General features: G+C 35.2%; 8 protein-coding genes and 1 long non-coding RNA gene across 12 annotated transcripts in view; 3 read left to right on the forward strand and 6 right to left on the reverse strand.

Annotated features, from left to right (window-relative positions):
- Positions 1 to 4,759: 4,759 nt before the first annotated feature.
- LOC128194779 (uncharacterized) lies at positions 4,760 to 8,293 on the reverse strand. The gene is made up of 2 exons (XR_008246144.1): positions 7,927 to 8,293; positions 4,760 to 7,712 (listed from the first exon to the last, which is right to left on the reverse strand). It is a non-coding gene; the product is annotated as an uncharacterized LOC128194779 (long non-coding RNA).
- A 28,979-nt stretch (positions 8,294 to 37,272) lies between these two features.
- On the forward strand, positions 37,273 to 42,746 carry LOC108332513 (phospholipid-transporting ATPase 1). Its single transcript, XM_017567811.2, has 7 exons — positions 37,273 to 39,185; positions 39,306 to 39,612; positions 40,037 to 40,739; positions 40,823 to 40,946; positions 41,078 to 41,297; positions 41,621 to 42,079; positions 42,256 to 42,746. Exons 1-7 carry the CDS (start codon positions 37,577 to 37,579, stop codon positions 42,473 to 42,475), a joined length of 3,642 nt encoding a protein of 1,213 aa, XP_017423300.2. The 5' UTR covers positions 37,273 to 37,576; the 3' UTR covers positions 42,476 to 42,746.
- Positions 42,747 to 63,159: 20,413 nt separating this feature from the next.
- Positions 63,160 to 67,039, forward strand: LOC108332659 (G-type lectin S-receptor-like serine/threonine-protein kinase At4g27290). Its single transcript, XM_052870872.1, has 7 exons — positions 63,160 to 64,477; positions 64,565 to 64,681; positions 65,055 to 65,215; positions 65,294 to 65,504; positions 65,601 to 65,838; positions 66,355 to 66,505; positions 66,582 to 67,039. Exons 1-7 carry the CDS (start codon positions 63,436 to 63,438, stop codon positions 66,888 to 66,890), a joined length of 2,229 nt encoding a protein of 742 aa, XP_052726832.1. The 5' UTR covers positions 63,160 to 63,435; the 3' UTR covers positions 66,891 to 67,039.
- A 1,401-nt stretch (positions 67,040 to 68,440) lies between these two features.
- Positions 68,441 to 71,534, reverse strand: LOC108333553 (inactive protein RESTRICTED TEV MOVEMENT 2). Its single transcript, XM_017569018.2, has 2 exons — positions 71,088 to 71,534; positions 68,441 to 69,603 (listed from the first exon to the last, which is right to left on the reverse strand). Exons 1-2 carry the CDS (start codon positions 71,230 to 71,232, stop codon positions 68,621 to 68,623), a joined length of 1,128 nt encoding a protein of 375 aa, XP_017424507.1. The 5' UTR covers positions 71,233 to 71,534; the 3' UTR covers positions 68,441 to 68,620.
- A 792-nt stretch (positions 71,535 to 72,326) lies between these two features.
- Positions 72,327 to 74,603, reverse strand: LOC108333037 (60S ribosomal protein L11). The gene is made up of 5 exons (XM_017568355.2): positions 74,469 to 74,603; positions 74,274 to 74,381; positions 74,130 to 74,172; positions 73,447 to 73,642; positions 72,327 to 72,656 (listed from the first exon to the last, which is right to left on the reverse strand). Exons 1-5 carry the CDS (start codon positions 74,469 to 74,471, stop codon positions 72,461 to 72,463), a joined length of 546 nt encoding a protein of 181 aa, XP_017423844.1. The 5' UTR covers positions 74,472 to 74,603; the 3' UTR covers positions 72,327 to 72,460.
- Positions 74,604 to 75,932: 1,329 nt separating this feature from the next.
- On the reverse strand, positions 75,933 to 82,303 carry LOC108334339 (histone acetyltransferase of the MYST family 1). Its single transcript, XM_017570123.2, has 9 exons — positions 81,987 to 82,303; positions 80,658 to 80,746; positions 80,173 to 80,235; positions 78,709 to 78,918; positions 78,046 to 78,114; positions 77,383 to 77,544; positions 76,688 to 76,781; positions 76,436 to 76,578; positions 75,933 to 76,359 (listed from the first exon to the last, which is right to left on the reverse strand). The coding sequence occupies exons 1-9, from the start codon at positions 82,222 to 82,224 to the stop codon at positions 76,156 to 76,158; spliced, it is 1,272 nt and encodes a 423-aa protein (XP_017425612.1). The 5' UTR covers positions 82,225 to 82,303; the 3' UTR covers positions 75,933 to 76,155.
- A 5,472-nt stretch (positions 82,304 to 87,775) lies between these two features.
- LOC108332660 (protein GAMETE EXPRESSED 3) lies at positions 87,776 to 95,411 on the reverse strand. Its single transcript, XM_017567976.2, has 9 exons — positions 94,832 to 95,411; positions 93,974 to 94,303; positions 93,051 to 93,297; positions 91,922 to 92,206; positions 91,730 to 91,816; positions 91,332 to 91,367; positions 89,081 to 89,140; positions 88,859 to 89,001; positions 87,776 to 88,289 (listed from the first exon to the last, which is right to left on the reverse strand). Exons 1-9 carry the CDS (start codon positions 95,066 to 95,068, stop codon positions 87,879 to 87,881), a joined length of 1,836 nt encoding a protein of 611 aa, XP_017423465.1. The 5' UTR covers positions 95,069 to 95,411; the 3' UTR covers positions 87,776 to 87,878.
- An 861-nt stretch (positions 95,412 to 96,272) lies between these two features.
- LOC108332475 (8-amino-7-oxononanoate synthase) lies at positions 96,273 to 102,367 on the reverse strand. Of its 2 annotated transcripts, XM_017567756.1 has the most exons (11): positions 101,954 to 102,367; positions 100,996 to 101,138; positions 100,752 to 100,859; positions 100,295 to 100,533; positions 100,157 to 100,198; positions 99,369 to 99,456; positions 98,989 to 99,122; positions 98,783 to 98,871; positions 97,294 to 97,444; positions 96,993 to 97,061; positions 96,273 to 96,702 (listed from the first exon to the last, which is right to left on the reverse strand). In XM_017567756.1, the coding sequence occupies exons 1-11, from the start codon at positions 102,195 to 102,197 to the stop codon at positions 96,576 to 96,578; spliced, it is 1,434 nt and encodes a 477-aa protein (XP_017423245.1). In that variant the 5' UTR covers positions 102,198 to 102,367; the 3' UTR covers positions 96,273 to 96,575. The 2 variants fall into 2 exon arrangements, with proteins under 2 accessions (XP_017423245.1, XP_017423246.1); XM_017567757.2 differs by lacking the exon at positions 101,954 to 102,367 and having other exon boundaries at positions 100,752 to 100,855; positions 100,996 to 101,134.
- Positions 102,368 to 141,191: 38,824 nt separating this feature from the next.
- LOC108332501 (probable cellulose synthase A catalytic subunit 3 [UDP-forming]) overlaps positions 141,192 to 144,179 on the forward strand; it is a 7,774-nt gene continuing 4,786 nt past the window's right edge. The window contains exons 1-6 of one of the 3 annotated variants that reach the window (XM_052871147.1): positions 141,192 to 141,512; positions 141,612 to 141,807; positions 141,912 to 142,027; positions 142,804 to 143,072; positions 143,701 to 143,967; positions 144,126 to 144,179. The exon at positions 144,126 to 144,179 is cut by the window's right edge and continues 292 nt beyond it. In XM_052871147.1, the coding sequence (XP_052727107.1) occupies positions 141,438 to 141,512; positions 141,612 to 141,807; positions 141,912 to 142,027; positions 142,804 to 143,072; positions 143,701 to 143,967; positions 144,126 to 144,179 (977 nt within the window). In that variant the 5' untranslated portion in view covers positions 141,192 to 141,437. The remainder of the gene's footprint in view (positions 141,513 to 141,611; positions 141,808 to 141,911; positions 142,028 to 142,803; positions 143,073 to 143,700; positions 143,968 to 144,125) is intronic. The other 2 variants (XM_017567796.2, XM_017567797.2) reach the window with 2 other exon arrangements.

A 144,179-nucleotide genomic window follows, 5' to 3' on the forward strand; every position in this document is an offset into this window, starting at 1 on the left:
TCAAGGTCTAATCCATTTACCCGCGGTACGATTTTCTGATAACGATCCATGAATGTTTTAAAAGTTTCCTCTTTCCCTTCCTTCAGGTTCACCAACTCGAAGATGGTCAAATCCTGAGTACTATTACTCGCAAACTGATGATTAAACATGCGTTGCAATCCCCCAAAATTCTCAATGGAGTTGGGAGGTAGTGAATTGAACCATTACAGCGCCTCCCCCTCTAGTGAAAGGGAAAACGCTCGGCACCAGATGGCGTCACTACTTGTGCGATACGCCATTGTGTTGGTGAAGGTTTTAATGTGGGCTTCCAATCTATCGTCCCATCGTATATCTTGAACTGGGGGGACGAAATACTCTGATATGTGGACATCCATGATTGCTTGGACAAAGGGCAGTAGGACGGACGAACTCTCGGCCTTCACTACCAGTTGTTTGCTTATAACAACATTCTCAGCATCGACAGATTTGGATTTACTCGCATCGACCCCTGACTTAGTTGGTCTCCATTTCTCGTCCGGCATACTGCTATGTTCGGTTTTATCTTCCAGAGGGGCCTTGCAGCGCTCCTTGGTGCGATCCTCTCCTTCCTTTTCTCCAGTTCCCGCTCCCTTCTCTTAGGCAATCCGAGCCGAGCATTCCGCTCAAACGGCCATCATCTCTGCCTCGTGGCGCTGCTACATCTCCTCCATTTTTTGTTGCAGCATCCTGATCATCTCTACTGGGTCGTCAACGCTCATGTTTCTCATGGTCACCATTAGGTTGAACAAGTAACTCGACCCCACAGTGGACGCCAAAATGTTTCGGTTGCGAGGTCTAGTCACCGAATACCTTCACAATTTGCTTTCTTCCACCGTCCGGTCTCGCTCCTTGGTCTCCTGTCTCGCTCTTCCGTCCGGAGGCGTACCTGTTAAAGGTGCTCTGATTCCAAACTCAGTAATGAACTGTTCGGTAGTCTAGTACAACAATATGACAGTAGTAAATACACAGTAAATGTGATTCTCTACCTCTTACCTTTGACTTATATTTATAGTTTTGGGGTGTGGGCCTATGATTAGCGATATTTTAATCTCGTTCAAATCTCGGTCCAATACCCTTAAACGTGGTTTACCTTAATCATCTTGGGATTAGTCGTTCTCTTTGTGGGGTCGTTCGTCCTCGCCGAACGTCCCCTTGAAGGCTCTTCTGACCGTTCGGTCATACAACATATATATTTTTTAATTTTATTACACAATATTGCATCTTTGATGTTAGATTTCTTTCTATATCCTTGAAAAATAATAATGGAAAAAGTTATGATTTTTGGGTTTAAAATTAGGCTAATATTTTTTCTTCTCTAATTCTTATAAAATTTTTAATTAATTCTTTAAATTTTATTTAGTTCAATTTAATTTTTTAGTTTTAAAAAATGATTTAATCAAGACCTTTTCATTAGATTAATATTAAGTTTTTGTGAAAATTTATACATCAAGTTCTACTTAAAATCTTTAAATATTCAAATTTTTTTTATTTTTTAAATAGAATGATTAGATATATAAATTTTAAGAAAAATTTAAGTCAATATAATAGAAAAAATTGAATTGAATCATTTTTAAAAATTAAAATGCTAAATTGAATTAAATAAAAATTAGAGTTCTATTTAAATTCTTTATATAAAAATAGAAGATCAAAATAGATTTTAACCTTAAAAATGGAAGATTTTAAGCAAGTACTAAATCGGCAAGCCATATTTCCAGTGGTGAGGAATAAAGTAAGAAGATGTGAATAATGATTATTGAAGGATTGACGGAATGAATTAGATCTTAAGATGTTGTTATGTGGTGTTGTAATATAAACTCAGTATTATCTTAAAGGGGAAATGAACAACTACCAATAGGAATGGAATAGAAGATTATAGAAATGAACAACTACAATTATTATCTTTATAGGAATGAACAACTACTACTGTCCCAACTACCCTTTACAGGGCCTGCATTTATGCACAAAGGGCCGGGGACTTTCCTGGGGCCTGCATTTCGGAAATCATCATATTTTAAAATCAGGTTAAGAAAACTCATTAAATTTTGCAATTGAATTTTTAAATTTCGTTAACAAAGTCACCAAATTTTGAAATCAAATTAAGAAATCATCAAATTTTAAAATGGAAAGTTACTAAATTTTGGAATCGGATTAAGAAAGTCACCAAATTTTATAATTGGGTTAAGAAAGTCATTGAATTTCGAAATTGGCTTAAGAAAGTCACCAAATTTCGAAATATTGATGCATAGTGTAAAGTGATTATATATGAGCATTTGTTAACTTCGATGCAAGGTGTGTGTTAATTGTGTAAGGATATTAACTAATATTGATGCAAGACGTATGGTGTTTATATATGGATATTAGTTAGCTTTGATACAAGTGTGTACTGAAAAGAAATTATTGAGATGATTTAATTACAAGTGAGTATACTCGCTATAATAGAGTATGATTACTGGTATAAACAATGAAAATATACTTATTTTAATAAGGGTGGAGATTTTTAGACTAATGAAAAAAATACATCTTGAAAAGTCTTACATTACTTAAGATACACAATGGTGTAAATGTTAGTGACTATATAATGAACTATAAGTTCATAGTTTTAGTTCCCCTGAGTCAAAAGATATTTAAGATTATATTTGACTTTTCTTATACTTTGATTATCATTAGATAATTGTCATTAGATAATTGTAATGATTTTTCTCTAAATTTAGATTTATTTATCATACATAAAAAAATAAATAATGGATACGAAGAACCAAAACAATTATTAAATTCGCAAATGCATGAAGAAATTATGTCCTTTACAAACAATTTCCTCTAAGTCAATTCGCCTAATTAGTTATTCCATATCCATCTCCAAAAATTTCATCCTCGTAATTAAACTCAATAAGTATCAAATTTTTGTTTCATTCCTATTCTTACCGAGTATATACTCATACTTGTATACGTATTTTCTTTCTTACTATTTTAATATCAACTAATTAATTTTTATACAATAATAAAAAATTATGGAAAATGAAATATAATATTATTAAATATTTAATATCAAAATAAAGGTATTTTTGTTTCTTCAATATCAAGAAAACAATTATTTTCAAATTAGAATACCAATCATAAGAACCAAAAAATTTATTAAATTTACAAACGTTAAAGAAACCTAGTTGATAAAATTTAAAACTATTTTTAAAAAAATATAAAATGGGAACAAATATTCAAATTAAAAAAATATTTCAAATTCTTTACTTCAACTTTTTAAATTATTATGAAATCTATTTTTTTCAATACACTAATAAAAATTCTAATTCACCACTTAATCAAAATCAAGAAAAAAAATTAAAGTAAGATTATTTGAAATTTTATATAGATATTTCATCGAACTTCACTGTATGTTGGATAATGATAAAAAAAATTATAACAATTACATTAAATTATTGATAGTAAATAAAATTTATTTATACAATGATAAAATTATACTTATGATAATGAGTTAGAAAATAAAAAATTTTATTCAAAAAATATCAAAACGATATTCTACGTAATAAACAAACAACAAATAAAAATATTAAAAAAATATCAAATGTATTTCTTATAAATAATTTGATAAATTATTTAAAAAATCACAAAGAAAAATAAATAAATAATTAAAAATATAATAAGACAAAAGATATATTAGGGATTTAAGAATTTTGTTTTTTCAAATATCAATATAGTAATTTGAAAGATAAAAGTTGTTTTATCTCTTAGTATAAAAATAAGTCAGTATAATTTCTTTTCCATCAAATTCATAATGACATCATTACTGTAATGCCACATAGCATTTATTGTCCACATCACATTTTACTTTCATCAATAAATGAACTTTCTCCTTATCCAAAAATATTAGTTGTATTGATGTAGAGAGAATTAGTGAAGAAAGGCTGCAGTGTGTTTTAAGTCCTTGAGTGGTTTGAATAGTCACTCACACTATATATGTCAATTCCAGCACCATATGTTCACTCAACTCTGCACAAGATCAAACAAATTGCAGTGATTCATATAATTTCATCAACTTTAACTAATTGCTAGAAGATGAAGCAATTTCTGGAGAAATTTTTCCCAGAAGTATACATGAAGATGAAGCAAGAGACCAAGATTAGCAATTTCATAGCCAGCTCCTAATCAATAGAAAATTGAGGCTCGGTGTGGTCCTAACTAGTAAGTATACAATATGTGGACATTATAAAACAGCTTTAATTTTTAATAGAATTATAGAAAAATTAAATACAGATAGCCTTCTACTGTGCTAAGAGAATAGCAATAATAGTCTTCAGCATAACAAAAACTGTTCTCAATTGAACTATTATGTTCAGCGAAACTAATGCAACTATATGCTTATTAGTGTTTAAAACTTTATGTTCATATAAGAATTCCTGGCAGTTTTATTTTTTAACAGATGAGATATTAACGGTGATGTTTTCAGTCAGATTTCACTCAAGATTATAGAAATTCCGACCATGTGTGTAATGTTCGCAAGCACATGTCAGTATATGTGTCAGCAATAACTTAATTATGTTGGTCCCATGCATTTCTCCTCCACAAACTCAACTTAGCCAAAATTGTACAATTATTATTACATTCATTAATGCTGTTGGTTTTGTCCTTCATCACATCACATATAAAACCTTATGCCATCAGAGAAGAATGCAAATTTGATATTGCTAACTAGATTTGAGATATAAATTACTTAAAGATAAGATCAACATTAGACAATTTTCTTCCTAGAAGACAAAATTTAACTAACCAAAATTCAACAGTGACAGATATCACAGTTATAGTGAAATTCAAACCAATGTTGAGTACACAAATCAAAAAGCACTACTTGATTATAAATTATCATGAACCATATATGAAACCTGAATCAATCTCTCTAAGCTTTTACCTGTGTACTAAAGAAGAGGCTATCAATGGCTGTTGGGTTGGCTATAGCAAGTGAAAATGTCCAAAGCAATGGTAAGATAACCACTTATGTTCTGCTGTCTTGTATGATGGCTGCCATGGGAGGTCTCCTCTTTGGCTATGACATTGGAATAGCTGGTGGGGTGACCGCAATGGATCCATTTCTGAAGAAGTTCTTCCACAAAGTGTACCTTCAGAAAGAAGATGCCAAAGTCAGCAACTACTGTGTATTTGATAGCCAACTATTGACCTCTTTTACATCCTCTCTCTATGTTGCTGGCCTTGTTACCACCTTCTTTGCTTCTTATGTCACCAAAGCCTTTGGCCGCAAACCGTCCATTGTGGTAGGCGGCGCCGCCTTCCTGGCCGGTACAGCTCTGGGAGGTGCAGCTTTTAATGTGTTGATGCTCATATTTGGTAGACTTTTGCTTGGAGTTGGGATTGGTTTTGCAAACCAGGTAGCTATCTTTTCCTTCATTTTTCTACACTATTACAAGCATTTCAAATATTGATTACAACTTAAGATTCAATTGGAAACTAGACCTCTATAGAAGATTAAAGCTGCGTAATTTACTTTCCTGAAATTTGGGATCTAGCTTCTCTTTAGCGAGTTCACTTAGACTGTTGAAGACAAAATGAAAATTGATTATGATTTATGATTTTTTTTGTATCTATCTGTAATTTCTGTAGGCTGTTCCTTTGTATCTATCTGAAATGGCACTACCACGACTAAGAGGAGCGATTAGCAATGGCTTCCAGTTAAGCGTTTGCTTTGGTAGTGTGTTTGCTACCTTAGTCAACTATGGAACAGACAAGATTAAAGGTGGGTGGGGTTGGCGTGTGTCCCTAGCCATGGCAGCAGTGCCAGCCTCAGTCCTAACATTTGGTGCACTTTTCCTCCCTGAAACTCCCAACAGCTTAATCCAACGCGGCCATGACCATCAAAAGGCCAAGTTACTACTTCAGCGAATTCGAGGCACAGATGATGTGCAAGAAGAACTTGATGGTCTTATAAAAGCAAGTTCTTCAAAAACAGACGAGAAGCAATCGCTTAAGATAATTTTGAAACGAAGATACAGGCCTCAGCTTGTGATGGCAATAGCTATGCCATTTTTCCAGCAAATGACAGGGATAAACGTCATTGGTTGCTATGCCCCTTTACTTTATAGGACAATGGGGTTAGGAGAAAGTGCATCGCTGTTTTCAGCTGTGATCACGGGAGTTATAGGTACTGCCTCAACATTCATATCCATGTTCATAGTTGATAGACTAGGACGGAGAGCCTTGTTCATGATTGGGGGCATTCAAATGATTGCATCACAGGTTATAGTTGGTGGTATAATGGCCTTTCATCTGAAAGATCATGGTGGATTAAGCAAAGGGTACGCTTTTGTGGTTTTGATTATGATATGCATATATGTTGTTGGGTTTGGCTTGTCATGGGGGCCATTGGGTTGGTTAGTGCCAAGTGAAATTTTTCCTTTGGAAATTAGATCAGTAGGGCAAAGCATCACAGTGGCAGTGAACCTTATCTTCACTTTCACTGTTTCTCAGACTTTTCTGACCATGCTTTGCCACTTCAGGTATGGGATTTTCTTCTTCTTTGGAGGATGGGTGGTGGTGATGACTATATTTGTGTACTATTTTCTGCCAGAGACCAAAAGCCTGCCAATTGAACAGATGGAGAAAGTGTGGCAAGAACATTGGTTTTGGAAGAGAATAGTGACTGAAATCAGTGATAAAGAGCATAATCGTGAGATATCAATATGATACTTCAAGGAAGTTCTAAATCAAATGTTCTACCGATGTTAGCTTAAACATTTGTCTATGTATCAAATGTACTACAAAGCAATAAAATGGTTTTCAGTTTGGAAAGTTAGATTCTAATTATTAAAACAGTTTTCTCCACTCTTAAACTATACCTCTAACTTGACAGAAGAAGTGTTGGCAAGTGACAAAGATCAAATACAAACCTAAAAGTATCAAGTGTTGATAGAATCAAGGTGCTTTTAAAATTCTTGGTACTTTTCCTTAAGAGTAGTTTATGGTAGAAATGATTATTACTTGATATTGGCTTAAATAAGAGATCTACTCTGCTTGCATTTGCAGAGATCTATATGTCTTAATCGGTATATAAGTTGGAAAGTGTTACTATTGATTGCTTCTTCGAAAGTCTGAGTAAACGTTGTATTTCTCATGACAAATACTCCTAATGTACTTTTCCAATCATCTATATTACCACACTAGTCATTTATCTTAGTACCCAACTAGTCGGTAATTATCCGGCCTAGTATAGTATAGGCTGAGTGACATTATTTCCTAAACATACCTTAATATTCGCCTCAGTGCCTTCCATTATGTGTAGCTCGACTCCTCCAAATACCAACTTACTATCCCAACATTCAATAACTAATTCGGCATTGTACTCGTTAAATAATAAAGACTTCCAACTAGGTTTCGATATTTGCTAGCATTTACTCAGTCTCCTCTATCAAACTTCGAAAGCTTTGTACCTGATTCCATGTGTTGAAACCAGATTATAGTTTCAAGATCTCCTTCCCATACACTTCTTCATAATCAACTCACTCCATTGGTTTGTACCCTTTTGCAACAAAGCTCACCCACCTCACGCCAATAGGTTGAAGTTATTTTGGGAGATCAGACAACTTCCACGTGTTGTTAGGTTCCATTGCACCAATCTTCTCATTCATTGCAAGTCGTCACTTCTCATCTCGCACTGTCTATTCAAAGCTCAAGTTCTAGGAATATATCAAAAGACATACATATGTCATCATATCCAATAAAATCCATTTCAATAGTTTTTAAAAATTTATCTATTTTCAGCTACATCAAATCCGAAAATTTCCTTGGAATTAATCACAGGTAATATTATTTTTTTAAAAAGTAAAATTGAATGACAGAAATTTGAAGCAGTAACTAATATTTTTCGAAAAAATGTGAGTGACAGTGTACCATTGGTTCCCTCTAGAAATTCTCTGGCACTGCTTTGTTTTCACCAGATCCTTTCACTGAATCCGAATGAACATTTTTTCTTTTCTTCTTTTGGTCTGCCAGAAAGTGGAAGTTCCAAATTTTGGCCTCATTTTTTTTTTCCGAGAAAACCCTAACCATCCCAATTGGCTCCTGCACTCCAATGACGCGCCGCTGCAGTCGGATTCCCTGATCTCCTGTTAAGATTCTATCGTTATCAATCCGATTTTGTTGGTAATTTCTCACTCTGATTCATTTTCTGTAACTGTTCAAGTTTTGCAATTTGATTTCTTGAGTTTTACATTCATATTGCTCACTAACTCAATTTACTTCAATGTTTTTATGTAAAAGTCAGTACTAAATTTTCTCTGTAGTTCTACTCTCTTTTTTTCACTAATAAATTCATAAATTTAAGTTAATAAAAAATTCGCTGGTGAAAAGTAAAGGAAATAAAAGTATAAATAAGAATAAATTTATCTTTTAAAATTCCACTCTTAAAAAAAAAAACCCGAGGATGTAATGTTTTTTTTTTCTCGGTTTTGTTGTGGCAGTGAAAAGTGTAATAACCTGAAAATGAATCAGAAAGTTAATAGGATATTAAGTTAATGAAATCAAAAATTGTTTTTTTAAAAGCACATTTGAGACATATTTTAGTTCATTAATCCAATTTCATTCTTTCTCTAGAACTCAGCCTTCTTCTTTTCTCAGCCTTTTCTTTACCAAGTTCATCTTCCTTCTCTCTTCCATTTCTCCTTACTGGCTTAGTGCATGTCTGTTTAGGTGGTGCCCAAGCGTTCACAGCGTAGAAGGCTTTATTTCGAACCGATTACTTTCTTCCTTCTCACTGGTAAGTAGTTCTTCCTTTCTCCTACGTTGTCTTGGAACTTAGGGCATACGAATTTACTGGTTGCATGTAACTAGAAACGTTTTTCTTCAAATCTCTGTCAAATTCTAGCTCTAAGAGCTGTTTCCCATCACCAATGTGGTGTTCTATAGGGTTTGGTTGAATTCTTGCTGTGAAGGAACTGTTGAGGTGTCTGTGTGAGCTGTGCTGTTCAACTCTAAGGTAAGGGGAGCTAGAATACTTCTTTAAGTTGCTTGCATGAGGTGTATGTATACTGAATTCTGAATTGGTGCAATGTTTGGAGATGTATTTTGCGTTTTGAGTATGTTGTATTGTATGTGTTGATATGTGAAATCTATGAACTGTGCTGTGATGTTATGAACTGAGTGGATGAGTTTAATTTACTGTAATTGATCAGGTTGGGAATGATTCGGGGTGTGAAGTTTGTTGCAACATTGTTTAGAAAGAAAGCATAGTGATTTGGTAGTGTTTAAGTTATTTTGGAGGAAGTGGGATAGTGAATTTGAGAGTTAAGGGTCTAGGGCTCTTGTAGTCTATGGGGACAATATAGGGAGGTTATTTGTGACTTGTTAGAGTCATCAAACTGGTCAAAACAGGTGCAAAATGGTTGAATTGAATTTGGGTCTCTAAGTTGGGGAAATTGGTGTTTTAGAGTTGAATTCGAGTTGTAACTACTTTAGAATGGTAGTAGGAAGGTCTTAGATCATCTAGGTCTGTTCAACCGTTCGGCATTTCGTTTCCTCTGGACGTTCGTCATCAACCGTTCGGCCTGACAAGTTTACCGTTCGGTCGTGTTTTGTGTTAGTGAACGTTCGGTCTTGGTTTGTGTTAGTGAACGTTCGATTTTGAAGTTATTTTATTCTCATTTGAGCGTTCGGTCTTGGTGACTGATGATTAGCGTTCGGTTTTGGGCGTTCGTTATTGGTGTATGAGTGGTAATTAGCGTGCGGTTTTGAACGTTTGGTCACTTACGTATTAGTGGCATTCGTTCTTGATTTGGCTTTGTTCTCAGTTTTAGCGAGCGTCCATGGTCACCACTCGGTCTTATATTCGGTTTGAATCTTAAGAGTTCGGTCTCTGGAGTAGTGATTTGTGAGCGTTCGGTTTTCTTTGGTTGACCTTTGTGAACGTTCGTTCTTTTCTACTGTTTGCGTTCGGCTTGTATCGGTTGTTTTACCTTACGAACGTTCGGTATGGGCGTTCGTTCATTTTCGTGAACGGTCGTTTGTTTGCGTTATTGACCGAGCGTCCATAAAGTTGGTGGCTACATTTTAAAATTGGTCTAAGCTTTCGACCAAGGGTTCCCATCTCCAGCATCACCATCCAGCATGCACAGAGGAGGAAGCAACCACACGCACAGGGTGTCCACAGTATGAAGAAGAAGACAAGATTGAGGGGCCCTCACCCTATTTTCTCACGGCCAAAAAACTGTAGCTCAGCATGCAAAGAAAAGAGGATCACGGGAGGAATTCTGAACAGATTGGGAGGCTCACGGGTTCTGAGATTTGGCTATAAAAGAAAACAAGCAGCAGAGGGAAAAAAGGGGGGAAAACATCTTTTTTGGGCTTTTGATCACTCCACAGATTCAGAGAATCCTTCTATTTTCCAGTGCTTCCTTTTCACTCATCAAAATCCAGCTCAAACTTCCAGTTCGACCTCACTCTGTTCCTAAAGGAACCATCCCATAGAACCCCTCACCATCGTCCATAGAACCCCTCACCATCGTCCTTTCCCTCATCATTCCGCAACAACATCTTCATCCCTTCAAAAGGGACCTCACAGCCAACGTCCATCATCTTAACACCTGCGATCACAAAAAGTAAAGGAAAAGGGGAGGTCAATCCAAAAGAGGAGGAGGCACATCACTTGAAGAACTGGGGAAGGAACTCGTTGAAAAAAAAAGAAAGCCAGAGAGAGAGGAGGAGACCATCGGAAAGGAGCTCCGAGAGGTAAGTAATGCCTTCCACTCCATGTTTTTCTGATTTTGTTTAATTGACCTTGAATATGCCTCTGTTACGTTGTCTTTGAATATGTCTCTTTGGTTGCTGAGTTTTGCATGTTGCTGTTAAATAGATGCTTAGTGTTGTGAATATTTGTACATGTCTGTTCTTACTGCACGATCATCTTGACGCCCACGGCTATGAAGGCCAACATCCATCTTCATCGTTGCCATACGGCCAATATCATCATTTCCGTTTCCAATACTACATCATCACTTCCGTTTCCAATACTGTTCCAACACTGAACCTTTAACCCTTATACACAACCAACTTCATCACTCTCACATCTAGCACCTCACGGCCATCACCTTTATCTTCATCCTTCTTCATCTTCATTTTTATCTCTAAACACTTATTCCCACAGCCACCTTACAGATTACCAACTTCATCATCTTCTTTATTATCTCACCCAACATCTATCTCCTCACCCCTACGCCCATTGCTACTAGTAACTGCCCATCCTCCGTATTCACTCACTATCACAGCCACCTAAAAACGGCCAACATCTATCTCTTCCCCACAGCTCACGATCAGATCAATATCCTCATCCTGATACCACCTCCAGGATTCATCTTCAACCTATCCTCACCCTCCAATACCTCACGGCCAACACCCGTAACCTCAACAAACCACTTCCTTTTCGCTCCCAACTCCATTGCCTTCAACCCTTCATCCATTACTTTCAGCTCCATACACCGTCTGCAACACCTATAATCTTCATCCCATCTCTTCCTCATCACTCGTAGCCAACCTCATCACTTTCATCTCCAACATTGCTCCACCATTGGACCTTTAACCATTATACACATCAATATCATTATCTTCATCCTGAGACGAGGATGATCGTTTTTCTTTTGGAACAAGAAAGATCAATCCAAGAAAAGAAGAAGAAGAAGAATTTCGTTTGAAGCTGCAAAGGTAAGTTCCTCTATCTAAGCTCTCGGCCTTGTATGATGAGAACGCATGTTTTTTTGGTTACGTGTTTAGGCATGAATGAATGATATTGTTGGATATGAATGTTTGGTGCTCTCTGAATAGCTATGAAAGATGTATGATCACTACCTAATTGTTTGCCTCATTTGTAACTTCACCTGTTAATCAAAACTGCATAAGGTAACAACAGAATATAGGTGTTTTCCCTCAACAAAAAAATATTTCAGTATCCATGTACCCAGAAAACACACAACCTCCCCTTTATTGAGACTGGTGATCACAGCTTATCATTTTCATTCCTCTGCTTTTCGTCTTCATCTCCAACGCCTTATACCACACAACTTAATCTCAATATTGGGTCCCCTCCCTGAATTACCAACCATATTCATTCCAAAACTTCCTTTTCATACCTAACTTCAACTTCACCTGTCAACTGTCAAAAACCCCCAACCATCAGACTCTCACTAGCAATCACGATTCATCCTTCACTTTTGCCAATAATCATAAAGAAGCCGACAATTCACCGTTTCTGTCGTCGGTGACGCTAGCCGTGGAGCTGTCGTGGATGATGAAGAAGTGAACCCTGGCCGGTGCGGTGGCCGAGCTCGCCTGGGAGGCGATTCACGAAGGAAAGTGTCCCCCTCGCGCGCAAGGAGTAGAGGAAGGAGGAGGCTCGATTACATGGCCGGCGACGAGCTCGACGGAGGGCAACGACCCTAGCTTGGTGGCATCTGTAACTCTCGACGGTGAACGGCCGGTTTTGTTCCAGAATGAGAAGGTTTATCTCGCGGGAAGAGAAAGGAGTGAGGACGGAGGCCAAAACTGCTCCGACGATGAAGGTTCGAGTGGCGGCACTGCAGTCCACGCTTCGCGGTGTCCGAGCTTGCCTCACGAACGCATGAAGGGTGCGGCGGTGCTCCCAGCATGGATGATGACGCCGGCGACTTTCTCGGTCGACCACGGGGATGTGCGGCGGGCTGGTCGAAGATGGTGGTCACAGTGGGTGGTGAAGAAGTAGCTCCCGTTCCCATTTGTTTCATGTTTCTGGATGACAAAGAAGACCTTAGTGGTTTCTAGTGGTTTCTTATTGCAAATAACATAAAATAAAATAAAAAAAGGAAAGAGAAAAAAAGAGGAAGAAGAAGAATTGGACCGAACACACATCTCAGAATACACCTCCAAATTTCATTTCTACACCACTCGGACATATACAAAATTAAAAAAAAAGGACATTGGCCCAAACAAAGGAGCTTAAAATTTTACTCCGCACATCACTCCTGGTTTTATCTTTACATCCCTGATTTGTGTTTCTCTTGTTTTATTGTTAGGCTTTTGTTTCTTTATTATTATTTGTTTGGTTATTTAGTTTTTTACTGATGTGACCCCTTTGTAAGATACCTCCACCCCTTTGTTTTAGTGAATTTGTTCATTTCGTTTTATTTCAAAAAAAAAAAAATAATAAAAAATATACAAAACTTTAAAAAACATTTAATATAATAAATCTCGGTATGAGTACTCGTGCGATCGTACGCATCAGCCTAGTACTTATTGCCCAAATATAAAATAAATAAAAAGCCGTGTGAGTGCTCGTGCGATCGTACGCATCAGCCTAGTACTCATTACGCAAAACAATAAGAGAAAAAAAAGCCGTGTGAGTGCTCGTGCGATCGTACGCATCAGCCTAGTACTCATTACGCAAAAAAATATGTTTCAAAGGTTTAGGCACATGTGTGATCGCACGCATCGTCCTTGTGCTAAAAAACCTTTTCTCTTTTCTAAAATTAAAAATCCAAAAAAATATGTTTTAAAGGTTTAGGCACATGTGTGATCGCACGCATCGTCCTTGTGCTAAAAACATCTTCATTCTCCTAAAAAAAAATATATACCAAAAAAATATAAAATCTTCAAAAACCAAAAACATCAACATTTTCAAACAACAAACAATATCGCCTTGCCTGCAGAACTACGTGATCCTTGATTCTCCATCAAAAGTGGAGATACGTAGGAGCAAGGCCAGTCCTTGTCAGGCTCATTCTCCCAAAAATCCAAATTATCCATAACAAATTTTCAAACAGTTTTCAAACAATTTTTCAAACAATTTTCTCAAGCAGTTTTCAAAAGAACTACGTAACCCTGATTTCTCATTCTGCATGAGAATACGTAGGAGCAAGGTCAATCCTTGTCGGGCCCAAAAAGCTAAAAAATATTGTTTGTTTTCTTTAGCGTTTTATTTTAAGGGGAAGTTAAACACTTTGAAACCACATCCACATTCGCACATTTAGTTAAAGGTACTGCCTTATGGCAGGCGTTGTAGGGTGCTAATACCTTCCCTACACGTAACCGACTCCCGAACCAAGAATCTGGTTCAATTTGACTATGCCTTATCATTTTATGGTTTTTCCGTAGTTTTCCAGAATAAACTATGGTGGCGACTCCAAAATCTCTTTTCAATATCTCTTCTTTTATTGGATCGTCGTCCCGTCGCGATTCCGGTTGCGACAGATGGCGACTCCACTGGGGATTAAGAGAGTCAGGCCATTTAATTAGATGTGCGAATTCAATGTGGTTTTTCTTTGTGTTTTTCTTCCCTTTCTTTTTCTTTATCTTTGTTGGATATTTGTCATTATTGTATATATGTTCTTTTGATTATATTGAACCCTAGGGTAGAAAACATGTTATATCTGCCTGGGAATCTTCTGGTTGTTTTGCAGGTGAGGGTTTGGGGTGTACAATTGCATTCTCCCTTCACAAACACACATCATATGCATATCATGAGTGAGGCCCTATACCCAGGTCTGAGCGCAACTTAGAAATAGAGGGGTTGTGTAGCGGTGTCACTCTGGGATGTACTTCCTGTTTGGCTATCGTGAGAACCCCAGCCAGAGTCTATTCTTTTCATTTGTGTCTCCACATCTAGTTGATTACTCTGACTGTTGTGGAGAAACAGTGAAAAGAGCCATAGCTCTGGTGGCCTGATTTAAGCATTAGGAAGCTATCCTTGTGAGTGCATATATTTGGCCTTAGAACTTTTGTCATTCAACCTTTGATAAGGCACAAAAGGGAGAAATGTGTTTTCCTATAACCCTCATGTTCGCTTAATAAAAATCACGCACCGCGTACATATCATCATATCTCTTTATCTTTTTTTTCTTTCTTTCTTTTGCTTTTTCCTTTTTCTTCGCTTATTGTTTTTCTTCATAGTCTTGTCACATTTTGTGAATTCTAGTCAAAAATTATAAAGTTTTGATTAAGGCCCTTAAGCTAAAGATGGGAATTAACATGGAATTTTGAGTCAAGAGGTATTCGAGTTCATACATTTTGACAAAAAATGCACATCGAGTAAAGGAGGATAATATTGGTGGGGTATAAGAATTTGTTGAGTCTGTTAGAGGTGGAGGTCCAAACATCAGCAATTACTACTCTAGCCCAGTACTATGATCCACCACTAAGGTGCTTCACTTTCCAAGATTTCCAACTAGTTCCACCAGTGGAAGAATTCGAGCAAGTCTTAAATGTGGAAAAAGCTACATACAACTACCTTGAGCAGTATATCCCTATCTTACAGTTAGCAAGGATCAGGAAAGTACACCCAATGAAATTGGAAAGCGAGTTCACAATCAAGGGCAAAGTGAGGGGCCTTCCTCAAAGATACTTATAGGAATACCTACATCATTTGGCTTAAGAGGAAAATTGGGAAATGTTTACGGATGTATTAGCTCTTCTCCTCTATGGTGTCATGCTTTCTCCTAAATGTCAAAAACCTCGTCGATTATGCCGCTATGAATGCATTTGTGGGAGACAAAGAGCGCTGTGAGAATCCAGTCAGTGCCATCCTGGCTGAGTTTGATGGGACCCTTAATCGTTGTTACGAACTTAAGGGGGAAAGATGTTATGTTGTCTACCAGTATTGTATATGTGGTTCATTTCCCGAGACGCCTTAAATTCCCCGTATCCCACAGACGAGCTATTACAGAGTAAACCAAATGAGAAAGGAGCAAATGAATGGGCGCAACTTTGTGCAAGTTTAAACGAAGAACAAGTTAAATGGTGTGTCCCTTGGCAGCGTAGATCGCAGATGATATATCATTGCGGGGGCTAAAAATGAGCTTGGAAGAGTCTCCAATAAATTATAGAGATGAACCAACCACAAGGCACGCAGAAACGCTCGTCACACATGCAGTGCCAAGTGAACGTTCGTCCAGCTCTCTGAAGACGACGCTCGTCCTGGAGCAGAAGAAGACGCTCGTTTTAAAGAGGACGCTCGTCCAGATGACGTGAGAAGAGGACGTTCGTCCATGACGCTGAGGACAATCGTCCAGGCAGAAATGGACGCTCGGCCAGGATAGAAGAGGGCGTTCGTCCAGTGGGATAAGAGGGCGCTCGTCCAAGATTTCGGACGCTCGTCCAGGACGTTTAGAGAGGACGATCTTCCAGGCAGTAGAGAACGCTCGTCCAGAGAGTTAAGAGGACGCTCGTCCAGTGGATAAGAGGGCGCTCGTCCAAGATTTCAGTGGACGCTCGTCCACTTTTGATTTTTCTATGGGCGCTTTAGTCCAGAAATTCGAAGGGTTTACTGTCTTTGGTTCTTTGGAGGTGCATCTCACTTAGAGGAGAGTTTGGAGGGCTGCTAGGGCTCGTGGGAACACTCCCTTCTTCCTATTGGATTCTTCATCTTCTTCCATGGTCATTTTATCTTGTGAGGAATGAACTTTTGGTGAAATGTTTCATCAAGTTAAAGACACTTGGGGGCAATGTTGTTCGCTTCAAGGGAGACCCAAGATTAGGGACTATTAATGGAAGTTTCCCTTAGCCAATGGATCGCAGAAAGGGTTAAGACAATCAAGTTGTAATTCACATTAATTTCCCCTACCTAATTTGTGAGAAGAAATTTCAAAATAAGGAGCAGTGGATAGAAGCAGCAGTGACAAAACTAGAAGGAATGTTGCCATTCAGCTAAAAGGGGACGTAAAGATTGATGAGTCAGATGAAGGAATATGTCGTTGAAGAAGGACAAGTCACTCACAATTAGCTTTCCTCATCAATGAAGTCATTGAAAATGTTCCTAAGCTATTAGCTGATGCTGGGTCTGTAATGTCAATCATCAACCCGCCTAAGGGGATTGAAACATTCCTCAATTGCTGCGAGAAACTGATCAGACAAATGAAGAATGTGATGACTAAAGCTTGCGATGGTTGACCAAGAATTCTTATGTCTAGCATTTTGGGGATTTCAGAATGATGAACCACCTTATTGACTCTGTTTCGTGTTAATTTCCAAAATTATACCGGGGCAAATATTTTCACACCTTTATAGTTTCTGACTAGAGAATTTGAACTATGTTTTCTTTTCTTTTCTTTTCCTTTTTATTTTTATTTTTCTTTTTTCTTAATTTGTTTCACACAAAAAATAATGCAGTTAAACATCTAAGACACCCTAAAGGACACGAACCAGTGGCAAAATCATGGAGAACCAAGTAGAAGTTCAAAAGGGAATGAGAGCCGATATCCGACAGCTGAAGGAACAAATGAGACAGGTCCTAAAGACCCTGGATGCCTTACAAAGTCCTGGATGTTTATGCACACAACGATCACAACAAGGAGTTCCAGAAGCACGAACTTTCCCTTCCTATGGTCTTCCCCCCGAATTATACTCTACCCTCAGGAGTGGACTCGAGACATCTTGACACTCAAAAGGCCGAAGGTAATGCAGTTGAAGTAGGAGACGAGCCTGGGGCATGATGATGAAAAAACAACCTGAGACGAAGTCTCCATCTTGTGTCATTACACCAGTAAATTTTAAGGATGATAAGAGCAGATTAGAAGTCCTTGAGAAGAGGTTGAGAGCCATAGAGGGTGAAGGAAGTTTTGAATTTGGAGACGCTAAAAAACTACGTTTAGTTCCTGATGTGGTGATACCTCCAAAGTTCAGGCTGCCAGAGTTCGAGAAGTATCGGGGAAATACTTGCCCGAGGGGCCCTATAAGCATGTACTGCATGAAAATGGCAGCTTATTCCCGCAATGAAAAAACTTTTGATGCACTTCTTCCAAGAAAGTTTAACTGACGAGGCTCTAACTTGGCACATGCGCTTAGATACTACTCACATCTACTCATGGAAGCGTCTGGTTGAGACATTCCTAAGGCAGTATGGATATGATAAAGATTTGACACCTGACAGAGCACAATTGCAGAACATGGTGAAGAAAGAATCTGAATCATTCAGAGAATATGCCCAAAGGTGGAGAGAGATAGCTGCTCAAGTAGAACCGCGTCTGAACGACAAGGAGATGACTACCACATTTTCGAGTACTCTGCAACCACCATTTTATGAGCACATGTTAAGCATCTCAGTCTCCTCAAGTTTTACTGACATAGTAGTAATTGGAGAGAGGGTTGAGAGTGGCATAAGAAATGGAAAATTTGCACTAGGCCCAGAGCTAGTAGCAAGTTTAAATGAGTATGATCCTAGACGTGAGAAAGGCAAAGAACGAAGAGCTAATTCACATTTTATTGCCTGTCCTCAAATGTCGCATTCCTATGGGTCTAGTCGAGCAACTGAACGAAGAAATTACAATCGTGATGAGAAGGTCGTCAACTTCACTCCTATCCCCATGACCTATACAGAGCTACTACCAGATCTTCTCCGCAGAAACCTCATAAAGATTTGTCCAACTAGGCCTATACGACCTCCGTATCCAAGGAGCTATGACATAAATGCCAGGTGTGATTATCATGGAGGGGCGTGTGGACATTCAACTGAAGCATGCAAGGCTCTAAAACGTAAAGTGCAATCTTTGATTGATTCAGGATGTTTAAAGTTTGAAGAAAGTTAATCCAGCACTGTGGCAAGACGTAAGTTCACCTCTACAAATGCCATGGACGAGTGAAGATGACTCTCGGATTATTTGGGAAAGCATAAGTTATTGTAAAAGTCGGAACTGATGTTGTTTTGCTCGAGCTTTAATGAGGTTTATGCTCATTGATGTCACGCTTTCATCCATGAACTGTTAATGTAAACTTTCATTACTTGGTATCTCCAAGGTTTACTGGAAATCGTATCCTAATAGGGTGTCAAAAAAAAAAATAATTAATAACAAAAAAAAAATTGAAGAAATCCTGAGTCATTTGTCTTCTTGCAGATTGTCAAACTCTTGTTTTTCGAAAATAGAAAAAATAATCAAAGGCAAAGTTATAGTGTCATACTCTTCCAAGGTCAAATGTCTAATAAACAATAACAATTTGATGCTTTCTCTCGAGACGTTTGTGCGCATGGTGCTTGAAAAATATCACCCTTCAAAAATAGAAGATTCCTCCCAACAATATTGCCAATGCCCTAGGTAACAAAGTAAACCTTTACCCCGGGGCAAATTGGTTTGGCCAGAAGTTTCCTCGCTTGCGCTAGTAGGTTGATCCTTAAACCCATTGAAAAAAAGGGGAGAATAGGTCACTTAGATTCAGAAACCCGAAAGGGTGATATAAAAAAAAAAGGGGGGGGGGGGGGGGGGGGGAAGTGAGAGATGAAAATGAATAATGTCTCAGGAAGAGAGGATTTCCTTGCCAACTAGCCTGAAGCATACAAAAATATCGAACCCATTTGGGGCCATCCTTTTAGCTTTCCCTTTTTCATACCCACTACTTCTTCCAAACAGAGCCCCATGCAAAAAAAAAAAAAAAAAAAAAAAAAAAACTGGGGCAGCTTTGCGGATCTTACTTGAGTTTTTGTACAAATTATCGTGGATTCATCATCATATTCATTACACCAAATCGGGGAAACGTTTTAGGTACCTCGTGTTTCGCTTCGGCACTCGTCTACTTTACAGAACGTATGAGGTGACATTAGCGTGACTATCCCGTTTTCTCCCAAACCATTCTAACAACTCCCATTTTTCACTTGCGAGTCTCTTCAAGCATGCGTACGTTGATGTCTCGGGAGAAAAATTCAAAATGTAATCCCAAAGTTAGACCTCGGATATGTGACATTCCTCACTTTTCTAAGCTTTGAAAATAATTACTAATTTGATGACTGCAAGTAAGACAATTAACTCGAAAAAAAAGAGGAAGTCGTTTTTGAAAGCTTTTGCTTGAGTCCGATTTCATTGCACAAAAAAAAATTTTCAAAAAAAAAGGGAGTCATCAAAATTTCAAATTGTTCAAATTGTTTTACGAGTTCATTGTTCCTCTCTTCCCATTTCTGCTTTGTCTCATATGCATAATGATTTCAAAATTTTGTTTTTCATGCTCATGATGTTCGCTTTGGATCTCATTTCATTCGAAGTCTTTTTTCCATATTTTCTTTGTAAATAATTTATTTTCTGTTGAACCCGGTTTTCCATTATTTCGTTTAAATTAGAAATTTTTGTTTAGACTGAAGAAAAAAAAAACCATAAAAATCTAATTTCATTTCATCATCGGAGCAGGAAATTACAGTAAAGGTCGGATATACTCATGCGATCTTGGCATCATGATAAGTAAAATACAAAATGCATAAAAAAGAAAAAAAGCAGATATAACAAAGAAGTGCAAGGTCACAAATTCAAATAAAAAACAAAAAAAGAGCAGAAAATAAACAAAAGCAAATAAACAATGTTCGGGGTTCGATCACTGGTGATCGTTAAGTTACAGGCCTTGAAAATAAAAAATAAAAAAAAGCATTCAGCGAAAAAATTCCCGAGCTGGTTGCGGTGGTCTGAGGGAGAGCTCCGTCGAGGGAGCTCTGGTCCGGAATGTGAGAAGCATGGGTGGAGGGATTTGTCGTTCGTCCCTATCGTCGTCAATGATGATCGGAACGGGGAACAAGTCCAACAGCCTCGGCGCCCTCATGATCACCCAGTCGTATTCTTTCCAAAAAAAAATAAAACAAAAAGAAAATTTGTGTCAATAATAAGATAAGGAGAAATTTTCAAAAAAAAAAAAAAAAAAAAAAGATGGAGGTGATCAGGGTGCTTACCATACATGTATAGCGGCAGTTGTGAAAACTGAGTGCCAGTAGGGTCTATCTCCGCTTGCCAGCGCCTGACCCGATTGCCGTGGTTGTTAAACCAGCAGTGCACATTGTATTCACTGGCTTCTCCGAAAGCCCTTAGTCGAGATGCAATCTCAACGACTTGGGCTCTGCTAGGATGTGTGACCCCGTAATTGTAGATGTGGGTCATCATTTTGACCTGATCGTCAGTAGGTCTCCACCGCTGACCGGTGTATCTCTCCATCTCCATCTCGCTCATCTTTCCTCTCTAAGTTTTCTAAAAAAAAAAATAAATAATAAAAAAAAAGAACAAAAACATAATAGAAGCATAAAACAAAAGTTTTTTTCAGTGTTTTCTTTATGTGTTTTTGTTTCCTTTTAAGTTTATCTTGTCCGGTCGGTCTTTGTTATTTCAGTGTCTGGTCTCGGATCTGTTTCACGGTCCTTGCAAGAGGGTCCTAAACGGATCTATGTCCTTTTGTCCTTGTCCATTTGTCCATGTCCGGTTCATACAATTAAAATTCTCTTTTTAAGTTTTCTGTTTTTATGGGGTACGTGGCGTTGTTCTACCCGATTGTCTCTGCCATACCTTCAATCGAAGGGAGATTAACGTCTGGTTTCCAGCCTATATACCCCTTAAGTTTAAGACAGTTGTGTTTTTAAGTGTTTTAAGTTTTTAAATTTTAAAAAAAAAAGAGGAAGAAAGAAGACTCAGAAAGAAAAGCAAAGAAGAGCAAGACGGAAATAAAAGCAGACAAAGCGGAAAGCAGAAGAAAATAAAGAGCTTGCAGGAAAGGAAAGCAGAAAAGAAAAAACAGAAAAGGGAACAAGAAAGGAAGGCAGATGCAGAAAGCTAGAGAGTAAAAAATAAACCAGAAATCGTAAAGGAAAAGAAAAACGAAAAAGGAAAGATCGAAAAAACAGAAAAGCAGAGAAGGAAGGATGGAAGGAAGAAAAACAAAGACTTAAAGGAAAGAAAGAAGATCAAAGAGCTCAGAAGACTTACCTGGAAGTGGAAGGGCTTACAGAAGCTCGTCGCAGCACTGGGACGCCTCCGAAAGCACACGGGGCCAGAGGCTCCTCGCAGAAATCCAGACGCTCAAGAAAGAGAAGGATAGAGAGAGAGCGAGATCGGGAAAATGCCGCTCAGACGCCGAAGGGGTACCCGTTTTATAGCCGAGCAAATCCACTGTGGCTACAGTTCCGGTCACTGCAACCGTCTGGTGTCGGTCTGATTTCTTTCTGAGTTCAAGAAAATAAAAAATAAAAAAAAATTGAAAATTTGAAAACGGGTAGGGTTTTGTTGGGTCGATCCGGCCCAATACAAGACTTCTTAGATGATCCGATTTCACCAAAAAAATAATAAACCAAAAAAATAAAAAAATGATAAATGGAAATTTTTTCCAAAAAAAATAATAATTGGAGTGTTGTAAAATTTGAAGTGTTCAAAATTGTTCTTCATTTGCTTGATAAAGGACATTTTTCAGGTTCATTGGGCCTCATTACCATGTTAGCCTTCTTTGAACCCAATTCTTTCTGAAATATAAATTTGAGTGAAGAATTATTTTGGCATGTTGGTAATTTCACATCACACCATTTTGTTTGATTTTTATTCCTTCTTCTTCTGCATTTTGAATAAATCTAAAAAAGAAAAAAAAGAAAGGAAAAAAGAAGCGAACAGTGCTCAAGCCCATTAGGCCCAATGGCCTTCGTGGTTTTTTCTCGAGCCTACTTCTTTTGAAAATATGTCAAAAATATTTTGTTTTCACATTTTTGCTGTTGAATGATGTTTTGTACTTTTGTTCAAATTCTCTTGTGTGATTTTCTTTGAATTTGTAACAAAAAATCTCAGAATGAAAGATGAACAGTTTTTGAGCCCATTAGGCCCTTTGTCATATGTGGTTTCTCCTGAACCAATGCATCTGAATTTCTGAAAAAATAAAAATCCTTGTTTATGTAGATTTTGTGTTTTCAATTCATAATTTCCCTTTCCATTTGTGTGAACAAGTATTTGTGCAAAAAATAAAAAAATAATGGAATTCAGACCTTTGTCTGAAGATTTTGTCATGGTTGTAAAAGAGGAATAGTGTTGGGCCCATTGAGTCTAGTGGTGTTGCAAATTTGTCTTTACTCCAATCTTGTGAAATCCTTTCATAACACAAAATTAAAAAGAATGAATTTCTTTTAGCTTGTTCCGTAAACTTTGAAAAAAAAATGTTTTCTTGGTCATCTTCTTGTGTCAAGTTCACACGGCTCAGGTCATCTGATCTATTGGGTCAATGCGCCTGGTAAGTCCAACTTCCTTTTGTTACTTCTCCTCAGGTTTTCAAACGTTTTTTGGCCCAACTCGGCCCATTACATGCATATTTCAAATTAATTTCTATTTCTAAAAGATAAAAAACACAAAAACTTTTTTCTAATATGTTTAATGTTTTTTTACATTATGTAAATGAATAAAACAAAAAAAAAACATTTTTATTTTCCAAACGTTTTTTTTCTCTCTCTAAATCAAATTTTCTCATATCATTTTTGCATTGCTCACCAAGCCCAGTTTTCACACTGGCCCCCAAGCCCAGTTTTCATACTGGCCGCCAGACCTAATTTTCGCTAAAGCAACAAAAAATTTGTTTTTCAACTAGTATCATCATTTTCATTTCATATCACTTTTCTTCATGCATAAAACCAAAAAAAAATACGCAAAAGTTGAGTCAATTATTTTCGATGCAAATCATCCATTTTATGAGATTTAAAAAAAAAATAATAAAATAAGTATAATGGATGTCATAATCTCCTGGAATCAAATGATCAAATCACATATTCTTAAGAGATATTTGTGTGTGCATCGCTTGAAAACATCATCCTTTAGCCCTCACTATACCAAGAGATTGGCCCAATCATGTTCTTGAGCCCAAATAATAAACACCAAGTTTTACTCCGGAGCAGATTTTCCGTTACCTCCACTGCTTTCATTTGGGAGATCCTGGAATCCGTAAAGAAAAAAAAAATGAAAAAAAATGAAAAAGAATGAAAAATGACTCTGTTGAGATCATTTAGTCTTTATCTCTTAATTGATCTTTTGAAAATAAAACAACCAAAATTTGAAATGATGTGTGGCCATTTTTCTCCATCCAAAAAAAAAAAACAAACAAAAATATATCCTTTGATACCAAATTTGAGCCAATAAGAAATTTTCTTTTCAAAATTTTACCCAAACAAGAGTTACCATCACAGTAGAAGTCGACTCAAATTGCAAGAAGAACACACTTAGTGATCAAATGAAGAGAATTCAGCAAAAGCAAAGCAAAAATTAAAAAGAGTCACAAAGTGATGACAAACAAAGAGTGAAGTTTGCAAATTAGCAAGGGAAGTCAAAACAGATTTGACAAATAGTTGATACAAGTGTAGATGATAACTCCTGTTTTTCAAAAATACCCACAAATTTTTGGGCCTTTATATCCTTTCCTTCAATACCCCTTAGCCCAAGCCACATTACAAGCCCAATAAAAGTCCACACAGATTGAATAATGGTTGCTTAAATTTTCATAAAGCTTAATTTTGAGGCAAGACAAAATGACTAACAATGCAATTAAAAAAATGATGAAAAAAAAAGAAAAATGTCCTCGGAAGAAGGGAACTCCCTGTTAATCAAGATTATACAAAGGAAAATCAAGCCAATTGGGGCAATCTTTTCAAGCCAATCCTTTCCATATCCATCACAAATTCATGAACACATTCAAATCCCATTCAAACTCTTCCCCCAATTCCCAAACTAGGGGACAATTTTGGGCAACTTTATTTCATGTGTTTTGGCCCTTCCAAGATATGGTCAACTTTGTTAGTCTCACATTTGTTTCATCTGTATATTCAAAGTTCGTACCAAGACCGAGGCATCCCTTGTTGGGCCTCTCAGATTTGTCTGCACTGAAACTCATGGATCCACCCTCAAAACAGGGGCAGACACTTTAGGGCTTTGTATGATTTTGAGTCCATCTTATCATTCGTAAACCCAGAGTGGGGGGAAACTTCTTTTTGAACCTCGCTTAATTGACTCATACCCAAAACCAAGGCGTGTCTTTCATATGCTTCGGCCCATTCAGAGTATTGAGCAACTTTGTTAAATCTCAAATTTTTTCATCTGAATATTCAAAGCTCATATAAAGACTGGGGCATCCCTTGTTGGGCCTTGCATGATCTTGGTTCGCCCCGAACTTCAAAAGTCTAAAACCACCAAAATTGGGGCAATTTGCAAATCACACATGATATTCTCACTCCCTGATTCCTGACTTATTCCCTCTCATTTCAGATACATGTGTCCATACCAATACTTCTACCATGTTCCAGAGCAGCTTCTGGGTATCTACTACCTCACATTGGCCTTTGTAGCCGTTTTAAGGAGTAAGAGGCTCAAGTAGCCATCCCGGTACTCTCCAAATCCTTCCAATCATCCTCCACATATTTTTCCAACCCCTGATATCAAGCATGTACACACTAGTATCTCGTCAAGAAATGCATAGCACACAAGCTTCATTTTGAACAATTGACTTTAGAATTGGACATCCATTGAAAGGAAATTGGAGATCTAGATCATCATAAATCGGATGATTTCAAAGGAAACAAATTGACTAAAAAAAATGTCATAGTTTCATAATCTACCCATACATCATGTACATATTTTCATCAAACTTTGAATTTGCCTCCATGTATATTCATCAAATTTCCTTCCTTCAAAAAGACAAAATTCAACATGCATCAAAGTTTTCTTCTCCAAATTTCAAAATTTACATCAACCAAGTTTCTCTTGCACATCAAGATTTCAAATCCTTGTACAAAAATGCAACACCTTGTTTCTTAATTTCAAAATTTTCCAAAAAAAAAAAATCAAAATCAAAAAAAATTTCAACATCTCAAAATTTCAACCAATTCCAAATTTCAAATTCAAAACAATCAAACATTTTTCTCTCTGCCATTTTATCTCGGCCATCTGCAAGATAATGGTCGGAACCTTTTGTTCTCCCATTTTATCTCGGCCATCTGCTAGATAATGGTCGAGCGCACTTTTCTTTTGTTTTATCTCGGTCATCTGCTAGATAATGGTCGAAAGCACTTTTCAATTTTGTTTTATCTCGGCCATCTGCTAGATAATGGTCGAGCGCACTTTTCAGTTTTGTTTTACCTCGGCCATCTGCTAGATAATGGTCGATCGCACTTTTTTCAATTCCATTTTATCTCGGCCATCTGCTAGATAATGGTCGAAAGCACCTTTTGTTCTGTTTTTTTATCTCGACCATCTGCAAGATAATGGTCGAAAGCACCTTTTGTTCTGTTTTTTTATCCCGGCCATCTGCTAGATAATGGTCGAAAGCACCTTTTGTTCTGTTTTTTTATCCCGGCCATCTGCAAGATAATGGTCGAAAGCACCTTTTGTTTTGTTTTATCTCGGCCATCTGCAAGATAATGGTCGAAACCACCTTTTTGTTCTGTTTTATCTCGGCCATCTGCTAGGTAATGGTCGAAAGCACTTTTCTCTTGTTTTATCTCGGCCATCTGCTAGATAATGGTCGAAAGCACTTTTGAATTTTGGTGTCTCGGCCCTCTGTAAGACAATGGTCGAGCCCATTTTTTTTAACTTTTTTCAAACGACCCTCTGCATGGCAATGGTCAAATCAAATTTTACTTTTTCAAAACGATCCTCTGCATGGCAATGGTCGAACCCAATCAAAGTCAATTTTCTCATTCACTTAATCTCTTTCAAAAAAACAAAAAAAAAAACAAAAAAAAAAAACAATTTTCAAAAAAATGAAAAAATTCCCTGTTTGTTCCTGATTTTTTTTCATTGAAAATTCTCTGTTTTTCCTTGTGTATTTTGAACTCCGAACGAAATTAGTATTTCTATCTTTACTTATCTTTTACTCTGATAATATGAAAACATTGTTTATCATATGATCTAGTAAAATCTAAGTAAAGAGGGGCAGCTGTCAACACTCAATTTCGTCCGGATTGACTAAATAATTTTGTTTTATTGTATTCTCCTCATAAAAAGAAAAATTGAAAAAAAATGTATATAAAAAAAAAAAAAAAAGATGAAAACGTTCGTCCAAACAGTGACCGTTCGGTTCTCCCCACTGTTGCTGAAATCGTTCGTCCTTCCCCACTGTTACTGTGGCCGCTCGTCCAAACAGTGACCGTTCGTCCTTCCCCATTGTTGCTGAAACCGTTCGTCCTTCCCCACTGTTACTGTGGCCGCTCGTCCAAACAGTGACCGTTCGTCCTTCCCCATTGTTGCTGTGACCGTTCGTCCTCACCCACTGTTTCTGCGACCGTTCGCCCAGAAGCGACTGCTTGAGCGTTCGGTCTTTCACTAGTCGGTCGTTCGGCAATGTGTTAATTTAGCACGTTCGTCCTCTGTTTCGAGCTGCTTGTCCTCGCCTTTACGCGAACGTTCGTCCTCTGTTTCGAACTGCTCGTCCTCGCCTTTGTGCGAACGTTCGTCCTCTGTTTGCAACCGTTCGTCCTATGCCTATTGCGAACGTTCGTCCTCATCTTAAAGCGTTCGTCTAGGTCTGTTCAACCGTTCGGCATTTCGTTTCCTCTGGACGTTCGTCATCAACCGTTCGGCCTGACAAGTTTACCGTTCGGTCGTGTTTTGTGTTAGTGAACGTTCGGTCTTGGTTTGTGTTAGTGAACGTTCGGTTTTGAAGTTATTTTATTCTCATTTGAGCGTTCGGTCTTGGTGACTGATGATTAGCGTTCGGTTTTGGGCGTTCGTTATTGGTGTATGAGTGGTAATTAGCGTGCGGTTTTGAACGTTTGGTCACTTACGTATTAGTGGCATTCGTTCTTGATTTGGCTTTGTTCTCAGTTTTAGCGAGCGTCCATGGTCACCACTCGGTCTTATATTCGGTTTGAATCTTAAGAGTTCGGTCTCTGGAGTAGTGATTTGTGAGCGTTCGGTTTTCTTTGGTTGACCTTTGTGAACGTTCGTTCTTTTCTACTGTTTGCGTTCGGCTTGTATCGGTTGTTTTACCTTACGAACGTTCGGTATGGGCGTTCGTTCATTTTCGTGAACGGTCGTTTGTTTGCGTTATTGACCGAGCGTCCATAAAGTTGGTGGCTACATTTTAATATTGGTCTAAGCTTTCCACCAAGGGTTCCCATCTCCAGCATCACCATCCAGCATGCACAGAGGAGGAAGCAACCATACGCACAAGGTGTCCACAGTATGAAGAAGAAGACAAGATTGAGGGGCCCTCACCCTATTTTCTCACGGCCAAAAAACTGTAGCTCAGCATGCAAAGAAAAGAGGATCACGGGAGGAATTCTGAATAGATTGGGAGGCTCACGGGTTCTGAGATTTGGCTATAAAAGAAAACAAGCAGCAGAGGGAAAAAAGGGGGGAAAACATCTTTTTTGGGCTTTTGATCACTCCACAGATTCAGAGAATCCTTCTATTTTCCAGTGCTTCCTTTTCACTCATCAAAATCCAGCTCAAACTTCCAGTTCGACCTCACTCTGTTCCTAAAGGAACCATCCCATAGAACCCCTCACCATCGTCCTTTCCCTCATCATTCCGCAACAACATCTTCATCCCTTCAAAAGGGACCTCACAGCCAACATCCATCATCTTAACACCTGCGATCACAAAAAGTAAAGGAAAAGGGGAGGTCAATCCAAAAGAGGAGGAGGCACATCACTTGAAGAACTGGGGAAGGAACTCGTTGAAAAAAAAAGAAAGCCAGAGAGAGAGGAGGAGACCATCGGAAAGGAGCTCCGAGAGGTAAGTAATGCCTTCCACTCCATGTTTTTCTGATTTTGTTTAATTGACCTTGAATATGCCTCTGTTACGTTGTCTTTGAATATGTCTCTTTGGTTGCTGAGTTTTGCATGTTGCTGTTAAATAGATGCTTAGTGTTGTGAATATTTGTACATGTCTGTTCTTACTGCACGATCATCTTGACGCCCACGGCTATGAAGGCCAACATCCATCTTCATCGTTGCCATACGGCCAATATCATCATTTCCGTTTCCAATACTACATCATCACTTCCGTTTCCAATACTGTTCCAACACTGAACCTTTAACCCTTATACACAACCAACTTCATCACTCTCACATCTAGCACCTCACGGCCATCACCTTTATCTTCATCCTTCTTCATCTTCATTTTTATCTCTAAACACTTATTCCCACAGCCACCTTACAGATTACCAACTTCATCATCTTCTTTATTATCTCACCCAACATCTATCTCCTCACCCCTACGCCCATTGCTACTAGTAACTGCCCATCCTCCGTATTCACTCACTATCACAGCCACCTAAAAACGGCCAACATCTATCTCTTCCCCACAGCTCACGATCAGATCAATATCCTCATCCTGATACCACCTCCAGGATTCATCTTCAACCTATCCTCACCCTCCAATACCTCACGGCCAACACCCGTAACCTCAACAAACCACTTCCTTTTCGCTCCCAACTCCATTGCCTTCAACCCTTCATCCATTACTTTCAGCTCCATACACCGTCTGCAACACCTATAATCTTCATCCCATCTCTTCCTCATCACTCGTAGCCAACCTCATCACTTTCATCTCCAACATTGCTCCACCATTGGACCTTTAACCATTATACACATCAATATCATTATCTTCATCCTGAGACGAGGATGATCGTTTTTCTTTTGGAACAAGAAAGATCAATCCAAGAAAAGAAGAAGAAGAAGAATTTCGTTTGAAGCTGCAAAGGTAAGTTCCTCTATCTAAGCTCTCGGCCTTGTATGATGAGAACGCATGTTTTTTTGGTTACGTGTTTAGGCATGAATGAATGATATTGTTGGATATGAATGTTTGGTGCTCTCTGAATAGCTATGAAAGATGTATGATCACTACCTAATTGTTTGCCTCATTTGTAACTTCACCTGTTAATCAAAACTGCATAAGGTAACAACAGAATATAGGTGTTTTCCCTCAACAAAAAAATATTTCAGTATCCATGTACCCAGAAAACACACAACCTCCCCTTTATTGAGACTGGTGATCACAGCTTATCATTTTCATTCCTCTGCTTTTCGTCTTCATCTCCAACGCCTTATACCACACAGCTTAATCTCAATATTGGGTCCCCTCCCTGAATTACCAACCATATTCATTCCAAAACTTCCTTTTCATACCTAACTTCAACTTCACCTGTCAACTGTCAAAAACCCCCAACCATCAGACTCTCACTAGCAATCACGATTCATCCTTCACTTTTGCCAATAATCATAAAGAAGCCGACAATTCACCGTTTCTGTCGTCGGTGACGCTAGCCGTGGAGCTGTCGTGGATGATGAAGAAGTGAACCCTGGCCGGTGCGGTGGCCGAGCTCGCCTGGGAGGCGATTCACGAAGGAAAGTGTCCCCCTCGCGCGCAAGGAGTAGAGGAAGGAGGAGGCTCGATTACATGGCCGGCGACGAGCTCGACGGAGGGCAACGACCCTAGCTTGGTGGCATCTGTAACTCTCGACGGTGAACGGCCGGTTTTGTTCCAGAATGAGAAGGTTTATCTCGCGGGAAGAGAAAGGAGTGAGGACGGAGGCCAAAACTGCTCCGACGATGAAGGTTCGAGTGGCGGCACTGCAGTCCACGCTTCGCGGTGTCCGAGCTTGCCTCACGAACGCATGAAGGGTGCGGCGGTGCTCCCAGCATGGATGATGACGCCGGCGACTTTCTCGGTCGGCCACGGGGATGTGCGGCGGGCTGGTCGAAGATGGTGGTCACAGTGGGTGGTGAAGAAGTAGCTCCCGTTCCCATTTGTTTCATGTTTCTGGATGACAAAGAAGACCTTAGTGGTTTCTAGTGGTTTCTTATTGCAAATAACATAAAATAAAATAAAAAAAGGAAAGAGAAAAAAAGAGGAAGAAGAAGAATTGGACCGAACACACATCTCAGAATACACCTCCAAATTTCATTTCTACACCACTCGGACATATACAAAATTAAAAAAAAAGGACATTGGCCCAAACAAAGGAGCTTAAAATTTTACTCCGCACATCACTCCTGGTTTTATCTTTACATCCCTGATTTGTGTTTCTCTTGTTTTATTGTTAGGCTTTTGTTTCTTTATTATTATTTGTTTGGTTATTTAGTTTTTTACTGATGTGACCCCTTTGTAAGATACCTCCACCCCTTTGTTTTAGTGAATTTGTTCATTTCGTTTTATTTCAAAAAAAAAAATAATAAAAAATATACAAAACTTTAAAAAACATTTAATATAATAAATCTCGGTATGAGTACTCGTGCGATCGTACGCATCAGCCTAGTACTTATTGCCCAAATATAAAATAAATAAAAAGCCGTGTGAGTGCTCGTGCGATCGTACGCATCAGCCTAGTACTCATTACGCAAAACAATAAGAGAAAAAAAAGCCGTGTGAGTGCTCGTGCGATCGTACGCATCAGCCTAGTACTCATTACGCAAAAAAATATGTTTCAAAGGTTTAGGCACATGTGTGATCGCACGCATCGTCCTTGTGCTAAAAAACCTTTTCTCTTTTCTAAAATTAAAAATCCAAAAAAATATGTTTTAAAGGTTTAGGCACATGTGTGATCGCACGCATCGTCCTTGTGCTAAAAACATCTTCATTCTCCTAAAAAAAAATATATACCAAAAAAATATAAAATCTTCAAAAACCAAAAACATCAACATTTTCAAACAACAAACAATATCGCCTTGCCTGCAGAACTACGTGATCCTTGATTCTCCATCAAAAGTGGAGATACGTAGGAGCAAGGCCAGTCCTTGTCAGGCTCATTCTCCCAAAAATCCAAATTATCCATAACAAATTTTCAAACAGTTTTCAAACAATTTTTCAAACAATTTTCTCAAGCAGTTTTCAAAAGAACTACGTAACCCTGATTTCTCATTCTGCATGAGAATACGTAGGAGCAAGGTCAATCCTTGTCGGGCCCAAAAAGCTAAAAAATATTGTTTGTTTTCTTTAGCGTTTTATTTTAAGGGGAAGTTAAACACTTTGAAACCACATCCACATTCGCACATTTAGTTAAAGGTACTGCCTTATGGCAGGCGTTGTAGGGTGCTAATACCTTCCCTACACGTAACCGACTCCCGAACCAAGAATCTGGTTCAATTTGACTATGCCTTATCATTTTATGGTTTTTCCGTAGTTTTCCAGAATAAACTATGGTGGCGACTCCAAAATCTCTTTTCAATATCTCTTCTTTTATTGGATCGTCGTCCCGTCGCGATTCCGGTTGCGACAACAGTATTACAAAACGAAGACGCTCATCCTCAACTAGGATTCTTCCCAAATGAAAGAATTCAATTCCAACCAAGTTCACTAGAAAAACCAAACGGTCAATGACCGTTCAGTGACGAACGTACACTTTCATAGGGAAATTTCATACTAGAATTCTTTATAACAATTCATTTCTCAACATCTATTTTCATAAAATCAAACATCCATATCATAGTAAATAATCATACTTCATATAGTCAAAACATATCAACAATCATACTTCATATAGTCAAAACATATCAACAATCATACTTCATATACATTCAGCAACTCAACAAACATGTATTCATTAAAAATGAACGTAGAAACTAACATAAAATCAAATTATATAAGCTTCCCTTACCTCGACACGTAGACGAACGCTCAAACGAAGCAGAATAAAACTTCCCTCTACCACAGAACTAACGTTCGACGATCACGTTATTAGGGATACTGAACTACAGAGAAAAACCAGAAACACTCAGACTATTACAACCCACTCAGACGACCAGAACCAAAGAGTTGCATGTAAGACGTAACCGAACATACTAGAGAAAAAGAGACTCACCAGCTCAGAATCATAAACCAATCGGTTTACACGGAAGCTCTTGACGTCGGGAGTGCTTCAGCGGTGCCTAAGTGGTGATCGGAGAAGAGAAAGGGTGAGATTTTGTAGAGAGAAGGAAGAGCTTTTAGAGAGAAGGAGGAGAAAATGGAGTTTCAGAAATCAGAAAGGAAGATGGTTGCATGCAGAGAATTGCGTAAACTTTTGAAACTCAGATTTTACTTCTACCAACCAAAACCGAACGTCCAATTCCTTGCAGCCACCTGTTTTCCACTCTTTGAAATTCTAACTCTCTTCTCGACACTTGGCTTCCACTAAAAAGGGTTTTGGGGTGCGTTTTTAATGAGGTCTGACAATAAGCAATACATAATGGCCCACCAATTCAAATTTCATTGTCTACCAAAATACAAAGGAAATTCCAACAATTATACTTAATTATTACATCAAAATGAAGTTGATAATATTTTCGGTTTTCGAGCTTCTCGTACTTGGGCACTTACCAATATATCATTCTCATTTTGAAATAACGGACCACATTCACTTCACACCAAAAGACCGAGCTCCTTTTGAGTTATCAAGACTATTCTAACTATTAATATACTCTACTTAGCTATTTGAGTTGTTCACTTGCTTGTTCAATTGCTTGTTCAATTCCTCCTTGGCCCTCATCTTCCAATCTAGAAACACGAGCATTTTTGCCTCACTGTTTCCAAATTCATCTTGGCTCAAATCACTTACATTAGTAAGTTTCATCTTGTACTCAAATCACGCACACTAGTAAGTTTTAAACTCCTAGACTTCATTATTGCAGCAAAAGTTGTTTATTTATAAAAAAAAGATAAAACACAATTGGAAGTCATTATCATGGAGCATGACTTCATATTTATATTGCACAACTAAGTTGTTACTGCTCCTAGCAAGGTTAGTTAAATTGGAAATTGCTATTACTTATCACAACTTTAATTCAAAATGTTAACATAGAAGTCGTTACGATACCACACAACTTTACTTTTTCCAAATTTTAAGAAGTCGTTCCCATAACTAAACGACTTCAATTTAGATGTCGTTTACACTACGTACAACTTGCCTCCTACCAAGAAATTTATTAGTAAATTGTTCCATTTTTGCAAATAACGGGCAAAGTTGCTCCATTAGTGTAAAAAGAACCGGAATATGAAGTTGGATGTCAAGCAAATAATGTGTTTGGAGATATGAAGTTACACATGAACGACAAGTCTTGGATACTCTTACGACCAAGGCAATGATGGCTAGTTACGCATAGAAGCTTTGTTGCCATGCTTATGATTTTGTAAAAAATGTTGTAGTAAAAGATGGCAACGTGATGCTCCTTTATGTTGTGGTCCACCTATATGCATGATCACCAAAGCTTCCAAAATAGAAGGAGGCCACGAGAGGTAGAATGGCTCCTCATGCAAAGAAGAAGAGAATTGGAGGAAACTTTGTTTGATCGATGTGAAGGAGGAGCCTTGCAAAATGGATTGTGTTCAAGAACTTCAAAATCATGTAGAAAAAGACTTAAACAAACTTCAGTATCACTACAATAATGAAGGTAAGTGTAGGTATGATGTTGATCATTGCAACAATAAAGGTCGAATTTGTGTATTTTAGGCTTGCAAAGTGCATATTAATTGTTAAACTAACCTTGAAAGTTTTTTAAGTTAGAAAATGAAGTTTCGCAATTTCCTAAGGACTATGGTGTAGTATTGTAAAACATGCACATTCCTTGTCCATGAAAGCTTGAGACACACCATTTCTTCATGCATGGAGCTAATGATGTGTTTAGTTACCATTTCTTCATATGGTGATTGAATGATGGTGAATGTGCACACATGGTGCACATTAAAAAATGAAAGGCGTGGAAAGGGAGGAAAAAAATGAGTTCATAAAGCTAACTGCATGAAAGAAAATATTTTCCAAATAGGTACCATGGAATGTAGTTGAGAATGAGTAAATCAGCGTAACTATGAAACCAAACAGTTATCAAATTCTATAATTTCTTGTATTTTCTTCCGGATTCGATAATGCATACTAAATTATTTAATTCAGTTAGTGAAACACTATATTAGATTAAGCAATCCAGTATGCATTACCAAATCTATGAAAACATATCAAATTATGTAATTTGATACACACTTTTGCAAATCAAATTGACTATACAATCTTCTGGTTACAGGTACAAGATTGTCCAATCCAATATTCAACCAATCTCAAATTTCAATTTTGTAATCCAGTTAACATTTTTGGATTCGGTAATTAATACCAAATTATCTAATCTAGAAATTTTTTTAAAATACTCAGTCAAATGCATACCCTACCATAATTCTACTACTAGAGAAACTACAAAGACATGGCTGGAAGCAAGGAAAACAATTTAATTCGTTTTTATTTTAATAACATTTAATAAGGGTAAATGTGAGATTTCAAACTTAAGAAGGAAAAAACAGAGAAGTGCAGGAAGAAATGCTCGAAAGAAAGAGGCCACAGTGGTCCATTTCATTTCCATTAAAAAAATTAAATTAAATTTAAAAATATATATAACTTAATACCACTTCCGTCATAAATTACCACATATATTTTATCCCAAAACTAAACATATTTAATTTTTTTCTTATTATTTCAGACTAATTAAGGATATTTAGTTCTACTTACAAAAATTGAAGTTATTAGAAAGAAATAAGTAAACAACTCAGAAAATAAAACTAGTGAAAGTTGACAAAAACAAAAAAGTTTCTAGAATATCATTAATTATCACTTACATTAAATAACTTTTTTCTCTCCATTTACAGTAATAATTCAATATTTTCTCTCTATTTATTTTTAACTCAATGATGTTTCTATATTTTCTATAAAACATTTATCTGATCTCTCATGTTTGATTAATATTAGTGTCATCTTTCTTATTTTGCTTCTGAAATTGAACAATAAATATGTAAAAAAAGGTAAGTGGTTGTATTGTCGAGATATTAGTTCATTATCCTCTAAACAAATTTAATGTTATTTAAGAGAAGAAACTTCATGTTTTTTTTTTCAAATATAGAAACTACGATGAATTAAAAATAAAAAAAAATAAAATATTGAATCATTATAAATATAGAGATAAACATTTATCAAATTTATTAATGTATTATTTAAATAATGGTAGCTACTAACTTGCTTTGAAAATATTATGTTATCGAAGGAAAAAAAATTGGAATCTTAACAATTATAAAGATTTTGTTGTTTATGTTCTTGAAATAAAAAAGAAAAAAAATCTTAGTAATTTATTTAATAACGTTTTAAATAAATTAAATTTTATTACATCAACCGTTAAACTAGAAGTTATTAATTAATGAGTATACAAAATCTACAAATTTTATAAAATTTAAAATGATTAGGAACTTCATTAAATTAATTTAGTATAATGCATAATATGCTTATTAAAAAAGTTTAAGTAAATGTGAACAATAAGGGCACATTTAATGGAAGATAATATTTTTTTTTTATCTATTCTAACATCACGCTTCTTAAAAATCTGCAAAAATTCAAAGTAACACGAAACAAACTTGCAAAAGGGTCCTTCATTATTGAAAATCTGCAAAAGGGTCCTTAAAAAAGTAAAGTTAATTATTTAATTCAAATTAAATTAATTAGGAGGGGAATGCCATAAGAGCAGCCTTGTTATTGTCGTTTCTCAAAGACTGATCTCATATACAATAAATCCAAATTATTAAAAAATTAACTAAAAAATCTAAATTGATAATGCCAAAGAAACTGCACAAGCAGGCTGCTGCAAATAAAATAATAATTTTTGTTATCATCACCATCATCATCAATGTTGCTATGTGTCTGCTCCTATTTGTGAATGTTTATTATCTATATTTTTTTTAATAAATATGATTGTTTTAGTAAATTATTTCCATAGATAATATGCATGCTATTTTGCTTGTGTAAAAAAAGTTCTTATCCGTACCTTTTGGATCTATTGGTATTTTATTAATAGTTGATTTTTTTAATTAATTATTTAACATGATTGTAACAAATTTTTAAAGGGATACGATTCCACATAATATAAAAAAAAAGTACGTCAAATGAATATAAAGCTCTTTTTGGGTCAAATTCTGACACCCCTAAACAATGAATAGTAATATTAATATTAATAATAAAAAATCCTCTTCTCTGACTTTCTAGAACATCATCCTTCTATGCCAAAATTAATGCACTAAAAACTAATAATATTTTTGACAAAATTGAATATATTTAAATTGGTTATTGACCCTTATGCATACATGTCTTCATTCTTCTCTCTCAAGAAAGAATTTTCTTCCAATTACATAGATAAACACAATACAATTATGCTATTATTATTATTATTATTATTTTAATTTTTAATTACTACAAGTCAAAGATACCAAAGAACGTTTATTATCTTCAATCTTTTTCTCTCTCGAGAGAGAATTACTTTTCAATTATGTGTTCTTTAAATCATTGAAACAACATTATTTATTAAGCAAAAAACTTTCTAATTTGAGTTAAAAGAGACATAATAAAATTATTAATGGATGATATGTTTGATTAATTAATGCAAATTAATTAATTAATTATCTTACTTAAGTCTAATCTACATCAATAAGTTATTATAATTACTGTTATTATGTGTTTCTAGAGAAACATGGTGTGGCCACCCATTACGACTTGTTCTTCAAAGGTGCAAATTTTTTTCAAAGATTCAAACTTTCATATACTAGTTCTTCATCTTCCCTCTACATCGTCTTTGACCTTAAACCTCTTCCTCCCCAACACGCTTTTTCTTATTCTTCCTCAACAATCTCACACCTCTTTCATATATACCCTTTTCTCTGTTTTCAACTACCCTTCTCAAAGTGTTCAGGTTAAACTGCTACATATATTTTATATTATACATACATAGTTGTTGCACAACCACAACATTAGTTAGTTAGTTCCTTAAATTTTCCAACGCTGCAGTTTTTGTTGTTTCTCCAAGCCTTCACATGTTTTCATTGCAACTGACTCATGAATCATGGGTTCCAAGAGACCACATGTGATCATGACACCGTCGACAACAGCTCCTGATAACTACCAACAAGACCCTTTCTCTGTTAATATTTCTGAACTCCCAACATCAAATTCAAATTTTGGCAACGTCTTCAACCCGTTTGAGAACACTCTTGTTAGCTCATCATCACGCAGAAGTTCCATGTCCAATCGCTCTTCTGGGAGCAAGAGCAACAACTCCATCCATGAAGTGAGTTTGAGCGGCTCGGCATCCAAATCCATTCCCGTTAGGTATGGCTCAAAGGGTGCAGATTCTGAAGGACTAAGCGTGTCTCAGAGGGAACTCAGAGATGAGGATGCGAGGTTAGTGTACATAAACGACCCTTTGAAAACGAATGAGACCTTTTTGTTTGCTGGAAACTCTATCCGCACGAGCAAATACTCCCTCCTCAGTTTCATTCCCAGGAACCTTTTTGAACAGTTTCACAGAATTGCTTACGTGTACTTTCTCATAATTGCCATTCTCAATCAGCTTCCTCAGCTAGCAGTTTTTGGAAGAGCTGTTTCGATCTTGCCACTGTCCTTTGTGCTGTTTGTCACAGCTGTGAAGGATGCGTATGAGGATTGGAGAAGGCACAACAGTGATAAAGTTGAGAACAATAGGTTGGCATCGGTTTTGGTTGATGGAAACTTTTTGGAGAAGAGCTGGAGGGATGTTAGAGTTGGTGAGGTGATAAAGATCAAGGCAAACGAACCCATCCCCTGTGATATTGTGTTGCTCTCAACCAGTGATCCAACTGGGGTTGCATACGTGCAGACTATTAATCTAGATGGGGAGTCAAATTTGAAGACAAGGTATGCAAAGCAAGAGACGCATGGTAAGGAGGGGTTTGGTGGGGTGATCAAGTGTGAGAAACCCAATAGGAACATATATGGATTTCTGGCTAACATGGAAGTTGATGGCAAAAAGTTGTCACTTGGATCCTCCAACATTGTGCTTCGTGGATGTGAGCTCAAGAATACTACTTGGGCCATTGGTGTTGCTGCGTATTGTGGGAGTGAGACCAAGGCTATGCTGAACAACTCAGGAGCTCCTTCTAAGAGGAGCAGATTGGAGACACGCATGAATTTTGAGATCATTTGGCTCTCTTTCTTCCTCGTGGCATTGTGTACAATCACCTCAGTTTGTGCTGCTGTGTGGTTGAAGCGCCACAAGGATGAGTTGAATCTGTTACCATATTATAGGAAACTAGATTTTTCAGAGGGGGAAGTGGAAAGCTACGAATACTATGGATGGGGGTTTGAAGTTCTCTTCACATTCCTCATGTCAGTTATAGTGTTCCAGGTCATGATTCCCATTTCCTTGTACATTTCCATGGAGCTTGTGAGGGTTGGTCAGGCCTTCTTCATGATCCGAGACAACAGAATGTATGATGAGGAAACAAAGTCAAGGTTTCAGTGCAGAGCTTTGAACATTAATGAAGATTTGGGGCAGATTAAGTATGTTTTCTCGGATAAAACTGGCACACTAACTCAGAACAAGATGGAGTTTCAATGTGCAAGCATCTGGGGGGTTGATTACAGTTCTACAGAGAACAGCATGGAGGGTGATCAAGTTGAACATTCTGTGGAAGGTGAGATTTAGTTTACTCATTTATTCTAGTACACACCTATTTAGCATTGCCTTATCATGATTTTGGTTACTGGTGAAATAGTAATACAAAATGAATTTTTTTGTCTTATTATGTGCTCAGTGGATGGAAAGGTCTTCAGACCAAAGATGAAGGTGAAAGTTAATCCAGAACTTTTGCAGCTAGCAAGAAGTGGATTTCTCAATTTGGAGGGAAAACGGATTCATGATTTCTTTCTAGCACTGGCAACCTGCAACACTATTGTGCCTATTGTTGTTGACTCGCCTGACCCTGATGTCAAACTGATAGATTACCAAGGAGAATCACCAGATGAACAAGCATTAGCTTATGCTGCTGCAGCCTATGGTTTTATGCTAATAGAACGAACGTCCGGCCATATAGTCATCGATATTCATGGACAAAGACGAAAGTAAGTTGAAATTTTCTTTTACTAGTTTCTCTCTCTTTCTCCACAAATGTTACTGACAAACTTCATATTTTTTACGATGGAAATGATGAACCAATTTGTAGTTCACAGTCCTATTCTAGTGTTGTTTAAGCAGATAGGAAATCATGTCTAAATATCTTTGTTGGATTTTCATGTCTGTTTTAGTTGTTAAGAAGTCTTGATTGGAGAATATGCTGTATACAGTTTATGTTTTCTTTGTTCCCTGGCTGTGTAGTATTTATGTTATGATACATGAAAACACATAAAATTTTTACTTATCTTCTTTTTTTGGTGACTTTAAGTTTAACTCTCTCGATGGTTAGGTAATAACATGAGACGAAACCCTCTTCAATGGTTATTACCCTTTTTCTTTTTCTAATGAATCTTCCTATTATGAGCATTGCAGGTTCAATGTTTTGGGTATGCATGAGTTTGACAGTGACAGGAAGAGGATGTCAGTTATATTGGGGTACCCTGACAATTCTGTGAAAGTGTTTGTCAAAGGAGCAGACGCATCCATGCTTAATGTGATAGACAAGTCATTTAACATGGACTTAGTAAGAGCCACGGAAGCGCATCTTCACTCTTACTCTTCCATTGGTTTGAGGACACTTGTTATTGGAATGAGAGACTTGAATGCTTCAGAATTTGAGCAATGGCATGCATCCTTCGAGGCTGCAAGCACGGCTGTTTTTGGTAGGGCTGCTATGCTCCGCAAGGTTTCTAGCATTGTGGAGAACAGTCTCAGCATATTAGGAGCATCTGCCATTGAAGATAAACTGCAACAAGGTGTGCCTGAATCCATTGAGTCTCTAAGGATTGCAGGGATTAAAGTGTGGGTTCTGACTGGGGACAAACAAGAAACTGCCATATCCATTGGCTACTCCTCAAAGCTCCTTACAAGCAAAATGAATCAGATTATAATCAACAACAACAACAGAGCAGCATGCAGAAAAAGTTTGCAAGATGCCCTTGTCATGTCTAAAAAGCTCACGTCCACATCTAGCGTTGCCAACAATTCTGGAGGAAGTTCAGAGGCAAATCCAATAGCCTTGATAATTGATGGTACCAGTCTTGTGCATATTCTTGACAGTGAGCTTGAAGAAGAGGTTAGTTTAGTCCTATTCAATCTTGGATGATGTTTACAATCTACTTTACTTCTTGTTGATTTTGGCTACTTCTGTTTATTCAGCTATTTCAACTTGCAAGTAGATGTTCTGTTGTTCTATGTTGCCGAGTTGCTCCACTGCAAAAGGCTGGCATCGTTGCCCTTGTGAAGAATAGGACATCAGACATGACTCTAGCCATTGGAGACGGTAACAGATTTGTTAAAACTTGTCATTCACCTTTTAAAGTTTGGACAACGTTTGAAAATTTAGTAGTATTTTATCAGTTTGATTTATATTGAGTTGCGTTATAGATTCATTATGCTTGTGTTACATTACAGGTGCTAATGATGTCTCAATGATCCAAATGGCTGATGTTGGAGTTGGCATCAGTGGACAAGAGGGACGGCAAGCTGTAATGGCATCTGATTTTGCAATGGGGCAGTTTAGGTTTTTGGTTCCTCTCTTACTGATACATGGGCACTGGAATTACCAACGACTTGGTTACATGATTCTATACAATTTTTACAGAAATGCTGTCCTTGTTCTAGTCTTATTTTGGTAAGTTATTTAATCCAATAATGTGTATAAATTTGTCTGTAACTGGTTTGGTTATACTCTTACAACTTCACATTATCCCACCAATTTCACCTTCAAAAGTTTTTGTTATTGGGTGACAGTGCTTTGAAACCTGCTTTTCATTCAAACATAAACCAACACTGATTGAAAAAGAAAGAGAAGAACATAGCTTTTATATTGACTTTTCACTCGTTCAATTTTCTGCTAAAGTATGATAACAATTGTATTTTTGTCTTTTTTGCTGGTAGAAGTATTCCTCCAGATCTTAACATGTTGGTAAATTTGTTATGTGTATGTGTTTGTAGGTATGTGCTCTACACTGCTTTCACTTTGACAACTGCCATAAATGAATGGAGCACGACGTTATACTCAATAGTCTACAGCTCATTACCAACTATAGTTGTTGCTATTCTAGACAAGGATCTAGGTAAAAGGACACTCCTAAAGTACCCTCAACTTTACGGGGCAGGTCAGAGACATGAGGCCTACAACAAGAAACTGTTTGCCTTGACAATGTTAGATACTTTGTGGCAAAGCATGGTCATTTTCTGGGCACCCCTCTTTGCATATTGGAGCAGCACAGTTGATGTGTCAAGCATTGGAGACCTTTGGACTTTTGGGGTTGTTATTTTGGTGAATTTGCACTTGGCCATGGACGTTGTAAGGTGGTATTGGGTGACCCATGTTGCCATTTGGGGTTCTATTGTTGCAACTTTCATTAGTGTCATGATCATTGAAGCTTTTCCCAATATTCCTGGCTACTGGTATGCATTATCTTTTCCTTTCTTTCTTAATTTTATACTGTAAATCTAATATCCTAGCATTAAGACAATGAGTTTATAGGTTTTTTTTTATTTTTATTCAATATAGGATTTAGACTCACGCTTCGATTATTTCCAATACATAAAAGACTAACCTTTGCATCTCCTTGATTATGCAGGGCCTTCTTCAATGCTGCAGGAACTGGATTGTTCTGGTTATTGTTGCTTGGAATCATAATAGCAGCATTGCTTCCACGTTTGGTTGTAAAATATGTTTATGAATATTATTTTCCCAATGATATTCAGATTTGTAGAGAAGCTGAGAAGATTGAGTATGAGAGAGCTGTTGAAAGTGCAGCAATAGAGATGTTTCCTATCTCAAACATTCTACCAAGATAAGAGAAGTGATCTTCTGTTGTTTTCTTTTTTGTAAAGTTGCATATTCTTTAGTCTACTTTAGAGTTTTTCTATCTGTTTCCGGATTTCATTGGTTGCTATCCGAAGGATAGAGGTTTTGTTATTCAGAGGTTTGTTGAATCTTCATTCTTTTGTATCATAAAATGTAGCATGTTGTAAATTAGCATTGATTAAAGCATAAAAGCAAATAGTTGTTACTTATTGTTATTTTATTATTATTATTATTATTTAGATGAAAGGGCTGAATTCCTTACCTCCTTGATGATGTTGAATTTATATTGTTCAAATTTAGTAATTTATTTTATCTGAAGAATCACAAAGAGTAAATAGAGTATTGATAGAGAATTAAAATTTGGATCATGCAGTGAATTGTTTGTTAAATGTAATACTGGTAGGGACATCTAAGATTGGATTGTTAAAGGGGTGTAACTTTGTTATTTTATCTTCAAGTGTGCGATTCCCATAGCTAAATTTTGGACTACAAAGAGGTGTGTTTTGGAGTTGGGTTATTAGACTGGTGGCATTGCTCAATTTATTAGACTTGGTCCTTACCAACATCGGTTAGACTAAGAAAAAGTTCACAGAAAAAAAAAACTCAGAAAAAAAAAGTTTGATGGTTGTTGCTCACAAAATGTGCATGAATCAGGTTAATCCACGAAAAACTTTTAAAATAAAAAATATTAATTGGTTCAATCTTTTAAAAATGAGAATGAAAAAAATTCTTTACAGTATTTTTATACACATGAAAAAAAAATACTAATTGTTATCCAAATTCATATTTCAAGTCTATTCCAATTAATTGAATTATCATTTGATTAGATATGGATAATTTTTTAAAAATTCAAAATTAAGTTTGAGTCAGTTATATAATTTTAGACTAGATTAGATTTTGATAAAACAATAACGAGTGAGATCAAACTAAGAAATTAACATGAGTAGGATCAAATGGGCAATGTCAAGTTAAATTAGGTTAGGACCGTATCAAGTTAGTCTAGTGAGACTTAGATTGGGACAAATTAGGTTGGACTTAGATGAGCTCAATTCAAGTCGGGCTGACATGTATATGACTTAGATCGAGTTGAGACGTGTCTAACTTAGGTTAAACTAAGACAAACATGGCTTAGGTTGGTCAAAGACTAGCCTACATTAGGTTGGATTGAGACTTGACCAACCCAGGTTGAGCTAAGACAGGTTGGACCACATAAACCAAGTTAGAGTGAGTCCAAAATGGGCTTGGCCTAGGTAAGGTCAAGTCAGGTTAGGGTTAAGTAAGGTTGAGTCAAGTTGGGCTCAACTTAGATTGAGAAATTTCGAGTCCATGTTCGGCCAAGTTAGGTTTGGTTCATATCAGGTAGGGTGTAGTTAGGTTAATTCAAGTTAAATTTAGGTCAAGCGAAGTTGGCTTAAGAATAGAACAGGTTGAGTTGGGTTAGGCCTAGGTCAGGTTGGCTTGGTGGATCAAACCCAAGTTAGACTAGTTCGAGTTAGGCTTAGGCCAGTTAGGTTAGAACGAATTTAGGTAAGGCTAGAAAGTTACGCGAGATTGGGTTGGACCCAGATGTATTGGGTTAAGTACGACCGAGGTTAGGCTGAGATTGAGCTAGGTCGAGCCCATATCAATTTAGGTTAGGTTAGGGAGAACTCATGTCAAGTTGGCTTGATCTTAACCTAGGTTAGGATAACTCATACCAGATTGAACTTAAGTTAACGTTTGTTGAGTTGGATCAAGCTCAAGTTCAACCAAACTAAATCAGACTGAGTTGGCTCTAATGTAGGTTAGGCTAAGTTGGGTCAGACCCAAGTTAGGTTGAGTCTAAGTCAGGAAAGGTTAGGTTAGGTTGGGCCTAAGTCATGCAAGATAGGTTGCTGAGCCCAAATTAGGATGAATCTAGCTAGGCTTAGGTAGGTTAGGTTAGGCTCCAACCTTATAATTAGACTTATTAATTTGGCACAACATAGAGGGTTTAATCCTTACCCACATGGATTGGGGCCAAAAACACCACAAGGATAAAATGCCCACATAAGAAGAACTTCAAAGGGTCAAAATAACAATAAAATCGCCATATGCATGGTTTATTTAAGTTGGTCTCAAGTCAAACCAAGGTTAATAGAGTCCTATTGTGTTGAATCCATCTTACATTGGATATAGTTGAGTAACACCACAAAAGGTCGAGTTGAATTAAACCCACATAGGGTTGAGTCTAGTTGGGTGCACCACAGGTCGAGGTAAGTAAAACATATATCAGACTAAGTCAAGTAGAGCTCACTTGAGTCCAATCAAGTCAAGTCAAATTGGACCTATGTCATGCCTAATTAAGTTAAGCCCATATTAGGCCAAATAGAGTCGAGCCCATGTTGGATCAAGTCGGATTAAGCTCACATTGAACCCACGTCAAACAAAGTCAAGTCAGGTGATAACGGTTAATTTTACGTGTATTTGTGTATATATTTTGGTGAATAAATCAACTCCTTCATAGCTTTTACCTTGTTTTATCCCAAGTTTAGTGTGCTTTCATTTTTTCTTGTGTTTTAGTTAGTATATGCTTAGTTTACCTCTAATATCTCTTTGAGTATGAAATAAGAAAATAGAAAGCAATTCTAGTGGAGAAAAACAAGTTTGAACTCAAGAAAACATGATTGGACAAAAAAAGATGGATTTCAAGTGAATACCCACACTAGGTGCCACAAGAGTCATGTTCAATGTTGCAAACACAATGAGCAAACGAAAGTATTCACTTGGCACTATTCACTATTCATTTGGCATTGTTCACGTGTTGACTGACACTGTTCATTCGTTGACTAACACTACTCATGCGTTGACTGACATTATTCATGGGTTGACTAACACTGTTCACTCGCTGGGTGAGTTGACCTTTTGGCTGGTTGAAGTTGACTAGTTCGCTGAGCGAGAATTGAAGCTCGTTGGACAAGCTTGTTGAACCAGAAACGCCTAAAATAGGTATTTAGTCATGTTTTCGTAGAGGTTTTGGAGATTCTTCTCCTCCTAGACTTGATTCTTCACCTAAAGCGACTAGGAAAGGCTTTTGGAGGCTGTTTGGGGTGTTGGGAAGCTCTCTCTTCTCCTCTTTGAGCTTCAAGCTTCATCAATGGTTATTTTGTCCTTTTTGGGTTGAAGAAGAAGATGAGTCATGAATTGGTGATGAAGATGCGAAGGGGAAGCATAATTAGAGCATGGAGCAGCTGCAAAGAACCTTGGGAAAGTTGTACACCTCTTTATGGTTTCAATTTCTTCCTTATCTCTTCAATTTTGTAGAACCTTAAATTCTCCACCATGAAGGACTTTTCCTATTTGTTGATATTGGTTGTAAAACATGGAATTCTTATGTATTTTGTGATGTTAATGCTATATGTTTTTCAAATTCATGTTAGTATTCAATTTTTATGCTTAATACCTGCTTTGGATTGGCCACCCATGCATGAATTGTGGTTCTTGATGTATTAGGAAATATGATTTGAACCTAAAACTGAAATTAAACACTTAATGGATGGAAGATGTTTGTGAATGCATGAGAATGAAGTGGATGAAATTCTAGTCTTGATAAATTGTAAATACTCTATGTTAAATTTCCTTGCACACCAACTGTTTGATAAAAATACCAAAAAAGTTTCTTGTGTTTTTGTGCACTTTAATGTATAATTGAGTTATGAAAGGAAGAGTTGTCATGTGTTTCACAAGTCCCTTGGGAGAATGATATTTATCACTTGCTACGCTGCGACTGGTGCACTTGTCGTTGGTTTTGCAAGGACAAGTCCAACTGTAGAAAAGGGATTAACTCAAGTCAGACCAAGGACAAGTCCAAAATAATAAGTAGATTGAATGCAAAAGAATATATGTTTGGGGATTTTCTAGCGAAAACAAAAAGTAGTAACCAACAAGTAAAATACAAATGTAATGAATTTAAATGAAAACCAATTAGACAAAATGCAAGACAAGCTATAACATAAATTAAAAGACATAAATTAAGGTAGCATAAACTTAACTAGTATGAAAAAAGGATAAACAAATGGGAAAAAAATGAACCCAAAATTATGTATGATTGAAAACAGACCAGTGCAAGGTAAACAAGAAAAGTAAAATATGTCTTGGAAAAGCTATACATCAAGGAAAGTAGACAAATTATCAAACCAATGAATAAAAGTTAAAAGAAAAGAAATTATCCAGCTATTACTCAAAACTCAATATAATTATGATCAATAGCAAAGTGGAAAATTCTAATAGAACAACAACATTAGTCAGGGCCTTGTAGTTAAAACATGATATTAACCCACTAGAAATTAAAATGGAACTAGGAAATCAACACATCATTATAAGAAGCTCAAAAATGCAAAGGTCAAGTCTACTAAACTAATAAAACAATGACCAACTAAACCTATGGAACCAATGAGAGCAACAACGTGTATTCAAGTGGAGTGCAGAAGCATTAGTTGAAATTGAAAGCTTATAAAGATGTAAGGTAACATTGGACTAAGATGGATTCAACATAAATAAGTATTCATCTAAGCAGCAACAAGAAAAATGCATGAAACATATAGTAAATAGATGTGGAACGTCTAGTGTTAGGACATCTATCCCAATCAAAATCAATATAAGAAATAAGTTTCTCAATAAAGGTCGATTATAAGTGCAAACCATACTATAAGATACCCTAAACATAACGTAGAACGCATTTCTATGCTAGCATCTTCTTAATGCAGGGCATGCTCTGATATCATGTTAAGAAGTAGACTTTACGTCTAACTTAACCCCATAAAACTGACTTGTAAGGTGAGGTTTTCATTTGCACCCATTTATATACTCTAAATTGGTCTTATCTTTAGTCTATATGGGATCTCGAACAAACCTCATTCACATCAAGATACATACATTTTGAGCGTGAGACTAGACATTAATGAATGATCTAATAGCAAACTGGTAGCGGGTAGAACAATTGATCCAACAAACAACAAATTTCGCTATGATAGCCTCTAATATGTGGCTCAAATAACATTTAAGGGTGTATGATAGCTTGAACTTCTTATTAATTGGAAATAGGTATAAGTACTAAAGCAATATGACTTTAATCAACTCTCTAATTTATGTAAAACATAATTACTGAAAACTACTAAATTAACTACAGGAAACTGATTAGCTTAATTATAGGAGAATAGTCCCTAACCTAATTGCAGGAAATTAATTGGGTTAATTATAAGCACTAGTGTAGCGAAGAGCATTGCACCGATTTTTTTTTTCCATTATACTTCAGCTCTACAACCGAAGCACATATAGGCAAAGCAAAAAAAGAAGAGTTTGAGCTTCGATTCCTAACCAAAGCGTATACTTCATAAATAAGCTTCAATTGGTAAGACAATTTAAGCATAAAATGATTAAAAATAGGTTTAATGTTTCGGTAGGTTCCTATTTTCGTCCAGAATCTAAAATAGGTCCCCTTCTTTTTCGACGTCTCAATTGGGTCCCTATTTTTGTAAAATTCAACCAATTAGAGGCTTGCCGTCAAATTGGGGAAACGAACGTTAAGATTGGATTACGGTGGCATGGTCTGTGTATTGTTTAATCAGACGTGGCGTTATAAATGTGTTTGAATTGTATTTTGTATTAAAAAATGGATTATAGAGAGGGAAAATCAGATTTACTTAGGGCAAACTGGGTAAAAGAAAATAAATTAAGTGCAGCCCTTTCTCTGTAATTGAGAAATTGAAATCAGATTAGGGAAAGAAGATTGGGGCTTTGTTTTAGGGTTCATAGGAGAAAAAGGGATTGTTTTTTGTTCCATTGGAAGAGATGGATAATGAAATGCAGAAGTCGAATTCTTGTTCATCTTCGACATGCAATGGATGACGGAATTGCAACTCTAATGTCATTTTTCGTGGTGGTGGAGTATCAACGCTTGATGGTGTATCACTCGTTTGCCTGTGTGGAGAGAAGACAATGGTAAGAACAGCTCAAACTGCTAAGAACAGAGGGAAAAAATTTTGGGGATGTCCTAAGTACAAGGTAAAAGAACGTGGATGAGTAGTGTTTTTTTTTTAGTAGAAACTCGCTTTAATTGGGTTTTTTTTTTGTACAGAATGGACATGAAGTAGGTGGTTGCAATTTCTTCAAATGGTGTTGTGACGATGGTATTGAGAAAAACTATATGAATCTGAAGTGGGAAGAAAAGCATGAGTGTTTGTCAAAGATAGAAGAAATGGGAGGTGGAACGAAGATGATGAGTGATTTGCAGAAATCTGTTGACGTTGTGGAGAAATGAATAAATGTGTTGATAGGGTTGGTTTTTTTTATTTGTATGCTTAATATTATTGTAATTTCGATATGGATGATAAATCCATAATATAGTAGTGTTGGTCGTTTTGTTAGGATGAAATTAGTAGGGTTTTTCGTTTTGTTAGGATGATACTCATGATGTTAAAGTGAGTTTGGGAATGTATTTGCCTGTAATAAATTAAGGTTTTTGGTTTAATGGTATATGAATGCGGACATACAGAAACATGTTGAGATGAATGAATCAGAGTTGTTTGTGAAATTATGGATGGACACTAAAATACCGAATGGTATAAAGGAACCTAATACCGAACGGTATAAAGGGGGAGGGACTGAACGGCCGAATAGTTTAAAGGGGGGAAGGAGTAAAGGGTTGAACGGTATAAAGGAACCTATTGAAAATAGAATGGCTTAGTTTCAATACCAAGAGGAGGGGCGAATTGGTGAAACACAACAATAATGTTTTCTTTAAATCTTTTTCGCAAAGTAGATGCCTTTAAAAGCTTTATTGAAACGCAAGGAAAAAGACTTTGTAGTGCAGCGGAATATAGTCGAATGAGTAAAATGTAAAGTCAACTGAATGTAACAGAGTAGGAATAGAAAGATCAAACGCTGAGTTTTTATACTGGTTCGGCCATGCCTACATCCAGGGTCCTTCCACCAAAGAAAGCAAATGCGCTATAATGATCAAGGTTTTTACAACAAGGCTTTTATAGCGACATCCACGTCAAAAATATAAAACACCTCTCTAACCCTCTAATTGAAATATAGGCATATACAAACAAAGAACAGCAGCAAGATGTCCCCTCTCCTGTAGTTTTTAACACTTTGAACAATCCTCAGAGTCCAAAACGTCGCACGTTCTCTTCCTGTAATCACAACAGGGCAACTTCAATCTTCACAAGATTGATAGAAAACGATCACGAAATAGACACCTCAAGTGCAGGTTGATCAGACAATAAGAGCACACAGATTCTTGCTCGTCAAGCAATCACCAAAGATGAACACCATAGTCTTCTTGATGAATTCTTGGAGCTTTCACACTCTCTACAAGAGATCAATCGTATGAAAGAAATCAATCAAATCGTTAGAATCACAAAAAGTTCTTGTAGAAAACAAATTCGCGTCAATTTATAGCAATTCGCAACTCTGACGCATTTTAATCGACTTAGCTACTAATGTAGTCGAATACAACACTTTAGTCAAAGCAGTAAGCAGCAATAAATGCAGTTAATTGATTGGACAACTAATGCAGTCGAATCACAATAAATGCTTGGTCAACATATTTAAAAATATAGTCGTTGTAACATTAAATTCAAGCATTAACAGAATTTTAAAACTGTAACAAACTTAGTCGAATGCATGTTGCATGTAATCGACTATACAACACAATTAAAAAAAGTTTTGATAAACTCTCTCTTCAAAAATTCTCACAGCACACTTTGAAAAAGTTTGTGCAAAGCCACGAGTTTTAATTGACTTACTTCATAATGAAATCGACTTAAAACTGTTGTTTTGCCACATATTACAAGTTCAACAAAAGTGCATGTGGTTTTCCTTTTCTCAAATATATGTCATGCATTCACAGATAAAATCTCATGTAAAATATAGTGAATTGCGGGAATGACAGTATCAACACAAACATGTTCTAAAATAATCATAAACTTGAAAGTTATGAACATGTAACACATAAATACATGTGTTATTAATAATGTGTTGTCATCATCAAAAACCAGAAGCTTTGAGATTGTAAACCAGTGCTCTCCCTATCAACAATCTCAACAATCTCCCCCTTTTTTGATGATGCACAACCATGATTAATAAACAACCATGTTGTACAAATCAAATCATATCATATCAAAATGTATCAGAGCAAATTATCAAAATGTATCAGAGCAAACGTGTTGAAATATATATCAGAGAATATCAGATCAAACAAAATGTATATCAGAGCATTCTCCCAGCATTTGGTAGCTCAAAATGAATATCAGAACATTCTCCCAGCATTCTCCCCCTTTGTGCATTACCAAAAAAGGTATGCCTTATGATAATGATATGCTGACAAACAGTTATTCAGAGATGCATCAGTAAATCATATTAATCAAACAATGATGCTCCCTTGTCACAGATAATCACATGATAAAGATATAATCTCCCCCTAAAGTGTAGGCATGTGAAATTATCTAAGATCCTATGCAATGCTCCCCCTGCCATTATGCATGTTTTATAATCAAAACCCAAATGCACAATGCAGTATTCACAGAACATTTCAGAGCATGTATAAGCATGTGACAATATTGTATCATATCAGAAATTGTGTAAACACATCAATGAAGCATAGATACAATATCAATCAACAATCTCAATATTATCACAATTAACTTCAATCAATTAAGAGAACATAGATATATTGAAAATGAAACAATCAACAGTATATGATCAATAATCAGAATAACCGAATTCCAAATCATGGAATTTATAATCCTTGTTAAACAGTAATCGATTGATCCACTGTTGTGATCGACTTCATTGCTTTCCTTTTGAATTGTATCTCCAGTAGTTATCCAGAAGCAATGTTCCTGCAAAACCTTTCAAGATCTTTTCCAGATCAAGCATTTTAGACTCATTGTAATGCAAGAATTATTACAGGTATAATCTTTGTGTGTAAATGTATGAATGCAATGATAAACAATAAAGCAATCAACTTCATACATAACATAATCGACTTTAATCAGATATAAACAGATTCAATATAGAAATAATTCTGATTTCATTAATTGACAAAAGATATTACAATCAGATAACACTAATACAGAATGGCGTAAAATCCATTAACAAAAACAAGCACTAAAACAAACAAAACATCCAAACAAACAAAACACATGACACTAGACTGTAAACACAAGACCCCTATTCTGAGTAAGAAGTTTCCATAGATTCTTCATCAGATGAGCTTTCTTCCCTTTGCTGTTGAGTAGCATCATATCTCCTTTCCCATTGATCAACCCTTTCATTTAGACATCTAAATTGATCAACCATATATCTTTCAAAGTTAGTTTCAGGAACAAAATTCTTCTTGTCCTCATTCATGACACAGTTGCTTCCAGAACTATACACTAACCCTTCTTCTCCTTTAAAGCACCAGTCTCTCACTATTTTTACCAGGCCAAAACTTGCAATAGTGTTTCTGTTTATTACATTTGTGCAATTACATGAGCACTTTTGTTCTCCACTAATGTTCACACATTGTAGAATTAGTAATTTGTTAATCAGTACAGCATATGGCAAATAATGAGAGTTACTGAGGGCAGCTTCAGCCATATGATCTTTGAGAACCTCCACCCAGTTGGTGGAAATGTCATTTTTAATAGCATGCAAGAGGCAGACGTCTTTTGTAGTCATTTCATCCTACATCATTCTTCCAAGCAGAATCACCCAATCAAGAAGATGGGCAGTTATCCTTTCTTCCATTTGAAGACCTTCATGCATGTAAAGTCTTTTTCTTATGTCTCTTCCTGGAAATCTAAGCCAATCTCTGTAGACATCCTTTTTCTTTAGCCAACGATTTGTTTCAGAGTTTGGTAGATGAGAGAATTGACCTTCAGCCTTTAATCCAACAACTTGAAGCCACACATCATTGTCAATATGGATATTTACACCTTTTACCCTTGACCAAATGTCACCATTCACTATTTTCAAGTTATGGTAGAACACTCTCACCGGATTTGGAAACCAGACACCTTTCATTTGAACTATTGTGGAGAGTTCTTGAGTTTCCATCCATCCTGGGAATTGAAAGCCTTCTTTTTCAAATAACTTAAGTCAAGATGCTTGGGAGTAACCACAATCTTGACTCGTCCATGAAGAAATCTTTCTCTTGTATCATTATCATTGATCCACCCTTCAAAATTAGCACCTCTTGTGACCGCCATTTCTTTTCCTTTACTCCTTCTAGAGGGTTGAGATGAAGATGACATCTGATGCAGAGTGCTTGGAAACACTTCTTCAGTCTAGGGTTACTGGAAATATCCTTACCAACCTCACTAAATGCTATCACAGTTCCTCAGACATGACATAATATAAGGGTGCAAATCATAATCACCAAAATAAGCCCACATTTAAATTTTCAAACATAGAAAGCCCATGATAGAGATATCTAGTCGATTTCATTAATTTCAAAGTTGACTTCTGTAAGATAAAAGGTTTTCACAAAACAAAAACATACATACAGTAATATGTAATCGACTAAGTACTTAATCCAATCGATTAAAAGTCGTAGAAATTAATTTTCACAGAAAACAATCTCAATCACACAAACATCAATCATACATTCACAAACAATTATTCAAACAAATGTCATGCATGATGTAGTGAGATAATAATCGTTACCACTTCTAGATACTCAAGAACTTTGATATCATCAAGTTAGTTCATTCATGAGTTCTGCATTGCTACAACATCATCTGCTATCCTGCAAAACAATTTAGATTTTTGATGCAGGTACCCATTTGAATTTGGGTCCTTGTTTGTTAGCAAAAAGTTGTTCCTTGGGAATCCATCTGTATAATCCCTTTGGAACACCAACATTTCTAAAATAGCAGTTTCTTACTGTATGACCAAGTGTATTGTAGTAAAAGCATGCATTAGTAGTAGGTTTACTCAGATCAATAAATTTCTTTGAGTTTATCCTATTACTTTTAGCCTTATAACCAATACCTTGTCTATAGATAGCTCTTCCAGATGATCTCAACACAGCATCAAGATTTTCTTTACCTTGAGTGAATTTTGCCAATGTGTTGGTTAAGTACTCAATTTTCTCAACATGTAGAGGACAGTTATCACACTCTTTCTCAACAACTTGTACTTCAATCTTTACTGTCTTTGCAGATTTCAGAGCTTCTTCAATATCTTTTTCAAGCTTTTCATTATCCTACACAAGATTATCAATTTTGTATTCATAATCTCTTCTCTCATATGATAATCGATTCACTTTGTACTGAAGTCGCATTGCCTCTACATGAATTTCCTGAAATGCATCCAGTAGCATGTGGTACTTGACTTCTATTGTTTCATTTTCGAATTCACGATCACTATCATTGTCTGATTGTGCAGAGCCTGCCATGAAGCATAGATTTGATTCTTCTTCGCGATCACAGTCTTCATCACTTGAAGATTCTTCATCATTGTTTTCCCAAGCAATATAAGTTTTCCTCTGCTTCATGTTTTTGTCCTGAGGATACTTGGAGAATTCTTTCTGCTTGTTCTTCAAGTCTGGACAGTCAGGCTTGATATGACCATTCTTTCCACATTCATAACATTGAACAGTTTTGCTTCTTGAACTCTTCTTTCCTCCTCTTGAGAAACCTACATTGTTAATAAGTTGACTTTTATTTTTCATAAACCGATTAAAGTTTCTTACCATCATATTCATCATTTCTTTTTCTGGTATATCTGCATCTGATTCAGTTTCAGGTTCATGAATCTTTGTACCTTTCTTCCTTGTGGCTTTTACAGGAATCGATTTCTTCTCTTCAATTTCTTCTTCCTCCTTTAGCCTTCCAAGCTCCAGTTCATGTTCTCTGAGTCTTCCAAACAGTGTGGCCATGTTCATGTTGGTCAAGTCTCTTGATTCAGAAATTGCAGTAACCTTGGGTTGCCAGCTTCTATTCAGACTTTTCAATATCTTAATATTGATCTCTTCTTTGTAAAACACTTTTCCTAGAGCCATGAGGTGGTTGACTATATGCATGAATCTTTTCTGCACCTCGTAGATAGTCTCACCAGCCTTCATTCTGAATAATTCATACTCTTGTATCAATGAATTCTTTCTGGCTCGTTTGACTTCTTATGTGCCTTCATGCGTGACCTCCAAAACGTCCCACATTTCCTTGGTTGTCTTGCATTGTGAAATCCTGAAAAATTCATCCATAGTTAGTGCAGAAGCAATTACGTTACGTGCTTTGACATCATATTGTGCTCTACGATTTTCATCCTGAGTCCAGTCAGAACAAAATTTTCAAAACAGTTTTTCCATTGATAACATCAGTTGGCTCAAATGGACCGTTTAGTGTTGCATCCCAAACACCTTTATCCACGAATTCAGAAAGATTTGCATCCGGAATGGCTTAGTTTCAATACCAAGAGGGGGGTTGAATTGGTGAAACACAAAAATAATTTTTTCTTTAAATCTTTTTCGCAAAGTAGATGCCTTTAAAAGCTTTCTTGAAACGCAAGGAAAAAGACTTTGTAGTGCAGCGAAATATAGTCGAATGAGTAAAATGTAAAGTCGACTGAATGTAACAGAGTAGGAATAGAAAGATCAAACGCTGAGTTTTTATACTGGTTCGGCCAAGCCTACATCCAGTGTCCTTCCACCATAAGAAGCAAATGCACTATAATGATCAAGGTTTTTACAACAAGGCTTTTATAGCGACATCCACGTCAAAAATATAAAACACCTCTCTAACCCTCTAATCAAAATATAGGCATATACAAACAAAGAACAGCAGCAAGATGTCCCCTCTTCTGCAGTCTTTAACACTTTGAACAATCCTCAAAGTCCAGAACGTCGCACGTTCTCTTCCTGTAATCACAAGATTGATACAAACTGATCACGAAATAGACAACTCAAGTGCAAGTTAATCAGACAATAAGAGCACACAAATTCTTGCTCGTCAAGCAATCACCAAAGATGAACACCATAGTCTTCTTGATGAATTCTTGGAGCTTTCACATTTTCTGCAAGAGATCAATAATCTGAAAGAAATCAATCAAATCGTTAGAATCACAAAAGTTCTTGCAGAAAACAAATTCGCGTTAATTTATAGCAATTCGCAACTCTGACGCATTTTAATCGACTTAGCTACTAATGCAGTCGAATCACAATAAATGCTTGGTCAACATATTTAAAAATATAGCCGTTGTAACATTTAATTCAAGCATTAACAGAATTTCAAAACTGTAACAGACTTAGTCGAATGCAGGTTGCATATAATCGATTATACAACACAGTTAAACAAAGTTTTGAAAAACTTTCTCTTCAAAAATTCTCACAACACACTTTGAAAAAGTTTGTGCAAAGCCACGAGTTTTAATCGACTTACTTCATAATGAAGTCGACTTAAAACTGTTGTTTTGCCACATATTACAAGTTCAACAAAAGTGCATGTGGTTTTCCTTTTCTCAAATATATGTCATGCATTCACAGATAAAATCTCATGTAAAATATAGTGAATTGCAGCAATGACAGTATCAACACAAACATGTTCTCAAATAATCATAAACTTGAAAGTTATGAACATGTAACACATAAACACATGTGTTATTAATAATGTGTTGTCATAATCAAAAACCAGAAGCTAAACTAGTGCTCTCCCTATCAACAATCTCAACAGAACCTAACACTTTCAACTTAGGCGAATTTGTTACTATGAGGTTGTTATACTTTTTCTACCATTTCACAGGCTTTCTTCTGCCTTTCATGATGTATTTTCGTAAAGGAAACATGATGGTGGTGTTAACTCCTGTTATTCATACTACTATTTTCTCCCATAAAACACAGTAGTCTTTCATCACTACTATAACAAGTCAAAAAAGTACATACATCCAAAACCATATACACATGGCATCATTGTCATTCATAAAGTACATAACAAAAAAACCATAAACATTGTTCCTTAGAAGTGAACTTTACATAATAAGATCCTTAAACTTGGCATCATTGTCATTGATACACACTTTTATGGTTGAGCTTGAGGGTCATGACAAACTTCAGATAATTGTGATAATGGCATGACTAGTTGTTGGGTTGCTTGGTGGCAATGACTCTTATTGTACCCAACCTCCCTACATAGCTCGCATCTCTTGCGCAAACCAGCCTTGCTCAATCGGGAATCATTCTTCCAGGCATAATTTTTTTCCTAGGAGGCATGACATCCGGAAAAGGTGTTAGATCCCACATGTTGTTGTCGTTGATTGGGTATACGATTGATGCATATGTTTCTTAATAGGTGGACTTCATAAAGCAAGTTGGAATGAACTGTTGTCCATCAATATTGAGAAACTTCATTGCGGTTAGGGAATGACAACGTGGAATTCCTGTGATGCTTCATCTCATGCAGGAGCATGACAAGTTGTCTATGTTTACAACCAATTTGTCTCCATTGAGGGAAACATGTCTCACTTCAAACAATTTATTTGTTGACCAGCTGTGAACAAAGTTTAATAAAAATTAAGAGAGTTTATGTAGGAATATAGACAACACAACACAATTCAGAAGTGGAGAAGAAAGTTTACCTAGGAATCCAGTGTTTGGTTAATTGGGATTCCTTTGTAAATCTAGTCTGGATCTTTGAACAAATAGATCCTCCAAAGGACTGTTTCTTAGACCTGTTTTTGGCCCATCTTTGCATGATGTACACCCTGATTTCTTCCAGCATTGTTATGATTGTTTTAGTCTTGGTATGAACCAGGACACTGTTGAAAGCCTTACTCATATTGTTGACCAATGTGTCACATTTTGGTGTTGGACTAAATCTGGACCTTGACCAATATCTACAGCACATGATGTAAACAAATGTTAAGAGTATAAATTAGAAAGGGTAAATATATAATTACAAATCTGATTTTGACCTTGGAGGGATGGCTATCAAATGCTTGAATGCGTCTTCATTGACATATTTAATGTTTCCCATTTCCCTCTCCCAATTTTGTGGGTGAGCGGCTGTAGCTGCCCTCCACATCAACCGTTTCAGATTTTTACCAAAAAATTTCTTCCTAAAGTATGAATATAAGTGTCTCACACAAAATCTCTGATCAACACCAGGGAGTAGTTGTTGTATGGCTGGTAGTAGACCATGTGGTTTTAAAATAATAAAGAGGAGTTACGACCATATATAAGTAAAGAATTAATGTAGGAAAGTACCAAATTAAATATGAATATTACCTTTTGTTGGTCTGACACAAAAGTTATTAATGAACATTCTTCTTAACCACCAAGATCATCAATCAAAAGATTCAAAAACCACGACCATCAATCTTTGTTTTCCACTTCTACCACCGCATATGCAATGGGCAACATTTGATCATTTCCATCTCTCCCAACAATTGTTAAAAGCTCACCACCATACTTTCCTTTCAAAAAGGCTCCATCTAATCCAATAATTGGCCTACAACAAACAAAACTGCCTTTGCATGCCTTTAGACAACAGTAAAACCTCTTGAAAATTACCTCACCCTCATTATCCTAACATGCACCTTAACTGTAGATCATGAATTTCTTCCCAACAACTCCTGTGCATAATCATATATCCTCTTATATTATTCCTTAAAGGACCCATCAATGTGATCAGAAGCAATAGCTTTGGCTCTATAAGCCATACACCTAGATATACCTATGTTCCACTTCCTTTGAATTTTTTCACGAATATCTACACCCTTCATTTTAGGATTCTCCCTTACTGTTTTCTCCAACTTTTTGCTCAACCACTTGGCGTCAAGTAACTTTAGGTTGAACTCCCTGCTGCATGTATGAATGTCTATTTTAGTTTTCAGCTGCCATGATTTCACAGCCTCCATATAACCACAATATATGGTCCATGGGCATTCTTCTTTTGCACCAAAGCACTTCATCCTCAATCTTGTTTTGTCATTTTTTACAAACTTTATATTCCTCCCATTTTCCAAGGCATACCCTTTTACAACATCTAAAATATCTTGCTTTTCTGCAAAAAGAAGTCCCTACTTCCCTTGTAAAGTCTACCATACTTTTTGGCATACAAAAAGTATCAAACCTCCCATAACCTTCACTGTCATTAACCTCTTCATCACTATCTGTTGCACTAAGTAATTCCTCAGATTTCCACTCCTTATCTGACAAACTTCTATCATCATCAACATCAATCTTGTTGTCTGAACTCTCAGAAGGACTTTCTATTTCTAGTTCTACTTCCACATTACCATCTATATCACCATCTATATAACATTCAACACTCACATCTACTAGCCCCTCTAAGCACTCATTATTTCCATGTACATCACCTTCATCAGTAGATGTACTCCAACTACAAAGATCAATTTCCTCCTCCACAACGCCTTCACACACATTCAACTATTACTCTTCATCACAATCACCATGATCTTCAACTTCAACTTCAACACCATGAACATCTTCTTCAACCTGATGCAACTCCTCTATGTGACCATGACCTTCAACCTGTACTTGAACAGTTTCACCATCTTCTTCACCCTCATGCACCTCTTCTAAGTCACCATCTACTACAACACCATCACCATTTTCTTCACCCTCTTTTTCTACTTCACCATTACCTTCAACTTGTCCTTGATCATTAGTAATATATTCAAGCATATGTATGACTTCCGGCTCAGAAACAACATGTACAACGTATAAATGAACATCACCATTAAGCCTATCTAAGTTAGCCATATGCATGGCACCAGTGTCATCAATCAATTCTTCCAACCTATTTTCCAACACTGAACCCCCTCTTACACAGTACCATAACTATTTAAAATTATCATATCCAAAACTTTTCACTACACTAACAACCACAAAATAACTCCACATATCAGGGTCAAAGGACAAAGTTGTTGTCTCCTCATCATACTTTAGGGTACCATCATTAATGAACTTCCCTCCATGGTGGAAAACATAATATAAATATATCTACACACCTATTATGTAAACATATGACGACAAAAAAAAAATATTAACACAATAAAATAACACATTCAGACAGAGTCAAATAACTTTAAATATACATGGGGGACCATCGAAATGCAATGAACGCAGACCAAACCATACATCAATGGGAGACCACCACCGAATATTGTAGTTTCCCAACTATAAAAACTAAGACAATAAAGCACAAACACTGACCTTCGTTCAGATTAACCTCCACTCACCACATGCTTCAGCCTCGTGCTTCCAACGACACCAGGTCTCACACCTCTCTTCGTGCTTCAACTTCTTCCAAACGTCGCACATGCACCCTCGCGCTTCCAATTGAAAACGATTTTTTTCTCCCACAAACCCTAATACGAAGCCCCAATCTGATTTGGATTTCTCAATTGCAGGGTTGCACTTAATTTATTTTCTTTTCCCATTTTTCCCTTAAAGTAAATTTGACTTCCCCTCTCTGCAATCCAATTTTTAATACAAAATAACATTCAAACTCATTTTTAATGCCATGTCTGATATTGAACATGCTACGTAACCCAATCTTAAACGGTTGTTTCCCCAATTTGACAACAAGTCTCTAATTGATTCAATTTTACAAAAGAAAAAGAAGGTGACATATTTGAGATTCTTGACGAAAATAGAGACCTACTGAAACATTAAACTTTAAAAATAAAATAAAAAATTAAATTAATAGGTTTTGGTCAAACAACCAAGAATGAGAGTGAAAGAGACCAAAACCAACCGCTCAAACATGAACAACCAACCAGGACAACATCAATGTTGTGACCTCCAAAACACAACAGATCAAGACCAACACACACCTATAATGTTGTGATGCCCCAATGCGAAAAGATGACAATGGTCACCAAAATGCAGCGCAGACACCAAAACAAAAAGAAAACAAGTTTGGAGAAAGAAGAGAAAAACAAGTTTGGAGAAACAAGAGAAAAACAAGAACGAAAGAAAAAGATAAATGAGAAACAAGAAGAAAGATAAACGATAATGAAGACAAAATCGAATCTCAATAAAGGCTATAATGGAGGAAAAAGCAAAATTGCAATGACATAAGAGAAGAATATGCACTAATGTTATGCAACAATGGCCTTTCATAAGTTTTTTTTATATAAATGGACAAAAATCGTAACGATTTTACATAAGTAGACAAAAATTTTAAAATTACGGATTTAATATGTATACAATGTAAATTATATATAATTAATAATTAAATTTTTTTAATATTATTATATAAATAAACTTTATTGTTTTAATTATTTTTGTAATTAAATTAAATTTCTTATAAAATAATTTTAATTAAATAATTTCTAAACATAATTATGGTAATTAAGTAAATTAAAATGCATAAATTTATTTTATTTCATTATAAATTATATTTTTATTATTATAATTAATTTAAATAAATTTAATTTAAGTAAATTTATTATACTAAAAAATAATTATTTATTTACTTAAATTAATTATAATAAGAAAAAATAATTTATAATGAAATAAAATAAATTTATGCATGTTTATTTACTAATTACAATATAATTATGGTTAGAAATTATTTAATTGAAATCATTGATAAGAAATTTAATTTAATTAAAAATAATAATTAAAACAATGAAGTTTATTTATTTAATAATATTAAAAAAATGTAATTATTAAGTATATATAATTTGCATTATTGTATATACATTTAAAAATATTATTTAGAAATTATAAATCATTTTAAATAATAAAAAATTAAAAAGGTAAAAATATGTGGGGTGCACTTCGTCAACCGTATAATTTCAATTATTTAATATTTTTAATAATTTAAATAGTTTATAATAAAAAAATTGTTATTAATTAATTATAAGTCATAAAAACTATAGCATAATATTTTTTTTTTTGAATTTTTAATTACATAAATTATGGCTATAAATTATTTAATTAAAATAATTTTATAAGAAATTTAATTTAATTACGAAAATAATTAAATCCATGAAGTTTATTTATGTAATAATATTAAAAAGTTTAATTATTAAATAGATATAATTTATATTGTTTTAAATATTTATAAATTGTAAATCATTTTAATTAATAAAGAAATTAAAAAATGAGAAAAGTAAAAGTGTGTGAGGGGGGCATAACTTCAATAGGAGAAGTCGTCAAACCCCCTACAATTTCAATTATGACATATTTTTATTAATTTGAATAATTTATAATAAAAAGTCATTTATGAGGAGGTCTAGTAATTGATTACAAGGTGTGGTAATCGATTCTCAAACCCTAAAATCGCTTTTGGATGCACGACTTCACCTCTGATCACTATGTTAGGGTGAAGTCGTTTATGGGACATAACTTCTTCATTTGAAGTCGTCTACCCCCACGACTTGCCTAAATGCACAACTTTTAGAAATTCTATCCATTTATTAAAAAAGAAACCCTTTCATAAATTTATTCTATGTAAATTGATATAAGTTTTGATAAATAATCGAAATTTATACTCATAAAACTAGGGTATAAAATTTAGCTTAATCTTTAATCTAATTTTATAATTTGACTTCTAGTATAAAGTATTTCAAAAGTGCATTGACATTAAATTTATGAAATTATTTGTGCAATTATAGATTTCGATTCTAAAAAAAATGAACTTTATAATTATGTAAATAATTTCAAAAATATCACTACATTTTGAAATAGTTTGTTTTTCTCGAAAACGAAGCCTATTAGACAAAATTAAATCATATTTTTGTACTAAGAAAAATAATTCCTATTCTATCACTTTATAATTAGTATTTTTTTAACTTAAAATATATTTAAGCTTAAATAACCTGAAATAGTTCAATATAACACAATCTCCTATTATTTATGGTTAAAAACATATAAACATTCAAATACAAATTCATTTCTTCAAAAATTACATTATAAAACATTCAAACAGTAATACATTTTTTTTCAAATTATTAATTAATTGTTAATGTTAATCACAAACTCTTCCTATAGTCGATATAGACGTCACTAGTTTTTTATGTTAAATAATTTGTTACTGAAAACGACTTAACTACGTAGGACTTTTATTCCAAAAAAATACTTATTAAAATGAATGCGTTTCTCATTTTCTGTACATAATAGACATGTACCAACAAAACTTGGCATGAAAGAGAAACAACTGTTCAAAACGAGAAGAATGCACCACTAGTCAAACCAATGCAATAAATTCCAGCTAAACGCCGCCCAAGTTTGGAAAAAAAATTAAACTATAATTGGTTCAATGGAATATCAAACATCATAAACTAAAGTTTGAATTCGAGAAATGTGAGTCTTTAATGTTTAAATAAGCACTATGAAACACACGAGAACCAAAAAACAAATCAAATCATTAAATCACATTATTGAATTTTCTTCTAACGTAATATTAGCCAACGAATCATAGTTGTACAACGATGTTTTGAAGAACAAGTGAACATGTTTTGTCATTTGACCCAGCAATATTGTATGTGATAACTTGGAATTTGCTCTAGATAACCCTTTTCTTTCATCAACTTCCTCTTCACTGACAAATAGTTTGATCACTCTGTTACCGTCCATTGACCGCCATGGATGTGCAAACTTTCCATTGACCACGACATCTCCAGTCAACTCACCTTTCACACATATTTCATCGTTTGTGCTTGTTGCATGCACTACCAATTAACACAAAAAATGGCATCTCATCCATTCATTCTTTCTATCACCATTTTCAAGCTAGTAATAATCTTCTTCTCTCAATCTTCCACAGCATCAGATACCATCACTCAATCTCAGCCACTTCATGATGATGGCAGTACCTTAGTTTCCAACGATGGAACCTTTGAGTTAGGGTTCTTCAGTCCCGGTAGTTCCACAAACCGCTACATAGGAATATAGTACAGAATCATCCCAGTCAAAACCATTGTCTGGGTTGCCAACCGTGACAGTCCAATCGAAGGCAACAACAACATGTTAACCATCACCAATGAAGGCAACATGGTGCTTCTTGACAACAACAATGAAACTGTCTGGTCAACAAACATCACATCACTCACAACTCAACCTCTGTTGAATCCCATGGTGCAGCTCTTAGACACTGCAAACTTGGTAGTTAAAGAAGGGAATAGCAGCAACAACAGCGACAATGAGAAAGAAGAAAGCTTTTTGTGGCAAAGCTTTGACTACCCTTGTGATACTCTCTTGCCAGGAATGAAGCTTGGATGGGACCTTAAAAGGGGTATTGATAGGAAGTTAAGGGCATGGAAAAGCTGGGATGATCCATCTTCTGGGAACTTAACTTGGGGTATGCTCCTTAGTAGTTACCCTGAATTGGTTCTGAAGAAAGGTTCAGTTGAGTATCAAAGAAGTGGACCTTGGAATGGAGCAGGGTTCAGTGGCCAACCTGTGCTGAGAATCACTCCAGTTGTTGACACAAAATTTGTGAATGATTCAAACGAGGTTTACTACTCATACTCTCTCAGGAACAAGTCTGTGATCTCAATAACTTACTTGAACCAAACCCTTCTTCATCGCCATCGCATCACATGGATTCCTGAAAACAAAACTTGGAGGGTTTATGAGTCTGTTCCTAGAGATGATTGTGATCCTTATAACACATGTGGTCCAAATGGAAATTGCAAGGTTAACGAGACACCGATTTGCCAGTGTCTGGAATGGTTTGAACCAAAGTCTCCCCAGAATTGGAACTCGCTTGACTGGACACAAGGATGTGTACGCAGTGAACCTTGGAGTTGTGGGGTGAAAGATCAAGATGGTTTTCGAAGATTTGCTTCGATGAAAGTTCCTGATACGAGAAGTTCTTCGACTTATGGAAACATGTCACTTGAAGATTGTAGGATCGAATGCTTGAAAAATTGTTCTTGCATGGCTTATTCAAACTTGGACATAAGGGAAGGTGGCAGTGGTTGTGCCATTTGGTTTGGTGATCTCATTGATTTGAAATTGGTTCAAGCAAGCCGACAAGACATATACATTCGAATGGCTGTTTCAGGTAACTATATTTCATGTTTTCTTATTCGAAATATTATAATTGTTGTATGCGCTTCATCATCATACACATGAAATTTGAAAACTGCAGGTTCAGATGAAGATACAAGACAAAGGGTTTTAGTAATCACGATTCCAATTGTGTCGGTCACTATTTTGCTACTTGTTGCCTTCTTATGTATTTACATGAGAAAAAGAAAGCATAAAGGTAAGTTTGTTGCATGTTTCATTAACCTAAACTACGTGCCACATAAACATAGATATGCAAAGTTGAATTTTTCATTTCAAATCATCATTTGACACCATGAAATTGAAGAGGGAAGTGTTTAAAGTTGTTTTCCTTTACAAAAGATATGTGCACAATTGATTTCACTTAACTATTAGTGAATGAATGTTTACACACGTTGATTTTAACTTATTAGAAAAAAAAATAAACATTTTTTCTCAAGTTAAAATCAATTTTCTTTTTTTGTAATTTCTTTTATGGAAACTTATCAAAAATAGGTCCCAATTAATAAAACTCTAAAGTCAAAGCTTTGGATTTTTATTTTTAATGATTTTGTTTCTATATGTATATGTAGGAAATGAACAAGGCACAAAGAATATTGTATCAACCGAAGATGATGAAGAAAACCAAGATGTTGAGCTTCCTTTGTTTGATCTCGCTTTAATATCCGTTGCCACCAATGGTTTCTCAGAAGATAACAAGCTTGGAGAAGGTGGTTTTGGAACAGTATATAAGGTATGAAATGCTGGTTATTAAGACAAACCCTAATTCATTTATTAATCGACAAATTATATACTAACTATAAAAGTTTAGGGTACACTCCCTAATGGAAGAGATATTGCCATCAAAAGACTCTCAACGAGTTCATCTCAAGGGATCAAAGAATTCAAGAATGAAGTTATACTGTGTGCAAAACTTCAACATCGAAATCTTGTTAAGGTTCTTGGTTGTTGTATTCAAGAAGAAGAGAAGATGTTAATATATGAATACATGCCCAACAAAAGCTTAGATTCATTTCTTTTCGGTTGGTATCTATGTGAATTTTGTAAATTATTTGATTTATTTTGTATTTCATTTTGAAAAGAAAATATTGATCAACAAAAATGAATACCATCAACAGATTCAACTCAACGTAAACTTTTAGATTGGTCGAAACGCTTCAACATCATATGTGCAATTGGTCGTGGACTTCTTTATCTACATCAAGATTCTAGACTAAGGATCATACATAGAGATCTGAAAGCAAGTAATATTTTGCTAGACGATGATATGAATCCAAAAATTTCAGATTTTGGCTTAGCACGACTTTGTGGCGATGATCAAATTGAAGGGAATACAAAGAGAGTGGTCGGAACATAGTAAGTATTTGTTAGAAAATATTACACTAGATATTTTTGAATATACTTATGATGTATTTTCATTCTCCATAAATCTTACAATTTAAAGACAAACATTTGATCTTTTATTTTCAAGCTATAATGTTTTCAATTATTACAATAACAATCATACAATGACCATAAATCAGAAAAGAGTAATGGTATTATGACACACTTTTACATTCATTTGACATAGACTAAAGGGTAAAATGGTCATAAAAGTGTAAATTTTTGTATTGTTTCAAGAAAGAAGAGAGTAAAAAGTGAATAAGGATAGTTTCAAATGAATGTAAAAAGTTTAGGTGTGTCAAATAATCATTTCTCATCAAAAAAACATAACATAGTAACTTTTTTATTCTTCCTCTTCCAATGCAATATTCACGGTTACTTATAATAGTTATTTTATAACACCTACATTTAAGTTTATTTCTAGAATATTTTACTACCTATATTCATAACAATTTAATATCAAATTAAGTTTGTGATAATTTTTTTCAGTGGTTATATGACACCAGAATATGCCATTGATGGTTTATTCTCCATAAAATCGGATGTATTCACCTTTGGCATACTATTGTTGGAGATTGTGAGTGGAAAGAAAAATACAGGAGTTACATATACAAGTGATACTTGTAATCTCATTGGACATGTAAGTAACAAAATCAGTTATATATAAACATAAAATTTAATGAAATGTATATAACAATTGGTTTTAATTGTCACAGGCTTGGAAATTGTGGAAAGAGAATGATCCAACAAAATTGGTTGATATGTATTTAGAAGACTCATACGTTGTATCGGAAGCCTTACGTTGCATTCAAGTTGGTCTTTTATGTCTACAACACCATCCGAATGACAGACCAAACATGGCATCAGTGGTTGTTATGTTGACCAATGAAACTATTTTAGCTCAGCCAAAGGAGCCTGGTTTCTTGATGGAAAGAGTGGTCGCTAATGAAGTAGAATCTTCTACTGAAAAACAAATATCTTTTTCAGTTAACGAGGTGTCTATTTCACTAGTGCATGCTAGATAATGTTTTTATTTCTTACACTACATATCAATCTAATACCAATCTATGTTTGACTCTTATTCTAATGATTTTATAAGTCTTATTACATTAAGTAGAACAGAATGTTTATGGTAGCTAAGTCATTATACTTTCATGTAATAGACTAATGATTTCGGTTGAGTATGTTAATGTGTTTAATTATGTCCTTTTTTAGTGCCTTGTTGGTTTGACTACTTCTGACAATGTAAAGATTCAATTCATTTTCATAAATAATGTAGTATTGTTATTTACATATTTACATAATGCCTACACCTAGTGGATAAGAAAAATTCAAAAATAGAAACTAGTAGTAGTAAAATTACTTCAATGTCATATGTATTTAAAACTCATTTTTAATGAAAACCAAAAAAAAATAAGGAGATTTTAAGAAAATTTTAAAGGTGTGATTTATTCCGTGATATTCATGTTCGTTTATATGTTTGTGGTACTGAATGGTTGTACGACAAGTCTAAAACTGTATGATCCACACAATTAGAATATCTAATAGACCATTTAGAGACAGGTCGATCAGACGTGAATCGAGCGGTCAACCTTAAATAACAATTAAAACACAATTATTACTCATTAGGTTATAATTAAGTTGATGCTAATCCGAATTTCATTATGAAATCTATAAATACATCTTTACCAACTTTGACATCGGAGTATCTTCTACAAGTAACCTCCCAATATAATCGAACAAAACGAAGGACAAGTGGTGACACGAACAAATACTTAAACCTACAAAACTTAAAAGACTTATAACCTCAAACCACGTAACCAAAACATGTGTAATAAACCAAAATAGAATTATTCTCATATAAAATTGTACTGACATGGATCTTTTACAAATCAACATTTCTTTCTCTACTACTTCTCCAAATTGGTATCATACACCTATGTGTTTTATCTTAAAATGAAATAAAAAAATTATTGTACAAGACACTTTGATCGTCACAACTCAATCTTCTACAACTTGTGCGTGAGTTCTTTCATTGTTCTTTGAATTTGGATAGCTTCCTTGCATGCTTGGATAACTATCATGTACTCAACTTTAATAATATACAAAGCTAACATTCTCTGACTTGGATAATAACCAACTCTAACAAGTGTAAACACAACTATATATTTTTTTATCAATATCACTCGCAAAATTTGAATGAATATATAATTTCTAACAACTATAATTTGATACTCGAAAACATTATTTAGAAAGTACTTAAATATATAACAGAAAATTAAGGTGGTATTTAGGTTCTAATAAGTTTCCCCGCCTAATAGAAAATTATTTAATTAGGTTTCTTCTCATTCAATTAAATTCTTTTTTTCAAAGCAAAAAGGAAGATATAATTATGAAAAAAGTTATTTTTCCATTTGTTAGGTCACATATATTGATTAATTATTTTTAACCTTAATTAAGGATACTTTTCTTATATAACTCAAATGTAACGATCCTTTTCTTAAAATGACATCTATGTAATCCTTTTGAAGAATTCAAACCTTTTAACATTAAAAATTACTTTCTATATTCATTTTGCCAATATCCAAATCTAGTAATTCTTTTGTAAAACAAGGAAACTAAAAGGTGTGAAATATCATCATTCTCATACATACATTCACCATTATCATCACTTGTATTACACTTTCAAAGATTCCAAAGAAAATGTTGCAAATGAATATAAAAGCAGACGATGATGGCCACAAGCAGTTTCATTTCATGCTTTGCTAGAAGACGTGAACTTGTAAGTCACATAAGCTCCCAAGGCCATAATCACAAGAATTGCAGCACCCATGTTTGCAACCAAAGGCTTTTCTTCTTCATTCAACTTTCCTTCTCCAATTTTGGTTACTATCTCTTTAGCCGAAGCAACCACTTCTTTTATTCCTTTCCCTATTCTATACATCTCATCATCCTCTTCTCTCTTTCTTTTCTCAATGTTACTCTCACTGTTTTCTTTTCCCTTCTCTCCACCTTCTTTTGCTCTTGTCTTCATTATTTCTGCTCCTTTCCAAACCTCATCGTGATTAATGTATCTCTGACCTGACTTCATTCTCTCTTCAAGACTACTCCAATCAACTTTATCTTCCTTTTCATGGATTCTCTTCTTCACTTTTTCTATATATGTTGCAATGTCATTTTGCTTATTTTCCTCCTGCTTCTCCTGTTCTATTTTTCTGTCATCACCCACTGATGTGAGTTTTGGCTCAATTTCCTCTTGACCCTTTTGAGATTTATCTGTTTCCTTTACTGGGGTTGAAGCAAAAAGTGGTGAGGATTTCAACATGGTTTCCTCTTGAACAGTTTTTGGCCTTGGTGACCTATCTCTGATAGATTTTTCTCCTGGTTCCATTCTTGGGGTTGGAGATTTTGGAGGCATGGCTACTTCTTTAGGCTTTGGTTGATCAAGCACTGGTTTTTCTGAGGAACTGAGTAATGGAGTTGGAGGTGTTTTTTGTGGTGTTTCTTCTTGTGATTTGGGTGAAACTTGAGAAGCATTAATGGGTTTCTTTGGCATTGTAACAGTGAGAGTTCCAAGTTCATACTTACCATGGAGTTTCTCCACCTCGCAATCTTCTGGAACAGAATATGTTTGCTCGAAATTGCTTATTCTGTTTCCTCCCAATGGTCGTTCTCCTGTCACCCTCACCAACCGAGAAGATTTCAAAAAATTTATCTTTATCTTCTCCTTTACAAAACCTGCATAATGTCGAAGATACTGATAGATTAATTTTAAGTTTAATTAATAATTTGTTTAGTATATTTAAGTATTTGATTTGTTTTAATTTTACTTAATTAAAGTTAAATAAAGTTAATATTTATTAAATTGGTCATAATGTGATTTAGAAAATTTCACATGTTAAAATTTATAAAATATCATTTCTTATAATATGGATAGAATATGTTGCGTGTTAAAATTGAAAAAATAAAATAGCACGTGTTAAATCAGAAAATTTCAAGATGAAAAATAATTCAAATGATATATTAATGCTAATTGAATCGAATAGACTGAATTTGAGGCTAAAGAGAATTAAAAACTTAATTCCAGAACCGACCTCTAGATTTGCATGCATGTCACACGTGTTGAGAATAATGATATATGCTTTTATATACATAAACTATGATATGTTAATATTTTTTTTAACAATTTTTTTTACAATAGAATATGTGTTACTGTTTTAATGGCATGTATATTTTAAACAGATCAATCACAAATTATCTTGTAAAAAGGTTATAAAAAAATATTTTCATGTATGTGTATGAAATAGAGAGGTTTTATGAACAGTTTGGTTGGAATATGATTGCATAACATGTGACTTTAATTTGGAAAAATCTTCTATGTTTATAATTGTGTCAGGAAATCCTTTTGATGTAGCAATAACATTTAACTACTTTTCTTCTGTTAGACTATTTCATATGTATAAATTATAAATGCATTATTTAGTTTAAGAATATATATATATATATATATATATATATATATATATATATATATATATCAGCAGTCTAATCTAAAGTTTTTCTAAAAAGTTAATTGTATAAAAAGAAATATAATTAATGCTTGATAAACGAGTGCCTCAATAATTTTGTTTGCGACAGATATTTTGATGAACATCGCATATAAATCTTACACATAATCCAATAGTTACTTTAAATTTTAAGTATATACAAAGTAAAAGATTAAATAAATAGGATTTAAAACACTTTTACATATGCTTGCCAATTTACAGTTTCTTTTTTCAACTATTAGCATTTTTTTGGGATACTTGTTTTTGCAAATATGTTTGTAAACTTAAAACTTTTGGAAAAAAATTGCAGATAATTATTTTTTATTAAATTTCACAGAAAAAAATAAAATATAGAAGAAGAAAAAATCCAGTAATGAATCTTGACTATATAGTTATTGTGTAATATTGTGTCTTGTAAGTCGTTATAATTAAATTAGATATTTGATATTTATTATTTAATTGTTGTTATGAGTGAGATGAAGTAGTATATGTAAAGTGATTAAAAAGATGAAGTAGTATATGAACTAGTATTTAATTCCTGACATAATTATTTACACTCAGATGTAATTTTATTGATGAATAGAAATAGAAAAATAAAAAATATGTTTGAAGAAAAGCACGTATAATTAATAATGATAAAGAAAAAAGTGAGAGAATGAAAAGTAGTGAACTGACCAGGAAGATAAATAAGAAGAAGATATGCATTTTCATTTTCCTTCATCTCTGACTTGGGCTCAAAGGTTTCATACAAAGGACGAATGGAAGATTGTGTTCTTGTTGATCTTGATCTTGATTTTGGTGTTCTTGCTCCAGAAGCCATGATTTGGCACTTTTGGTTTTAATCTCACAAATAATGAACTGAGATAGGGTTCTACATATGTAAGTTATGGAATTGAATTTATATACGTGTGCCTCTTGCTTTCCTTGTTCAAGAGACTATTCCTTTTCTGTACTTTGGTTCGTTAATGGATTAGGGTTTGATTTTCCCTTCCCAGCCTAGGCAAGTTCAAGCATAACTTCTTTCCCAAATAAAGCAATTGTTCTTTGTTTTTCCTCTACACTTACAGAACAATGTCAGAATGCCAAAAATTATAAGGGTTTTGCTTATAATTTTAGGTTTTTTAACCCAAATATACCAACTTCTATTGGCTGTTCACATGAAGAAAACACTTTCGTCATTTTTCTTTCTTTCTTTCATCTTCGTGTTTCTTTTTCTTTCTTTCTTTTATGTCAAGTTTTCTACCTAAACTATACCTTCAAACTACTCCAACCAAGGTTTTTATACCCATCCTCATTTTTGTGTCCTCTATTTTTCTTAATTATATGTATCGTCGCTTTTTATTAGTAAATAAACATTTGCCAATTATAATTTAGGCTCGAACATATTTTTAATTCCTACAAAATAAGCTAGTCTTATTATTGATCCATATAATTTCTTTTCTTAATTTTTTTATAAAATTAAGAATTAGTTTCGAAGTCCTAAAAGTATTTAAATTTGAACTTTTAATTCCTTTCAAATAATTATCTTTAATTTTCAACTTCCAAAAAGCACATCATTTAAGGTATACAGTATAAGAGTCAATAAATTAGGGAATACTGTATGTGATTATATGATTGTAAATATTGTTTTAATTTGCTTAGAACACTATGTCTGAGATAAAATAATTGATTATATAAAAGAACAAAATTCATAATTGGAAGTTAGAAAGATGAATAAATTTGGTAGTCCTAATCTTCCATTCTAAAGAAGAATATCAGCCAAGTGTCATGATTCTGTCAACTACCAAATAGTGACAGGGACTCTCAAACTACAATAGCAAGATCAAATGAAGCTAAAATATTACGATATTAACCAATTCAATTTCATCCGGATGGTAAGCAGATAAATGACAGAAATACATGTTATAATAAATATGCATGTCAAAATTTAATGATATTGAAAAAAAAAATTGTCAAACAGCTAGTGACTTGTAAAAATAACATCCGGTACTGATAATTGAAAAAAAGAACAAGAAAGGGTAAGGAAGAACAGAAGGGCCTGACTAAACCTAAACAATGTTTTGGGACTTGTTTAGGATGACACCTTCATATTTAACTTGGAACCACTTCATGGCATCCTCCTTTGTCACTCGGTGCTGGATTCCAACACGAGACTTGCAACGACGACGACGTCCCACGCGATATCCAGGGCGCTCCAGAACAACAAAGAAATCCATTCCATAAATACCAGTAGAAGGATCATACCTAATTGATGCACACAAATCTTATTAACATTGATTGTTTCTAAACCAACAGAGAGAAGATAAAAATACCAAATTTTCAATGGAAGATAATGTTACATACGTTGTTGCAAGTAGAAAGGAAAAATGGATAATAAGCTAGAAATATCAGGTTTTCAATTAAAGGGAGATAGTATATTCTGAAGTCAAATTCATCATGAATCACAGACATTCAGCACGGTAGACAAGTTCAAACTATGTTACTCATCATGAAATCCATCCCAAACGAATAGTAAAAATATAATGGTAAAGATTTTCACGCTGACAATTAACTAAGTACAACTTTTATGCTGACAATTAACCAAAAAACAAAAATAGCCATATATAACAATGTCTACTTGAATGATATTAACTCAAATAATATAACTATAAAAAAACTCATTGTAATAGACTTAATTTTTTAACTAGTACACTTATTTCTTTGATTTCTTCTGTTCGACTCTTTTCCCTCTTTCAAATAAAAAGTCAGAAATTTCCCCACTTCTTTCTTCGGCTCTTCCTAATTGCCATTGTCATCCATCTAAACAGACCAACTATTATATTTGTTTTATTCCATATTTCCCAATTTCTTAAAAATCGTAGTTTTCATCCACTCCCTATTTCAGTTCTACATACGATAAGCATCTATAAGAAAAAAAATTCAATCATTTGAACTGTAAGAAGTTACTTACAACATACTATATAAACTCAGAAAATGAAATTGGTGTGTAAATATTATGAGCAAGCAGTTATGTCATTTATAATGAGAAAATTACTTGATTCCCAAATCAATGTGCTCCTGAATGCCGAAGCCGAAGCAGCCAGTGTCGCTGAAGTTTCTCCTCAGGAGCTCGTACTCCTTAACTTTCAACCCACTTTCCAAAAGCTGCATCGCCTTGTCACCCCTCACCGTCACATAGCATGCTATCTTCTCGTTCCTTCTAATCCCAAAGGAACGCACAGTGTACCTTGCTGCAATACCCAATAATCAATTGCCAAAGAATCATGATAATATTAATGCTAGATCAAAGTTTCTTTGTCAAAAAAATATGGTATAATTTTAGGGATAACTTCATGATTAATCCAAATTTGAGTTTAAACCCTTTCTTTGAAGTCCTTTATACACTTGCATTACAAACAATGTTACATGAAATAACTTAATTACAAATTGTTTACACACATTGATTTTATATTATTATTATCACCAAACACCTCACCCCCAAGTTTGTTTTTGTTGCAAAGCACGTATTCAGAGTTTGAACAAAGGGACTAAACCTCGTTTTCTTTTTAAGTCACAAAGACGAATTTTAAAATTTAAGGCCAAAAACAAATATATTCTAAATAAAGAAAATTAAAAGTATATTTTATCTGCATTACTTAAATTATTGTTTGATCTCAACAATTGCATCAAAATCCAAAACCAGATACTCAATAATAGCAAAAACAGCAATGATAATACCTTTGGAGAAAACAGGAGTTTGGCCACTGAGTTGTTCGAGCACCTATGTAGAGAGAGAGAAGACAAGAGAGCATAACTGAAGGTGAAAAACATGATAATATTATCTCAAAAATTAAAAAAATTAAAAATAAAAAAAATCAGTGCCTTGGCAGCGCGAGTGAGACGATCACCGCTCTCGCCGACGGAGATGTTGAGGACGAGTTTCTGCACTTTGATTTCTCTCATGGGATTGGACAGTTTCTTCTCGGAAGCCTGCAAAAACGATAAGCACATGAGAGAGTAAGATAGAAAGAAAGAACTGCAACGGAAGAAAAGAAGAGTAAGAGATTTTGAGTTTACCATTTGTGAAGGAATAGTGTGGAATCCCGCGCAGAGAGTAGTGTTTTTGCAGCGGCAGAATAAAGGAACGAGACTAATATGCGAAGGAATAGGAAGAAGGAGACTAGGGTTTTTTCTTTCCTGGACTCCATTGGGCCCGATTGCAGTGATGCCCCAAAGGCCCACAAGGGCGTGCCGGATCAAGCACAATAAAGCCCATAAAATACTAGTGTTTTCTTTTTCTCATCTCTCTCTTTCACTATTTCTCATGTGTCCCTATTGTCCTAAGGTGTCCTTTTTAAAATTAATAAATATTTATAATATTAAGCAAAAAATACACTTATTTTCCTTCCGATTATTATGAATAGCTCTCTATAAATTTAAAATAGATACTAATTTCTTTTATTTTAATAAAACTAATTTTGGAATGAACATTCCTTTGCTTTATGTTTTTAATAATAGTTTATCTTCTTCTATTTTAATAAAGTAACCTTTCTTATTTTATTTAAAATTGATGTTAACTAAAACTTGTTTATCAAACATTGTAAAAATTAAAAATTAAGTTTTAAATAAAGAAGTAAAGATAAAAAGAGTTGAATGGTTTAATTATTATATTAAATATATAATAAAAGTTACACTGAATAATAAATTGTCTATCCATGTAATGTTCAAGAGATTCTTTTCACATATAATAAATAAATAGCCGAAAAAGACTTAATTAACTTTATTTGTTGAATATATTATTATTTCATCAATAACATATAAGAAAAATTTACATAGTAAAAATCTGCACAAAATTCTCACCTTTACCATAAGGTGAGTATGTTATTTAATACAAGTTTAGAATAGATAAGAACAAACTTAAATTTTATATTTTATATTTTTAATTTTTATAACTTTTATGTACAAGTTTTATTGCATATCTTTTGGAGTAAAAAAAGAGTACATTTTATTTAAAATATAAAAAGTCAATTTATCATTTAAAAATACAAGAAAAATAAATGTTTATTTAAAAAATTAAAGGGAGTTGATAACATTTTCTTGAGGTATAAGAAAAAATTAAAGAGAGTCTCAATGTCATTTAAATAAGTTCACTTTACCTTAATATTGAAGATTCTGAATGATTAAATATTTAAAAAGTGACTGATAATTATTTTATAGTTATATTAAGATTAAACTTTTTAATAAACTTTAATTGATTAATCAAAACAAAAGTTTTTAAAATAAAAGAAAGTTAACTCAAAATAATTCAAATTCAGAGAAATGAAAATTTATAAATTTATGCACTAAACATGGATATAAATTTCAAATCTAAGTATAGGTGTATTGTCAGTGGGATGAAAAATAAACAGATAATCGAACTTCATCCAACTTAATTGAATAAGATTTGATTCACCTATAGGCATGTCTGACATTGAATTACCACTGAGCTGCAGTAATAGCAAGCAAAGGATTCTGTACTAGTGTCTGACCTGACACCTAACATCATGCAATCACCAATCTCATTAAAATAAAATAAAATTTTGCTTCTGCCATTCATCATTACAAGATAGGAGGAAAGAGATAACAGAGCAATACATGCAGGTACCTACGCTACAGTTACATCTACAGCTACAACTAGGGTTCAGCACTATACAGTAATGTTCCTATCCTCATTGTCACTATAAACAAAGGTACAAGTTACTATATGATATTTGTTTTTGAGGGATCAACTCTGTTCTTTATAAGGAGTCCAGATCAATTTGCTAACATCAACCTCCAGGCCGCCCCTTCCAGCAGCTTTAAGATGGCGATCCAACACTTTGGGATCAGCACAGATCACATGTTGACCTTTCCTGTATTGAATCAACTCTAGACTCTGTAGGGTTGTTAATATATCTTCAGCTTTAATGGCAGTCATATCACTCAGTTCCTGTTCAAAACCAAATCATAAGTCATTCATTCAAGAAAAACCACTCGTTGCCCTCCAAACATTCACAACAAGGTACCTTGATAGAAATGTTCCCCTTGTGCTTCTTCAGAATGTCCAAGAGAACCCTGGTCCAATATCCTCTGTAGCTTAGCAGTCCAAGATCTGAAAGGGGTCTTTCAGGTGTCCCAACTTTGCTCTCCTTCTTCGACAGTTCATATGCTTTTCAATCATTCAAATTTCAACAACCAGTTTCAGTCACACTTCATCACATATACTCTAGCCACTGCTAAATAACAAAAGGCCCATTTTACAGAAAAAGAGAGCTTACAGAAAGCAATTAGAAATTTGCCATAGCCTTTCCTTTGGTAAGGTGGAAGGGTGAGGATACATGCCAAATTGTAAGATTCCTCGGAATGTTTTTCCTTCACAAGAAAAAAGTAAACAAAATCAACAAGATTAACCATAACGTGAAGAAAATAATAAACAAATAAGTATAATTAGAACCAAGTTCTTTTCTCATAATGCACAACTTGGTAAATCAGCAAGGAGAACCACTGGTTACAGCAATGAAAACCTTTATCAGTTTCAAAGAGACTACTACTGAATTGAAGGAACTTTAAACGAACTTAAAAAAAGATTAAAAGGTAACATGAAAAAGATTGAACTCGAGACATCAAGAAAATGACAAGGATGAATCACTGCACCGCAAGCAAATTTGAAAAACATATGTACATATATAAATATAAACACTAGTCCGATCAATGAACCAACGCCCTAACTGAGATAATCAATGGTCCAAGTTTTAAAACACTGACTAAAAAAGCAAACATTAATCTATTTGCAAGAATAAAAACGTATTTAACCCATAGAACTGCCTGAAAATTGATTGGTCCCACAACTTCAAAGGGCGTTTAGGATACGCTTTAGAAAAGAGACAATTTAAATGGCATCTTAGAAGTAAAATAAAAAATTCTGAAACGTCTTACTGAAGCAAAATATTGACAGCATTGTAATATTTTTTACCTTGGAGAAATAGCCAACCATGTGACATCCTCGATCATCACATTCACACAAAACATAAAACAGAAACAGATCTACATCATAATAGAGGGTCTTGTGATCAAGAAATAACTTCGCCAAATAACAAAGATTCTGCCCATAAACCTTGTTCTTCTTTCCATCAACCTGTTTCCAGAAATATAATGACTAAAAATAATAATAAAAAATTCAAACTTCCATAATAATCAAGGACTAACAATAAAAAATGTGCCGAGAACTATTGCAACCTGTAACTGCCAGCACAACAAAACAACTGCCATTTTCTAAATCGAAATAATTTCCAATATTTGAGATTTTTTAACGTGCACTACATATCATTTAACTATTTCAAAACAAAATCACCTAATTTCTTTTAAAAAAATTATTGGAGAGCTGGTGCTCATCAAGTTAGGGAGCCGCAGAAACTTGGGCAACCATCAATGTCTTTAAAAAACGAACTCTACCAGAATCAAAGGAGGATAAAGAATTTTTATAAACAAATTGTGAATATTCATTGTCAAAAGCTTTAAAGATAAGAGGCAAAAAGAAAAAACTTATTTTGAACTAAAAAAATTGAAGATAATGGAATGGGTACTGATGAGAATAAAGGAGGAATTTGTGATATTGAGAACAGTGTAAAAAATGTACCTCAAACATTGACAGTGTACCACTTCTGTAAATCTCATCACCAGGGGGATGCTTCAGATCGCATTTCCTCTGCATGAACAGGAAGCCAACGTTAGCACTGAAAATGGTGCTTAAGTGATCTGCATTGGGTATATAAAACTGGCCTCTTTCCTCTAGTTTGTGGGGCCCAAGGGAGACCGAAGAATAAATGGTAGCAGATGATTTTCATAGACTATTTTCTTTCATCAATTTTCAAGCGGTAAAGAAACTAAAAACATTCATTTCAATAAAAAAAGTTCAATTTCAAATAAATGGAAAGAAGAAATAAATTTTAAAGACGACTAAATGATTAAAACTGAAATCCTGAGTATAAGTAAATTTCAAATGGCAAACAATACAAAACCACACCTACAAGACATAGAACTTCAATGAAGAATAAGCGTATTATGATCACTACAAACTAAGCTGCTTTTGGACAATTACTGCAATAAGGAGGACCATCGTAGTAAAGTTGGTAATAGGAATATTTTTGAAGAACAAACTTTCCCCATAGTTTCAGTGCCTTAGATTGTTGTTTATAGAAAGCTATCAGCTAGTATTTATTCTTCTCTCAAAAAAACAAAAAGATGGAAAACACAAAACAAAGAAATATAAAGTGAAAGGACTTTTTCAGTCACAGCTCACCATATGCCTCTGAAGCTGTTCTTTGCGCTTCATGAAATTGAGGCAAAACTCACAAAAGAACAGCTTCAAACAGTCATTGTATTCTGGAGGGAAGGGGGAGAAGTACCATGTCTCAATCTCATATCTTCCAAGCTCAATAGTAGCTATATTTTTCACTTTTGTAAATTCCTCATGTTCTCGCAAACTGGCAGCATCAAGCTCCTCATGTCCCTATAATTTAATAATACATATACAAATTTAAAATACAATGAACAAATATGAGAGTTGAAGCAGGAATAATAGGACCACCAGTAGAATATATTGGTTTCAACTTTCATGCACAAGAAATCAATGATCACTATCCAGCTCCAACAAAATAATATCATAATCACAATTACATGCTTCAGACAACTTCAATCTTACCATTAAAGATACTCACGCAAACATTGTTAGTGTTTTGGAAGCACTATGCATAAGGCGTCTTAGTGTGTTAGCAATTGGGAGCACTAAATTTTTTTGAAGAACGGCTCTTTTCATGACAAAAACTATAATAACTTAGATCCATTATCCAATAACCACATTTGATACATCTTTGACAATTGTTAGAAATTTAGCTTTATGAAAGTTGCACAATACAATAACAATGATAATTTTAACATCCCCTTAAGTTAGAACATTTGAACTTTATGCACCAACTTGGAACACATAAACTGATTTCTAGACCTCTCAAGGACTTAGTGAAAATGTTTACAAGGTGTTCATTAGAGCTAATAAATCCAGTACAAAGTTCCTCGAACAACAGCTTCTTCTTGACAAAATGATAATCAATCTCTAAGTTTGTTCCACTTGAATAGATAAGATGGAGAAAACACCGTGTATTCAACTTGTGCTCCTAATTGATTGATGTATATATAGATTACAAAAAGAGACAAGGCGCTTACCTTTGCCCCTAACCCTAAAGTTGGATACATACAAAAGAAATAATAATAATAAATTATTTCAACAGTCCCCTAGAATAAGCTTCCCATATTTTCTAAGATTGTCATTGAGTTCCTGTATATAAAAATCTTATGTATCTCATAAAAAGTATATATAGTTTATTCCTAAACTTGAGTCGAACAAAATAGATTTTAAAATTATTGTTCACCTCACCATCCTAAAAAAACTTCTTTTATATAATCAATAACAATAATAAATTATATACACACTCTATTTTTTGACAGTCAACTCAAACACATTGTTAGGCATCAATTTGAATTATACTCCAATATTGATAAGATATTCAAATAGAACAGTACAGACAAAAAGTTGTGCAAGTGCAAAATTAACAGTTTATAGCATTCAATTTATTTTATGCCAAAATAGCACCTACACACTGTTGAAGCATATGCATAAGAGAAGTAAAAGTATAGCATACGTTCTGTGGTGTGTATTTGTGTCCAACAGCATACTTTGAAACTGTAACTGAAAAAGTAATAACTCTACCTCTACATGAGTCTCATCAATCTTCCTCTTTTGATGGCGCGTCATCTTCAAGCCCGTCGCACCCTAAAAACCCATAATTGCAATTTTCTAAATGAGTCTAGTCACAAAGAGAAACCAAATTTTGAAAAAAGAGGCAGACATAACATAACCAAGAAAGTAAACACCATTCAAGATATTAAATTGAAGAAAGGCCAGTACAACTGACTACAAAAGGTCCCACTGAAAGGAGACACCATTAAAAAGAAAATATGTCTGCTTTAAATATTATAAAACCAGGGCTTTAACTATAACTCAATGGCATCATTTGTTCCGTGTAACCAGTCCCATCTAGTGGAAAAAGATAAAGTTGTGTTTGTAAAGCAACAAAGACATGTCTGGACTAAATTATCACTTTTTCCTTGGGAAATTCCCATAATCTTCAAAAATTAAATTGATGAGGTCAAAACAAATGCGGCAATGTACAATTTAGAGTATATATTCATTACCTTCTCCTCCACTTTCTCATCCACAACAGCCTCCACTGAATCAAGATCGAGCTGTTCAAGCCTAACCCACTCATCAAGCCTTCTATTGACTGCCAAAGAGAACAAGTTAAAAGAATTACAATAAGGCTAAGCAGTGAGCATATTATCATCATCCCTGCCAGGCAGTGTTTTAAATCCCAGTTCACGACATGTAGCAGCCAACCCCAAAAGCACTATATTAGGATAGGCACTATTTTGAAATTTGTATATCGCAGATAGCTTCGATTCTAAAGAATGATAAAAATCTACCAAAATTAATGACATTCATAATTAACAATAAAATGTTAAAGGTTTCCTAAACAAAACATACAAGTAAATACCAACCAAAGTGAAATCCAAGTTTCTTAGAAAGGGACCCTCAATTACCAACTATCATCTTCTAAATTCAAGCTTTCTCCTTTACCATTTTCTCCACTATTACAGTTGTAGATTTCATTTGTATAACTGAGATCCCAACATTATGAACCAAAATGTCCTAATGCCTCTCTGTTCATGGCATGCTTTAGGAATCAACACACAGTGCCCCCTTCTATCACTATTCAGCCGCTATTTAGTGTACTACAGCAACTACATTAAACCTCTCCACTACGAGAACCCCTATAGTAGGTGGGGCCGCTCCACAACACTGTGCTGCTGTAAAAGAGCCATTAAAACCCTAATTTTATTACACTTCTTGGTATTCAGAAAACCAGTTATGACTGTTGTAATTAATTCAAGTAAGAGTTTGTTGGTTAGTGTGCACCCAATTACTCTATAAATAGAATATTTGTAACCAATATTCAGCTTCTTCAGTAACGGAAGTATTCTACTTTTCTCCTCTCTATTCTACTTTGTTTAACTTTCATTTTTTCCTCCAACGATGGCTTCCCTGCCCAGCCCTAATTGCGAAAAAAGTACCACACAAACACAGATTATTCCTTTCTCTTCAACATGCAACTTCTCGTTCCGTAAAACAAAACCTAAAATAAAAAATAATCCTCACTCCCGACACTAACAAATTCATAACAAATAATTCACAACAATCGAAGTTCTGGCAACGCTTCACAGGTATTCCCACCAATTTCCCAGTGAACCTTATTCGAATAAGACACAATTACACTCAAAGCCACCGACACAATACTCCCCGTTAACCCCAAACAAAAGCCCATTCGAAACCAATTCAAATTACAACCAAACAAACCCAAAATCAACACACATCCCAACCAACCAACCAATCCTAGAAACCGAAACCCTAACCTTTCACTCTATTCATTGAAATCGAGAAACAGAACGAAGGACTAGAGGTCTTACACTCGGTGTAATGGACGTAATACTCATAATCGGCGTTGTGAACCTTCCGCCGTTCGATGACCTTCACGGGATGGTACTTGTTGTCCCTCCACCGGCACATGACGCGCGTGCCGACCTCCAGAGGGAGCACCGACGATCTCCGCCGCTTCGACGTGTTGGACTCCAACGCCGTCTCTGCGCCGTCGAAGGGCGGCGATTTTCCGTTGCCGTTGGCGGTTGGGATTTCGATCGAACCCATGGGAGAGAAAGATGAGCTGAAAACCGCAGGAAGAGGTGCTGAAAGATGAACTGAGAAAACTGCAGGAATATAGAGTTGTTTTTTGCTGTCTCATAAATAATGCTAATATAATTTAAATTAAAATAAATAACTATTACAAATCTTATATTATTTTTATTTGTGATCATTAAAATATCCTAAAATATGTCACAATATATCTTATTCAAAAAGAGTAAATATAAATTTAACAAGTATTAGAAACATAAAAAAGAAAAAAAAAAGTAATTTAAAAAATATATTTCGGTGTCGTATGCTTTTCAACTTTGTATTGCATGCTTCTTCTTCTTGTGGTTCCAATTTTATTTTTAATTAAAATTTTTCCTTTTCATTCTCATAATAAGGAAAAATAACTTTTGTAAATGTCTTTTCCAATTGGTTTTTAAATATAATTTTCAAAATACGTTTGGAGAAATGGAATTGAAAGGAACTTTTGCTCCATTTTCAAACACTTCTATATTAATTTTCATAACAAATAAAAAATTAATCTTAAGTTTAACTTTGGTTTAATCATCTCATATGTCCTTATTTGTGTAGAATTATTTCAATTAGGTCCTCGTATTTTTTTTAGCCCAATTAGGTTATTTTCTCTGTAAAATTGAGTCAATTTTGACCTTGTCGTTAAATTTAGTGGACAATATTAAAATTTGTGTCTGATGGCATGCTGACTGGGCAATGGTTAAGCACGTGGCAGTGAAACTTCATACTCCTCTCGACTCACTCAAATCTCAAAAATGTTCAATCCTCAAACCTCGCCATCGTCACTGTCGCTGTCGGTCATGACTCCACTGCAACCCTTCTCAACCATGAAACCACATCATTGACCTTCCCAACATCGAGGACGACGATGATTTACGTATCCTTAGTTTCACTCTTTCAAACACTTCATTTGGCAAACGAAAAAAGTTCAGGAGAGAATCCTCTAACATACCAAAAAATGAGCTAAATAAAAAACAAATGATAATTTTTTTTAACAGTTTTTAGAGTGAATTATTCTGGTGCTGGTTCCAGTTTGTAGGGTTGATGGTGGTGAAAGCAGGTGTTCCATTCAAGTAAACAGAGATGAAATTATTTTATCAATCATAGTAACTGCAAATATTTTGTTCAAAAATTTACAAAATTGAAATAGTGACAGTGAAAGGAAAATGAAGAATCCTAATAGGAAGGGGTGGGAGGGGGTGGAATGGTCACAGGGTGAGAAGAAACGAAGAGAAAGGTGTGGAGGATGAGAAAACGAACCCGTCCAGGAATAGGGGCGGAATGGAACACTGCTCCACCATTCTCCGCCACCGCCTTAGACTAAGTCCGAACCCACCTCCTAGATCTGCCGCATCTTCTACCTAGCCCCCAAGCTCTTGGTATTGTAACGCCCCAGCAACTCACAGGGACCATCGACTGCCCCCACAGATCACCACGAGGCTTTCTAGTGTGCTTTGTCCTCACTCGCACACTTTCTAGGAAAACTTCCCAGAAGGTCACCCATCCCAGAATTACTCCAGGCTAAGCACGCTTAACCATGGAGTTCTTATGGGCTAGGCTACCGAAAAGCAAATGCATTTTTTGGTGATATGAGTAGTCAAATCAATTCCTTTAAGCTATCCTTCAACTGTATAGTTCCATACCTACACAGTCTCCAAATCCCTCTCATTCCGGTGTATGTTCGATTCGTCCATGTACCCCTTCCACCCGAAGCTGCCAGGAGCCGCTCCTTGTCTGTGCCCCCTGCACCATGCATCTTGCACCGGCGTCACTCCCCACCCTCGTCAGTGCCCGGATGTCACAGGTATGCCCTCACTATTTTCACTGTGGCACTTCTGGCTAAAATGGTTGTTTCGAGATAACACATTTCCAACAACATTTTCAGGTGAATAAACCTATTAACATTCAGGGTGTCAATGGCAGCCCCCATCCATCACCATTACTGCCACCACCTCCATCAACATTTAGGCACCTTTTTAATTAGGGATTCTCTCAAATTAGGGATTTAAGAAAATTCCATACTTTTTATTTATAACAGGCAATCAGGTATACAAAGAAGAATTTGAAGAAGAATCAAGAGCATGGGAAGGTGGTCATGGAGATGTCAACGGCACAAGTGTGAGATCCATGGAGGTGGCCATGGAGGATCGAGGAAGGGGATGAGAAGCTACCTTTCTCGTTTGCTTTTTCATTTGTAAATTACACGTAAAAAGACGATTTTGTGACACGTCATTAAAACTTACACAGTCAGCATGCCACTAGACACAAATTTTAATGCCGTCCACTAAATTTAATGGCAAGGTCAAAATTGACTCAATTTTACAGAAAAAGTAACCTAATTGGGATAAAAAAAATACGAGAACCTAATTGAGATAATTCTACACAAATAGGGACATCTGAGATGATTATACCTTTAACTTTTAATAATAGTAAAACATATTATTTTTTATTATTATTTCCATTTTCCAGCTGTCATCATCATAAAAATAAAGCTTAATATCATTGTTGGTCTCTATTTTTGTCAACTTTATTCCGTATGGAACTCATTTTTATCAAATGTTCAATATAGTCCCTTATATCGTAATTTATGTTCAATGTGATATTTCTGGTTGACGACGTTTAAATCACAGTACAATATCCAATATTAGTGGATGTGTTGTTAGTTTTTTTTATATATGTGGCCAATTAAAAGGAAATATGATATTTGAAAGTGATTTTGTTGGAACTCTTGCTCATAACCTTCTACCGCTACAACTCAATTGTCGCTGCATCGTCACCGTGAACTCTCTCATCTCCTTCCTTTCATCGTGCGGAGAGATATTCTTCTCCTTCCTTTTCTCTGTTGTGGGTTCGACTCATCAAGAAACCCTTATTCGTTTTCCCTTTTGAAGCAACCCGCGAAAGTGGACGTAGGTTGGGTGTGAACAATGAAAAGGTGGCTGGTGAAGGCAGCGATGATGCATTGCGAGGGTACCGACAACGACAACAGAGGGAATCGTGGTCCCAAATTTGTAATTTAGGGTTTCTAATCTTGTTTTCTGATTAGGGAAATTAGGGTTCCTTTATGTTTTCGCGTTTCAGATTAGGGTTTCGAATTGGAATCTGAAATTGAGTGTTGTTTTGAGAAGTCCTTGTGTTCTTGATAGTTTGGTTTGGGAATTTCATATGTTCTTGATGTTCATATGCAGATTATTGGTGCGGTTTTGGGGGTTAGGGTTTCGAATTTGACATTTGTGTTTTTAGGATCTATTTCTTGCGATTAGGGAACAAAATCACTTTCAAATACTATATTTCATTTTAAGTTGTCACACGTATATATAAAAACTAACAACTCATCCACTGATGACTGACCTAGACAATGGGTTGTTACCGATTTAAACATCGTCAGCTAAAAGAACCAAATTGAACATAAATTACGAAATTAGAGACTACATTGAACATTTGAAAAAAATAGTCTCACATTTAACAAAGTTAAAGAAAATAAGAAGCAACAATGATATTAAGCCTAAAAATAATAATAATAAATAAATATATTATTATTGTTATTAATTTTAATAAAACATCTAATCGTAAGTTTTAAATTTAATTTATAATTTAGGTTTAATACCCAATTTTGTCCCCAGTTTGGTTGGCAAATCTCAATTTAATCCCTCGTTACAAAAGTGTTTGAAATGGGTTCTTACTTTTAAATTTTTGAGTCAAATTAGTCCCTTCCGTTAAATATAACTAAACGGAGTTAATGGGATGATAATCTGACAGAATACAGTGATAACGTGTCATTTTTATATTAGTTTTATATTGTATGCGGTGACATGTTAAATTCTCAAAGGTTTGAGCTGGATATTGTTATTTTTAAATTGTCAAAAATTATATTTTCTGTTACTCACCATTCCAAATACTACATCGTTCGCCCCGCTTTCGTCACTCTGCAGCCACCACCCACTGCCGTTTCGCCTCTGCCTCCATTCGCCCCCGCTTACATGACGTTCTCTAAATTTGTCCTGAGAAGATAGGACAGCCAAATTTTGTCTTTGATTCACTTCCCAATTTGGGAACCTCTCTTTCAACTTCCCTTCCAAATCCAAACCTAGAAAAATTTTGAACCTTTCCCTTTCAACCCAACAACATTGACTCTCTATTTTCTTGTATTTTGTGGCATAAAAGAAGAACCAAACCCTACCTTGTACCCGTGTTTTGTGTGTGCGTGTGCGACAGTGGTGGTAGCTAGCATCTTCTCTCTCTGCTCTAACCTCTTAATTTCAAAATGGTGAAAGCAAGTGAGAGCGGTGCAGTTCCTGAGCCGGTTATGGATGCAGCCAACGCCACTCTCTCCAACCTTCAACTACTCTGAACGCATTTTAACGACTTTTTGTCGCTCTTCGACCCTCAAACCCTCTCCCAAATGCCCCCTCTTCAATGCGCTCACGCTCTCTTCATCCTCGCTAAAATCACCTCTACCCTTCTCGAATGTAATCCAAAAAACGCATCTTTTTCATCATGAATGTTGCTATTTCGAATTGATTCTACATTGATTTTATCTTTCTTCTGTTTTCATTCTCTCCAGTGAATTTGAGATGCAGTGGGGTGATTTCCCTTTCAACAAAGACAGAGACTTTCTCAAATCCACAAAATACAAGAAAACAGAGACTCAAATTTATTTCCCTTTCAACTTTCCCTTCCAACTTTCTTTAACTTCTAACACGTCACTATGCATATAATATAAAAATAATACGTTATTATTCCACATCATCATCCCATTAACTCCGTTTAGTTATATTTAACGGAAGGACTAATTTGACTCAAAAATTTAAAAGTAAGAACCCATTTCAAACACTTTTGTAATGAGGGACTAAATTGAGATTTGTCAACCAAACTGGGGACAAAATTGGGTATTAAACCTATAATTTAATTGTTATATTTAAATTTTTTACTTTTTTTTCATCTTTATATTTGTTAACTTAATTGAATCATTTTCTTTTAAAGACTCCGTTAAGTCTTTATTGTGAATCATTATTTTGAAAAAAAAAAGTTTAATGTGTGTTTTTGATTATATTAACGTTAAGGAGTTTAAAGATGTCATAGGTGTAAAAGTCTAAATCTATTACATATTAAAATTGAATCATTGATGATGTTTTATGTTTTATATAAGGATTAAATATGGTTTTGTTTAATTTAATAAAAATTAAAATTAGTTTCTTTTCTAAATTTTGAATTAATTTAGTTTCTCATATTTAGAATTATGTAAATTTAGTTTTTTTAATTAAATTATATTAAGTTTTTTGAAGTTTTACATGATTCTAGCTATTGAAGAAAAAATTTATATAAAAAACTCAAATTATAAAAATTATAAAAATATGTTTGAAACATAAAATGAACTTGAACAAAATTTAATTAAAAAAACTAAATTCACGTATTTCAAATTAACACTAAATTAAGTTTAAATTTTGAAAAAAAAGAGACTAATTATAATTTTTAATAAAAGTTATTGGATAAAAACATATTTAAGTTTTTATATAAAAACTCTTCATTGGATAATGTTTTATATTGAAACTCTACTTGTGATTTTGATCATGGTTTAACAATCACAAATATTACTACTACAGAAGACAAGTGCTAGTGTTCCTTTCCCGATGAAACTATTAACTGCTTGAAGTATCCAAATGCACCACAGGTGTTTGTGCTTTGGCCTCAGTTGATGATGACTCCATGTCTTCAACCATGCAAGCCTCTTCTTCAGTGCTGCTTTCACCAGAAGATGTATCACTTAAAGTGTGCAATTCTGTCACCATTTTTTGCTTTGCATCTTCAAATGAGTAGCTTTTCCTTCTTCCCATTTGATGTACAGGAAGCATAGGTTTTGGTTTTGAGCCAGTCCTGTCCCTTCCCAAACTATAGCTGCTTGAGAGCTTCCTCTCTATATGCTCCCTTTCTCTTACTGTGTCACCCAACTTTTCAAAAACTTCACTGTTCATTGCTGTTTCCTCTGCAGCTTTTTGCTCAAGCTCTGTGATTGTCCTGTCCAAAGCTTTCTTTTTCAGCTGAAGAGAGCACTAAAAGATACACAAAGTATACCATGAGTGAACTATGATACAAGGAACCATTGTTCTTTTGGTGAAACTAATATGAATGTCCTTAAGCACATGTTTGGTAGAGAGAAGAGAAATAAGTAAGATAAAAAATAAGTAGAGAGGAAAGAAGAGAAATAAGGAGAAAATTGAAGTTGTTTGTTTCTATCTGACTTTTTTTGCATCCTCACTCATCCTCTATACCAAACAAAACAAAGGGTAAAACTAGACTTATAATAAGAAAAGTACTAGTTCACTGTTTACTGGTTTAACTTGTTAAACCATGGTTGAATAGGAAGCATTTAAGTTTATATCTTAAGTAATAACATAATATAGAATATAAAAAAATCAATGTACACAAAATTAATGACTAAATTATATGTTTTATTAGAAAAAATAATGATACTAGTTCAAACTGTTTTCTACATGGGTGTTGGACTAGTTAGAGCAATCAAATCAGGCTATTTGTTTAAGAAAAATTGCTGTTGTAAGAGACAAAAGAACAAGGGGAAAAGGAAGAAAAACAAGAACAAACAACACAATTTCAGACTAACTCTCTTGTCAAGGAAGCTTCCAAGGCCTTGATTTTTGAGCTTCTTTTTTGCCCAAAATGTGCAGCAGAATCTTACAAGTCCAATTAGTACCAACATGAGAGAAGACTCAAAGAACAGAAACAATACTATGGTCCTTTCGTTGCCTGCAAAAAAAGAACTTAAAACTAAGCTCAATTCTTGAAATGATGCCACATTCTCTTAGTTTACAAAGTTGCACATTACCTGTGTATATGCTGACAAGCTTGGTTCTTTCTTGAGAGCAGCTTGATGCAAGCTTCTGACCTGTGAAGTGATGAGAGAAATTACATGAACAGAAATTGTCATCACCTTTTACAGAAAGAAATTTGAAGTTGTACCTTTTTACACTCTAAACTGAAAACAAGATACTGTAGTTTTGCATTTATAGAAACACTCAACTAAAACACTCTTTATGTAACAACTTAAAAAGTTGATACTATGGCCCTATTCATATGCAAAATCAGAACTAACTTGTTCTATTAAATTTCTTTGTTGTTCTGTCTTCCTGATATATCAGAAAAGCTCATGTTTTACATTAAATTAGCATTTGAGGATTCATGTCTCATTTTTCCAAAATTCAACTAGGGCAACAAATCCTCAGTTTATTTTCATTGAACATTGAGAAAAGAAATTGATCTTTATTTTGTGAAAATCAGTGTTGTGGTTTGTTACTAGCGCTCCAACATTTATTTTAGAAAAACAGTTGTGGCACTCAAATGATGACAGCCAGAGAATACTTGATAATGACATATTTTACCATTATTTCAGTATTGAATTAAGAGAAAATGTCAAATCTTTCCTAGTTTTTTGCCTTATAAATCTTAGTTTTCTTTTAGTTTATTAAGTGGTTGCATCTTAAGCTTTAACGAAATAATTTCATCATTAACCCTTACTTTTATATGCTTAAATCAGTTAGAAGAAGTCTGTGCATCTAATAAAGGCACTAGAACCCAAAGAAGGATGGGAAAACTGCGAAAACAGGACTCTGCTGAAATCGCGCTCGGGCACCCTTTCTCTATGGGCGCTGGAGTGCCATTGCACCATTTCTAGCTCGCGCCCGAGCGCCCTCTGCCTTGGGGTGCTTGAGCAACACTTTTCTGACGACGCACGCTAGAGCGCGGACTTGAGTGCAACTTTTGCTGATGTGGCAGATTAAGCTTATTTAACCCTAAAACACGAAGGGGTCGATATTTTTGGGCACCAAAGCACGATTTCTCTCTGTGAGAACAACGCTTCTTTATCCTTAAGTCTTCATTTTCTTCCATTTCCACCGTTTGTAAGCTTGAGCTCTCCATGACAATGAAGAGCTAATTCCATTTATTGTTGGGGATTAATGTAACCACGGATCTCTTATGTAAATTCCAGTTGTTTTGAATGATTACATGCCTCTTTCATTGATTGTTAGTGTTTAATTCCTTTACTTAAAGCTTGTTATGATTTAATCAACCATGACATGATTTTAAGGTTTGCTTGATATTGGAAAATATTGTGTGAATCTGAAACTGAATTAAACACATAAAGGAAATTGTATCTAGGGATAGAACTAGGACCTTTGGTTGCCTTGAATCTCAATTCTTGATGAGGAAATAATTGTTAGGTTTTCCAAGGGATTGGAGTCTAATAAGGAAGTCTAGGCTCTCTCTACCAAGGGATTGAGTTTGATTAAATTAGTAGATTGACATTGACATATTAATGAAGAGGAAGTGATTTTCATGCATAAGAGTGAAGTAGGTGAAATCATCCCCCAACAATACCATTCCATATCATTTATAGTCTTTTCCATTTCCAAGTGTTTTGAGTTACCAAAGTTCACTTTTACCATTCTTATCTTATATTTACTTTAATTGCATAAAAACCCAAATTATGGAATCATTCTTTAGTCTAAGTTAGTTAGAAATTATACAATTGTTTGGTGACACAAGTCTCTTAAGAAACGATATCTAGTCTTACCGATTTTATTACTTGAACGATCTGGTACACTTGCCGAACCCTCAACAATACTTACATACAGGAAAAAGAAACTCCCGAACATTGTTCTGTTGGCTGGTCAAGATATAATATTTTTAAAATGTGTACAAGCTACAAGGATTTCTCATCAGTAATAGATGTCATTTAAATGATTGATAATGTGATGTAACAATTGTATGGCAGATTCACAAGCATTGCAATGGATAAAAAGGCATATGAACAATTTTGTTTCTGAAATTTTTATTTATATTACTTTAGTCCTCTGAAATACAAAAAATGCAGTCTTTTACTCATCACATTAATCCAAAGTTATATCTGTTAATGTGATCTAAATGATAATGTTAACATGTTTAAAGACTTTTTTTGTATTTTGTTCAATATAAAGAATAAAGTGATAGCAAATCGGAATTAAATTGACCTTTTACTCATGAAGAAAATTGGATATTTATCTGAAGGTAGGTGAAGAACAGATAAGGAAGATCTGTACCTATAGTTCGGCATTGCAGTGGAGTGCCAATCTCTGCTGTGAACATTAGGATTAATCCATTAGTAGTTCATTCAAACAAACTACTTCATATGAAAAATATAATTCCCTAAGGTAAATACTCCATGGAATTTTTGGCTATCCAATTTGTACTCAAATGAATGATCAACGTTCTGCAGAAAGTGTTCAATTTCTCATCTGTTGATTTTATAGGAGCAACCTTAATGAAGTTGATAAAGTTATTTGGGACCCTTCTTCAATCTCATCAACAGCATTAAGAAATTTGACAGGATTGATCCATGCTCACTATTTTGATGAGTTTTACGTTGGCTATAATTTCTTTATTCAATACTTTCAAAAAAGTAAAAATAAAATGATTTGATAAGAGAGAGAACTCTTACTTGAGGCAGCAAGGAAAGCAAGAAGAGTTTCCTCATTCATGACAAAACGACTTAGATCACTCTCAGAAAATAAGGTAGAAACATGACCTGATTGAATTAACCACACAGAAAAAATAGTTTGTTTTTTGCTGCTATGGAAACTTCATTTTTAATGCTAAGTGTTATGAGGAATGAGAAGTGAAAAATATGTACCAGGATATCTTTCAGACCAATAGATTGATCCTGTTGCAGGGACCAACATAGTGAATAATGCCCCTTTTGGTCGAATTGCTGAAACAAGAGTGTATTCACCAGTTGTGTGGCTAACTTTTCCTTCCATCTCTATCTGTGAACTGTACACTGCAAATCCAGAGCAATCAAGAAAAGGTCCAACTTGAATCATAGAGTTCTCTGCATTCATTCTTGAGAATTTCTTAAGAACCCCATTTGGAGAAAATGAGTATAGGAATCCATCCAATGAACCAATAGATATCCATCCTGTTACATCAAGTGTGCTCCAGTATAGTAAGTCTATATACCACAAACAAATGGTTGTACTAGTAAGAAGTACTAGTAAGGAATACTAGCAACACTCTCTATTATTGATTTTTCTTAATTACCAAAATTAGGAGTGAGGTGAGACTCATTAAATATGAAGTGGACCCACAATTGGAGTGGTTTTCAATAAATTCCAACCAATGATATATAATGTATTCAAAAGAGTATGTTTTTGAATCTGTTGATAACATTTCTCTTGGTAGTACTGATTGCTCACTGAAAGAACTATACTAAAAAGAGTGAGAACTAGGAAACAAAAGGTAACTGGGAAAAAAGAAAAAGCATGAGTCAGTATGAATATATTAAAAATTCCAAGTTAGATATCAATTTTTGCATGAAAAGGTGATAAGGGTAGATCCTTCATGCAGTTCCATTGCACATATTACCTCACAAGAAGGGTTATTGTAAAAAGAGAACTAGGAAACAAAAGGTAACTGGGAAAGAAGAAAAATAATCATAAGAAAGAGTTTAATGTCATTCACACAAAGAAAGAGTTTAATGCTTATGCAGTGACAGCATAAAACAGTTGTATAATGTCATTCAATATCAAAACCACTATGTATTTGTTAACTTTAAAACCTAAGCTGTTTTACACTCTCAATGCATAACCATTTTTCTCACACAGAAATGTTGAGTTCTAAATAACTAACAGTTTAATTGCAATACATAGATTATAACATTGATCATGCATTTACTAATTGGGAGACCCCATATACAGGTTTAAATTAATCAAGTTTGATTTTCTAGGGTAAGGCTTCAAATAATCCAACAGCAAAGGACTTACCATTAGAGTCCACTATAGGAGCAGAGTCAACTTTGCTTAATGGCCCTATACTTCTCTGCCACAAAACATTGCCAGAAAAAACATCTAGAGCCAGAACCAGAGCCTTGGTTGGAACTGTTACATACAGATGACCATTGTTTCCAGGAGTGATAGTGAAATTTTTGTCTAGTGAACTAAAATCCTGAATCCATCTAAAGTAACGGCTTCGAATCGACAAACAATAGAGTTCACCTTCTGTGTTTGAGATCTGCAAGTGCAAGAAACGCATGTAGTTTCAAAGAAGTCATCTTAATCCTGGGAAATGAACATTTCTCAGCAGGATAAAAGTATACATCACACACACTCTGACAGCACTAAAGGGCTTGTTTGTTTCAAATTTTGGAAACTGATTTCAGTTTTTAGAAATGAAAAAAGTAGTTTGATATAAGTAGTTTTCAAAAACAGTTGTCAAAAGTAGTACCTGTTTTTCAATTTTTAAAAGAAAATGAAAAATAGACATCTTCTAAGTTGTTTTGGCTTTCTACTTCCAATTTTCTGTTATTCAAATTCTTTCTTTTCAATCTTCTTCTCTCACTCTGACTGTCTAAAAATTAGTTTATGAAAACTGTTTTATACAATAGTTCTCAATAACTATTATTAAGGAACAATAACTTCCACCCTTTCCACATTCTCTGAGCCCACATATAATAACCATCACATACAAAATTTGTAGAGCTATCAACATCATAGCTGTGGCAAAAAATATTGTTTTGGTTTGACTGTTGAAGTCTTAGATTCAAAGTTCAGATGTAAAAGCAGCAGCTACTAAAATTAGCTTCAGTTCAATGTGAAAAAGGGATCTACATTTGACTTAATCCAATGTCACTGCTAAACTCAAAGTAGAGAATAAGTATTACAAAAAACCAAGGATGAGTAAACCTTACATATATACTAGCCTCACATTGATCAAGCACAGGAGGTGAATCAAAGTAACAATCTGTAATATTTTTCCTGCATCCTTGACGGTAGCCAAATTGGTAAAGCACAGGACCCACACTCCAAAGCAAACTTCCATGTGAGTGATATGCAAAGAGTCCTCTATTCTTGACATTGATGTAAACAGTTGAGCCTGATGTGCTCACTGAGAGACCAATAATTTCAGCCTCGGCTGGTTGACCTGGTCTTGGACCAAAGAAAACTTCTGCTTCTGGCTCAGAACCTCCAATGCTTCCATACTTAATCACCAATATTCTGTTATCAGCTATCAAATATACCTGCATTTGCCTTGCAAAAATCAGCAATTCACCATCACCCCACCACAAACAGAAAAGCTTTCCCTTTCTCCCATCAAGCGTGAAGGCTTACATGGATCAATAATGTCCTTTATACTGTTGTTATAGCAGTTACACGTTAGTTTTTGTATCAGTTATTTCTGTTTTACAGAGTTTTATATAAGTTCTGTTTTTCCTCTTTCTGTAATACGCTTATCTCAGTTTCAATGCAGTGAGAATTCTTCCCAAACCTGAGTACTATAATGGTATCAGTTATTCAATAATGGCTTTGATTGGATACTTATCAGTTTTCATCATTTTTATTTGAGTAAATAGTATATATACTACCAAGTAAAAGATTTTATCACTTCACTTTTATTCACTCACAAATTGTAATATAGACCCCAGTAGTGCAAAAAAGAAGAGAATTCTCAATTTTCCAATAGACATTTATACGTGAAAAGAAGGATAAACGTAAATTCAAAGCAATGCAACATGAAATAATTAATGAAACTGATGAATTTAGATGACCTTGCCATGATCCCCACGAACTGGAGCAGTACCAAGGTTGCATTTGTAGTCCAAATGCAAGGTCCATGCAATGGTTCCGTTGCTTTCAAATGCAAAAAAGTTGCTATGAGAACAAGCATAGATCCTTCCATCATCATCTCCAAGAAGAGGTTTGGAAAGCCAGTGATATGAAGAGACAGAAAAAGAAGAGAACGTAGCAATCAAAACCAATACGAGAAAGAAAAGCAAAAGGGTCATTGCACATTGAAGAACCAGGCAAGTTGTGGTTGTCACAGTTATTTCTTCATGACAGTTACCATTTTAAACTCAGAATGGAAGTGTTAGTTGATTCCAGTAGTGTGGGGATCTAAGCCTGCTATAAGCACTAAGGCAGGGAAACAAAATTGCAACTTCCGATCCTTCTGCCCATGCAACCATAGGAGAGTAATGATGAATGAAAGTTGCAATGACTACTGCTATAACCAAAAGTTAAAACTTCAAAAAAACATTAGCAGTGGTGGACGAAGTTGAAAGTGGTGAGAGAGATTTCCATGCACATGAATCAATGGCCTTTTGAGTACAAGTGATTAAGGCGCACAGAAAAAGGAAGTGATTGGTGGTCAACAAAAGGGGAAGAAACTGCACTACATCTTTGATTTGCATGGGCAAGTTGTTTAATCTGTCAAACATTGAGACTTAAAAATTGATTTCTTAAGATATTTATATTCTCAGTGAATTGAAAAAATATAATTAAAAAATATCTGCATTTTGTAAGTATAATACTCTTTTAAAAATATATAGTTTTGTAAGAATTAAAAAATAAAATAATAGAGTTTAGAAATATACATAATTTTGTAAACATAACATTAAAATAATATACGGTGGTTATTTTTAAGAAAAAGAAGTTATGAAGTTATTGTGTAGAAGAGGGATTACTCAATGATTTATTTTATTGAATAAAAATGTTTTTTAATTATTAAAAGATAAAATTGTTTAGTTAAAAAATAACAAAAAATATATATTTATCAAAAGGTATATCCTTTTTAGATTGTATAGATTTATATGGGTGGAAATTACAAAACACAGATATATGTAATCGTTGCTGTGGTTGAACAAACTCTCTTCCAGTTGAACTATTCAATAGGTTTTAGGACTTGCAATAGGGTAGACACTTCCAATTCTAATAGAAGCTCTTGCAACAAGGAACAGGAAAAAAAACATATTAGGCTGGTCATTTATGATGTCTCATTATATTTTTATTTGTTAATAATATAATTTTTAGACCAAATTCAAATACAAGGGTTGAAAAATGGTAAGAAAGAGCTAAAGAAAGAAATGGGTGGAGAGGATCCAAATCCTCTTTTCAAGAGCTGGAAAACTCCCCAAAACAGGCTAGTGTTGTATAGTTCTTGAGACTATCCTAGAATCATGCAATAAAAAATACTCTTCGAATACCAACTACTCATGACAAAGTCATTTAATAATGATGTGATTATGCATGACTAATGAATATATTAAAAAGAGAGCTCCTATACTAAACGTTGATAGAAATTAATTACATCCAAACATCAGCATTATTTAACACTATTCAACTAGATGCTGATATAAATAGCTTGTCATTTTGTCATGACATGAGGAGATGAACCATCATTCCAAAAGGAAAAGTCATTGAATTGAATTGCTAAGGGAGGCACCAAGGGTGTGCTTGTTTCTAATGTAGTCAGTCAATAATGATGCAATTCATCCTGAAAGAACCAAGAGCTAGCTATAGTCTTGCATAGCCATTGCAGCCATATATGCGGGTGTCTTGAAAATTGATGCAACGTGAGAGTGCAGCTGCGAGGTTTTCCACATCTTGCCTTGTGTGAACTGCACTTAGAGCCACTCGCAGCCTAAAAATAAACAACATAATCAGTTTTTGAGATTGTAATTAATGTAAATATACCATAGCTATAGTAATATCTCCAAATTAATCCTTGAAATAATCTCATGTCGGGCCTTTTCCTTCAGATTTTAAAACTACCAAACACTTTCAATAATTCTTAGCGCAAAATGATACTAAGGTGAAGAAAATGACTGAAGTAAAGGACTGTTTTGTAAAGTTAGAGGCTAAGCGAAGATTTTTAAAATTTTGAATCACAAATGTGGAGGTTTACTCATAATCATTTAAAAAGATACAAACCTGCATGAATTTGGAGGCACGGTAGGTGGTCTGATTGCAGTTACGTGGAAGCCCGATTGCAATAAATACCTGCTCCAGAAACACTGAAAATGCTTAGTGTTACAATGCCTTCATGATCAGCTTGTGAAGCTGAAGAAAAATAACTTGTCAACTATTACAAAAGAGAAAGAATATGATTTTCTCATAATTAAACTTTCCCAAACATGCTGGAAGAGGTTGACTGATACAAGAACGAATTATGAATAGTCTGAGTACATAGAAAGAATAAAGCTCAAGGGTTTATTAATGGAGAGAAATCTACCGGCTTGCTTGGAGTGCCTTGTCTTCACTGCCTACTATCAGGGATATGATGTGACTTGTAACAGGGATTCCTGTAAGTAAATGAAAGTCTTTCACCCGGTTCCAAATAGCCTCTCTACGCCATGTCTCAAGTTTTGCCACTTCAACCGCAGCTGGAAATTTGCATCATGCTTTTAACAAATAAATAATTTCGGAAGACATGGAGAGCAATAGCAAAAGAAGTGACAAAATATTTTTGATCTCTAAACAAATAGTTCTAAACAAATAGTTCAAGAAAGGTAGAAGATCAATTTAACCATGGATATATCAAACAATTCTTCGTGAGTACCAGATTGAAATTACGAAGTCTCATTTAAATCATCCATGTTCACAAATATACACAACTGTATTGGTTGCTCCATCCGAAGTTGTCCTAATTTAACATTTTTCTATTAGAATTTATACTTAAATATTAATTTGGTTACTATTTTCATTAAGTTTATTCAATTTAGTCTTAGTACTTTTTTTGTTCCATTTAATCTTAATTTTCGTTAATTTTGTTCAATTCAGATTCTTTTATTAACGTTGTTTAAATAATTAACCAGCACTGAACGATGTTTGTCACGTATAAGTCCGTGGATTTTTTTTATTTTTTTAATTTTATAAAAAAATGTTCACATGTCTAATCAGCATCTTGTCAAGATCAATATTTTATATTTAATTTAGTTCTAATATTTTTTTAAATGAAGTAAATTAAATATAAAATATTAACTCTGAAACATGTTACATGTGGTACCATGTTGATTTAACATGTGAAAATTTTTTTAAATTAAAAAATTTAAAAAAATCCTAAACTAACACGTGACAGACACGATCCACTATCCACAATGTTATGACCCATTTTTTATAAAAATTGACAAGAATTGGGATCAAATCGACAAAAAATATATTAGGACTAAATTGAATAAATTCAACGAAAATAGGGATAAAAATCTATAGTAGAGCATTGTTGTAAGTGCAATATTCAAGAAAAAAATCTAAGAAAAAAATCTATAGTAACATGACATTTTTTGGCTTTTAAGAAAAACAGCAAATAACGTTATTTCTCTAAATTATTAGATGACGTTAGAAGTGAATATGATAGATAAAAATTGGATCACAGGACTACACCGTATAAGGATATAACTTGACAAAAGAAATGCTAGCAATGTAGTCTCTAACCCTAATACACTATTACAAAACCCCCTTTTTTATCATCGGTAAAGAAATCATTGAGAATCAGAGTCTCATTCCTTATTTAACTAATTTTCACTGATGATTTTATAGTTTTCAAACGCTTTCAAAGAACAAATAAAGAGCATATTAAAAAGTTGTCTCACAAAATATGTTGCCAGCACTTATCAACTTGATAAATAAGAATGAGAGAGCAAGTAGTACATACGGAAATAGGAATAACAAAAGCATAAAGTGCAATCTGAGTAAATCAATTTAAGTAGAACAATGGAGCTTACCATGAGCAGCGGCAGCAATAGGAACTGGTGCAGAAGTTGAAAATATAAATGAACGACCCCTTGACTGTATTAACAGTTTCAACTTTTTGCTATAAGAATTCATAGAATAGTAAATGTCGTTGGTAAACTATTTGCAAAACATAATATGTTTTGTGCCAATGATGTGCGGAAACTAATTTCAGGAGCAAGTGAAATCAACTAGTTACCTGCAAGCTATAAATCCTCCATGACAACCAGCAGCTTTACTTAGTGTACCAATGCATATGTCCACATCCTTCTCACAGTTGAACTCCTCGGCAACACCACCACCATTTTTCCCACAAACAAATGTTCCATGAGCCTGGACATACACATATTTTCATTGTAATAATTCATAGTTAATATTTTGTTTGTAGCAAGTAGAAGCCATGTTTCTTGCGGGTGATTGCTTTTTACAACAATTAATGTAATGTTATAATGTATTGTGAGTATTATTATAAGGTCCCTATAAGTCTTAATCCAAAGATCAAATTCAGAACCAGTAGCTTGTAATAAATAGTCTTCATAAAGAAAAAGACATTTTCTGAAACATATCAAGAGGTTTTACATCATCAATGACTAACAAAAAGCCATGTTTCTTGCGAAGGCCAGCAAGCTCAACCATAGGTGCAAAGTCGCCATCCATGCTAAACAAGCTGTAAAAAATTGGATGAACTATAATTAATATGGAAAATTATTCGCAGAGTATTGCCAAAGTTCATTGTCATCAGAAATATAAATAAACAAGGCAGATGTAAGCTATGGAGACGGCTGAAATATTCAAGAGAAAACAAATATGCATTCTTTTATCACAATGACATTACAATTTTCAAGTAAAGCACTTGAATTATTGCTTCATTACATCGTTTAGGTAGAAATAAATATAGCATTATGAACTACGTGTGTTTGCATCTTAGACAGAGAGGGACAAACAAAGTAATTATCCCATGCTTTACTCGCTCAATTTGAAAGTTACCCTGAAGAATTACTAGGGATCAACCCCAAACGACTACTTAAACAAATTCTTATGAAAATCTAATCTCATAAAATTAAAGACAAGGACACTTTCAAGAAAACCATCAGCTTTTATAATTATCAACTTACAGCTGTCGACAACAAGCATATAAAGCAAATTTGGTGAAAATTCAAGTGTATAAACCATGAACAAAGTATTCATTAAATATGCTTTTATAAATTTGCCAACACCAAAGACTGCATAAGAAGGACAAATTTATTCATCAGTCAATTCCACGACATTCAAATATTGTTTAGTTTGTTTGAGGAAATATATGAATATAACAATGTGGATGTTTAACCTTGAAATTTTTCTATTTTCCAAGTAGCACAATGACTAACCTGTCAGTCACCACAACTTTCTTCCTCATTCTGCAGTTAGATCTGTTGAAATCATCAAGGACAATATCAACACATTGAGTGACTACCAGAAGGGAAAAAAGAGATGATTATGCAAATTTCAGGAAAGGTAAAACCTACAATAGCATATTGAGGTGGGACATGTCACAATGTCTATATATATAAACCTTTACACTTTTTTGTCGCTCAACAAGACGAATGCCATCAATTATTGATGCATGATTTAATGCATCAGAAAAGACAGCGATCTTTTCATCCTCTGAAGGTACGCTATTCCCAGCTAGGAGAGTACCAATACTTCCTATTGCCGTCATCACGGCCATATTGGCAGCAAACCCTGTGGGACAAAGAAGGCAATCCTATAGCATGGATTTTAAACCAAAACTGAGTCAGAATTTTCATAAAATCCAGACTTATTATCATCAATTGGGTCCTTTCTTCAATTCATTAGACAATAGGTGGGTCTGAGAGGCCGGAAAATTTTATCATAGCAATCATTAACTGTTATTCATGATACAAAACAGGGCTAGTAACAAAACCAGAACAGTTTATGCAGTTCTTGCAAGGCAGTCATTACCTCTTTCTTCTTCAAGTCTGCCAGGCTCGACTCAAGTAGCCTATGATAATTGGTATAACCACAGATAAGAGCAGAACCCCTTGGTCCCATACCATGTTCCTGGGCTGCCTGATTCACAAGAAGGATCACTATGGCAACGAATTCAAGCTAAGGCTAAGAAAACAAAAGAAACAAAGACTCATAGACCATAACTCAGAAAGAAGAAAGAAGACCACTAAAACTCATACGAAATTCACAAGCACACCTTTGCAACAGCCTCTCCAATAGTCGGATGGGAACTTAGGCCTAGATAATCATTTCCAGAAAACAAAATTAATTTTTTAAACTTCTCATAAGATGCCCCTGCTTCGTCATCAGCACCAGCCGCACTACAAACAATCTCATCACCTACCCAAAAGAATTTCAGTAGTACTGTCAGCAATCGGAACTAAACACATGCTCAATATACTCGAAACATCATCGAAACCGCATTCATGCATTCTATGAATTTATCGATGTAAAATATAGTGGTTAAACAATAGGAAACATAGTTGACAGGATTTTTAAAATAGTTATTATAAAAGTACACGAATTTTCTGTCATGCCATGATAATGTAAAAACTATTTATTCTGTCAACGCATACAATATTTACTCTACTTTCTTTCTGTTTCCCCGGAATTAGTACATCCTATGTTTCATTTTAATTATAAATGTTTAAATTAAAAAATAAAAATACGAATAACGTGACATATAGCAATTGAGGGAGTGCCGATCAATTTAGCTTCTATAATAACAAAAAAAAAATATTAGTTTAGTCTTTATTTTCGCCATTTTAAGAGTAAAACGACAGCAGATGTTTAACAATCTCAGTAGCTTAAAAATTTAACTTTATTAATTTTTAAGAAATAAACTGAGGGTGTAACTTCAACTCTTCCTTCACGAACAAGTGAAACCATAAAAATAAAAATAAAAAATAAAAAGATTAGCAAAATGTGTTTTTTGTTAGTGCAGACAAACTTCGTTTTGGTCGTAAGCTTAATCAATAAATTAATTCGCAAACTCTAGAAAGTATTTGGATTTGGTCGGTTTTGGAAGTTTCACAAAGGGAGAACTAGTTCGTTGATTAGGAAATGGAAGGATTAAAACCAAGTTTCACAAAAGGTTGGGGTAATAAAAATAAATCGTTTAGTTTTTTAGAAAATGGGCGAAGATCGAAGGGTACCAGCACTTGGGGTGTCATGCATCCATCTAGTGAATGTGGACTCCGCAATTTCCACTTCAACAGAGGAGCGGTCCCAGTGCTGCATTTCATCGAACACCTGGAATGCGGTGTCACGGAGGCCAAACTGGAGAGAGCAGCTGCGGAGGCAAATGGGTCTGAGAGATCGGAGAACTTTGAGGGAGTGAAGGGTTGTGAGAGCCTCTTCCACCCACGAGTCCCACCAATCACTCGGATTCTCCGCCATTGGTGTGAGAGAGAAAGAAGAGAAACGAATGCAGAAATGATAAATGAGAAATGAGAAACGAGAAAATGTGAGATGAAAAGAATGCAGAAAAAGTGTTTTGGTTGGTTGATTCGGTTTGAGGCTGCTGATTCTGATGTGAGCTGAGTCACGTGTGCTGTTAGGCTCATCATCTCTCAACTCTATTCTACTAACTTCCAATATAACTTTCAAGCTTCACTGTTCTTTTTTCTTCATTTTCACAAAATCTCACCTTTTCTCATTACCTACTCATTAAACAATAATAGTTTAACATAAGTAAAGTTATTTTAGTAATTTAAAACATCCAAGAATATTAAATATATACTGTAAAATTAAAAAAATTTAGGTTTATCGACTTTTCCCATTTAAAATACATATAAAGTTTAAATACATATTTAGTTTTTCTTTTTGTAATTTTTGGTATTTTCAAATGAATTTATATTAGATATTTAAATTTTTTTATACTTTTCAAAAGAACCTTTATTATTTCATTTTATCATTAATTGAGCTGAAATGATTATTTTTAAATGAAATATAAAAAAATAATTAATTTGTAAATCTTTTTTAAATTTAAATATCTAAATTTAAATGGTTAAGTGTCTATTAAAAAAATCACTATATTGGTTCAAAATCTTTATATTATTAATTAAGTTTTTATGTTTAATATTTTCATCAAATGAAATGTTATGATATTAAATATAACACTACAAACTCAAACTATCATAAAAACAAATATCTATTTTTGTCAAATTTGACATTAAACTTTTTTTTTATTGTCGAAGTTTATCAAATTTATAATAAATTTAAAACTTAATTATGCACTTTTTAAAAGTTAAAAATAAATAAAATACTCAATAAAACATTTTTTTAATAGAAACTCAATTAAGAATATTAAAATTTTTGAGAGATTTAATTTAAAAAAAAAACTATTCTCTTTAGCTTTTTAATTTAATATAATTTTCTGAGAAAAAAAAAGTACATTAGTATCAATTAAGGAAGTGACTAACAATATTATTTTGTTTCTCCTTCCATATAGCAAATTTTATTTTCAAATTAAAATTTTCCGAATTTTATGAGTGAACTTCAAATATTATCATTTTTACTATCAGAATTTTAAAAGGGTACATTTTTGTTTTTGTGTGGTTGCTGGGATCATTTCCTCACCAATTTGATGGTAGTCCTTACCAACCACCGCTGAAGCTGCCATGACAAGGTCAAAGGAAACATGTCGTGGACCACATAGCTTCACAAGTTGCTACACAATTTTATTCAAACTTGAGTACCACTGAATTACACTATTTACAACCAACAATAATATAACACTTTTAAAATAGTTTTATCAAAATGTTTTTCTTTCATTGAGACTAGAACTGTCAAGTAAGCCTTTTTAATAAGATTTGGCCCTAGCCCACATGGGTTGGGGCCAAAAAAGCCCACAGGACCAAAAATAATCATTCACTAAAAAAGCCCACAGGGCTGAAAGCCCCTAAAGCCCTATGGGTCAGGGCCAACCCATGAGTTTTCTTTTTTACAAAATTTTATATACAGAAACATGAAATTATTGAAAGATACTGTGAAAAGAATCTTCTAAAACAATCTCACATATTTGAACCTATTTTAACATTAGATACTGTGAAAGAATTCATTGAAAAGTAACTTCCATTTTGAACCTCCTGGACACCATAATTGACAGGGAGAAGAATCACCAACCCAACAAAAGAACCCATTGAAAAAACCTTAATGCTGCAAACACAAAAATAATAGTAAATATAAACATAAGAATAAAATAGTAAAATTAAGCAAAATACAATAATGGCAGCGTTTTTATTACAGTGCATCATCATGAATGTTAAACATTGGATAATGTACAAAACTACTTTAAGAAAATTAAGATAGTAATTTGTTATTCTATAAGATAAACCTTTGCCAAAAAGATTAAACCTGTTTTGACCAAAAGATAAAACTTTCACCTTTGCCTGATGTTTGTTCCACTCCATCACAGTTTTGCATGTATAGAAATGAAGCAAATCAAATCTATAATAAAACTTGCATGTAGATTTCGCTGCAAGTAATCACAATAACCAAATCATGCAATAATAGATGAATTGTAGTTTATTAAAAATAGCTAATAGAAACTCAATCAATAAAGTACCATTATATGTGCACTGCAACGCCACAATAATATTCACATCCATGCAAGTAAACTTTCAATTTTATTCTTTTGCATTTTCAACTTCTTTAGAGATTTTTATGAGGGCATCATAAAATATAAATATTTGCATTAGCCATAGAATCTGAATAATACACCAAATGCTGGGATATCTTAGAGCCAAAACCCGCCCAAACCATTCTCACTTCGAAAACAATCAAACGCAGTTAATCATAGAGTGACTCATTGATTCTGGAAAGCCCAAAACAGTGACAATATGGAGAAAAGGAAATGAGTGAAAGGGAAGTACCTGAGACAAAGCCAAATGAAACATCTTTTATTCAATGTTGAAGACTTTCAACATCTTCTAAAAGTTTAGACTCATCACTTCTCTCATGACCAAAAATATCTTCAACAATTTCATCTATCACAAGCAATTGAAATACAATCAAACAACTAGTCTATAATTAATAATTTAATGTAAAGTAATTTTAAAAATAATAACATATACACTCACCGCTAGGATTTTCAGAAAATCCATATAGCCAATTTTGAGTACAAATCAACATTTGCACGTGCCCAGGAAGAATGGAGCTTCTATATTTCGAAAGTACACGCCCACCTTTGCTAAAAGCTGACTCTGATGCCACTGTAGTAATGGGAATACTAAACACATCTCGAGCCATTATAGACAACATGGAAAATTTTTTCTCATTAGTCTTCCAATATTTGAGCACATCAAAATCTTCACTGTCTTCATCATCATCTATTGTTGGTTCATCTAAATAAACATCTATCTCGTTCTTTCCAATGATAGATTTTGATTCATTTTGATACATTTTAAAATCCTACAATGCATTACATATTAATTATCAAAACAAAACTATAAAAACTGGAAAAAAAAAATGAACACTAGGTATAAAATGCTTACCGAAATAATCCTTGATCTCTTAAACTTTTTCCCTTCAGTATTGGACTGAGACATCAAGATGGATTCAGTAGGTGATTGGGAAAGAGAAACACTAGAGGTAGAAAAATTCTTTACATATTCTTTAAATAACCTCTTGAACTTCTCTAACACTTTCTTTGTTTTCTCTGCATAGGTTAGAGGATCCAATTTTTTATAACAATATGTTATAAAATCAACCTTTAGTCGTGGATCAAGAATAGCTCCAAAAGCTAACCCAATACTATACTCCTTCCAATACTTTTGAAACTTTTCTTTCATATTCATAGCCATATCCTTTAAGATAACATCTTCATTCAACAAATTCTCTTCAATGATAAGCTGAATTTTCCAAATTTGCATAAAATACAAGTTTGAAGTGGGATAAGATGAACCAGACATCATGTTTGTAATCTCATAAAATATTTCTCCCCCTTTTTGATCATTATTAAAAAGTGATGTATAATTTCTCCCCCTAAATTTATTAGAAATGATACTCCCCCTTAATAAAAGCATATATGCATAGAAGTATTAAGGAAAAACAATATACATTTTATTGAATTTAAAGAGGCAAGCACACAAAGAAGTTAAATATATAGCACGCACACTACAAAAAGCATAGAAGCATAAAGTACCCCTTTAGATAGGCCTCCAATTTCGTAATGATAATCCTCTAGGTTGTTTCCACATTTTGTTTAGATCTTCATCTTGAGGATTGTCATCATTCTTCACTTCATTTGTTGTCTTCTACAAATCTTCATCATTGCCTGCATGTAATTCAAATGACTCAAGCGGTTTTGCCTCAAGGTCTACAATTTCATCAAAGACAACATGCACACATTCTTCTATTTCAAATGTTTTCCGTTTGAAAACTATATATGCTTTGTATATAAAATAGTTCCATCTACCTTGGAATAAAAATTTCTTAATTCTTCTTTTCAAATATTTAGAACAAAAACAATTTTTAAAAAGTTTTCTTAAATATTGTTTTAAAGAAACTCTAAATTTTAAACAAAAAGTACCCAACTATTTTGTATGGGTCCTTTGGGTTAGTTTGAAAATTTGAAATCATTTTACAACCCAAATATATCTACCACTTGGAACACCATAATGCTTAATTTTACATTTGTTAGATGTATGACCCTTTTTCATACAATAAAAGCATGATACGACATTTGTGTTCCTATAAGTTGTTCCTTTTTCTACCCAAGTTCTACGGGTTCTATAATTATGCTTATTTTTAGTTCTAGGAACATATTTATTTTTAACAACCTTATTTTCATTATTTTTACTACATTCTCCTAAGGTTGTTTCATCTAGTAGTTTCTTATGATTAACACAAGATGCACATTTATCACTACTAGTAAATTTTCCCTTTTCAAAAAATAAAACTTTATTTTTCAAATCTTTATTTTCTTCAAAAATATTTTCAAAATTTAATTTTAAATTCTTATTTTCTTCAAGAATATTTTCAAAGTCTGATTTCAAATTTTTATTTTCTTCAGAAATATTTTCAAAATTTAATTTTAAATTTTTGAAATCCTTTTTCAATTTCTGATGGGCTTTATCTAATTTTTCAGATTCTACTATTAAAGCAGCATAAATTTCATGCAATTCATTTTCACTAATTTGACTAGAATTATCAGAATCGCTAGATGTACTTACTTGGCTTCCAACGTCGTCGTTCACCACTAAACAGATGTTTGCTTCTTCATCTGAGTAGCTTGAATCTGAAATGGTCTCATTGTCGTCTTCCCATGCAATGTATGCCTTCTTTTTCTTGAAGAATCTTTTCTCCTTTTTGTCTTCACCCTTCTTTTGATCTGGACAGTCTGCTTTTAGATGTCCCTTTTCTCCGCAACCATAGCATCTATAATTTGAGGAAGATCCTTGATTTTCTTTCTTTTCGAATTTTAATCTTCCTTTGTCTTTTGATTTCATGAACCTGTTGAGCCTTTTTATCATGAGTCTCAAATTTTCTTCATCTTCTGAATCTTCATCTTCCATTTTGCTATTGCTCCTTTCTACCTCAGATTTCAAGGCTAGACTCTTTTTCTTAGTTTTTGCTTTTGCTTCTTCTTCATCTAGTCTTCCGAGGTCAAGTTCATGTTCCCTCAACTTTCCAAAAAGTTCCGCCATAGTCATGGTGTTGAGATTTTGTGACTCAGAAATTGCAGTCACTTTTGGTTGCCAAGACCTGTCTAAAGATTTCAAAATTTTTATATTAAGCTCATCAGTATCGAAAGACTTACCTAGTCCAATAAGATGGTTTACGGTGTTGGTGAAGCGTTTCTGAACATCTACTATTGTTTCCCCTTGCTTCATCCTGAACATCTCGTATTCCTGGATTAAGGTATTCTTTCTAGCTCTCTTAACATCATCTGTACCTTCATGGGTTACTCTAAGTACTTCCCACATTTCTTGTGCAGTTTTACAAACAGAAATCCTGTAAAACTCGTCAACAGTTAAAGCAGATGAAATAATATTACGAGCTTTTACATCATTACCAAATTTTTTCTTATCTTCAGCAGTCCATTGGTCACGGGGCTTTGGTTCCTGCATATTGTTAGTTGGAACAAAAGGACCAAATGCAACAGCATCCCAAATATCTATATCAATAGATTCCATAAAAATTTGCATTCTGACCTTCCAAAATGCGTAATTTTCACCTGTGAATAGTGGTGGTCTATTGATTGATGCACCCTCTGCAAAGGTTTGATGTGATCTTGCCATTTGAATGACTATAAAAGCAAGCTCTGATACCAATTGTCAGAGCGGCTGCAGCGGAATGGTTAGCGTGGAATAACAAACCAAGAGGGGGGGTGAATTGGTTCTTACTAAAAACGTGTGCCTTAAAAATTTCTACTCAATTAAACTTACTTAGCAAATAATAAAGACAATAAAATAGAGTAAGGTTGAGAGAAATTTGCACAGATGATTTTATCCTAGTTCGGATCTTACCAATCCTACGTCCAGTCGCTTATCTCAAAACAAGATAAACACTTCACTAATCACAAAACTATTACAAACTACAATCACACAGATACAATTTGTAAGAGTTTAGAAAACACCTCTCTTGATGCCACAAGAGATGAAACAACACCTCCTTTGAGTCTTAACAAAGGATGAAACACTTCCTCCGAATACTTCACGAAGGATGACTTCCTCTTCCAAACACTTCCTTAGATGCACCAAGGATGAACCAGCTATTCCTCTATCACCGTAGCAGTATTTCACCAACTCTACAGACAGAGTTTCCTTAGCTGAGCAAGAGCACACAATTCTCAAGAGTTTCTGAGTATTTGAGCACAAGGGAAGAGTTTCTCAAGTTGTTGTTGAGAGGAAATGAGAGTCTATTTATAGACTCATCCAAAGGCTCTTCCATTTTTCGTTTTCAGCCTTTCTGACTGTGTAAATCGATTAGCTACAGTGGTTAATCGATTAACACTCCAACGGATAGTCCAACGGCTCTAAAAACGGCTAGTTTTTCAAACGGTCACTGTGTTAATCGATTAGTCTGCTCTGCTAATCGATTAGTCTGCATTGCTGTGCTTCTCCATTCGTCTCTGGAACAATCGATTAGATACCCCTGCTAATCGATTAGCACTGCACCATTTTTTGCTTTTGGTTTATTTTTACATCACTTTTGAATGCATACATAAAACTACTAATTTTCCTATGTTCATACAGTTATTACAAAAGGTTACACAAGTCTTCAAAGATCATTCTTCATGAGTCTTGGTTGTTCTTGAGTTGATTTGGACATCATCAAAACTTCATCTTCATTATTTTGCTAACAAATATAAGTGAGAATTCGATTGGCTGAAAACCAAACTCCAATTTACTTTTTGAAAAAATCTTTACAAAATAAAACTCAGAAATCGATTTTTGGTAAATCAAATTCTAATCTACCATTTATAAAACAAAAATATAGGTCAGAATTCGGTTTTCCAGAAACTAAATTCTAACTCAAACTTGTGGAAAAAAAATGCATAACAAAGTTAGAATTTAGTTTTTCGAAAACCGAATTCTGAACTAAGCAAAAACCGTGCTATCTGTGTAAATTTAAGGCACAGTATGTTACGTTGGTAATTTCAAATCTAACATGTGCTATGTCAGAAAAAAAAAACTTTTACTGTTGTGTCAAAATGATTAGGTTGGAATTTTTGAAAACTTTGGAAGTGTAGGAAGAATTGTTAGAAGTAAAAAAAGAAACACGGAAAGACACTAAATTTTGTTAGTAAGAATTAAATTGAATTCAATAAAAATTAATTATACTTTACCTATTTTTTTCATTAAATAAAAGATAAAATTATCTTTTTGGAAATGCAGAAAGAAGCTGAGAGGTGCATGGATAAAAACCCTCCTAATATTACTAAGATTCATTAATGCCCTCACTTCTGCTACCACTTTGCTTTCTTATGCAATAACAACCCTCTCTTCAACTATACTCTTGCAGCTTAAAATGTTTTTTAACTAATGAACCCGTTCGATTTGCTACTTTTTGCAAAATTAATTATAATAATTTTCTTTTGTTCTTTTAATTGATTTTGTGATGCTGAATATATATTAATCTTTTACAAAAAAAAAACTACATATAATTATATTTGAAAAATATATTTCTTATCTAAATAAAACTATTTCTTTTCAAATTGAATTTCGAACGTTGTCAAACATCATTTTAAAAATAACGATTTCTTTAAAAGAAATGATTTTATTAAAATTTAAACCTTTTGTAGTTAAGCTATAACAATTTTCCTGTTTGATTCAGATGTTTGATTTTGTACATAAGATACTTAAATAATATTTTTCTTCCAAACTAGATATTCTTACTCGGATTTTAATATGAATTATGGATAGCTCACGGTTATTTGATTATTTATTTTTGTATGGTATATGGTATACACCGAGCAGTGAGAAGAACGAACCGTTTGATCCATATGGTGAATAGAATAAATCGATTTGTTTATAATGGGTCATAATTGGGCGAACGTTTGAGTTATTGGTATTGGATCATAACAGGACCAACGTTTGAATTATGGTTAGTGGACTAATAATTTAATTGGGCCAATAACCTGACTTTTAGCAAAATAATAATAGAATGATTCAAGATATTGATAATTGATAACAGTTTATGAACGACAAATCGGGGAAAAGGTAACTTGGTATTATATTGATTCATCAGGTAGCCTATAAATATAGGGCTAAAACACAAAGGTACACACTTTTCACTAAATACTGAATACATTGTGATCAAAAGCTCTTTGAACGCACGCGTAACTTGAGCGTCGAAGTGCCTTTTGTAGGTGCTCACCCCTAATCTGGAAGTGAAGGAAGCGAAGCAGGTGGTACAAATATAGAAAGGCAGAAAGAACACGTATGAAAGGTACATATCTCAGCCCGATAAATATCCCTACAGAAACATTTTGGCGCCCATCGTGGGACATAAAGAAGTAGAAGAAACCCAATGGTGACCACGAGAAATATGGAGGAGCAACAAAGCACCAGAGAGATGATCAGGAATATGCAGGCACAAATGTAGGCGCATGCGCAAGCATAGTTGGAGATGCAGCGCAAGCATGGTTGGAGATGCAACGGAAGCATGAAGAGGAGATTGCAACACTAAGGGCAGAATGAGCTCATCCCGAGCAATTCGCTCAGCATTCGGTGTCGAACCATGAGAATGGCCACGAGGTCAGCCATAATCAACAGTCATCCCATTACACTAATCCGAACAGTCGCAATCAACATCCATCCCATCACACTAATCCAAATAGTCGCAATCAACAACCATCTCATCACACTAATCAGAACGACCAAGGAAGAAAAGAGGCAAATAGCAGGATTATACCCACGCCTCTACATATCGTACGACCTACCAGTCTACTTCCGTTCACGTCGGCCATCATGTAGACTCCTATGCTGGAAAAACCCCCTCCTGCATTAGAGAAATATGATGGCTCGACTGATCCAGATGATCATCTCAGGATATTCGCTAACGTAATGGCATTCTACACGGACAACGACCAGGTTATGTGTAGAGCTTTCTCATTATAACTCAAAGGAGAAGCGTTGGAATGGTACAATACCCTTCCCACAAACACAGTGGATTGTTTTGCTACTGTGGAAGATCTTTTTGGGAGACAATATGCGTCCAACCGGGTACAGGAGTTAACACCGGCATAATTTGTGAACACTAAGCAGGAGAAGGAGGAAACCTTGAAGGCCTTTATGAAAAGGTATAATGAGACCGCACGACGAGTTAAGGGTATAAATCACACTTTTATCATCAACAATTTGCCTTCCTGCTTAAAAACATGATATTTCGCTGAAAAGTTGTATGCGTGACCGCCTAAAACTATGGACGAGCTCCAGGAAAGAGTTGTTGAGTTCATTCGTATTGAAGATATGAGAAACTCAAGGACAAAAAAACAGCAAGAAGCTACTAAAGGTGGGGGAGCAAGAAAGAAGGAAAACGATTATTCAACAATAACGACAAAAATGGAGGTCTTCCTCAGAGAGATTTCACCCGGACACCCAAGTTCAATCATTATACCACCCTCAACGCACCCAGGGCAAAAGTTCTTGAAGATGCCCTTAATGCCGAACTTCTCACAGTCCAAAAAAAGTATTCTCCTAAAAACGCTAATGAAAGAAAAAACTATCGGTTTCATTTGAACCGTGGTACACTACAGAGGAATGTAGTGTATTGAAGGATGAAATAAAAAGGGTCACTCGAGCAGGCCATCTCCAAAAGTATGTAAAAGAAAAAGGGGCCCAAATAAGAAGCCCCCTAGAGAAAAGTCTCTGCGCAGAAGTTTCGAATGGTCGTATCAAAAGGACGGCCGAAGTCGAAGGCATAATTGCAGCCGCAATTACGGTCATGAATGTGAGTGGTTGGTTCGCGGGCGTATCAATACCATTTCTAGAGGCTTTGCTGGAGGAAGGACATCATCTTTGGCCTGCAAAAAGCACCTAAGGAGCTTGAAAACTGTTCACATGGTGGATAGACAACCTTGATCTATGTCACCTATGACCTTTACCGACGAAGCCTTCCATGCTCCTGACCTTGATCAAGATGATCCCATAGTCATCACAATTGAGATAGCTCGTTACAGTGTCAGTAAGGTGTTGATTGACCAGGGCAGTTCGGTTAACATCTTATATTGGACAATATTCCTGAAAATGGATTTATCTGAAGATATAGTAGACTTGAGGACCCGGCTCGGAACAGGTAGAGAGGCGAAAGAGCTTAGAATAAGATTCTTACTAGTAGAAGCAAAGACTTCGTATAATGCCTTATTGGGACGACCTTGTTTGAATGCCTTCGGAGCTGTGGTGTCTACTCCTCATTTAGCCATGAAAATTTCATCAGACAGAGGAACCGTATGTACTATGCGGGCCGATCAACAAATAGCACGAAAATGCTATGTTGATAGCCTAAAAGTCACACCCTTCATCCCCCCTAGAAGGAGTAGAGGGGCAGAAACTGCTACGGTTGATCTCGACCCATGAAAAAACACCGATGACTGCATCCAACCTCAGGGAGATATCAAGCCATTTGTGCTCGGAAAAAATGAGTCACAATTAACGTCTATAGGAGGAAGGTTGAAAAAGATCGATGAGGAAAATGTGGGAAAATTTTTGAAAGCCAATGCAGATTTATTCACGTGAACGACCTTAGATATGCCTGGAATTCATCCGTGCGTTATGACATACAAACTGACCATATTCAAAGAAGAACGCCCGGTTGCTTAGAAGAAGCGAAGGTTTGGCAAAGAAAAGAGAAATGTCGTACAAGCAGAAGTTACCAAACTCCTAGAACCAAGATTCATTAGGGAGGTAACTTATACTACATAGTTGGCAAATGTAGTTATGGTAAAAAAATTAAAAGGGCAATGGAGGATATGTGTCGATTTTACATATTTAAACAAAGCATGCCCCAAGGATTCTTACCCTCTCCCAAGTATTGATAGACTGATTGATGGAGCCTCGGGACACGCGGTACTAAGTTGTTTAGACGTGTACTCAGGATATAACCAAATCCCTATGTATGTACCAAATCAAGAGAAGACAACTTTCATAACCGAGCGTGCCAATTTCTGTTACGACGTAATGCCATTCGACCTCAAAAACGCAGGAGCCACCTACCAGGGTCTAATGAACAAAATCTTTTGTCAGCAGATTGAAAAATGCATGGAAGTATATGTTGACGACATGGTAGTCAGAAGTCAGTTTATGGAGCAACACTTCAAAGACTTATAAGAGGTTCTTCTACAGGTACGATGATATGGTATGCGATTAAATCCTTCTAAATGCACTTTCAATGTATCCGATGGGAAGTTTTTAGGATTCATGTTAACTTCTCAAGGAATTGAGGCCAATCCGGATAAATGCCGAACGGTCTTGGAGATGCGGAGTCCTACCAATTTAGAGGAAACACAATGCTTGGTTGGCAGGTTGACATCCTTGTCACATTTTATTCCACGACTAACAGAGCATATTAAACCAATTCTTAAGGGTATGAAAAGGGGAATCACCCAGCAATGAGACGAACAGTGTGAAGAAGCCTTTGGCAAAGTCAAAGATGTCTTGACCAATCCGCCTATTATGGCACGACCAGTACAAGGGCTTATACATAGCTGCGTCAAACAACACGATCAATGCAACCCTCATTCCAGAAACCCCTAATTTCAGATTGATTTACTTCGTCAACAGAACATTGCAAAGAGCGGAAGAACGGTGCTCCCAGATAGAGAAAAGGCATTAGCCTTACTCACGACGGCCCGACGTCTCTGACCATACTTTCAAAGCGACCAAGTGGTGATTAGAATAGATCACCCCGCCGCTAAGGTTCTCAGGAAACTTGATTTAGTTGGGAGGATGATCTCTTGGTCCGTTGAGCTTTCAGAGTTCGGCCTTCGGTTTGATCAACATTGATCCATTAAGGGACAACACTTGGAAGATTTTGCAATTGAGTTAACACCTACGCCTGAAACTTTCGCCCAGCTGTGGCATCTTAATGTGGATGACTCCTCATATAGAAAGGACAGAGAAGCAGGCATTATCTTAGAAGGACCGAACGGTGTTGCAATACAGCAGGCATTAACCTTCAGATTACAGACTAGTAACAATCAAGCTGAATAAAAAGTGCTAATCGCCGGTATAACACTAGCCAAAGAGTTGGAAATTACCAATTTAGAATGCTGAATGGATTCTCAACTAGTCATCGGTCACATGAAAGGAACTTTCCAAGTTAAAGAAAATCAGTTGTTGCGATATTTCCATAGGGCTAACAACTTGTTTAAGAGATTTACCAATGTCAGCTTTGTACACATCCCAAGAGAAGAGAACTCTAGAGCTAACCTCCTGTCGAAGTTGGCCCATTCCAGAGGAAAATGACAATTGTCTTTGGTTGTCAGGGTAGCACTTGATAAACATGTCATTGAAGTCTTTACAACTAGCGCACCGCTACCCAAAGCTGATTGGAGAGAAGATATATGTATCCTAATGAAAAAGCAAGAGCAGGGAGAAAAGGTTAGTATCGTCGATTCCAAACGTATGGCCCATTTTTTCTCTATAGGAGAAGACTTGTACAAGCGAGGATACACGACGCCGTTGTTGAAGTGCTTGTCGGAGGAAGAAGCAGATTACATCTTAAGGGAACTTGATCATGGCATATGCGGCTTACATTCTGGTAAGCGCACTCTTAGAGCCCGAGCGTTGCGAGCTGGGTATTATTGGCCGACTATGGAACGTGATTGTGAGTCATTTGTCAAGAAGTTTTTATCATGTCAAGAGCATGGCAATGGAATGTGAATCCCTCCTGAGGAATTGCATGGTGTTATCTCACCATGGTCGTTCGCTTAGTGGGGAATGGGTATAATAGGACCACTTTCGATCGGACGAGCGCAAAACAAATTCCTTTTGGTAGTAGTCGACTACTTTACTAAGTGGATCGAGGCGGAACCATTAGCAATAAAAAGCACTCAACGCGTGCATAAATTTATATGGCAATTAATTTGTCGATTTGGATTAGCCCAAAAGATTATCACAAATAATGGACGACAATTTATTGATAAAAAACTTGAAGAATTCTTGAAAAATTTGGGAATTAAACACGTCACTAGTTCAGTAGAACATCCTCAGACTAATGGATAGGGAGAAGCTCCTAACAAAGTTGTGGTAACAGAATTGAAAATAAGATTGGGTGAAGAAAAATCTTTATGGGTGGAGGAGTTGCCCGAGGTACTATGGGGATACAGATGTACTCCACACGGTTCTATTGGTGAAACCCCTTCAACTTAACCTATGGAACGAAGACCATGCTTCCGGTTGAAGTGGGTGAACATTCATTGAGACGGGGCATCAAGGATATAGATGTTAACAATGAATAGCTACAAGTTAAACTCGACACCTTACTAAAGAGACGAGAGGTAGCCGCTGTTTGTGTGCCTGCCCAAAAAAGATTGATTTCAAGAAAATACAATACCAAGGTGAAACCAAGAAACTTCAAGGAAGGAGATCCCGTATGGCGCAAGAGGGGTGAAACCAAGAAAAACCAAGCGCATGGGAAACGAACGGCTAATTAGGAAGGACCATTTCGCGTCACGGAAGATCTAATGAATGAAGCTTATTGGGTCGAGTTACTCAATGGGAAAGCTATCCCTAACATGTGAAATGCGACTCACCTCAAATTTTACTTTAGTTGAACATTACTGTCATGTTTAAATTCAATTTCTTATGACATAGACTTTTGTTATTTAAGTTCTGTTGGTTGAAATAAATAAAATCGAGCAATTTCTATGAAGTTCTCAGTAACTCTTAGGTCAAAAAACCGAGCGGTGAAGGAAGTCCCCAATGGACTGTCACTCTCGTTCACTAGGAAGTTCTCAGTAATTCCTAGGTCGAAAACTGAGGGGTGAAGGAAGTCCCTGATGGACTGTCACTCTCATTCACTAGGAAGTTCTCAGTAACTCCTAGGTCGAAAAACTAAGCGGTGAAGGAAGTCCTTGATGGACTGTCACTCTCGTTCACTAGGAAGTTCTTAGTAACTCCTAGGTCGAAAAACTAAGCGGTGAAGGAAGTCCCTGATGGACTGTCACTCTCCTTCAATAGGAAGTTCTTAGTAACTCTTAGGTCGAAAAACCAAGCGGTGAAGGAAGTCTCCGATGGACTGTCACTCTCGTTCACTAGGAAGTTCTCAGTATCTGCTAGGTCGAAAAACTAAGCGGTGAAGGAAGTCCCTGATGGACTGTCACTCTCGTTCGCTAGGAAGTTCCCAGTAGCTCCTAAGCCAAAAAACCAAGAGGTAGGTTATGTTTAAAATGGACTACCACTCTCGAAAAAGTCCTTGAAATATCTGCTACATGAGGCGAAATGTTATGAGTAGACTCCTCTATCAATACAAGAGTTTCAAATGAATACTTAGAGCACACTAAGCATCATGTTCATCAATCACAACTTATGGGAAACAACGAAGACGTTCAACTTTAGAAATATAAGAAAAGACGCGTAGCAGCACAATAACAAAAGTCGTTCAAAGTGTTTACGATACGCTTAAAATGTTACATAATCTTTAAAAAGGGGAAAGCTAGAACTAATTGATAGTTATAGGGGTAATATCATCCTTTGAAGAGGCTATTGGACCTTCCTTCACGGTACCATCAGTGGTGGACACTTCTGCAAGAGCTTCCCCTTCAACCCTTTCTTCAATGGCTGTAGAGGGCGTCGCTTCTACGAACTCCTCCTCCGGAATGTCTCTCAGGGGCACAAGCTTCCCCTAATAAACACCTTTCCTCACGTAGAAGCCAACCCCTCGACGGATATGTTCAGGGGAAGAGAAACCTGCCTCAGTGCCTTCTAGAAGCCCAAGGTATGCTCATCAACTATAGCCTTTCCCATCTCTGCAATTTGGACGTCTTGGGCTTGCACCTTTGTTTTCAAGGTGTCCCTTTCAGTGCGAACATCTCGGCAGGCCGTGCTAAGATGCTTACCATGATCCGACATGCTCATCATTGGTTTTCACAAGTTCTTCATTCTTTGATTGAAGCTCACGACCAGACCTGCGAACTTCTGCCATGGTGCTCTCAATGTTAGCAAGAAGAAGGGTCATTTCTGCATGCTTCTTTTTAATTTGAGAGTGAGCATTTATCTCCTCTTCTAGCTTTAGTTTTAAGCTAGTCACTTCATCTTGAGATTCTTTCAGTGAGGTATTCAGCTTACCTCTATCCGAAGCATAGGCTAGAGGCCAGTTCACTACCGTCGTTCGGTAGGCCAGTTCTAGAGAGGTGTCGACCAACTGTTGCTCTGACATATTTTGAACTATCTTCTCCTCGTCTTCGGCCAGATTAAAGTCTATTTTGTGGCCTAAACAGAAGGCGGAGTTCCAAATACCGCTTGAGAGAGAACGAGGGAGAGGGCGACGGGCGGGAGGAACTTTAATGCTCGTATCCTTCTTAGCAGCATCATCCTTGTCAGCATGCTGGCCACCCTTCCTTTTTTTGGTAAAAGGACGCTCGTCAATAGCAATCATTCCAGCGACACTCGCTCAAGCGATGGAGGCCACAAGTTTTAGAGGAAGTAGCAGCGATCTCCTTAATGATTGATTCAACATTCTTGTTTGGCGTGACTGCACGGGTGGGTGTAGGCAGGCTATTGGGGATACTCGGTGTTGGAAGGGAAGACTCCCCTTGACTTTCCTTCTCGGTCATCATCCTAAACCAATTCTTCTTAGGATGTTTTCCTCCCATGATGCCTAGGAAATCATAAAAGGTTCAGTTTAGCTATAGTTACGAAACATACAAAGGAGTCAATAAAAGGTAGAATACCGAACACCTCAGAGTTGAGGTCATCCCGCTCAAGGCAGTTTATTATCTTGTGAGAGGAAAATGGGCGAGGCAGCTCGTCTAGCACACCCAAGGATTCCAGTTCTTCAGGTGTCATATTAATCTGAGGCCATGAGGTTAACTTAGTTGGATTTTGGGTCCAGTAGAAAGGGAAGTTAGGTTTGTCATCTTCGTCGAAGAAGTATGGACGACTGATGAATCATTATTTTATTCACTTCATTTAGTTTATTGTGCTAGAATTAATCAGGGAATTGTGCTTAATTGTCCAGTATTTTCCCATTTTACTGAATTGAGCCTAATCCGATCAGAAATTCTTATTTTAATTAATTTGAATTATCTGAAACAAATTATTTACATTATTGAGTGCATGAAAAATTTTGGAAAATATTTTTGGACATTTAGGCTTTCTGTACAAATTCCCAATTCCTCTCGGGTAATCGTTTACAGGGGCAGAAGTGCCTAAAAGTCAGTTTTTTTTGCCAATGGTGACCTGTGTTCACCTGACTGAGTACCTGTGTTGGACTTTCTGTACAAATTTGCAATTCCTCTCGGGTAATCGTTTACAGGAGTGCTGTAAACGATTACCAGTGCTGCGTGAATGTTGTGTCAACTTGTGTGTCTTCGTTTGAGTTCAATTCTTATCCGTTTTGCATGCAATTTTTTTTCATAGTTTTGTCTGGATGTCTATTTTCACGTATAGTTTTTACTTTGTTCAAATTCGTTTTTTGCTGTTCCCAGTATTTATTTTACTCTCCTATGTCAGTCTAGTGATTACTGTTTGAGTGACTACTAAATTGTTTGCATTGTTTGATACTTGTGGTGGCTGGAATTGATCATTGGACGGTGCTAAGACCTCCCAACACTCAAAAGATTCAACACTCATATTGGCACATTTTATACCACATTCCAAGAAGCAAATTACGTCCACATGGATCTCCAAATGCAAGCAAGCATCATTTTTAATTGGACAAGAATAGAGTGCCACGACTGCATGCTTTCTAATTCAGAATTTTGCAAGTAATACAACACATGGGAGCCTACACCTAGCTTTGGAAAAGAAAGAAGCCTTCACTTTGTTGAAAGAAGAGAAGCAATTTTCGTTCCTTTCTTATAAAAGCAAACGGCCATTGTGAGAATAATGGAAGGGGCCACCACTTTTGAAAACTCACGTAAGGGGAGTGGAGTTAATGAAATGCTGAATGGTTTTCTCCATTTGTTTATAAAATTGTTAGAAAACACATGGCCCCCTTTTCACAAAAAGTTGATTAAACATTTGTTGAGAGTGAAGAAAACACACGGCACCTTCAAAGATGAAAAGGAACTCATGGAACAAACAAAAACAACACTCGGCCCACATGTGCTTTTCAGATTTTTAATTCTCTTCCACTCCACACAATTTATTTTTACAAGCATAACTTTAAATGGAAGGAGGGAACCACATGGAGAATTTCACGGTTCTAGCCTTTACAAATTGCCATCCAACAATTAACGTGAAGCTTGATGAAATAAGTATAGCTCACGGTATTTTGGCAGCAGCTCATGTGCAGCAAAGAGGGGCTGCACTTCCACGGTACCAAGGCAAAAGGGAAGAGTAAAAAGAGCTTCTCACGGCTAGAAAAATATATACAAGAAGCACACAACCATGGCAGGAGAGAGCGGCAGCAACACTTTGAAGAAAGCACAAGAAGGGTAGCTGGTCCAGCAGTTGGTCACGGCCTTGGTCTTGGAAGAAGAACACCCTGCAGCTTGGACAGAAGATGGCAGCAGCTTAAGTCTAGCACACGTCCATGGAGAAGCACAACCTATGAGCAATTAAATGGAAGCACATCCAGCACCAACATTGACGTGAATAGCAGCAGTTGCAACGTTCAAGGAAGAAGAAGTCCAGCCACAAATCCAGCAGCTTCAAGTCTTGTAAAGAAGAGAGGCAGTGAGTGAAGGTTTGGTCCAGGAGTTGGTGTCTAGCTGAGTTGGAAGAAGAAGTGAAGCACCGTGATGAAGTCTCCAAGTGGTTGCTACCATAAGTTGAAGAGGAAATGCAAGATAGAGGAGAAGGATGTGCACACGGAAAATGGAAGGGTGTGCTGCGTGAAGACAAGAAGTGGAGGGCCCTATCCTAATTCTTTGGCACATTTAGGAGTTGAAGAAGTCAGCAAGCTAGGGGAACAAAAACAAAACGTAAAAGGAATTCACGGGTGCCAGAGACAAAATCAAAAATTCTGAATTGAGGGAGGCATATACGGGAATTTGTCCAGAGGAGTGGCTATAAAAAGGAGTAGCAGCAGAGAAGTTGGATACGGCCTGGAGGAGGCTCTTGCCTCTTTCCATCTTCCAGTGGCCAGCTCTCGATTTTCAATTTTTCATTTTAAACGATGCAATGTAGAATTTTATTTCTGTGTCAGCATTTGGAGAGCATTTTGGTGTAGTTGTTTAATTGTCAAGAACTTTAATTTAAATGTTGAATCTTTGATCGATTTTATTTTCAGTGTGTTTTATTTTTGTTATCTGTTGAATTTTACCGTTCATGATTTTTTGCTCTGTTAAATTCTATCATTGCGTTTTACCGTTCATTTTATTTTCAGATGTTTTCTATTTTTTACTGTCTTTTACCGTTCAGTTTTTACAGTCTTCAAAATTTATTTCAGTGTTTTTAAATCCAGTTGTGTTTAATTTCCAGTCCACTTTTAAATTTTATTTACCGCACAAAAACATTCACAACCCCCCCCCCCCCCCCCCCCCTTCGTGTTAAATCTGAGACTGAACCTACACAAAATTGGTCCTTGTGAGACGACCTAGGAGTCACTTCCTAGTAATATACTGCATTAATTTCCGTGCACAAAAAATTTGTATGACCGCGACAGTCGTACCAAATTTTGGCGCCGTTGCCGGGGACCAAAGGAGGTTTGGTTTTAGATTTTTGTTGTATAAAGTTTTGTTCTGTTAATATGTTTGTTTTGTGTGTTTTGTCTTATATATTTTTGTAGGCGACAACGACACCTTCAGCAAATTTTGGCGGCGTTGTCACTTCAGTCCAGGTTCTTGTTTTAGATTTTTACTGTTTTTGTTTTATTATGTGGTTGTAATATATGTTTTGTCTTTTATATTTTTATTGTGTTGTGTTTTGTATTATGTCTGTTAATTAAAAAAAAATTTAAAAAAAAAAAATTTAAAAAAAAAATAAAAAAAAAAAATTTATGTTCTGTCTTTTGTGTGCATGTAACATGTATAAATGTGTTGTGATTTATCTGTTTAGTAATTTTTAGTATTTAGTTTTTAGTTGTTTTATTTTTTCATGTCTATCTATTCTGACTATGTGAATACTGCTTATTCTGCCAATGTCTGTGAATATGATTCTTATTCTGCATATTGCTCTGATTTTAATTCTGCTGAATTTTATGATGAAAATTATAATGATCATCCTCAATTTTCTGAGCGTGCTCCTCGTGAGCCGGTCCCACCTAAGGATGATATTCATTGTGTTCTTAGCACTGGATTGATATATCTGCTCCCTAAGTTTCATGGTTTTGCTGGAGAATGCCCACATAGACATTTGGAGGAGTTCCACAACATGTGCTCTTCAATGAAGCCTCCACATGTCCCTCTTGATCACATTTTCTTGAGGGAATTTCCACACTCATTACACGGAGCAGGTAAGGATTGGCAAGATTCTCTTCCTCTAGGATCCGTTACCGATTGGGGATATCTTGAGCTTCAGTTTCTGAGCAAATTTTCCCCTGTGCAAGATGGATACAACAACGGTCTTGGATGGAATGACCCTAACTTGGGATGGTACGATGCCCCACATCAATACCAAGAACCACCATTCCAGAGCACCTTTATGCCTCCACCAGTCCAGCAATATGAGATTCAGCAGTATGATGCTCCTACTCAATTAATTCCTCAGCCTTCAACTTCTGAGCCCACATTGTAGGAGTTATTGGAACAGATGACCATGCAGAATCTCAAGTTCAAGCAAGAGAGCATGAAGATCCAGCAGGAAACTCAAGCTGCCATGCAGAATCTGAGTAATCAGATTGGGCAGATGGCCACTCTTGCACTTGAGGAAAATGCTGATGATTTTGAGGACCAGGCAAGAATAAGCAATAATCCTGAACCAGGTAGACTACTTTCATCCTCCACTACTTTACCAATCTTCAAGGAAGTGGAGGTAAGCATACCGCAAATTGATTATTCTGTTGATTGTATTGTTGATTGGTATGCTGGTAATTGTATTGTTGCTGAGCATGTTTTTAATTCTCCCTCTAAACATGAATCTGAGTCTGTGTTTGATAATGCATGTAATTTTAAAATTGATTCATATTTTGAGGATGTATCTGAGGTTCAGCCTATTACATTGGGATTGGGTGTTATACCCCTGCATGAAATTTCTGGAGTGCCAAATTGCACTAACCATGCTGTAGGAGGTACGTATAAACTTGATGAGCAGACACCTACAATTGAAGACAGAGGTGCGAGCACCCAGAACGATTTCAACAGGCACCTGTTGAATCTATTCATCAACAATAATTGTTTGGATCCAGTCGTGGAAGACATTTCACTGCTCGATCAAATCTGGAGGATGAAGCAGTTCGTCCTCAACAATTTCATGCTGGATCCTAAAGAGAAGAACATCTCCCTACAAATCCAAAATTGGCAACTGCCACCCTGACCAGGGGAGTTTTCTTTTTCTTTCTTCCCCGTTTTCCTACTTTTATTGCATTTGTCCTTTATCTGTTTAGTGTTTTAATTGATGATCTTATGCTTAGAACACGTTTAGGACATTGTAGTTTAAGTGTGGTCTTGGGGAGATTCTGCATTTTGTTATGTTTGTTTTTCTTTTATTTTTCTTTGTTAGTTTTCGGATTGTTTTGCTTAAAAAAAAAAAAATCTTTTTGATAAAATATTTTGTTTTATGCGTGCAAAATTTTTCCTTTCCATTAAAATTTAATGAGATGTACATATATTTATTTTTCTTATTTTTTTTTTTTTAAAAAATGTGTTTTGTGTTTTATTTGCTTTGTGATTTTTAGTGTTTTTACTAAAAAGAAAAAAAAAGAAAAAAAAAAATAAAAAATTTTTGCGTAGTCATTGATTTCTCGGCCCTCAATTTCTTATTATTCATATCAATAATTCATTGAAAATTTTCACTTCAGATCTTATTTTATTTTCTTTATTTTCCTTCATTGTAAAAATAATTTCTTAGTTGTTTCATACAGATCTTTGATTGAAAATTTTGTTTAACTAAGAAAGATTTTATTCATTTGAGCAAAAATTACAATAATGGAGGAAAGGGGCTTGTACAGATCTGAAAATAAAATTGCAGTTGATATATGAAATTTAAGATGTTCGGGGGTCGATCATTTCTGATCGTTAATATTACAAGCCATATAATAATAAAAAAAAAACATAAAAACATAAAAACATAAAAAAATTAATTGTTCATATTACATGCCTCATTAATATTCTGGCCACACTTGGCCAATAAAAACATAAAAAAAAAAAAACATTAAAAATGGAAGAATTCTCGAGCTGGTTGTGGTGGTCTAAGGGAGAGCTCCGTTGAGAGAGCTCTGGTTCGGAATGTGAGAAGCATGGGTGGAGGGATTTGTCTCTCATCTCTATCATCGTCAATGATGATCGGAACGGGAAACAGATTCAGCAGCCTCGGTGGCCTCATTATCACCCAGTCGTATTCTTTCAACAAAAAAAAAAAAAAAAAACTTGTGTTAATAATTGAAGAGGAAAAAAAAAATCAATAAAAATTGAGGTGTGATCAGAGTCTTACCGTACATATATAGCGGCAGTTGTGAAAACTGAGTGCCAGTGGGGTCTATCTCCGCTTGCCAGCGCCTGACCCGATTGCCGTGGTTGTTGAACCAGCAGTGCACGTTGTATTCGCTGGCATCTCCGAAGATCCTTAGTCGAGATGTGATCTCGACGACTTGCGCTCGGCTTGGGTGTGTGACCCCAAAGTTGTAGATTCTGGTCATCATCTGGGTCTGATCTTCGGTAGGACGCCACCGCTGACTGGTGTATCTCTCTGATTCCATCTCGCTCGTCATCTTTCCTCTACTAGTATTCTAAAAAAAAAAAAATATAAAAATAAAAAGAACAAAAACATAAAAAAAAAAAAAACAAAACAAAACATAAAAAAAAAAAAAAATAAAACAATTAGATTAGTTCTGTGTTTTCTTTATTTGTTTTTGTTTCCTTTTAGATTTATTTTGTCCGGTCAGTCTTTGATGTTCAGTATCTTGTCTCAGGTTTGTCCATTTTCCAGTTTTAGGTCCATCTGTGTTTTTGTCCATGTTTAGGTCCAGGTCCTCGCAAAGGGTCCTAACGGATCTAGGTCCAACGTTTTGTCCATAGTTTGTTTTTAGATTAATTTTTAGTTTTTAGTGTGCATAATAATATAAAAAAAAAATAATAATAAATAACAGGAAAGCAAGAAGGAAATAAAGGCAAATAAAGCGGCAAGGGAGAGGGAACGAAGAACAAGAAAGCTTAAAAGAAAATATTCGGAAGAAGAAAAATGAAATGAAAGACTGGAAAGCAGGAAAGCAGAAAAAGGGAGAGGGAGAGCAGGAAAGAAGCAAGCAGAAAGAAACAGAGATCCAGGTGCAGAGGACTTACCTGGAGTAGTAGGGCTTGCAGATTCAGCAGGCGAAGTGGCAGGGGCTCTACGCTGATCTCAGATCTTCAGCGGACGCGGGGGGAGAGGCTCCCTGCAGAGATCCAGACGCTCAGGTTGAGAGAGGGAAGAGAGGAGTAGAGAGATAAGAGAGGAGTAGAGAGAGAGAGGCTAGGTCAGGAAATGCTGCTCAGACGCCGATAATGGCCTATTTATAGCCAGATTGCTTTCCACTGTAGCAACAGTTTCGGTCATAGCCACCGAAACTGTTGTCACAGTGCCGGTCATCTCCTTTTTCAGAAAAAAATTAAAAAAAATTAAAAATTAAAAAAAAAAAAATTTAGCATCTACTGATGGATGCTAGGTGATTTAGACATCTGCTGATGGATGTTATTGAAAAATTTCTTCCCTTTTTCCTACTTTTTATTGCACTTGTCTATATTATTTGACTGCTCTGAAATTGATAATCTGATGATTGTAACACACTGAGGACATTGTGTGATTTAAGTGTGGTCTACTGGGAAGAAATTCTGATTTTTCTGTTAGTATGTATTTTGTGTGTTAAATTTTTTGTTTTTGAGTGTTAAATTTTTTCTGTTTCACGATTATTTTTGTGTGTTTTATGTGAAATAAATTTTACATTTTTCTCTTGATTTCTGGATGATTTCTAAGTTGTAGATTTTTCCTTCACTTACTTAATACTTATGGTTTGAAATCCTTGCTTTTCTCTGCTTGGAAAGATGATTATGTGTTCAAGAGGTTGAATTGATTATAACACGGATACCCTGTGTGAGATTTGAGCCACTTAATGTTCTTTCTTGTGTGATATGACTCTTGATTTCTTGCACATATGCCTTGGCTTGATTCTTTTTGATATACTTGATTTATATGCATGTTCAGACGTGATAAAGGCATTTTTATTCTTGAGCCTCTTTAGCCAAATAAGCCTACCTTGTTATTATCCTTTGATACCCCTTTTGAGCCTATATTGTATTCATTTCTTTGTTTAAAGCTCATACACTGATCCTAAGTGAAAAACAAATGATTACCTTAACCTTAGGAAGGTCTGGAGCTATAAGAGTATTTTGTGAATAAGTGTGGTCTCCTTGGGAATTCTGATGAATTGGCTAGTTGGTTCCTCATCATGTTTTGAAATGAAAATTTATATCCTGTTGTGTGATAAAAAAATAAAAAATAAAAAAAAGACAGGATAAAAAAAAATGATGAGAAAAAGAGAAAAAATTGAAAAATAATTTTGTGAATAATGGAGTCGAGAAGAGGATTGAATTAGAGGTTTGGGTGAGATTTCACTGTGTTTACATTTTTTCCCTAGTGCACCTCTATTTCTTCTGAGCTATAGCTACTTATCCAAATTTATCCTCCCCTGTCCTTGGCCCCATTACAACTCAGTAAAGACCTTTTGATCTGAACATGCATATGATTTAAGTATTGATAATTAGAAGCTTGCCAAGTCTACTTGTGTTTGTTTTCTTGAGTACATCGAGCTGATATTATTATTTACCCTAGACACTTGAGAGAAACACTGTGAGTGCATCTGTGAGGTTTTGTTATTTTTAAATCACCTCTTAAGCTGATTAATCATTTTGCTATGTATTGAATTGCTTGGATGATTTCTGTAAGTATGTGCTTTTCTTGACTATGTGTTGGATATTGTCTACTTCTTTTCTCTGTCCAGACTTCTTGAGAACTTTGTAAATCCTGTTTATTTTTCTCGTAAGTCTTTATTTTTTTGTATGTTGCATTTGTGTCACTCCTTTGAAGTCCTTTGAATTATTCCCTGATTTGCGTCTTAATTTTGCCCAGGAGTGCAAAAGACTAAGTGTGGTCTATTTTGATGAATCATTATTTTATTCACTTCATTTAGTTTATTGTGCTAGAATTAATCAGGGAATTGTGCTTAATTGTCCAGTATTTTCCCATTTTACTGAATTGAGCCTAATCCGATCAGAAATTCTTATTTTAATTAATTTGAATTATCTGAAACGAATTATTTACATTATTGAGTGCATGAAAAATTTTGGAAAATATTTTTGGACATTTAGGCTTTCTGTACAAATTCCCAATTCCTCTCGGGTAATCGTTTACAGGGGCAGAAGTGCCTAAAAGTCAGTTTTTTTTGCCAATGGTGACCTGTGTTCACCTGACTGAGTACCTGTGTTGGACTTTCTGTACAAATTTGCAATTCCTCTCGGGTAATCGTTTACAGGAGTGCTGTAAACGATTACCAGTGCTGCGTGAATGTTGTGTCAACTTGTGTGTCTTCGTTTGAGTTCAATTCTTATCCGTTTTGCATGCAATTTTTTTTCATAGTTTTGTCTGGATGTCTATTTTCACGTATAGTTTTTACTTTGTTCAAATTCGTTTTTTGCTGTTCCCAGTATTTATTTTACTCTCCTATGTCAGTCTAGTGATTACTGTTTGAGTGACTACTAAATTGTTTGCATTGTTTGATACTTGTGGTGGCTGGAATTGATCATTGGACGGTGCTAAGACCTCCCAACACTCAAAAGATTCAACACTCATATTGGCACATTTTATACCACATTCCAAGAAGCAAATTACGTCCACATGGATCTCCAAATGCAAGCAAGCATCATTTTTAATTGGACAAGAATAGAGTGCCACGACTGCATGCTTTCTAATTCAGAATTTTGCAAGTAATACAACACATGGGAGCCTACACCTAGCTTTGGAAAAGAAAGAAGCCTTCACTTTGTTGAAAGAAGAGAAGCAATTTTCGTTCCTTTCTTATAAAAGCAAACGGCCATTGTGAGAATAATGGAAGGGGCCACCACTTTTGAAAACTCACGTAAGGGGAGTGGAGTTAATGAAATGCTGAATGGTTTTCTCCATTTGTTTATAAAATTGTTAGAAAACACATGGCCCCCTTTTCACAAAAAGTTGATTAAACATTTGTTGAGAGTGAAGAAAACACACGGCACCTTCAAAGATGAAAAGGAACTCATGGAACAAACAAAAACAACACTCGGCCCACATGTGCTTTTCAGATTTTTAATTCTCTTCCACTCCACACAATTTATTTTTACAAGCATAACTTTAAATGGAAGGAGGGAACCACATGGAGAATTTCACGGTTCTAGCCTTTACAAATTGCCATCCAACAATTAACGTGAAGCTTGATGAAATAAGTATAGCTCACGGTATTTTGGCAGCAGCTCATGTGCAGCAAAGAGGGGCTGCACTTCCACGGTACCAAGGCAAAAGGGAAGAGTAAAAAGAGCTTCTCACGGCTAGAAAAATATATACAAGAAGCACACAACCATGGCAGGAGAGAGCGGCAGCAACACTTTGAAGAAAGCACAAGAAGGGTAGCTGGTCCAGCAGTTGGTCACGGCCTTGGTCTTGGAAGAAGAACACCCTGCAGCTTGGACAGAAGATGGCAGCAGCTTAAGTCTAGCACACGTCCATGGAGAAGCACAACCTATGAGCAATTAAATGGAAGCACATCCAGCACCAACATTGACGTGAATAGCAGCAGTTGCAACGTTCAAGGAAGAAGAAGTCCAGCCACAAATCCAGCAGCTTCAAGTCTTGTAAAGAAGAGAGGCAGTGAGTGAAGGTTTGGTCCAGGAGTTGGTGTCTAGCTGAGTTGGAAGAAGAAGTGAAGCACCGTGATGAAGTCTCCAAGTGGTTGCTACCATAAGTTGAAGAGGAAATGCAAGATAGAGGAGAAGGATGTGCACACGGAAAATGGAAGGGTGTGCTGCGTGAAGACAAGAAGTGGAGGGCCCTATCCTAATTCTTTGGCACATTTAGGAGTTGAAGAAGTCAGCAAGCTAGGGGAACAAAAACAAAACGTAAAAGGAATTCACGGGTGCCAGAGACAAAATCAAAAATTCTGAATTGAGGGAGGCATATACGGGAATTTGTCCAGAGGAGTGGCTATAAAAAGGAGTAGCAGCAGAGAAGTTGGATACGGCCTGGAGGAGGCTCTTGCCTCTTTCCATCTTCCAGTGGCCAGCTCTCGATTTTCAATTTTTCATTTTAAACGATGCAATGTAGAATTTTATTTCTGTGTCAGCATTTGGAGAGCATTTTGGTGTAGTTGTTTAATTGTCAAGAACTTTAATTTAAATGTTGAATCTTTGATCGATTTTATTTTCAGTGTGTTTTATTTTTGTTATCTGTTGAATTTTACCGTTCATGATTTTTTGCTCTGTTAAATTCTATCATTGCGTTTTACCGTTCATTTTATTTTCAGATGTTTTCTATTTTTTACTGTCTTTTACCGTTCAGTTTTTACAGTCTTCAAAATTTATTTCAGTGTTTTTAAATCCAGTTGTGTTTAATTTCCAGTCCACTTTTAAATTTTATTTACCGCACAAAAACATTCACAACCCCCCCCCCCCCCCCCTTCGTGTTAAATCTGAGACTGAACCTACACAAAATTGGTCCTTGTGAGACGACCTAGGAGTCACTTCCTAGTAATATACTGCATTAATTTCTGTGCACAAAAAATTTGTATGACCGCGACAGTCGTACCAACGACCAAGGTCGGTAATTTTGACTTTAAAGAACTTATCTTTAAATCCTTTAAAGGATTGAGAAAACAGCTCAAGTAGAGCGTTCCCCGGCTCAAAAATTAAGGAACTCATCCCTTCTTAGTGATCGGTCATGTACGCAAATAATACAAAAATATGGCAGGAGTCGGCCTTATGGCAAGAACCTAGCACATTATAGCAAAGGCTTGAATATAACCCCAATTGTTAGGGTGTAGTTGCGAGGGGGTGGCGTTTAAAGCCTTCAACACACCCATTTGGAATTCGCTAAAGGGAAGTCTTATGTACATATCATAAAACATACAAGAATAGGTAAAGAAAAAATCAATAGAAGCGTCACCCTTGTTGTCGAAAAGTCTCTCGTTCTCTCTATAGGCAGATAACTTAATAAAAGGGCTACATTCTAGGGTCTTGATTATGCAATTATTCTCTACCCAATCCCGTAATACTGTTTGGAAAATAAACTATGAAACTCACTTACATCGTGAGATGCCCATTCATATCCACTAACGCTGGGCAAAGACGAAGATGAATCTTCCTCTTCCTCAGGGCCTTCAATCGCGACATTACCATAAACAAGGGCATTCTCACCACTAAGAATAGTTTTTGTGTTACCAGGTTCTCCGACTGACACTATTTCTACGGTGGTCGGCGCCTCGCCCTTTTCCTCCCACGGGTTCAGATTGTTGAGAGTATTGATAGGGGGAGCACTGGTTAAGCTGAACCCATAATCTCAGTAATATATGAGTTTTTGATGATGATAACACATAATTAATAACACATATGTTTTATGTGTTACATGTTCTATACTTACATGTTATATGCGTATATGAGAACATGATTGTGTTGTTGTGCTGTTCATTGCATTTCACTGTGTTATATATGTGATTTTATACATGAATGCATGACACATGTTTTTGGATGGAAAAACCACAAGCACTAATGTTAAACTTTAATTGTATGTGATTTTATACATGAATGCATGACACATGTTTTTGGATGGAAAAACCACAAGCACTAATGTTGAACTTTAATTGTATGTGATTTTATACATGAATGCATGACACATATTTTTGGATGGGAAAACCACAAGCACTAATGTTGAACTTTAATTGTATGCCAAAACAACAGTTTGAAATTGATTACATTATGGGGTGAATCGATGAAAACTCGTGTATTTGCTCAAACTTTTTCAAGACTGCTGTGAGAGTTTTTCAAAGAGAAAAGTTTTCAAAACTTTGCATAACACTATTGCATAATCGATTGCATGCGATATGTATTTGATTAAGTTTGTTACTATTTTTAAATCTGTTAATGCTTGATATAAGTGTTACAACGACTATATTTTTAAATGTGTTGACCAAACATTAAATGTTATTCGACTGCATTAATTGTGAATTCAATTAATTGCTTTGACTGCTACTATCTGTTATAACTGAATTAGTGTATTCGACTGCATTAGTAGCAAAGTCGATTATGTTGCGTCTAATACGACTTTATTTATATATTGATTCGAATTTGATTTCTGTGAGGACTTTTGTGATTCTAACATTTTCATATTCTTTTGCAGAAAAATGTAAACCTTATCGAAAGAGAGAAAGCTCTAAGAAACTAGTTTGACCATGGTGATCAACTAATTGTGATTTCTTGAAGAGCAAGATTGTTGAGTTTTCAAAGTCTGATCTATCTGCACATTTGGGTGTCTACTGCAAGATCAGGTTCTACAATCTGTTGAAGATTGGGTTGAAATCCATGTTGTGATTACAGGAAGAAGGATGTGTTGTGTATATTTTGATTCTTTCTGTTAGTCTGTTTGTCTACTGCCTATATTTTGATTAAAGGGTTAGAGAGGTGTTTTATATTTGAAGTGGAGGTCTTTATAAAAACCTTGTTATAAAAACCTTGATCATTATAGTGCATTGGCTTCCTGTGGTTGGAAGGACACTGGATGTAGGCTAGGCAGAACCAGTATAAAAAGTCAGTGTTTGATCTTTCTTATCCCTACTCTGTTACATTCAATGGATTATACTTTACACGCATTCGATTAAATTTCCGCTGCATTGAAAATCTTTTAACTTGTGTTTCAAGAAAAGTATAAAGGCATCTCTTTTGGTGAAAAAGATTTTTAAAGTTTTAAATTTTATACTTCACAAATTCACACACCCTCTTGGTGTGAGTAATTGAGCCATTCTATTTTAACACAGATGAAGAACTTAAAATTGCAATAGGATTCATGATTACCTGAGGCGTAAAAAGGATTGCTGACGGTTTGAGAGAATTGTTATGTTTACAAAAGAAATGACGGTTGAGCAACCAAAATGATTTCAAATGTCTTCTTGCATTTATGAGGGGTAACTGACACGACTGAAAATAGTATGAGCCGTTGGATCACGTTTAATCCTGCGGTCTTTCTCGCGAGACTCTACAATTGCCTCAAACGCGGGAAATCCAAATAATTATTTGAAGATACTAGGTCCTCATCCGACGGTGCACAATAACAAGCCGTACCCCGAACACTTATCATAAGTCCTATTCTTAACCTTTCTTTGAAGCCGAATGGTTAACTCGGACTTGGGGGGCATATGTATGGTATATGGTGTACACCGAGCGGTGAGAAGAATGAATTGTTCGGTCCATATGTTGTGGTGAATAAAGTAAATCGGTTTGTCTACAATGGCCTGAATTGGGCCAGCGTCTGAGTTATTGGAATTGGGTCATAACAGGACCATCGCTTGAATTATGGTTAGTGGGCTAATAATTTAATTGGGCCAATAACCTGACTATTAGCAAAATAATAACAAAATGATTCAAGATATTGATAACTGATAACGGTTTATGAATGACAAATCGAGGAAAAGGTAAGTTGGTATTATATTGATTCATCAGGTAGCCTATAAATATAGGGCTAAAACACAAAGGTACACACTTTTCACTAAATACTGAATACATTGTGAGCAAAAGCTCTTTGAATACACGCCTAACTTGAGCGTCGGAGTGCCTTTTGCAGGTGCTCACCCCTATCTAGAAGTGAAGGAATCGAAGCAGGTGGTACAAGTATAGAAAGGCAAGAAGAACACGTCGGAAAGGTACATCTCTCAACCCGACACATATCCCTACAGAACAATTTTGTATAGAAAAAGTTTTCTTATTGTTGAGAAGAGAAAATTTATCTGCAAAAGACATTTAAATTAATAATTTATGAGTATGTGTTATAAAAATAATTATTTTTTAAAATTAATATAGACCATTAATTTATATTTTTATTAAAATAAGACTTACCTAAAAAATATAGTAAAATATAGTAAATAATAACAAAATTATAAATAATAATCTAATATACCAAGCTACTAATATTTAATTATAATGTATAAATACATAAGTTGAAGTGTTTTATAATAGACTTAAATGCTTACTTGGTCCCTATGTTAAGTGATTTTTTTCAGTTTAATACCCGGTTTTAAAAGTGCATAGATTAAGTTCCAAATTTGTAAAAATTGTATGAATGAAGTCATATCTGTTAAGTTGGTAGCAACGGGCATTAACTCTGTGCTGACGTGGCGATTGAAGCAGTACTTTTTCTCCTCTCTCCTTTGTTGTGTCCAGTTTTTTCTCTCTCTTCCATATTAATGGTTTCCTGATGGAATCCTGCCTGATGTGTTTTATCAGTGTCCTCTTTTTGTAGTTTTTACATTTTATTGTGCACGTATTTTAGCTTGTAAGGAGCATGGGTTACTATAAATACCCAGCTCCTCTCTTGTATTGACACTTTTGAGAATAATGAGAATTGAGTTTTTTGAATCAGAAACTATTCTCTCTTGAAAGTCATAGGCTAGAGAGTCCAAAAACTCCCTCTAGCCACCTTCCAAGCACACTCTCATTCTTCCATTTCTCCAAAAATCCCCGGTGCTTACTCTCTCATTTCCACGCTGACGCATCACCGGCCACTGTGCGCGCACATCAGCGCCACATCCTCCTTCAGCACGCGTCAGCAGCCACATCTTCAATTCTCCTTCACATCATAACTGCGCCTCTCATTTCTTCCTTCGTGCATCCATTACGCATCCCTCCACATTTCAGAGAGTCTCCTTCTCGTTCTCGAGAGCTCCATTGTCACCAACCATAGATCCGCACTCCATACGCATCTTCGAAGGTATTTTATCTTCGTTCATCACACTACCACATCTTCTTCTAGGGTTTCCACTTCCTTCCACCATTTTCCACCGTTCAAACACCTTCCCTTCGATCTTCACTTCTCACCGATCATCCGAGTCATTTGAACCGATTAATCGGTTTATATTGAGTCTCATCACCATTTTAGGGTTTCTTCGTGTCCAATTTGAGTTTTCCCTCTTTTCTAGGGTTCGTTCATGATTTTAGGGTTTTCTATAATCGATTTCGAGTCTCTCGGTTTCCTTAGAGTCAGCTCTCAATCTAGAGCTTCGTCTACATTCCGCTGCGTCTTTCTTCGTCGAGGAAGCTTCGAGGAGTCCGAATCGAGCTCGCACAGCTTCTATCGTCATCTTCTTGGGCGCTCGTCCATCATTTCCAATTTATTTTTTTCTTTTTTCTAACAGTCAAATCTCTTAATTTTTGGAGCTAGTTCTTCATTGTTCTCGCCTCACATTAACCCCTCAAGGAAAATAAGGGTTTATGCAGCTGAGGCATTTTGTTCTCGCTCAAATAGCATGACCAGGCTCCTTAGAACCATCCTCATCGCACACAAGCTTCACCTTCACTATTAATATGGATTTGACTATTAGAAAAAAGAAAAAAATGAAATTGGAAACCATTAATATGGAAGAGAGAGAAAAAACTGGACACAACAGAGGAGAGAGAAGAAAAAATATTGATTCATTCGCCACGTCAGCACATGTTTAACGCCGTTGTTGCCAATTTAACGGATAGAACTTCATTCATACAAGTTTTACAACTTTGGGACCCAATCTATACACTTTTAAAACTGGGTACTAAACTAAAAAAAATGGCTTAAGGACCAAATAAACATTTAAGCCTTTATAATAAAAAAACTTAAAAAGTTTTATCATATATTTAATATATCTATTTAGCCAAAAAATAATACTTAGTATTATAATTTATAATTTGACTAGTAAAAGATAATTTCGAATCTCAATCAAATATTAAACAAATAAATCGATAAGGCAATTAATGATCAATGAATAAATATGAAGAAGTGTACAAAGGTGTTTGAATCATATATATTATGTATAAAAGTATAAACCAAATTCAAATATAATATAACATTTAATGCACTGTTTTATATACGTTGCGTATATTATATAAATAAAACTCCAATTAGACTTGTAATAAAAAACAAAATTTATTTTTTTTTTCTTGCACCTTATATCTTTCTTCTATCTCTTATAATTTCTTTTTCCATTTTGTGTTTTTTAATATCTAGAAGCCATTTTTTAACATTCAAATTATATAATCTAAAAATCAAAAGTAACTACTGTATAATATTTGAAAATATTTTCTTTCCTTAGAAAATAAATTCCAAAATGCACAAATTTAAAACTGAAGTGACTTTTGAATTATATAACGTGAAAATCATTTTTTCTACAAAATGTAATTTTCAAATGTCATTCAAAAGCCATCTTTTGTCTTTGAATAGAATAATTTGGAAATTATTTTCACTTTCAAATCAATTAAATTACTCTTTTAGTTCTGAATTAAACAATTTAAAAGCTTTCGGATTATACAGTATAAAAATAAAAGACAATTTTTATATTTACAGTCCAGACAAGGAAAATCAGAAAATAAATTTATGGAGCTATAGAAAGAAACTCTTAACAAAATTAATAACACTAATAATGTTAAACAATCTACCCACATAAATAATAAAATTCTTTAATTTATTATAGTTCTTTTTATTAAACATGGATAATCTTTAAATAGATATAAATAGAGTTGGAATGAAATACAAATAATAAAAACTAAAAATAAAATATCAACAGACTAAAAATAAAATATCAACATACTAAAAATAAAATATACTTAATATATATCTTATATCAACAAAATAAAATAAAATAATATTATACCTAAATAAATGGAAATTCAAAACTACTCATCCTTATTTTATCTCCATTAAACTAAATATTACTAGACCCAAACTAATAAAATAAGATTTAAACAAAATTATTAATAAACTTCTAAAATTTAAGTTTATCCCAATAAAACTCTCCCATAAACTTAAAATTTTTTCTTCCTTTATCCCGATCAACTTTCTTAATTCCTGAAATGATGTGGTAGGTAATGACTTTGTGAATATATAAGCTATCTGCTTCTTGCTCTCTACATGTTCAAGTTCCACGCTTCTTTCCTTCACCTTTTTCCAGATAAAATGAAAACGAATATCAATATGCTTGCTCCTCACATGATTGACTGAATTGTTTACCAACTCGATTGTTGATCTATTATTTACTCATATTAACACATTTTATTCTTTCATTATTTCCAAATTCTTCAGCAGGTTTCTCAGCCATATTGCATGTCGGACACTCCAAGATGCTACCACATACTCAGTCTCACATGAGGATAGTGCAATAATAGGTTGTTTCTTTGAGAGCTAAGTAAATGTTTTATCTCCCATAAAGAAGACATAAATAGTTGTGCTCTTTCGATCATCCACATCTCCACACCAATCCTTGTCTGAATACCCATTAAGTCGATATTTGTCCGATTTAGTATACCATAATCCGAAAGACATAGTTCCCTTTACATACCTTTGAAGGTGTGGGGAAACACTAGAAGGGGGGGGGGGGAGGTCATGTGGTCACTCACAAAATACAATCCTCTCCACTCCTAGGATGCCATGTGACCACTTCTAAAAAGCAAATCCTCTCCAATGGAAGCATAACACATGACACACACTTTCAACTTGGTTTGGATGTCTAACTTAAGAAAAATCCTATGCTACTTAGTCGTTAATACAAACCTTAAACAAACATACACTACTCTTCAATCCATGCTCCATGATGGCTCCAAAGGTGGCCCACAAGGTAGAGTTGATGTCATCTTCATGGATGACTACAACTCTCTTGAAAATGTTTGACCATGGCTAAGGAATTTACCATCATTACCTCCTTCTTGAAAATGATTTGCCCTCAAATCTTGAACATGGAACAAGGCAAACTTCCTTATCTTCTTTGGAGTTTTGTGCGTTTCTCCACTAGGGTCAAATACCCATTTTATAACAAAAGTTAGAACAAATGTTATAATAGTGAATAAATGAAGAATATAGCTCTCAACAATGATACACCTTAAATCAAATGAATGATCAAGGTCTTGGAGAGTAAGAGCATCTTTGAAGCTTTTATTTGTCTTGTGTTGGATGTATATGTTTGAAAGACTACCCATTCCAACACAAGAGTTAATTTTTAGGGATATGCTATCATACCATCCTTTTTGAAAAGGATTTGTCCTCAAATTTTCATGTTCTTTTATGACAAAAACTTTTTTCTTATTATTGGTTCATTTGTGTATCTTTCCACCAGGATCAAAGATCCATATGCAAGTGTCATCACACACAAAACCAATAATCTTATGAGCCACAAACACCATGTATCTAGATGAAAGATTTATAGAAGACCTTATGCTAATTTCAAAAGAATTTACTTGAAAACTTTGAAGGTCTACTCCACAAAATTGTTTGTGCTTACTTTGAGTTAATTGTATCCTAGAAGGTAACATCAACTCAAAGTTTGATTTGGAAAAATTTGAGGAGTTAAAAATAGTGGGAGGTGAAAAAGAAGTTGAAATTTTTTCAAAAGTAAAAGTTGGAGTTATGAAAGATGGTTGGATGTATTGAGAAGAGTTCAAGGATTGAAAAACTCCTTTCATCATCTTAGTCTCAACCTTAATTGTGGGAGTGGTAGAGGGCTTTAGTAACTCTTGCTCTTCTTCTCTTATCTCAATATCTTCTTTTTCTCTATTTTCTTTCTCGTTCCTTTCTTTTATCTTTTTCTCTTCATACTTTCTTCTTCTTTCCTCCTCATTTTTCTCTCTTATTACTTGTTCCTCTTTCTCTCTTTGTTCTTTCTCTCTTTTCTCATACTCCTCATTCTCTCTTTGTTCTTTCTTCCTTCCTTTGTCTTCCTCTCTTCTTCTCTTAATCTTCCTTAAATCCTATTGGGCGTTTTCTTGCTTTCTTCCCATCATTGGAGAGGATTTGTGGATACTTGTTCACTCCTTAAAGGGCCTCAGTTTTGGCCAATAAGAGCAAAGGTGAGAGATCATGCTTTTAGGATTAGAAGGAGACACCCTTGGCCTATAAATAGAGGTGTCTCCACCCTTGTATTTCGTCTTTGATGTTGAGTAATGTTATGCTGCCCATTTTTTTCCATACTACTCATCTTGGATCAAGACTAGAGCAACCCATGAGGCTCCTCTAGTCACCTTCCTCCTTGAGTTGGCTTAACTTCTCTTGGAGCCACTAAACACTACACCACCACTACCATATCTCCTAGAGGCCATGAGCTTCTACCCCATCCACACCTTAGCTCATCATCCTTAGACCATTTTCCACCACATTTTCGTACCATTCATCCAAGGAAACACCCCTCCATGCACATCTCCTAACTTTGGCCCAACCTAGCCAAGGAGGTTCCCATCAGATTCTGAATCAAGCTTCGATACCTTCTTGCATCAACATGATCGCCTTCCCCATTGTTTTGATAGCTTCGTGCCAGGTTTCATTAGAGTGGAAACTGGATTGCATTTCATCATCTTTGCCTTTTTTTTAGTATATCTTCAGCATACCTCTTTTGAGACACAAAAATCCCTGTTGAGCTTTGATTCACCTCCAGACCCAGAAAATATTTCATCATGTTTAGATCGGTCATTTCTAACTCCTTCTTCATCACTTCTTTAAATTCTTCAACTAGCTCGACTTTACCTCCCATGAAAATCAAGTCATCTACATATAGAGCAACGAACAATATACATGTTTTGTGCTTCTTTAGGTATAAAGCATATTCATATGGACATTGCTCATAACCATTCTTCTTGAAATAGGTATTAATTATTTCATTCCAGACTTGAGGAGCTTTCTTCAGACCATACAATGCCTTTTTCAACTTCAACACCTTCTTTTCTTCACCTCTTCTCATGTAACTAAGGGTTTGCTCTACATAGACCTCCTTTTCAAGAACACCATTCAGAAATGCAAACTTCACATCCATCTGTTGAACCTTCCATCCTTGTTGAGTTGCTAGTGAATAGTAGCAGAATTGTTTCCATCCTTGTCACTAAAGCAAATAGTTCATCATAGTCAATTCCCTTATGTTTTTTGTAGCCCTTCACCAGAAGTCGGGCTTTATAGCGTTCCACCTCTCCTTCTACATTAATTTTCTTTTTGTATACCCACTTTACACCAATTGGCCGAACATCTGTGGGTAGATCTATCAGCTTCCACGTTTCATTTTTTTTCAATCGAGTTAATCTCTTCATCCATTGCTTTCTTCCATCTTTCATCAAGTACAACTTCTTCAAATTTTATATCTTTTGCACCTATTAACAAACATGTTACTCGTACCTCATCAATGGAGTTATCCGAGCTCTTGTTAGTCATATCTTGCTTCAAGCACCATTTTTGCAAGATCTTCAGCTCCAATTCATACAACCGGCTTTTCTTCGCTTTTACCTAGGCTGCTAGACAACCATGCTTATCCTTTAAGTACAGTATTTGGTCCTTCATGAAAACTGAATTACCTTTTTCAATTATCTAACCCATGCTTAAAATATTGCTCTTCAGCTTAGGAAGATACTAAACGTCCCTAATCTCTCCAGCTCGTCCATCTTTCTACATATGTCGGATTGTTCCACGCCCTTTCACGACCACCTTAGAGTCATCTCCAAAAGACACATATCCGACCTCCACCTTGGTGAGTTTATCAAAAGAGTTCTTGTTTTCACACATATGATTACTTGCTCTAGTATCTAGATACCATACTGAGTTGATAGAAATCTCCTCAACCTTTGATTCCAAGCATGGTCTAACATCCGAGTTCTCCACCTTCGACTCTGAGATCTTTGACGTCAACAAAATCCCCATCTCTTCTTCCATAAGAAGGTTTCTTTCACTTTTCTTCTTAACTTGACAAAATTTAGCAATGTGACCGAACTTACCACAGTTGTAACACTTCCTTGATCTGCACTTGTTTGCATAGTGGTCGTACTTGCCACACTTAAAACACTCCACTCTTGACTGATTTCCTCGACCTTTCTCTTGTCCTCGGTCATGCCAATTTTGCTAACCGGTTTGTTGTTCACTATCATTCTCAAAATTATCTCGGCCACGTTCACCTTGTCCTCGGCCTCGTCGTCCTCTACTTCCAAGACCTCGGCTCTGAGTTATCCGAGTTTCATTCAATTCAACTTGCGCCTATAATGCTTGATCTAAGGGTTCCAACATCTTTCTCCTCCTTCGTTTGTGGACTTCCAATGACCCAGAGAGTTCTTTCACCGAGAGAACTGACAAGTCCTTTGACTTTTCTATGGCACAATGCTCTCGAAATCAATTGTTAGTGATCTTAAGATTTTCTCCACAACCCGACTAGTTGACATTTTCTCTCTATTCCTGCCGAGTTAATTTTCCACCTTTACTACTTGATCTATATACTCAGCCACCATTTCTTTGTCCTCCATCTTCAAACATTCGAACTCACCTCTAAGACCTTGTAGCCGGACTTGTCTAACATAATTGTCTCCTCTGTATCCCACTTCTAGAATCTCCCATGCCTCTTTTGAAGATGCCGCATTTGTTATCTTCTCGAAACATGTCTCGTCCACCGTATTGTATAAGAAGTACAAAAATGTTCTATCTCTCACTCGTGTCTTCTTTAATACGGTAATTTGTGCCACCGTCTGGTTTTCATCCTTTGCGGGTTCTTGATACACACTCTCCACTATATCCTATACGTCTCGGGATCCCAACATAACCTTCATTTGCAAACACTAATTATCATAATTGGTTTTTTGTGACAATTGTGGCATAGTCATTCCATTGACTACTTTAGCCATCTATCCCTTTTCTCAAGACACTCAAGCACACTCAGTGTTTTCCTCAGAGTGTTTCACTCTTTCTCACTTTTTTACTCTCTTCGACACTCAGAGCATAAAGCTTTGATACCATTTTGTTAAAAAAATGTGACCCACATAAATAATAGGATTCTTTAATTCACTATGGTTATTTTTATTGAACCTTGACAACCTTTAAATAGGTGCGAAAAAAGACTTTGGGTCAAGTAGAAATAATAAAGACTAAAGATAAAATATCAATAGACTCAAAATAAAATATACTTAATCTATCTCTATCTTATATCAATAAAATAAAAATAAAATAATATTGCAGCTAAATAAATGGGAAATCAAAACTACTCATCCCTATTTTATTTCTATAAAATCAAATTAAATATTAGTAGACTCAAACTAATAAAATAAAATTTAAACAAAATTATTAATAAATTCTTAAAATTTAAGTTTTCCAATAAATAACAATATGACCTTTTTTCTTTTTTGTCTGAAACTATACTTTGACATACACAAATTTTATACATCCATTTAATATTATCTTTCTTTACTTTTCAATTTTATAAAAAAAAACTACAAATTTTTTTTTGTTATTTTACTTATAAAGTATGTCATATGAATATGAATGTAGATGTGTGTGACTGTACTATTAGTTCTGTTGTTTTTCTCAATGGATTATAACTCTTGAACTTAGTTAACCATTACACAGAGAAAATGACACGTTGATGAAGGTGGCAAGCTATTGAAGGAGACGTGTGAAAGAGCCTTTGATTTTGTTTTTGTTTTTGTTTTGGTGGCGGAATGATAGATGAAAAAAGAAAGGATAAGAAGGGTGATGGCGGAGAAAAAGAGAGTGAAACAAAAGAGAAGAAAAGAATAATATTTGTAAGTTTTTTTGTCTGTTTTGGCTGAAAAGGAATAACTAAAGGGTGCTTTCTCTCTTAATCAAGTAAAGTGGATTTTGTGTCTTCCTTGAGTTGAAAGGCAAGGGATTAATCTCAACATATATATGAAAAGAAACATGCACTGTTCTATACTGTGACCACTGTCTGTAAATGGAAATCAGTTTGGGGTTGGTTGCAGGCTCCCACAACAGCAATGAATTCATCATCATACGTCAAAATGGACTGGTAAGTTAATTTCTTATACAACATTATACAGTATGATGAAGTTGCTTGTATAACATACGATTATGCATATGGTCTTAAATGTGGTGTGGTATGGTGCAGGAAAGAAGGTTGAAAGAATTAGATGGTAAAAGATGTGAACTATGTGGAGATGATATAGGGATTAATGCAGATGGTGAGCTCTTTGTGGCCTGCAACGAGTGTGCTTTTCCTGTTTGTAAGAGCTGTTATGAGTATGAACGTAGGGAGGGAAACCAAGTATGCCCTCAATGCAAAACAAGATTCAAGCGTCTCAAAGGTATAACAACAATCATTTACACAAATATAACTGCATTTTGAAGGTTCGAAAGAGAAAAAGAATCCAAATTTAAACAATGTTCTCTACTGGGTTGAGTGTTGCAGGGTGTGAAAGAGTTGAGGGGGATGAAGAAGAAGAGGATGATGTTGATGACTTGGAGAATGAACAAGATTTTAATGGAGGAAATCAACAAGATTTGAAAACCACCATGTCTCATGAGGTATATAGTTTTCTTCCAAATATTCCCATAGCCATCTTTCATATGTAATATAGAAACAAGGAACATCAAATTATGTTAAAGTCTCTCTCCTATTTAATTTCTTTATATTGCCTACTCTTTTGTTTCATTACACTGAGTTTTCTTTATGATTTTTCATAATACAAATCAATCCAGATATATATATTTTTAAGACTAATTTTTTAAAATAGAAAAAAATTGTAATAATTTATGGAATCTATATGTTTTAGAAACGCTTGATTCGATCTAATATACATTTGGGATAATAATTAATCATATATATTTAAACTAATATTAATGTGGTGAGGAATATATTAAGTATACCATAACTAGTTGTAAAAATATAATCACATTTAACAAATTCATACTAGAGTGAAGACTGTCATAATTACGTATAATTTTTTTAACAAAACTTAAAATGATAGTACATGTAATTATATTAATAATATAGGATATACTGTATGAGATTAATTTTTTATGTATATTCAGTGAAAATATGCTGACAATCTACGTTTACATTATCGATATAATTTCATTTTCAGATAATTTATTCACAAATAATTTTGCTATTAACAAAATTCACCAAATATTATTAAACATTTTATTGTTAATGTGTATACCTTAGCCATACAAACACTTACATAAAAGTAATACTAATAATTTCAATCTCTGTCATAACAAAACATATAAGCAGAGATTATTTGTTCTAAAAAGTTTTACTTTTACATCTTTTGCATGCATGCAACGTGCTTTTTAAGGAACAGGACGAAGAATTTTCTGAAGAAAATCATGCTTTGGTTCCTTCAAGTTCAACCACATTGAGCAAAGAGATGGTTCCATTGCAAACAAGATCCATGGATCCTTCCAAGGACCTTGCTGCTTATGGCTATGGAAGTGTTGCATGGAAGGAAAGAATGGAGACATGGAAGCAAAGACAAATGAAACTTGGTAATGTGAGAAAAGAAAACGACAACAAGGAAGATTCAAACAACCTTGTAGATGATGATGATGACACTGAATTCCTTATGTAAGTGTTCTTCCAGAGTTCCTTCAGCACTGAAATAAGAGTAAACCAGTTTTTTCATTCCTCCAAGTACAAGACATTGTTGCAGCATTTAGAAGTAAGAAAAATCAAAATAAGACTCTCCATTATCACTGTAGTCCTTAAATTTAATTATTCTTAAAATCATGTTACTCTTTTCACTTAAAGTCACAGAATGTTTGAATTTCCAACTAGGTTGCACTTCCAGAGACCTTTTTATACCTTTCCTACTCTCAAGCACAAAAGTGATAGAACTTCTCACAGATAATAGTGTGCATATATATATATATATATATATATATATATATATATATATATATATATATATATATATATATATATATATATATATATATATATATATATGTATGCATATATATTGACTACTTCCATTTTCAGTTCAATTTTTGTGATTCGTTCTTCAGTTTAGTTCATCTAAGATAGAACCTCTCAACAGGTAACAGGCTTATTAGTACATAGTTGAGGAATTCTATCCATTTTGATGACTTATTGTCTCTAAATTTAATAGCATTTAACTTTCTACCAAAGATACACACATACGCACACAAAATTATATATTATGATCAAATTATGTGTTTCTTTTGTTGGTCAGAATGGATGAAGGAAGACAGCCATTATCACGAAAGATGTCTGTTCCATCAAGTCAAATTAACCCTTACCGAATGGTAATACTAATGAGGCTAGTTGTTCTTGGATTCTTCTTCCATTACCGAGTTGTGAACCCTGTAGAACATGCCTATGCTTTGTGGCTGGTGTCAATAATTTGTGAAATTTGGTTCACTCTTTCATGGATTCTAGACCAGTTTCCTAAGTTGCTTCCAGTCATGAGAGAAACTTATCTGGACAGGCTTTCCTTGAGGCAAGTAATCTACAAAATATTTTTCCATATATATAGATATATACACACACATATGTAATGTTTGTAGCTTTTACTGAATGATTAATCATTGGTATATAATTTTATGTGATGTTTCATTGCATGTTTATTGACAGAAGTTAATGTACTTGTACATGTAGGTATGAAAAGGAAGGGAAAGCTTCTCAACTTTCTCCAATTGATATATTTGTGAT

Source organism: Vigna angularis, chromosome 11 (genome assembly GCF_016808095.1).
Source record: "Vigna angularis cultivar LongXiaoDou No.4 chromosome 11, ASM1680809v1, whole genome shotgun sequence".
In the NCBI taxonomy this organism is placed as follows: domain Eukaryota; kingdom Viridiplantae; phylum Streptophyta; class Magnoliopsida; order Fabales; family Fabaceae; genus Vigna; species Vigna angularis.

What these genes read in the sequence shown, in the direction of transcription:
- LOC108332660 (XM_017567976.2), bottom strand. Translation starts at nt 95,068, where the DNA reads ATGACCCTTTTGCTTTTCTTTCTCGTATTGGTTTTGATTGCTACGTTC. An exon ending in AATGTGAGGCTAGTATATAT is followed by an intron (nt 93,298 to 93,973) that starts GTAAGGTTTACT and finishes TTGCACTTGCAG; the next exon opens with ATCTCAAACACAGAAGGTGA. An exon ending in TGCTTTCCTTGCTGCCTCAA is followed by an intron (nt 91,368 to 91,729) that starts GTAAGAGTTCTC and finishes TAATGTTCACAG; the next exon opens with CAGAGATTGGCACTCCACTG.
- LOC108334339 (XM_017570123.2), bottom strand. Translation starts at nt 82,224, where the DNA reads ATGGGTTCGATCGAAATCCCAACCGCCAACGGCAACGGAAAATCGCCG. An exon ending in GTACACTGTCAATGTTTGAG is followed by an intron (nt 77,545 to 78,045) that starts GTACATTTTTTA and finishes TTCTGGAAACAG; the next exon opens with GTTGATGGAAAGAAGAACAA. An exon ending in TGGTTGGCTATTTCTCCAAG is followed by an intron (nt 76,782 to 77,382) that starts GTAAAAAATATT and finishes TTTCTTGTGAAG; the next exon opens with GAAAAACATTCCGAGGAATC.
- LOC108332659 (XM_052870872.1), top strand. Translation starts at nt 63,436, where the DNA reads ATGTTAACCATCACCAATGAAGGCAACATGGTGCTTCTTGACAACAAC. An exon ending in AAGAGAGTGGTCGGAACATA is followed by an intron (nt 65,839 to 66,354) that starts GTAAGTATTTGT and finishes AATTTTTTTCAG; the next exon opens with TGGTTATATGACACCAGAAT. An exon ending in CTTGTAATCTCATTGGACAT is followed by an intron (nt 66,506 to 66,581) that starts GTAAGTAACAAA and finishes TAATTGTCACAG; the next exon opens with GCTTGGAAATTGTGGAAAGA.
- LOC108333037 (XM_017568355.2), bottom strand. An exon ending in GTCTCACTCGCGCTGCCAAG is followed by an intron (nt 74,173 to 74,273) that starts GCACTGATTTTT and finishes CTCTCTACATAG; the next exon opens with GTGCTCGAACAACTCAGTGG. An exon ending in AACTCCTGTTTTCTCCAAAG is followed by an intron (nt 73,643 to 74,129) that starts GTATTATCATTG and finishes TGGGTATTGCAG; the next exon opens with CAAGGTACACTGTGCGTTCC.
- LOC108333553 (XM_017569018.2), bottom strand. Translation starts at nt 71,232, where the DNA reads ATGGCTTCTGGAGCAAGAACACCAAAATCAAGATCAAGATCAACAAGA. An exon ending in TCTTCTTATTTATCTTCCTG is followed by an intron (nt 69,604 to 71,087) that starts GTCAGTTCACTA and finishes GACATTATGCAG; the next exon opens with GTTTTGTAAAGGAGAAGATA.
- LOC108332475 (XM_017567756.1), bottom strand. Translation starts at nt 102,197, where the DNA reads ATGGCGGAGAATCCGAGTGATTGGTGGGACTCGTGGGTGGAAGAGGCT. An exon ending in TTGGAGAGGCTGTTGCAAAG is followed by an intron (nt 100,860 to 100,995) that starts GTGTGCTTGTGA and finishes CTTGTGAATCAG; the next exon opens with GCAGCCCAGGAACATGGTAT. An exon ending in TATTGCTGCCGCTGCTCATG is followed by an intron (nt 97,445 to 98,782) that starts GTAAGCTCCATT and finishes GCAAATTTCCAG; the next exon opens with CTGCGGTTGAAGTGGCAAAA.
- LOC108332513 (XM_017567811.2), top strand. Translation starts at nt 37,577, where the DNA reads ATGGGTTCCAAGAGACCACATGTGATCATGACACCGTCGACAACAGCT. An exon ending in ATTCATGGACAAAGACGAAA is followed by an intron (nt 39,613 to 40,036) that starts GTAAGTTGAAAT and finishes TGAGCATTGCAG; the next exon opens with GTTCAATGTTTTGGGTATGC. An exon ending in ACAGTGAGCTTGAAGAAGAG is followed by an intron (nt 40,740 to 40,822) that starts GTTAGTTTAGTC and finishes CTGTTTATTCAG; the next exon opens with CTATTTCAACTTGCAAGTAG.